General features: G+C 58.4%; 1 protein-coding gene across 3 annotated transcripts; it reads left to right on the top strand.

Moving 5' to 3' along the window:
- The first annotated feature begins 32,798 nt into the window (after positions 1–32,798).
- On the top strand, positions 32,799–130,417 carry POU2F1 (POU class 2 homeobox 1). Of its 3 annotated transcripts, none has more exons than XM_036015114.1 (16): positions 32,799–32,889; positions 90,198–90,263; positions 106,274–106,374; positions 108,818–108,871; positions 110,503–110,622; positions 112,530–112,718; positions 114,116–114,242; positions 115,117–115,211; positions 118,073–118,246; positions 121,876–122,017; positions 123,336–123,481; positions 124,282–124,461; positions 125,748–125,853; positions 127,330–127,681; positions 128,220–128,308; positions 130,090–130,417. In XM_036015114.1, the coding sequence occupies exons 1-16, from the start codon at positions 32,829–32,831 to the stop codon at positions 130,401–130,403; spliced, it is 2,316 nt and encodes a 771-aa protein (XP_035871007.1). In that variant the 5' UTR covers positions 32,799–32,828; the 3' UTR covers positions 130,404–130,417. The 3 variants fall into 3 exon arrangements, with proteins under 3 accessions (XP_035871007.1, XP_035871008.1, XP_028386485.1); XM_028530684.2 differs by lacking the exon at positions 32,799–32,889 and adding an exon at positions 86,990–87,264; XM_036015115.1 differs by lacking the exons at positions 108,818–108,871; positions 110,503–110,622.
- The last annotated feature ends 4,733 nt before the right edge of the window (positions 130,418–135,150 follow it).

Here is a 135,150-nt window from a genome sequence, read left to right as displayed (position 1 = left end):
CAGCAAGCCGTGGGGAGAGAGGCAGGAAGCCCCTACTGGGAGAGGGAGCCGCAGTTTTGGGAGACCCTGTGGCCCTCCTTGCTTGTTCCTCCAGGGGTCACTGCCGAGTGCGGAGGGCCATTCCCTCAGTTCCTCCCGGTGCTCTGGGTGGGCTGGGCTGTGAGGCCGCTACCCTGCAACCCCAAGCCTTGCCCGTCCCTCCAGAGCACGGGCTGGGTCGCTGGGGCAGGCGGGCACGAGGTGAGCATCCCAGGCCTGGGTCCTTACAGGGCTCCAAGACCTCCTGACCAATCGGAGCACTGGGCAGGGCGTGGGGGCGGGGCCAGGGCCAGCTCGCTCTCCTCTGGGGTTTGGGTCTCCTGCTGGGGACTCGCCGGGGCCACACCCGACCGACCGCACTGCAGCAGGTAGCAGAGCCTGTGGTCGGAGAGCGGAGAACAGATCTGGGGGGAGCACGGCCAGCACGAGGGGGACGCAGTAACGCGGAAGAAGGACCGGCGCCACGGAGCCGCTCCTCTGACCTCGCTCTCAGCGACGGAGAACGCGGCGCGCCCTGCACAGGGTCTGCCCACTCCCGGGAGTTAACTGACGGTTGCAGCGGGGCTTGAGCTACGAGTAGGGTCAGCGATCTTGTCTTTCAGGAAAGAAATAGGCCTCTGCCCACTCCTGAGTTATGTAAGGCGTTCCCTGGAGAAGCCCCCCTCCCCCAACGAGGGGAGAATGGTGCTCAGAAAGGGGCCCCCAAGAGCCGATGTTCTGTACAGAATTCTGGGGCGGGGTGTGTGCATGTGCGTGTGCGTGAGTGTGTGGGGGAGAGAGAGAGGACAGGAGCGAGTGAGAACCTCCTGGGGAGGCCGTGGAAGACGAGATCCTGGAGGGAAAGTCCGGATGCACCGGCTGGGAAGAATCAAGGCCATTGGAAGGATGCCGGCAGGGAACAGGGCCCACCCAAGTGAGGTAACTCCGTCCAAATGAGGGCAACCCAAAGGGGCGATTCTGTTCACAGAGGTGTGGGCAGACGCCGACCGGGCCCCAGCGAGGGCCTCCTTCCCTCCGAGGAAGAGGCCAAGGCGGGCGCTGTGCTGGGCCCTGCGGACAGGTCCAGTGTGCTTGGCCGTCCTGCAGGAACCGAGACCCCCGTCCGGGAGCCCACCCGAGGGGAGCCCACACAGGACGGGACCGGCAGACACGGTCACCCTGTGCTGGCCTCCTGTCCGACTCTCACAGGTGCACACGGTCCCCTGGGTCGGCCTCACGGGCACAGAGGAGGGCAGGGACCATGGCCGTGTCGCTCTGCCAGGGCACAGGAAAGTGACCCCACGGCCAGGGCCAAATCTCAGGCCGGCACCTAGTGAGCCACGACATGCCATCGGTGACTCGGGGTTTGGAGACCACTGGCGTTGGGAACACCACCGGGAGGGGGCGAGTGAACATCTCTGGACTCCCCAACTCACTTGTCCCCGGGCCAGCTGGGGAGAGTTACCAGCCCAGGGCCAGTAAGTAGCAAACCCAGCCGCCACCTGCCTTCACGCCTTCTCTATACATAGTCGCTTGTGTGAGAAAACTCTTCCGTACAAATTGATTCCTAAGTGTGGGACTGGCTACTCCTGGGCGTCTCCACTCAGGACTCCTGTTTCAACACACCATCAGTTTTCTGGGGCCATTTCTGGGGCCAGCCCACCCTCCGCCCTGCTGGATCCGCAGGAGCCCCGCCCCAGACCACCCCTCAGCCATGCTCCCTGCGGCCCTGCTGACCCACGCAACTCGGTCTCAAAGCCAGGGTGCCCACCCCCACGTCACAGATGGGGGGACTGAGAGTTAGATGTTGCGTCCCGAATCACAGCGGGAGCAGGTGAGCACACACCTGGACCTGGGCGTGTCTGCAGCTAGAGCTGCTTTCTGCACTGCCACCACCTTGCCTTTGAGAGCCATCTGTGCTGGGGGGGGCAGGTTGGGGGGCTGTGGGCGGGGGCGGCTGCGGGGCCATGGACGGATTGGCCATCCAGAAGATCCAGTGCCGGAATAAGGCCAGGCTCCGGCTGGCTGCCCCGCTCCCCCGAGTCAGCTGCTCACTGACAAACGGTCCAGGGCAGGAGTGAGGGAGAGAGGACAAGCCCAGGCCCCCGGGGACTGCGTGAAACCTGACCTTTACTTAAAGGACGGGATGCTTAAGGAGGGGAAGATGTCCGAACTCGCTCTTTTCCCGACTCCCGGGGGGAGCCCTTCATTCCGGGGAGTCACAGTGTCCTTGCGTCTTTGGGCGGCTTTCTCCTTTCAGCACTGCGAGGCACCTGGAGCCGTGTGGCTCTTGCTGGCTGCTGGGGAGATGGCGCAGGGCTGGAGGGCATGTGTGTGCGTGTATGCGTGTGTGTGTGTGAGAGAGAGACAGAGAGACAGAGAGAGAGAGACTGGGCAGTTCTCTCACCCTCAGTCTCTCAAGCGGAAGGGAAATTGTTCCCTGGTTGATGACCGTGCTTGCGGTCAGGATGAGTGAGGACTCCCGCCCGCACGGAGACACACCGGCCTAACACCAGCCCAGCTCTCCAGACCCGAGTCACATTCTCTTTATTTTATTTTATTTTATTTTATTTTATTTGTAAAAAGATTTTATTTATTTATTTTTAGAGGTGGGAAGGGAGGGAGAAAGAGAGAGAGAGAGAAACATCAATGTGTGGTTGCCTCTCGTGTGGCCCCCACTGGGGACCTGGCCCACAACCCAGGCATGTGCCCTGACTGGGAATCGAACCAGCGATGCCTTGGTCCGCAGCCCACGCTCAATCCACTGAGCTACGCCAGCCAGGGCTACGCTCTCTTTATAATCGAGGACGGTGGGGACCTGCCACGGATGGTCTCCCGCCTCCGCTCCGTCCACGCGTCCCTGCTTTCATTCCCCGAGCGTCTGTGGAGCCCTTCCGGGGCACGGGCCTCGCTCCGGGCGCTGCAAACGCACACAGATGAAACGCGGCGACGGCGTCTCCCTCTGAGGAGTCTGAATGCAGGCCGTGCGTCCGGGAACAAAGAACGGCACTTCAGAGCCGGGAGCGCCTTTGGCTTGAAATCCCAGCCTTGGACGCTTTCCTTTGAGTTAAGGCACCGGCCGCAGTTAAAAGGTCTGTGAACGAGAGAGGGCTCAGTGGCACGGATTAGCCGACGCCCCTTGGAAATGGGACAGGCGCCGAGAAAGTGCGTTTTGATGAGGAATATCAAAAGGTGCGGGCACCGCAACTCAAGTCAAAGGAAGAGCCATGGCAAGGTGAGGCCGTGTGCAAATCACGGGGAGGCCCCCCTCCCCCTCCTTCTTGCCTGTTATTTTAAGCCTCAAGACCTACGGCTCCGAGCGGCCGTGAATCACAACACGGAGCACAGCCCCCAGTGGACACGCCGGCCGTCCGCTGCAGAATTGTGAAAAGCCGAGGGTCAGCGGTTCGGCCAGGCTGACCAAGGCCTTTTATTCAACCGTGACGGTTACGGAGTTTTCGGTGATACGTTCACCGGACACAAAAATAGCGACTTTGCTATGATTGTACACTGAGAGATTTTTTAAAAATTGCACTTACGTCGTGAAATATTTCCCCCACCCCGTGATACTAATAATACGAGCGAGGCACGCTAAACTCTGACCTCGCCGGCTGGACTGCCAGTCGGACCTCAGCTGGAGACCGACTTCCGTCAGGTGAGAGCCGTGTCCCAGTGACAGTCGGCCACCGTGTCCCCACGGGGACCCCTCCCCCATTCTTGTCCAGATGTGGGGCAGAGCCAGCTCCGGAAGGCAGGGGAGCCGGACGATTCGGTTCCATGGAGAGCGTTCAGACGCTCCTTCCTCCTGGCCTGTGCAGGGTCATCTCACTGACTTGCCGTCTGTGGACGGTGGCGGTCACGCTGTGTTTATTTCATGACAATAAAGTCGCCCCACGAGTAAGGAAATGGCACAATCGAATGACATCAGACACTGTACTTCCATGGTTGCTGCTGTTGTTAAATAAAATGACATTTTCCCACGTCTGACGCTCTAAGTCTGTTTTCAGAAGCCCCTCCCTTGACTCCCCCCCCAACCGGAGACTCTGGGGCACCGGCTACACCCCAAGCTGTGCCTGCAGCGCCCCCTCCCCACTGCACAGTCTCCTTGGCCTCCAGAGCCCGTACTCCCCCAGCTCCGTAGGCCCCTCAGGGGCTGGAGCGGCGCCTGCAGCTTTCCTGACCCCGCAATCCCAGGGCTGGGCGGCAGCCGGAAGGGGGCCTCTCCATCGCCCCTCCTCGCACGGAGGTGACTGGCTCAGCCTCCGAGAACTAGGAAACGCAGAGCAGGAAATCCACCTTAAACTCGGACCCTCGAACCCACAGCTGCCCCACTGCGCCCTCTGACTGGTTTCAGTTCTAGATCCAAAGCCAGCTGTGCAGGCATTTCAGCTTGTTAACTGAAAACGTGACCAATAATGAGAATGTAAATGTGCCTCTTGCAACATTTTTTTTTAGGGCTATGGGTCAGCAACATGGATTTCCACATTTTTTCACTTCTCGTTTCACCTTCTAGCCATGAGCAACTTTCTAGAAAATGATCAGTTTCTTCGGGGTCAATTCTTAGAATTTCCTCGTTCAAGGAAATTCTGCTTTTCTACAAGAATACGCTTAACATGTCTAAGCGACACTCCCTTCCCCCAGCCTTTTTGGGGACGGCCATTTCTCTTTGCCATGTTTTGCGGGTGGGCTTCAGCGTGGAAGAGAGGGATGAACCGAAGGTCCCGTAAACACGAGTGTCGGCCCCATCAGATGTGACTGCTGCCCGTGGTCACCCAGGGGTCTAACCCCATGGTCACTCTAGGAACCGTTCTGGCATTTTCTCCAGGGAGGAGCTGGGTGCCTCTTCACAGCACCCCCTCGTTTGCATCTATCTGTTTCTCCAAGTCCGCTCCGCTTCCCTCTAGAGCCCTGGTCCCTGGACGTCACCGCCCCCCCTCCGCCACCCCCCATTGCTCAGGACCGTCATTGGTGGAGGGTCGCGGGCCCTGCCCCCGGGATTTGTTGTACATTCTCGCACTGCACGTCCCCCGCATCCTGCGAGGTCCGTGTTTCTGCGCCCTTCGCACAGACGAGGAGTTCAGAGAAGGGTGACCAGTCGCCCGGGGTCGTGCAGGCAGGCAGGGCAGGGGCTGCAACCCCATTTCTGCCTCCGCCTGGAGCCGGCACCGTCTCCCGCCCCCTACGTGGCCTCCCGGTTACAAGGCGCCCTGGCGGCTGTGGGCTGGGACTTTGGAAGCCCACTGACGTTCCTGATGCTCTGGGTTGATTTTATCTGCTGTTCCCAGGTCTCCAGATCAAGGACCCACGTCATCACTGAGGCCTGGGCACACGCTTTAAATCTCACGGTCTCTGACACCGACGTTAGGGCTGGGTGGCGCTCTGTCTGTTCCTTTTTCCTCTGGAAGGAGGTTTGGGAGTGCACCTGTTATTTCTGCGACGACTTTCTGGTTTGGCTCGGAGCGCGCTGTGGGCACAGGTGCGCCTCCTCAGGTTTGTAGGTGCGCGCTCCAAACGGTGATGCCAGCGGCTCGAGAATGCCTGCGTGAAGCAGCGACGGTCTTCGTTAGCAATGCCACTGTCGGCTTCCTTAGTTAGGTTGCTGGTACTCGGTGTTCTAGGTCCTTCGAAGGGGGCAGGAGAGAAACGGAGCCCCGTGAATGCAGAGGAGGCGCTGCGTCTCGGTGCCCATGGGAGAGACCCCTACCCACCCACTGGGACCGCAGGGCTGCCGCTGAGGCTGCGGGCAGGTCAGTGAGTTCTGCTGTCCTTGGGAGCAGAGAAAGAAATATTAAGAATAGGGGACCCCCCCCCCAATGCCAGAAGGGTTTCCTGTAAGTCATATGAGTTCTAGGTTGGAAAAGAAAACTAACACTCACGGACCAATCAGAGACTGGTGCGGCTCAGTGGATTGAGCACCAGACTGCAAAGCAAAGGGTTGCCGGTTCGGTGCCCAGTCAGGGCACACACCTGGGTTGTGGGCCAGGTCCCCAGGAGAGGGCATGAGAGAGGCAACTGCACACTGATGTTTCTCTCCCTCTCTTTCTCTCTCCCTTCCCCTCTCTCTAAAAATAAAGAAATAAAATCTTAAAAGAAGGAGAAGTGTGAACTTGGGCAATATAAACCGTTATATTTTTTTCAATAACCTATGTTTTTGTCAATAACCTTTTCCTCCATTACCAAAAGAGAAAAACCATAGAAAACTTCTCGAGAGCCAATTTGGAAGATATAGAAGAACACAAAAGGAAAAGAAACGCTCCCTGACGTCACACCACCTGGAGGTAACGAATCACTATTGATATTTTTCTATGCCTAAACAAACACATACTTTTGAGATCATATTATACGGACAATTTTTTAAAGATTTTATTTATTTATTTATTTTTAGGGAGGGAAGGGAGGGAGAAAGAGAGAGAGAGAGAAACATCAATGTGCGGTTGCTGGGGGCCATGGCCTGCAACCCAGGCATGTGCCCTGACTGGGAATCGAACCAGCGACACTTTGGTTCCCAGCCTGCGCTCAATCCACTGAGCTACACCAGCCAGGGCTTATATGGACAATTTTAAAACTTAGTTTTCACATAATATTTTTCCATAGAAGACAGTTCCCTGCAACGTGACTTTGTGACTGGGGGCACTGAAGCTGGGACAGTGAGACAGGGGAGGGCTCGGCACAGTGGGGGCGGCCCCAGGAGAGCCCAGGCGGGGCTGCCTGAGCTCACTGGGGGGTCGGGGAAAAGGGGGCTTGGGGACAGGTTCGGGGGGTTGGCCTGGGGCCCTGCCCCAGAGTTCAGGAGGCACCTGTCCTGGTGAGGGGGGAGAAGTGGGGGAGGAGGGAGGGAAGGGACTGGTGCCGGCAGCCGTGGCCTCTCTGCTGCACCCCTCTCCTGCAGGCGGGGTCCTGGGGGGGGGGTCTCAGGGGAGGGTCTCCGCAGAACCTGCGTCAGTCCCCTAGATGTGTCCTTTCAGGGTCACGGGCTCCCCTGACTGGTCAGCGGCAGAGCAGGGGGCTCTTAGTCATTGCAGCTGGTCCTGGCCTCGCCCTCCCGGTTCTGCTGCTTTTCTGGGCCTGGAGCTGCACCACCACTGGGGCCCAGATGTCCTCTCCGGGGGGAAACTTTTGTCAGTGGCTGTGAAAAACCACACGTACATTATTTTGATAAAACAAAAATTAAATTTTAAAAAAAGGAAATAATGGGTGTGGAAAGTATCCATAGCTCGCCCCAGTCACGTGCTAAACCGTTACCTCTTTGGTTTGCTTTTTGTGTGTTCCTGCCGAACTTGACTCTCCCCACGTTCGCTGACTGTCGGTGTTTCGTGTCTGTAGGCGGTGCCAGGTGCCGCTCCGTTGCTGTGCCCTTTTCACTGTGGGGCGCTTGTCTGTTGATGAGTCTGCACGCTTTCTTTAGGTATAACGCTCTTTGTCATATACCTGCCATGTTGTTTACTTCAGTTTATGTTCTGGTTGTTTCAGTAAGGTTGTATGCAAAAGTTCTGTGTTTTTGTGTTAGAAGCTCCAGGCTTTTTCTTTATGGCTCCTGCTTGGAAAATCCTTTCCTATTCGGTAATTCCCACGTATGTGTATTCATCCAGTCACACATACACTTACGTACACCCGTGTTCACAGTACCCCTCAGAACCCTTTTCACTTTTGCAACGTTGGTAACGATGCCCTGCTGTAATTCTCGACCTTAGTAGTTTCTGTCTTCCCTCTTTTTCCTCCTGCCCGACCAGCTTGAGATTCGTTACTCTAGTTTCTCCCCTCAGAGAACCGACTTTTATCGATTAGTGTTTTCCTATTCTACTTATTTCTGTTCCAATGTTTGTTATTTCCTTCCCTTCTTTCTATTTACTTTGTGTTTTCTTTGCCCTTTCCCCCCTGGTTTCCTGGGGCGGGCGGCGGGTGGTGGGCGTGCCGTCACGCCTCTGGGACGCAGGTGTTTCTGGTTGTGCCCCCCCCCCCCCCCCCAGCGCCGCTCCGGCCGCATCCCACCGGCGTGCGCGTGCCGTCTTCCCGTGCTCACTCGCCTCGGAGTGCTTTGTGTTTTCCTCTGGACTCCTTCTTTGACCCATAGAGCGCTTCCTTAGGAGTGTGTCGTCTGATTGCCTCCCGGGTCCACCTGTTACTGACGCCTGCCGCACCTCCACCTTGGTCAGAGAGCAGGCTTCGTAAAGGAGAGCTCTCTGAGTTTGCTGGGTCTCGTTCACGGCCCGGCTCGCACCCCACACAGGGGCGAGCTGCGGAGGAGCTCGCGGGTCCTGCCTCCGCTGGGCGTGGTGTTCCGTGCTTGGCCCTTGGGCCTGGGGAGCGTTCACTCGGCCCCGCCTCTCTGTTTCCACGGGCATCTCCCACGGGGCTTTTTCTGCAATGTTAAAAGTGGGCCTTCCGTGGGTTTGGGCTTCTCATTTTCTACATCTTTTTGAGGGCATCTCAATGGCTTCTATTTTCCTAGAAGACGGTTTGTTTAACGCAAATGTTAAAGTGTGTCGTGTGAGGCATACTCCTGTACCTTGTCTTCAGGACTTACGGCTCTCTTTCTTTCTTGTTCCCAGTGTTTTTTTTTTTTTTTTTTAATTATTTATTTATTTTTTAGAGAGGGAGAGAGAGAGAGAGAGAGAAAGAGAGAAACATCAATGTGCGGTTGCTGGGGGCCGTGGCCTGCAACCCAGGCATGTGCCCTGACTGGGAATCGAACCTGCGACACTTTGGTTCCCAGCCCGCGCTCAATCCACTGAGCTATGCCAGCCAGGGCTTGTTCCCAGTGTTTTATGTCTGTTTATTCATTTTTGTTTTAGGTTAGATAGTAGATGATCTCCTCTCTTGTACGTTGTCAAAAACAACTGCATTTTACCCTTTGTTTTCTAACAAATAAATGTCTGCCTCATCTTTATTGACCCCTCCCTCCTGCTTTCCTCGGGCTTGTCCTGTCACTCTGTGGCTAACATCTTGACAAGAAGGCCTAGTGGCCCCGGCACCTCGAGGCTTCTTCAGTGAGGCAACAGCCTGGTAAGTCGGTCCTTGGGCACATTGGCGATCCGGTCCGCACCTTCCCCTTTTAGCAGCTGCTGCATGGGCTTCGAGAAGGTAGTTGGCTTCGCACGAGAAATGATGGGGTAGGCAGGAGGGGCGTCTGAAGTGGAAGAGTGACGGGGTGGGCATGGGGTGGGGCCCGTCCTAGCACGCCCCCTGAACGTGGGTCCCCTCCTCAATTCTGACCTGCCAGATGCCCCCCGTGACGTCAGAGGCCCCGGCCAACTGCCAGGAGCAGGTGGGCACGTCACCAGCTCTCCCTGTGCTTCCACACTCGCGTGACCGCCCCGGTTGGCTAGAAAGGGCTTCCCGGGAGTCTTCCTGCAGAGAGAGACTTTGTCGGCAGGGGGGTCGGGGGCCCCAAGCCACCTGGGTGGGCATAAATCTAAAGGTGCACGAACAAGTGGGCATCTTTGTCTTCACGTCTGTGTGCCATGAGCTTCGGGCGTGCTGGCCGATGCCCGTGGGTCTGATCGCCCCGGGACCCTGGTCAGGTGCACTTCCCCGGCGTCTGTGCGCACTGGCCGGACCCGGGTCTGCCCGAGCTCGTCCGGGCGGCTGCGCACCCTTGTTTTGTGTGTGTCTATCATCTGCGAACTCCCAGTGAGGAAGACCGCACTGATGGAGCGGGGCCTGAAACAGCCGCAGAGAGAAAAGAATGTGCCCACGATATATTTTATATGCACGGCCTGAAACGAGAGCCTGCGGCTCCAGAGCCGTGTCAGCCGGGGGTCTGCCGCGGGGCTGAGGGTCTGCCGTGGGGCCGCATTAGCAGAAATGAACAGGGTTTGTTGGGATCTGGCTTCAACCTCTGCCACGGTGGGCTTCGAGTTTCTCTGGGCTTCAGCCCCTCCCCCAGTGCCCCCACAGCCCCCACAGCTATTTGGTGACATCCCCAAGGAGTGCTTGTGTGTGATGAGGTCCTCAGCCACCCCTGCCGTTGTCCTGTGTGCTTCCAGGCACTCCCGGGGCAGTGCAGACCACTCCAGGGGCCTCCTGGCACCCGGCCGGGCTTCAGCGCCGACCTGGGCTCGTCTGCACTGGAGGGCGTGTGGGGAGCGCCTCTCTCAGCTCCTCTGCGTTGCAGGGGACCCGGGACCCTGCACTGCCGACTGGTGTGCCCAACGCATTGCCGCCACAGTCCTCAGAGCCTCGAGGAAGGCTCTTCCTGGCCCAGCCAGACGAGGGCAAGCCCACGGTTAGGCAGAGCCCTGATGTTGACAAGCTCTGGGAGCCACGCAGAACCTCCCAGCCTGGAAGGACAGGGCCCTCGGCAGCAGGCAGAGGGGGCCCTGGGCCCCCCTGACCTGTCCTGACAGCCTGGAGGGAGAGAAGCGTGAGGCTTGCCATTGTCACTGGAGAGGGACCGGGTCCGAGCCACGCCTGCCTCAGCCCAGTGTGGGTTCTTGACTTTGCACAGGAAGAAGACTTCACGACACGAGTCCAGGGGACTCTGAGAGCATGTGCATCAAAGCTGCAGACGGTGAAACGAAGGAAGGGCTTAGGACAGAGGAGGCAAGACCGCAGCAGCAGGAGTGGGCTGGGGTGAATGGACTCAGAAAGGGGGGCCCTTGGAGGTGGGTCGGGGGTGAGCCCTGGACAGCCGCTGGGGCCCACTGCTCCCCCGGCGGCAGGCCTCGAGGGGACCCTGAGAGCTCAGGGGACACAGCACAAGGGCAGGCCTGAGGCCGGGAGGGCGCGAGCCGGGTCAAGGGGGAGTGTGGGGTCCTCTGTCTTGGGGGCTCTTATCTGCTTTCTGAAGGCGGGACTTTTAGGGGAGGTCTCAGAGGGGGGTCTCTACAGACTATCCAGCAGCTGTCCAGGCGTGTTCTTCAGCATGCTGGTGCATCAAATGTGCGTGTAGGGAGTCTGGGGTCGTTCTCTGGCCAGGTTCTCTGCTTGGCTTTTACCTTGGATGCGTGTGACTCTAACTGGTTTGTTTGTCTGTTTGTCTGTGTGTGTGTTATTCCCCTGACTTCCCCGTGCCGGGGTCTGGCGGGCACTCATGGCACCGACCGGGCCTCTGTCCTCTCTCCCCACCCGGGGTGGTTGACGCGCCTCGCGCTCTGGCTGGGGAGGAGAGGCACACACCGTCTGCTCCCCAGGGTCCTGGTCTGCGAAGATAAGATCGTGCGGTTTTTGAGCAGGCTGTGCCCTGGCCGCGCTGCCGTGCACGAGTCACCTTTACTGTCCTCAGAAGGAGGTGGCATTTCCAGCCGTCCCTGTTTGAGGAGAGAGCAGCTCCTCCGTTTAGTCTGGCGCTCACGGTCAAGGACACGCACTGCCGTGGAAAGTCCCCGTCTCGGGGACAGGGTCACTCCTGCCGACGAACCACATAAAGTCGCTGATGAGCAAACCTCGTTGGCTGGTGTAGAGAGGTCCCACGTCCACATGGACCCGACTAAGGTGCATCCGAGACCCCCCCCGGGGGGTGGGCCAGGTGAATGGGGCTGCGGTGGGGCTGACCCTACCCAGGCCCAGCCACTACCTCCCTCGCGTGTCCCTGTGAACGACCCGTGCACACACGTGAGCACACAGTTCGTCCAGGGCCTAGGAGATCCCCAGGGCTGCGCGCCCGCCCTGGGGCTGGTTTCCTGTTCCCCAGCCGCTCGCTGCAGGCCTCCGGGTGGGAACCTGGAGACCCGCCCTGGTGGGCGGGCTCTGGGGCTGCGGGGGCGGAGCCTCAGCGCTACCACCCGCCCCGCTTCATTGCGTGGGGGGGCCGAGTCCTCGCTCCGCAGGCCCCGCTAACCCGTGTCAGCATTCCCTTTCTGCGGCACCGTTCTCTGCTCCCACGGGTCTCCTGCCCGGTCCCCCCTTCCCTTCGGACCACGGGAGGGAGGAGCTGGCCACAGAAGGGGAGGGCGACCTCACCCTGCGATGGGTAAGGTAGGCGCAGGGACTCGCTCCCCACCCGCCCCCCACCGGGTTTTAAATCAATTCGGAGGAGAACGCAGCGTCCTTCCTGGAAGGACATCTTTACTCCCTCCGCAGAGAGTGTGCGGGGATCCGTCTATAAAAAAATCCTTTCTGGGCCTCTGCCTTGCTTTATGCTTGGGGTCGCTGGAGGGGCTGTGACGCGCTGCATGTCCTCGCTCCGTGTCTCGGCTTAATTCGCGACATCAGCTGGGTTAGCGGGAGGCGCTCTGGACTGCCCACACAGCGCACCGTCCTGCCTCAGGCCAGGCTGGTCCCGCAGAGCGCAGGGGTCACCCCTGCCCGGCTCAGGGCTCCCGAACGCGTCGCTCACATTCTGCGGCGGCACCGAACAGCGCGCGGCTTTCTGCTGGCCTGACAGAAAGTAGGTATAATGTCCAGCCATTCACGCCGGGCGGCCATGGTGGTGTGGGCTGCTGTCATTTTTTTTCATTCGACCATCTAAGGGAAAAGAGGCCAGTGTCCTGACTACACAGCCAGGTGCTGCGTGGTTTAAACGTTCTGGACGCTCGGGCTGAAAATCGCCGCTTCGCAGTTACTCTCAGCGTCTCGACGACTGGCCTGGGTCCCTTGGTGGGTAGAAAGGACAGAGGGGCTTGTTCTGTACACGCAGCACATGCAGAGACACACGGAAACACATGCAGACACCGACACGCACACACATGTAGACACACAGATGCTCACACACACGAGAAGTGAACCTTCCGGAAGGGCTCCTCCCCCTGGAACCTGCACCTCTTTCTCGGGGAGCGGGGCGTGCAGTGACGTGCGCATGCCTGTGCCCCCAGCGTGGGCCCCACACCCCTGCCCTCTGAGGGAGGCCGGGGTCGAAGGGGCGAGTGGACAGTGGGAGGAGAGGTCATAGCTGCGCTGGGATGGAGCTGCCGGGAAGAAGTCCATGGCCACCTCCTGCTGGGGGCCCCTGTGCCCCCCAACGCTCGGGCGGGACGTGGCCGTGGCCGTCCTGGGGGCCGGGTCTCTGGTGGGGGCCGCTCCCTCACCGAGACCAGCGAGCATGCCGTGGGGCGTGGACTCTCTGGGCCAGACTTAGAGTGAGCAGCAGAAAGAAATGCATTTAGCTTATTGTGGTTTACATGACGTTCTGTAACAGGGAGAATGATTTTACTTGTTTAGAGACTTGGGACTGGATTTCCCAAGTGATGTGTCACCTGAGCAGCACAGTTCTCTGGCCTTCCTCCCGCCCCACGTTGTTCTCTGAGGGTCTGTCTCCCAGCGTCTCCCCGAGACTCTTCCTGCAGGATCACAACAACCTTCCAGGGTAATCACGCTCCTCAGCTGGGGAGCACGGGTATCCACCCCAACCCTCGGGAGATGCCTCCCCTCGCCCCTGGCCCTCCTTCCACCCCAGCCCCCCCCCCCCCCCCCCCCGCTGGGAGACCCGAGTTCGCTGCAGGTCCGGAACACGTGTCCCGCACGATGCCTGGCCACCGCCGGTCCCGCTCGCACGACGGGCACAGGCCTGTTCTGTGCCAGGCGGCCGATGAGCGCAGTGTCTGGAAGACGTATCACTGGACCCTTCTCGTTTCCTGTCTCGGAGGACACTGAGGCGCCTCACGGCCCTGGCCCAGGCTGCGAAGGGGCGGGGCTAAACTGAGAGAGAGGCCCCAGATCCTGGGATCGCACGGCTGTGAACGCTGTGGAGTTTTTGTGTCGCTTTATTGAGATGTATTTCCCTTGGTGCAAACGTCACGTGTTTAAAGTGTGCGGTGGGGTGATTTTTAGTACAGTCACCAGGCTGTGCAATGATCACTATCTAATCCCAGGACGTCGGCCTCCCCCCCTCAGAGGAACCCAAACCCTTAGCAAGTATTCTCCCTCCCCGCCCCCCAGGCCCCGGCAGTCCCGGGTCTACTCTGTCCCTGTGGATCTGCATATTTTGGACATTTCAGTGTAAATGGAACCATGCAGTGCGTGGCGATTTGGGACTGGCTTCTTTCAGCATGCATTCAGGATTCACCCACAATGAGACAAAGTATCAGAATTTCATTCCTTTCCCCGGCTAGGTAACCTTCCATGGCGGCACTGCCGGGCACTTTGTTTCTCCCGGAGCCTCTGCAATTCCAGGTGCATCACTTCTGGTTCCCAAACTCCAGTCAATGTTGACCTCGCCTTATACGCTTCCTGTTGGGTCATCAGACTAAATTACATCTATTTAAAAAAAGAAAAACAACTTAGGCATCTCAGCCCAAGGAAGGGATAAGAGTTGGAGGAAAAATAGAGAAGTTTTGCATTTTTTTTTTATTCTTTGGGGGGGGGGGGCGGGACATGGGACGCTCTGTAGACCAGAGACGTTTTCCCCTCTTTCCCTGCGCTCGCACCTGTCTCTGCGCGTTCTCAGGCCCTGGAAACACAGAGCGCAGCGCGCGCCCGCTGGGTGCTGAGCCCCGAGTCCCCTGTAAGCGCTAAATAAAGGATGAATGATGAGCGAACGGAGCCACCACCTTCTCTCTCTCTCTCTCTCTCCCCCTCTCTCTCCGCCCCTCCCCGGCTCCAGCACGTTTGACCTTCCTTCGCTGGAAGCGGCCGAGCAGGCGGCGGTGGGGGAGGGGCTGCCGGAGAGGTCAGCTTTCAGCTTAATTAGAGTCAACACCCCCGCGCAGGCCGCTGCGCGCCGGGGAGCAGACGAGGTCGCGCGGGGCTCGGAAGGCAGCCCCTCCACAAACACGGGGTCGGCTTTTACTGTCGCAGCTGTTAATAAAGCGGGCGCTCTCCGAGCTATCCTCCAACCAGTGACAAGACTTGGAAAATTGCTGTCCCTTTGTCCTGGTGGCTGAAACGAAATAAAAGCCAAATGAAAGTTTAATTCCCCTCATAATTTTTTCTCCCTGGCAGCTCCGCGGGGCCAGGCCGGCGGCAGGGCCCGTTCCCTCCGGCTCCGCGCGCCCTCAGCGCGAACGCGGCCGCAGCGGAGGGAGGGCTGCGGCTCGGCTGGGAGCAGAGAACCCTGGAAGCGTCCGGGTGACACCGAGAGGACCTCCCGCCTCGGGGCCTGGGGTCTCCATGGCAACGGGGGGCAGCGGCTAGGTATCCCAGCGGCAGGACCTGGGCCTGCGTGTCTCCAGGCTCCTAAAGGGCGCAGCGCCGTAGATACCGCGAAGCCTACGACCACAACACACAGCAGTGCCCGCGTGGCGGGGTCCCACGAACAGTTCGCACGTGCATCCAGTGAGCTCTCCCGTGCGATCGGTGCGTGAGTGAGCGAGCGAGCACTTGACGTTGCTTTCCAGGTGTCTGATTCCTTTTAAATCGTTTCCCTCCCTCCCTTCCTTACTTTTTTTTTTTTTCCTATGACATACAAACAGCCGAGGACCTCCCGGGCACCCCTCCAGGGCCGGCAGATGCGCCCCCAACGTGCTGAGAGTTCGCAGCTTGCCAACCGTGTCAGCTCCGAGTTGGCTTTTGCTGTTTGAGATGCCTCGAGCGCCCTGTCCGTGCAAGCCAGGGGCCTCTTTGTCCAGCGGAAGGCTGAGGCCGGGAGGGGGCTGAGCACCAGCCCCCAGCACAGGCGTGCGGGTCCAGAAGTGCCGCAGGCAGGGTCCTGCAGGGACAGGGGGCCGGGAGAGGGAACACCCGCAGGGGCCGGAGGTCCTCCTGGGGCACTAGCCCCCTGCTCTATCGCTCAGCCAGCGAGCAGGTCTGCGGGCGCCAAGTGCGCGGGCCCCGCAGAGCTGAATGAGACCAGAGGGCCCGCAGGCCAGCAGGGGGGGCCCTGTGGTCACGAACTGTCCCCCTACAGGGCGGCAGGAGCCACCGCAGGGACGGAAAGTACGGACCGCGCAGAGGAGGTGCGCGGGCAGGTGCGGAGGGGAGCTTGGGGAGGAGCAGGAGCGAGAGGGCCGCTTCTCAGCCCCCTTCCGTCTCCGTCCGCCGCGGGCGCCCTCCAGCAGGCAGCGCCCCCTCCGGGCGTCCTGGAAGACACCCCGGGCTTCCTCTCGGAGACGGCGGTGGTCTCCGTGTGTTCGGGCGGGCGTGTTTTCTTTACCGGTGGGGAGACGGCTCCTCGCTCGTGTTTCGGGATGGGGTTAGAGAGGGCGTGGAAAACAGGCCCCGGTGGAGTGACTTTTCGCTGTGTTGTGTAAAATGCCCCGCAGGCCCTGGAACCGCTCCCCCGCCGAGCAGCGCGGACCTCCTCTGTCGCACAGGGAGCCGAGCGGGGTAGGGGCACCGGGCGGGTTCCCGAGAGTTTCCAGGCGGCTGCAGATGGACGGCACAGGTGTTTTCTGCGGCCCCTGCGGCCCCCGCCCGGGTCAGCCCTGGTCAGCCCTGGCCATGGGGGTGAGGAGCAAAAGGCTCCGGCAGAGGGGGAGGGGCGCAGGGTTTGCCCCCCGGGTGGCGCAGGGCGAGGGAAGGGCTGTCTTAGCAGCGCGCGCCGGTGCCCTGGCGGAGGCTCGGAGCGCGAGTGCCCTTCTCCCCGCCTGTCACAAAATTCGGCATTTCACGGGCGGCGTCAGGCTCCCTCCCGGGTGTGCCAGCCTGGGGTGCTGCTGCAAGGGCGGTGGAGGTCCTCTGGGAAGGAGGGGAGGACACGCAGCGAGAGGCTGGAGAAAGGAACAGGGAGGGAATGGAGGCACGGGAGAAGCAGAGAGGTAGAAAGAAGAAGGGAAAACAGCAGTCCTGATCTTCTTTCCCGGTGCGCGTGTCCGGATCGGACGCTGCCTCGCGGCCTCCGGGCCTCGGGGCCTGTGCACTGACAGGCCTGACCCGCTGGACTATCTCCGGGTCTCCAGGGGCCGCCCCACCCCCCACCCCGCCCCCAGCCAGGGGGCGTGCCGGCCCCTGGAGAGTGCACTCCCCCCCGGCGCTGAACCGGCTCAGTGCTTCTCCGCAGCCAAGACCACCGCGGGCCGCAGTCCCTGCGCACTGGTTTGCTTGTCGTGCTTCGAAGGGATGTAAGCTTCCCCAGCACAGCCGCATTTCTTCTTCTTCTTCGTTTTCCAGTTGCTATGAGTATTTATTGCAACCTCAAAAAAAAAAAAAAAAAAAAAAAAAGAGAGAGGAGGCCTAAGCATTTCCAAAATGAGCTGGTACAGAATCCGAAGCAACATTTTTAATAGGATTATTTCACTTAACTGATGTAAACATCTGGAATTCTTTGTGCAAATATTTTTGCAGTTTGTCAGAGCTGATTAACCCAGCTCTGTCTAGGGCGTTTGATAACATCTTGGAAATTATTAAAGTGCATTGCCTGCCTCTTTCTTTTCCTTCCTCCCTCCCTCCCTTCCTTCCTTCCTTCCTTCCTTCCTTCCTTCCTTCCTTCCTTCCTTCCTTCCTTCCTTCCTTCCTTCCTTCCCTCTTCCCTCCCTCCTTCCCTCCCTCCCTTCCATGGACTCTGGGTGGGTTTCCAGGGTGCAGTGCAAGGGTGGATGTGGTGCAGGTGGTGAAATGACCCCACGGGTGGTCTGGTTGTCGTCCGTCACCACGCCGACTTTCAAAAAATTACTTTTCTTGTGATGAAAACTTTCCAGACGTACTCCCGTAGCAACTGTCAAACGTGCAATACACTGTTAGTCACTCAAGTCTCCCTGCTGCCCATTACATCCCCGTCACCGACTTACTTTATAACCGGAAGTCTGTGTCCTCTGACCCCTTCCCCCATCCTGCCCACCCCTCGCCCCGCCTCTGGCAACTGCCACTCTGTCCCCAGGATCTGCGAGTTCGAGGGGGTTTTGTTGCTGTTGTTCATATTGTTTTGTTTTGTCTTGTTTTTAGATTCCACGCAGACGTGAGGTCATACAGTATTTGTCTTTCGCTGTCTGACTTATTTCACTCACCATACTGTCCTCAAGGTTCACCCATGGGGCCCATGGCAAGATTTCATACACACACACACACACACACACACAATTTCTTTCACTAAACAAAACCAAAAGTTTCGGCACTCAAGAGCCGTACAGAGGGGCAGACCGAGAACAACCCCTAAACTTCTTGCCGTCTTTTGGCCCTTGGGGACCCCGAACTCTCCCCCGTGTGTGTGGGGGGGGGTCGGTAGTTCGCCGCTGAACAGCAGCTGCCTCGTCGAGGCTACGGTGCTCGCACCTGCTAGGACGGAGCATCACCCTCCGTGACGGGCACTCGGGGTCCGGGCTGAGCACACCTGCGTGAAGCAGGCCCTTCACACGAAACCTTCAAGAAGGTCACTGTCAGGCTCTTAGCGAATTTGTATTTGTCTTTGGGTCATTATTCAAACCCCTTTTCGTGCTCCATTACTGTACTAGCTACTCTCCTGCAGGTCCAACTTTCACCCATCAGTTGCTTTTTGTTTTCCCCCGTAGGCGCTCGTGTCAGGAAGGAGCGAGGCATTTCAGGTTCGGGCCGACCCGCACAGAGCAGGGTGCCCCCCCACCCGGGGTCCACGTGGCGCGTGAACAGCTGGAGGTGCCCAGGGAGACGCCCGCCCCCCCCCCCCCCCCGCCGTGACTCATTGTTCGGGGCCTGTGTTTTTGCCTGAGAATCAGGCATCAGTGACTGTCCTTGCTCCCGGCCAACAGAGATAAAATCTAAGAAGCGGTTTTTACTTCGTTTTTAAACAAACAAAACTGTATCCAGTGATACATTTTCTCCCCAACTGAAGCTGGCTGGAGAAGGTTTTAAGCCGAAATTAAAATTCCAGGGATGTGTCTGAAGGATGAGAAACATCACTAAGCCGATAGCTCTCTCTTAGGCTCTTGATTCTGTTATCTCGGCAGGATAATCCCGGTTTCCTAGTCAGAAGGACAGTGACCAGAGGGGAGAGGGGAGGACACTGCAGGGGAAGAGGGGAAGAGTTTGCAGGAACAAGGACAAAGGACACGTGGACACTAACAAGGGCGGGGTGGAGACAGGAGGCAGGTGGGGAGGGGGGTGGGCTGGGATGGGAGTAAAAGGCAGAAAACTGTGCTTGAACAAGAATTAAATTTTTTAAAACAACTGAAAAAAAGAAGAAAAAATCAGGAGTCAAAAAGGCTATTTATTCCTCGGCTTGGAGGGCCAGGGCCTGGACCGATGCACCAGGGACTCCTATTCATCCTTCAAAGCCCAGCCGAGGCGTCACCTGTCCTGGGAAACCTCCCCCCCACTGTCCCACCTCCAGACAGAATCAGGTCTTACGCAGCCTTGTTATACGTAAATCACCAAATTGTAATTTGTCACCTACTTTGTAGGATCCCTGAGGGCAGGGATGCTGTCACCTTTGCCTCCAGATCCCCTAGATCTAACTTAGGGACCGCGTAGCATAGGATAGTCAGTAACCGGTGGGTGAATTGAACGGAATGATAAAAAGAGAATGTTTTCTTACTTGTGAATTAAATTGTGTGACGTCTTACAATGATGTAAAATGCCTTCCTATTTAGTTATATCTTAACAAATTGCCTTTATTAAAAAGATTAAAATTGCATGACATCAGAGTGTCCTGAAACGAAGTCGCACCGTACCGACATCCCGGATGTGTCTAAGTTGCCTGGAGTGAGTGCTCAGTAGCGTTTGAAAGAAATGTCAGACAGAACCACAGAGGCGGGGCTGGGGGGGCCGCGGGGGTTGGGAAGCGGGGGAGGAGGATTGTCGAAGGTAATTTCAGTTGCCAAAGGGAAGCGGTTCCCTTCCGAGTGATTTGTTTTGCCTCTGATACATTTTCCTAGCTCAGCCCCCGGTCGTATATCTTCTAGTAATTGGTTTAATCCCTTTGGGCATTGCTTGGCCTTTTTTCACACACGCCCTGAACAACTCAGTTTAAGAAAACACTTGTTATTAAGTACTTGCTAATTAAAGAGCTAGCTTCTGCTGCTGTTCAGACTAGGTTCTTGGGGACGTTAGGAGCAGCGAGAAGTCCAGGGCCTCGGCCAGTCGGACTGGGAGGGAGTTGGGGAGTGGCGGGGACTTGGTCTCCGGAGCCGGAGACTGACACCCGCAGCACGTCACGCATTCCACCCACCCGCCTGCTCCTTCCACACGCTGCCCCGGGGGCCAGCACAAACGCTGCGGCGGCTGTGTCGGTGGGGAGGACCCCCCCCAAAGTGCTTGAAAGGTGCTGCCTGCAGGCTGAAAACTTAAATGCCCCCCTGAACGAGCTGAACTGTATGTCATAACTTACTTTGGTTGTTGAGGCATACAACAAACTCTAACGGGGGTCTTAGAGGGAGGGGCCACACGAACCCTAACCCACTCCCGGCTGCATGGGATTAACCCGCCCCCTCCCATCTCAGATCCCTAACTGCAGACAAAGGGGCTCGGTATTCACAAGGCGTGTGTGTGTGTGTGTGTGTGCGTGTGTGTGTGTGTATGTGTGTGTGTTTTCAAACCTGAGTCTTTGTTTGTTTATTTGTTTGTTTGTTTTTAACGAGCTGCGCCCTTCAGTAGGTGAAAACAAGACCAGTTAGCGTGTAGAATCGGGCTCCTCCCGAGCTCCCCCCTTTGTCCTCAAGACCCTCCAAAGCCAGGCGTTGACAGTGGGGGTCTGCCGGACGCTGCAGGCTATCACGGGCGCAGCAGCATCCACTCTGCACCGCCGAGTGCGCGAGGCACTGCGGACGCCGGCACGTGTCGGCGTCGGCCTGTCTTCACTGCGTTGTAGACACACAAGGAAGAGAAAGGGTGGGATTCGTGGGCGAGAAGATAGAAGACTGGAGCGGTGTGGGAGGCTCGGTGGGACGCAGACACACAGGATGGAGACCTGGGCCCGGAGGGGAATTCCAGGAAGGGTGGGGGTGGGGAGGGCAGGCCCAGGCTCCTGCTCTCCCTGCCCAGGAGGAGGGGCCAGGGCGTCCCAGAGCGGCGGTCAGACCAGCTGGGCCGTGGTGCAAGGTGAGCCCAGCACAGTTCACCTGTGGGAGCCGGGGGCCTGACTCTGGGCAGCAGAATGTGAGTTACTCGGACTGGATACAGTCTGAACGTTAAAAAACTGGTAGCTTCATGTCAAAACCTAGACTCCTGGGAGCCTCGTAAACATCGGAAAGTCCTGCCCCGGCCGCCGTTGTGGGTTCCTCCCTGTGGGGGAGCCTAAGAGAGGTGACCAGTTGGTGCGTCTCTGCTCCATCCGTGCTCCTCTGCCCTACAGAAGCAATGAGGAACACAGCCTCAGGTGAGGATTTTTGAAAACATCAGAAAGTCTGGCAGCGATGGGCCTGCATTCCTCCTGTGCAGTCCCGGGAAGCTGAACCACTACTGCGCCCTTTGGACCAGAGTGGCGGCCGCGTGGGTGCCATCCCCAGCAAGGCGCTGCTGTCTGTCCACTTCCTCCTCTTTTGGGGGCAGCAGCAGCTGTGGAAACAAACACTCCGCCAGCCTCAGGCCTTGCGTCTCCCAGGCCTCTCTCCCTCCCACGTGGCGGGGACGCAGCGCCAGGCGCTCTAAACCCTCGGCTGGGCTGCAGCATCTCAGCCTCCCGGAGCCCCGCTGACCAGCACAAGTCACCGTGGGCAGTTCGGGAAGATACGGTTCTTCCTCCCACGGGGAGGCTCAGCGACCAACTGGGAACATCTAATGCAATTTCCAACTGCGTTTGAATGTATCTCTCTCTCCTGATGGGGAGACTCTGGGAGTGGTGGTAAGAGGGGGCAGCCGAGGGCCTTGAGTGCCGACTCCCAGGCCCCGGGAGCCACAGCAAAGTTCCGCGGGCACCGAACACACGCCCGGGGACAGCCCGACTCCAGGACACGGGGCTTGGATGTCTGCGTGCGGCCGAGCGGACAGAGGCTAATGGAGGAGGAGAAAGGGTCCCTCCTTTCGCCCCTGCCTGTGTGTACTGCAGAGGGCAGGACACTTCATCACCCTGGAAACAGCCGACAAAGGCCGTGTGCAGCTGTGAGGAGCCCCTGTCTGCCTGCGGAGCGGTGGCGGGGGCTACGTAGTGGGGTGGGTCCCCTGCCTCTGACCGCCCTGGGGCTTGGGGAGTGTGCAGGCTGGCGGGCTGGTCCAGCTGGGAAAAAAAAAAGCCGTGTGGCCTTTGATGCCCGCCGCTGACCGCGTAATCCCGGCCTCCTTGTCCTCTGTGCTCGGAGATGACAGGGCGGTCCTTGAAGAGCGTGCCCACGGCGTCAGAGCCTGCGGCCCGCCACAGGGACCGGGCCGTCTCCCTGCTGCCCAGCTCTTCTGTGCGAGCCTCCGGGCGGCTGCCCTGGCTACCCAGCCGGGGCCACTTCCCCTGCGAACGAGCCGCCACGCCCTGGAGGTTTGGCCGCTGTTCCCAGAGTCACCCGTGTGTCACGGCTCGCACACGGGTAGTCAGTGATCTCTTCTTTGCTTCCGATGCCGCGCTGAGTGACCACCTCAGCTCTGAGCCAGGTCACCCTTACAGCCGGGTCACCCTCACCGCCGTGTCCGCTGGGAAACCTGACGGGGCAGCTCGTGTCCTGCTGCCGTGACCACTGCCCTGCCAAAAGGTCCTTCACCTTCCGAGTGGGGTCTGGGGCCTCTTGGGCTTCCCAGAGGTTGTCAGGCAGACCGCACACAGCGTCTACTGTGAGAGCGGGTCACGCCACACGCCTGAGGCCAGTCCCACGCAATGAGTCCTAAGGGGGAGCGCCCTATAGGTGCATTTTGCCAGAGACGGCATCTAATTCTGCTCGAGAGTAAACATTATTGAGCTCAAAACTCTGTGATAAATTCCGGTCCTTTTGAATGTTAAACGTCAGCGTGTTTAAATGTCTCTGCATGAGTCGGGGTGTCCAGGATGGCTGTGAATGTGGCCCAACAGAAAATTGTAAATTTACTTAAAACATTATGAGATTTGTGTGTGTGTGTGTGTGATTGCGTGTTCAGTGTGTTTAATGTGTGGCCCAAGACAACACCTCTTCGCCCTGAGTGGCCCAGAGACGCCGAAAGCTCAGACGCCCCCGAAGAGAACGGGTTTCCCAGCAGCGGCAGCGGATCCAAGGGAGCCTCAGCTTCAGGTGCAGCTCAGGCACTCGCCACGGGACGGAGACACGTCTTCTTCGTTTGAACAGAGCGGACCAGGATGGGGAAGAGGCGGCAACCGGGACTGGGGTGACATCCCCCCGATCCCAGATCCTTCGCCCTGGCAGGCGTGACTGATCAATCGTAGTCGGATTCTTACCGATCCTTGAGTGACCCTCAGGTTCCTTCTCCGTACAGGAGTCCGGGCAGCGGCCACTCACCGCCGGAACCGGCGCTCGGGTCGGCATCTGTGTAGATGTTTAGCCGCAGACCCTCCGTGGTCCGTGGAGATGACACGGGAAGGTGCTTCGCAGAGTCCCCGTGTCGTACACGTGTAAGGGGTGGTTGTTGCCATCACATTCGCTGGTTCCAGAGCAGGCCAGGCCAGTGCAGGCTGTGTTCAGTGCTGAACACATGCAGGGTGAGCGGGGTGGTTTGTATCTTGTCAACACCACCTCTGTGTGTTATTTTTTTTAAGATTTTATTTATTTATTTTTAGAGAGGGAAGGGAGGGAGAAAGAGAGAGAGAGAAACATCAATGTGTGGTTTGCTGGGGGCATGGCCTGTAACCCAGGCATGTGCCCTGACTGGGAATCAAACCTGCGATGCTTTGGTTCGCAGCCCGCGCTCAAACCACTGAGCTACGCCAGCCAGGGCTCTGTGTGTTATTCTAAGAGCATGTTCTAAACGCTCCTGGCCTTTGAATAGCAAACATGTCTGGGAGAGTGGTCTCCAAATACAGGCCCAGGCCCAAACAGGCCGCCTGGGAAGCTGGTCCAGGACGGAAGTGAGGGGTGCCCTGCGGTGATGGGGTCGATGTTGGGAAGGGGAACCTGGGGATTCCTGGTGACAGTTTGTACCTGTAGGCAGTGGGGCCTTGAGACTTCTAGGCTATACAGTATCAGTGTGGTTTACACAGTTTACCTTTTAAGCAGAAGGAAGAGAATTCGGTTGTGCTCTATAACGAGACCCTTATTTATTCCGCATCATTAGGAAACTCGATAATAGCAAGTACTCCCAATTCCCAAAGGAGCGAAACAGCCCTTCTACGATTTACGACATTCGCATCTTTGCTTCGGAAAGCCTGCGGAAACACGCCGTACCCTTTGCTACTCCCTTAAACAGAGCTAACAGATGAACTTGACCCACTCCTTGGTGCCTCTGAGTCCCCAAGGGCACTGACTCGGGGCCTTCGGGTGGTGACGTCCCCGGGATCTGGTGGCGTTTGCAGGGCCCTCCTGAGATAAACTGCACCCAGGCGGCCGCGCTCCCTGAACGTTAGGGCCACGTGTGGTGGGATTTTCTCTCCCACTGTTCCCAGGCTGTCGAGAGACACTTCTTGCTTCTTGAGGGGGGGGGCCATTTCTGGGACTCCCCACCCCCCATTATGCTTTTAATTTGGTATGTAATCTGCTTTGGGTCTAGAAGTCCCATGACTCTTGTGAGAATTCTGCCTTAAAAAGGCAAAAAAAAAAAAATTAGTTTCTGACTTCTGACAGAGGGTGGCACAGTTTTGCCTAGCAGTGAAGTCTTCAAGAGAGTTATTTTATCTATTTGGAGGAATTTTAAATTAAATTTGGTCTTATGCAGAATGAGGTGGTGTCTACAATTGAATAATTCAAACAACTTGGGAAGGACATTTAAAATGTTGGGGTCTAGATGATATTCAAAGGTGAATTTTATCTTTTTATTTTTAGACAGAGGGGAAGGGAGGGAGAAAGGGAGAGAAACATCGATGTGTGGTTGCCTCGCCTATGCCCCCTACTGGGGACCTGGCCCACAACCCAGGCATGGGGCCCAACCAGGAACAAACCCGTGGCCCTTTGGTTTGCAGGCTGGCACTCAATCCACTGAGCCACCGCAGCCAGGGCTCAAAGGTGAATTTTGTATGAAGAAATAAAACAACGTAGTTTTGTTAGAGTAACTTGCCTTATTCCAAGGGAGACCATCCACAGTGTCATTTACATACTGACCCGCCCCTCACAGGCCCTGCTTCCCAGAAAACAGATGCCAGGGAGTCCGGACTTGATAAATATCGAAAGGCTGTCCCGGCCCTGCCGCTGCCCGTTTCCCTCGCGAAGACCAGGGGGCGTGGCACGAACGGATTTCCTACAACAAGCCTGTGTCCCGCCCAGAGAAGACTGGAAGCCGGGCGCGAAGCGAGCGGTGCCCCTGGATCGTGACAGGAAGCCCGCCTGCGTAATCTTTGCAGCGAATAAACTTCCTCAGCTTCTAGTATTATATCATCCAATTCCAGGAAAACATTACCATAATGTGAGATAGACGAGAAAATAAATAGCAGTCGGGACTACCCGGCAGTGAGAACTGTGAGGTTTCCCCTCTCCCGACTCGGGGCGGCCTCGCTGCGTGGGGAAAGCCGGTGGGAGGTGGTCCTGGGTTCAGATCTCAGTGCTGCGTGACTCCCCGAACCTCAGTGCTTCTTTGAGGTGCATCGTGGAAGCTATCCTTCCTCCCCAAGGGTGACCCGATGTTTAAATTCAATGATGTACATTCAGGTCCCGCCCCATATCCCTCTATTGGAAAGAGCAGGGTTGCTGGTCCTCGCCCCCTCGCTGTGTCTCACCTGTACAGGGGCCCCCAGCCTCCCACCCTGCAAGCCTTCTCCATCTCCTGCATCCTGCAGGCTCCGACACCCTCCCCGCCACCGTTCCTGTCCTGAGCCCGGAGCCAGGGGCTTCTACCTTGAGATCGCCTGCCCTACCCACACTTCCTAGACTGTGCCCAGCCGGCAGCGGTGAAGGCTCCGTAGCCTACCACTGTGTAGAGGGAGGGAATTGCAGTTTTTATCTCCTGAAACACATCTCAGGAACCGGAGCGAAAGGACGGAGGCATAGCTCCAGGAGTCCCCGCTGGCTCTCTCTCTGTCCCTGCTCAAGTCTTGGACGTCTGTGGCTCTCGTGTCCCTGGCTCTGGCCCTGCCCCTCCGTACAGGACTGGTCCCTGGTGGGAGCTTCTGGGTGTGTCCCAGAGTCCCACCACTCTGCAGAGACAGGCAGTCCTGAGAGAGCACGGGATGCCCCTTCACAGGGGAGGACCCTCGGGCACCAGGTCCCTGGCCTGACATCAGACGGTGAGTGAGGGCCGAATGGGACCCAGCTCAGGTCCAGCTGATGCCAGGAGTCACCTCACACCACACTTCGCCCCCTCCTCCATGCATTGGATCGTTACCATGGCAACCCACAGTGTATATTTAAAGGAGATGGTGCATCCCTCTCCAAACACTGCTATTGCTTTGGGTTGGTGCTGCTGGTCCCTGTCCCCAAGCACGGAGGTCCCTGATTTGCCAAGGCTGGTCCGAGTTCCCCCCCCTCCTGTGCATTAAACTGTATCACAGGAGCCTCGGTGTCCTATACCAAGTTTCCCGAGACGGTGTGGCAGACGGGGCTTGCGCTGTTCATCAGGTGTGCCCTGGTGAGGGTCGGTTGTGTGTCCTGTTCGGTCAGTGCTTGTGTTGTTCTGCGTGTTAAACATTTCAAATATCGCCCCTGCTTCCAGACCTTCCGCTCCGCAGGGATCCATCGAAGCATGTTCCAGGGCCCCGAGCCGGAAGTGTAACCTGTGTCACGGACACCAGGGTCTAGTCACAGCTGCCCGTCCCCTTCAAAAACCCAGATGGATTTGGGTGTGTGGTCAGCACCAGGATGAGTTAGGACAGTTTTCCTCCCAGGACTTCTAGACCGTCACGCAAACAGACCTCTGCTATCTGTGGCCGGACCCAGCTGCGCGTCAGTGGTGCACACGGGGGTCTCCGCCGGGGGGTCCAGCCCGCACAGCTGTAATGAGAGGGGAGGGGGCCCCGTGGCCGGTGCACATTTCTGTTCAGTCGCAACAGGGAGAAGCTCCTTTTCTATCACAACCTCCTACGTCTGCGATCTTGCCGATCTCTGTGTGGCGGGGCCAGGTTTCACTCTCCGAGTTCCGGGGTGGGCTGCCGGCGGCGTCCAGATTCGTAGCTGTTACAGCTGCTCCGTGGATTAGCCTTTTCTTATCAGGTATTGTATTGTAATAAAGTGGTATTTAATTAGACTAGGACTTCAAGATTTTTAAAAAGATTTTATTTATTTTATTTTAGATAGAGGAAGAAAAGGAGGAAGAGAAACATCAATGTGTAGTTGCCTCTTGCACGCCCCCTACTGGGGACCTGGCCTGCAACCCAGGCACGTGGCCTGATTGGGAATCGAACCAGCGACCCTTTGGGTCATGGGCTGGTGCTTAATTCATTGAGCCACAGCAGCCAGGGCTCCCTTTGTTTTTTACTCTATTACTAGGAAATGCTTGGATGTGTAAACCTACTGCGCCTGCAGAAATCCTTTTTTTAAAACCCTTATTATGGAAAATTCTTTAAAAATATTTCTTTTCCTGATCTTGAAAGTCTAGTGGACTCCAAATATTTAAGTATTTCTTGAATGATAAAACAGAGGAGAATGAATCTTCTTAACCTTAATTTAAATATAAAATATCACATTTCCTAGAATTTAAAATGCCATTGATCGTCACGATGTACCATTCTTTCACATATCATTAAAAAATGCTTCCAGGTTTGACATGACGCGTTCTCATCACATCCCTTGGAAGGTGCATCTTGATTTCAGAGACATGCGAGTGTGGGGGAAAATGTGTATCTTAGAGTTGATAAAATACGAAGTTACAGATGTAGGCTTGGAAGGCAGAGAGGTTGGGTTAAATGTGTGCCGATCCCAAGACGTTCCAAAGCCAGGAGGGAATGCTGTGCCTGGAGCGACACTGAGGTCACGGCAGGGACTCGACAACAAAAGCTCGAGAGAGAGAGTTGGCCTTGCGACCGAGGTCGGGCGGCTGCTGACGGACAGGGAGATGCGTGCGAGACAGTTGCTTTTTTACTGCTAAGCATGGCCTGTGTCCACGCCGTGTGCTGTCACACGCAGCGTAACAAGATAACCCAAAATGAGGCTGATGATCTGGCGCAGCCCTCGAACAGTTCGGTGAGAAGACAGATGGCAGTGATCGGGCTCCGACAAGGTGTAGGGGTGGGGGTGTCCTCAGAGAGGTAACCGCTGACGTTGTGGGGACAGGTGATAATAGCCGCAGGAGCAGACCCAGGCGTGCCTGCCTGTGGTGCGGGGGAGAGGGTCCGGGGAAGAAAACCATGACAACGTGGTTAGGGAAATAAGAGAAGCAAATGGGAGGGCAATTTGCCACTGAGGCCCGAGGCGGAGAGAGGGCTTTCACAAGGAAGGAGCGGTCCCCGTCGTCAGATTGCTGAGAGACGGGGTGAGCCCAGGGGTGAAGATGTTGTCAGCCGTGGCACTTAGGAGGGGACTTCCAGTGAAGTCACTTCGGGAGCAGGATTGGAGCAGATGTCAGACTGTCATGGACTGATGAGTAAATGCAGAAAGAGTTTATCACTTGAGAGAAAGGCTAGGAAGAGGCAGGAAAACACCAGGAAGGGCAGGACGGAATCACTGAGCGCAGGGTACGGGGGAGTGAAGAGGCACCCACACCCATGGAAACAAAGCAAAGGCTGGGGTCTGGGCACGAGAGGAAGGCAGGTGGGGGCAGCAGCCTGGGCGGGGAGCGCATCTGGGGGGCTAGGAGGGAAGGTGGAGAGGATACAAGTTCAGGCTCTCTGTGGCTCCAGTCCCAGCTCTGTCCCTTACTCTGTGGACTTGGACAAGTCACTTACCCTGTGCCTGTGAGATATTAAGAATGAATCCTCAGAAAGAAGACAGATACTCCGAAAACACTCCTACAGTAAGTATGAGACATTTCTCAGAGGGTTTTTTTCTTCTTCTTTTGATTTTAATGTAGGCTGATGACATCAGTCCAAAGCATAATTCTAGGAAAGAATCTTACAAGGGGACAAAATGATGTATTTCAAGTGCACGGCTCTCTGACAGTTCGGCTTTTAAGAGTATCGGAATTACAAATGGGTTGCATCCTGCGTGCCAATGCTGGGGAGACGCCAGGGACGCCAGGCCTCACCGCTCCCGCGGAGTCACGTCGGAGCGAGAAAGAGTCCAGGCGCAGCGGTAGAAAGGGCTGCGGATTCGAGAAGTTGGCCGGTGGCTTGGAAGGGATGGTGGGAAGAGTCCTCGTGAGTTTGCTGACCCTGGACCCAAGGGAAAAAAGGGCTGTGTATCCATCATAGAGTTCTCCATCAATGCTATTGAGCTTTTTGATGAGTAACGGACTTGGGAAGGTTTCACTGTGCGTTCTCGGAGAAGTACGCACAGTGTGCGCCGTGCATTAGCAGCACAGACATCATTTGCAGCGGTCGGCTACAGTCAGTAGGTGTGGCGTACGTTCACGAATGTTAGGATGTAGGACCAGGATACATCCATCCATTTAACGGGCTCCCTCTCCACCCACTCCAGGAAGAAGACCGTGGAAATACCTGAGGCAGGATTGTTCCTGGAAGAGCTTCAGGGTGTCCTGTGAGACACGGAGAAAAGGAGACAGAGATCCCAGTGCTGCATGTGTCACGGTGAAGGCTAAGGGGGCCTCTTCAGATTTTGGAGGCAACACGTTCCTCCAGCCCATTTACCAAGTGCCCCCAAAGCTGTTAGTTTTGAGTGATGCCCAGAAAAAAGAAGGCTCTGAAATACCGTATTTTGCTGTGTATGATGCTCACCCACATTTCCGTGTGCATTATACTTGGGATTATTATATCCATGGTACGTAATCATTATACTCATGGAGGACGCGCATCCTTACTTTTCCCTCAAATATTTGGACATAAAAGCGGGCATTATACATGGCAAAATATGGGTCGGTCCAGAGTGCTGTGAGAGCTGCTCCGCCCCTGGGCTGTCCAGGCCCGCAGGCTGATGGTGCGGGACGTGTCCCTGGCTGACGGGGGTGCTGCTGGGAGCCGTGGGCAGCCCCTGCAGGTGAATGGCAGCTCAGAGCCTCAGGATGTGAGAGCAAAGCCTGCATCCTCTGGGAATAACTGCTCTTCTTCTGAGAAACGGCTCTCGGCCCGCTACCGGACCTTAGCAGAGACCGGATACTCAACCACGGGCCACCACGGGCCACCATGTTGCCGTGGGACCGGGGCTTCCCCGCGTGAGCTGGGTGTCCATGGTCCCGTGAGGAGGTACACTCCACTCCATGAGAACTGCTTGAGCTTCCTAACTCCTGCAGACCGGAATGTGTGTGGGGGACAAGGGTGGCAGGGACACAACGTTGGGTCGGCTTTTGGGCTCAGCCTGGCACGCACACCCCCGTCTCTCCCGAGTACTGGGCCTTCCGACCACAGATCATGGGACTTCCTAGCCTCCATAATTGTGTGACCGCAGTCCTTATAACAAATCATATGTGTAAAATTTAAGTCACATATATCTCTGTATCTCCTCTTGTTTCTTTCCACTGGAGAATGCTAATCTGGCTAAATCATACACAATCTCTATGTGTCCATTTCCCCATCCTAGAAAATTATCATAAACAGATTTCCTACCCTCAGAGTTGTGAGGGTTAAAAAAAAGCCGATTCACATGAGTTTGTTGAGGCCAAATTAGTGTCTTACATACTTTTATATCCTTAGCACCTGAAGTGTATGGCAGAACACAGATGTTCATAAATATTGGTTAAATGACCATCAGTTTTTAAGAATAATCCTAACGTATATAAATGTATCATTCATTATTATTTAACAAATATTTATGGGTTCCTACTATGCTCAGACATTGTGCTAGGCTTCGGGCACGTATTTGGAAACATAAATATTTCCATTAAAAGGAAAATAAATCATTGATACAGACTGTTACACTATTTTTTTCTCACAGAAGTATTCTTAAACAAAAATTCAATTCCATGACAATTTCCTTTTATTGAAATGAAATAGTAAAGAATGATATTAATTTACTTTTATTTCTTTTTCTTTTTTAAGTATTTTATTTATTTTTAGAGAGAAGGGAAAGGAGGGAGAAAGAGAGGGAGAGAAACATTCATTGGTTGCCTCTTGCATGCCCCCAACTGGGGACTTGGCTTGTAACCCAGGCATGTGCCCTGACCGGGACTCAAACCGGGAACCTTTTGGTTCAAAGGCCGGTGCTCAGTCCACTGAGCCACACCAGCCAGGGCATTAATTCACTTTTCAACCAAAGTGCAAAACAAATAAATAGAAGATAGGAATTTAAGTAATAGGGTACCTGAATGCTTTTTCTTTGTGGAGATGATTTCAGATGTGTTGCCTTTACAGCAGGGGCATGAGCCTAACTTTGTTTCAAACAGGTTGACTGACCATTCTGAGGCTTCCCCTATAGTAATGCTACTCAAGGTAACTTAGGTCATATTTCCAGATTAATTGTAACATGATTAAATTTTGCACTACTTTACCTATGTGTTGGTTGGTTACCTTGAAATAATTAGATTACAGGGTGGCCCAATTATTTGCTGTAAACAGTCATGCACACACCCTAACGCTTAATTACCATGACTAAATCCATCCCACCCCGAATTCATTGGCCGTCACTCACAATAGCTTTCTTTAACTACATGCTCCCAGCGAAAGACGCATGATGGAAGCTTTAGCAGTTTAAACAACTGCTGACCATCTCTTAGAGATCAGTTTCTCTTCAGTGTAGAAGCTGCAATTCTACCCCAAGCAAGTTCTAAAAGTCACCTCTCTCTTCCAGCTGATCTTGGATGGATTTTTTAAAACTTTTCTTTGCTGACTGGAGAATACATTCTTCTTTTTGCTCTGTGATTGTCTAACTACTGTGCTGTACACCTGAAAAGAATACAAAACAATATTGAATGTAAACTGTAATTAAAAAAATAATTAAAAAACTGGGAAAAAATCTTAGGGCTTTAGTAGAGATTAATAAAATAACTACACCTGGGTCTTGTCCAGAATTTACCGAGATCTTAGAACATTATGGCTAGTTACAAAGATTTTTAAAATGCAAAGCGCCTATCATATTGACGCTGAGAAACGCGGCAGAGTCTCGAAGCTATTGATTTGGACATTATTTATTAGGTCACCAATTCCCACTTTACTGCTGTGTTTTAACAGAAGTTCCGGAGCGAAGAGAAGGGGAGGGAAGGAAGCCAGTCTGATCATGCTGTTCCGATTTGCGCGAGAGTCCCAGCACTGGCGGGAAGGAGCGCGGTGTGATGTACCGGTCGCGCGGGAGCCGCGGGTGTTACAAACAAGTGGCGCGGAAGGAGTGTTGGCTAATTCAATTAACACAGGACGTTCCTCCTGCCCCGGCCCTCCGGCCTACAGCTCCGGCAGAGCCGGAGGCGGGGACTGACCGGATTCAAATTTCGAGCGGGACGCCGCCGCGGGGCTCAGCAGGTGCCTCGGCCGGGCCCCTGCGGCGGACGTTTCCGCCCTACCTGCCCACAGGGCCGGAAGTCACCTAGCGGGCCCGCGGCCCCGCCTCGTGGCCGGTGTTTCAACCACGCGGAAAGCCCGAAAAAGTGTGCGCCCACGTGCAGCCACGCCTCTCCACGCTCCGGGCCGCGGGGGTCCCTATCCTGCCTTTAGAGAGCCCCTGGGCCCTGGGGGAGCCCGAGCAAAGCTGGGAAGGGAGCGAAGCGGTGCAGAAGAAGGGCCGTGAGAAACACGGACGCTCCACCGCCCCACTGCACAGGTTGCGCTGCGGGAGGGAGCCCTGGGGAGGTCACGCATGCGCGGACGAGGCTTCAGGCGCGTGGAGAGTCGCGCATGTGCAGAGCCAAGAAGGAAAAAAATGGAGCGCAGGGGTGACTGGCAGGCTGAGGGCGTTTTAGCGACGGAGGAGCTGCCTCGGCCGAGGGGCGCGTGCGCAGAGCGCCCAAAGGGGTGGGGCTCCTCGGCGGGGCCGGCCTCGCGCGCCCCCTGTCGCGCGCCCTGGGACAGGAAAGCGCGTGAGGGGCGGGGAGGAGGAGGCGGCGTGGAGGGCGGGCGGGGGGAGGGGAGCCGGAGCGAGGGAGGGCTTATCGACCCGGCGATTTTGGTTAAAATATTCAAAATGGCGGACGGAGGAGCAGCGAGTCAAGATGAGAGTTCAGCCGCGGCGGCAGCAGCAGCAGGTAATCATTACGGCATTTTACATATTCATATTCATACTCGAGCCCGGCTCCCGCGGCCCCCCCGCGACTTAGCATAATTTATTAGTACTCAGGATTATTATAATTAACGGCGGGGAGCTGGGGGGCCGGAGAGCGCCGAGCCCCCGCCGGGCGCCGAGCGGAGGGGGAGAGAGGCTCGGAGCGGCCGGGCGGAGGGGCACCCGGGGCACCGGGGGGCTGCGGCCCGGCCCGCCAGCTGCCCGGCCCGGCCTGCAGCGCCGCCGCCTCGCCGGCCCGAGCCCGAGCGGGTCCGCGGCGGGGCCGGGGCCGAGGAGGACAATGAAGACGTTTTACATATTCATAGCGGCGGGCGGCCCGGCCGGGCGGGCGCGGGGGGGGCGTGGAGGACGGGGCGGCGGCGGCACAATGCCGGGAGGCGGCGGGCCCGGAGCGGACCGGCGGCCGGACCTGAGCGCGCGTGCCCCCGGGAGCGGCGCGGGCGGGGCGGGGCGGCGGGGGGCGTCCGCGGGGAGCGCCCGCCGCCGCCCTGGGCCCAGGGGGTCTAGCCGGGGTCACGGTCCCGGCACCTATTGGCACCCGCTCGTCCCCCTGGGGGCGGCGGGACCCGAGATGGCCCGCGCTCGACGTACGCGGGGCGGCGGGTGGGCGCCACTTCGCACCCTCGCGGGGCGACCCTCGGAAGTCCCCCTCCGAGGGCATGTCCTCGGGCCGGCCGTCGGCAGCCCCGTGGGTCCCGGTCGGGCAGAGTCCCTGGGGAGCGGGGTGGGAGGCGCCGGCGTGGTGTGGCCCCCACAACCCTCCCTGACCGCACCGCCGAGCCGGGGTCGGGCCCCGCGTCGCTAGGTCCCCAGAGCGCGGCGGTGAGGCCGGCCGGCCCCTGGACCCCCGGCCTGACAAGTTGCTAATGTCCGGGTCTCCCTCCCGCGGGGAGTCAGGAGGCGGGGATCCCCTCCCGGGTCTGCGGCCGCGTCTTCTTGCCCGGGGGCTGGGTCCTCCCCGCTCGCCGCTGCGCCGATCCTCTCATTTGAATAATGTCTAATTCGGGGAGGTTTATATTATTGAAATGGCCGCCTGGCTTTCCCCGCCTCTCATGTTTAGTAATTCAGACCTTTAATAACAGCCACTCACAGCCCAACGCCGTGTTTATATTTTACATTCGCCCCATGTGCTTTTGTGGTTCGATATGATTCTTTTTTTTTTCCTTGGCAATCCACAGGGCTCTGAGATCAAACCCAGGCTGTGCCGGGAAGAGAAGGGGGAGCGAGGCCTGGCTCCTCCTGCAGTTGCCCAGGCCTCGTGTTCTCTGCCGCCTGATTTATTTACTAATAACCAAAAGGACTCCCCCCACCCAATCCACGTGCACCCCCTCCTCTGCGGGCCCAGGCGACCCTCCTGGGGCCTCACCAGCTTTACAACAGCCTCGAGCTGAGCATCAGCTCTGCGCTGTTCTGTTTTCTGTTTAAAAAGGCTTTCTTACAGTTTGCAGTAATATTGGGCCCGAGGGGTGGGGAGGGGAGGGAACCTGTCCTGTTCTCCGAGGCCACGCGAAGCCTATTTGGGTTTCACTTTGTTCTGCGGGTAGGTACTGCTCTCCCTGGGTCCCTGCCCCGAGTGAAAAGCTGGCACGCTCTGCGGAGGTGAGGCGGCAGGGTTTCCACATCCCATCTTTCCTCTTTCTCCAGGAGTTGTGGGGTGGACAAGTGTTTTAGAAATCCCGACTGACAGCACTTTCAGAACTTTCTCAGGGCTGCACTGCCTTTTCAGCCTCTCCACTGAGATCTAAAATGGGCCTTACACTAACTTTGTGCCCCTCACAGTGCGGACTTGCGCGGCACTCCCGAACAGCACTGGGGTCTGCCTCCCCTGCGTGTCTGTGCTGGGGGTGGGTGGGGAAAAACAGAGGCATGAACACGAACATGGTGTCCACCGTGGAGCTCACGGCCCTGTCAGCACGCCCGCCTGCCTCTCTGCGTTGTCAGCGGTGATTTGGTGTTCCCCGCAGACTTGGGGCAGTTGATCTCTGAGGGGCAGATTAACTTCGGCCACGCGGAAGAAGCAGTGGTTTTGATTTCTGGACTGTCCTTTGGTCAAGTTTTCTTTGAACCCTTTTGTTTTGTACAGCCATAGTGTGTCTTTAACACCATGGTGCTGTTGCTAGCGGAGGAAAGCATCAAGAAGTATTGTTTCACGCTGACGTGTTAAACCTCTGAAATTCTGTTAAGGCGCTTCGTGGTCACTTGCAGGCTACAGGTTTGGTGAGATGTTGGTCTTCAGTTTAATTTGTAACAAAATTCAAGGTTTGATGGGCTAGAAGCAAGCCAATTTCAAATAACCAGTTTCACCATTTTTCTTCTTTCACCTCAGTAGGCAGGCCCCACGTGTAGCAGGGGAAATAATCTGTAGCTTCCACCAGCACGTTTAGGTGAATGACTGTTTCCCAGACCTGAGGCGTGAGGTCAGGTGAACAAAGAGCAGGAATATGATTTTATGCCTGAAGTAGCATATGTTTTTACACCCGATCCCCAAGATGTGGTCAAACTGGTGATGTCATTGACAGAGGACAGCGTGCAGTTAATTTGATTTACTGTCCCGAGGTGAAGTGTAGCAATGAAACCTTCTCATAGGGAAGCCATTTATCTCGGGACAATTTCCTTTATAGCTGCAATTTAACCACCACCGAGGCCGCAGGTATTTTATCTGAGAGGAGAAAATGTACCTTGCATTTTACAAACAAAATTTCACGGTGCAATTTTTGTAATGCAGAAAATGATGAGTGTTATTAACTGGCCTTTATTCTGGTTGGCTTTCCATGCTATTGTAAAAATTCATTTCCTCAGATTCTCAAACGGATCACCCTAGAAGTGATCCATACGCGTGCCCATTTTATTAGACGGGCTCTTCGTGATCCCCAGGCTCCCGGGAGGAGCTGTGCTCCCTGACCGAACCTCTGCCGGCCCTGGCTGAGGGGGAGGCCGCGGTGCCTCGGGCCTGTTTCCACAGAGCGGCTGAAGTTGGAGGCGGTGAGGGCTCCCTGGGCTCCGGGGTTGAAATCACAGTGTTTACAACGAGGAAGGGAAGCATGTGCTTGGCAAACCGTTTTTAAAATTATAATTCAGGATTCCTTGTGGGTTTGTTTTAAATTAGTCTGGACAAGTTCGTGCATCTTACTTTGATTGATAAGTGATTTTTAAAGTCATCCCATTGTGAGGTAGGCATTCCACTTACAATTTTTGATATATGAGTAGATTTCCTATTAGGCTTTTTTAAAAATCCAACTAGTTTATTTCCACGATGTTTAGAATGCTCTGGGAGTGCGGTGTCTCCGCCGACCTGCACCCGACCCTGACTGGTGACCCACGGCGTGCTCCACGGCTGCGTGGGCCCCCGGGATGGAAGCTGCCTCCTGCCCTTGCACCTGCCCGGCGGCTGCCCGGGAGTTCCCCGAGAACCCGCGGTCGCTTCCTTCCCTCGTCCCACCCGTTAATTATGATGGTGCTTTTGAATTCAGGTCCTGAACATTCATGTCACAGCTGACCAAGCGTTTTTAGTTTTTAAAAGGACTGCTCTGTTTCTAAGCCATTCCTGTACCAGTGATTTTTAACATCTTCCCCAAACTAATTTCTAATTCCCTTCATTTTGTCACTGTCAAAAACCCCAGCAGCCGAGGGAAACACGAACCCCCGGTGCTGTTCGGGCTCCAGTGGCGTGGCGTGCTGCCGCAGCTTTAACTCGCTGCTCTCCGCGCGGATGGACGGCCTGGAGCGAGCGGCAGGAGGGTGTGCCCCGCTGCCGCGGAGGCTGGAGTCATGGTCGGTCCGTTATTCACCTGGGCAGGGTGCAGAGAGGAGGTTGGGGTCGGAGCGTTAAGTTAAATCGCTCCTGTCGAGCCACCAGAGATGTTTAACGGAGCCTTGACCGTCTTAAGCAGGTGGTTCTAAACCCACAGAACTGGACATTTAAGTGTACTCTTGGGTAGTGTTTTCCATTCGAAATGAAATATTAGAAGTTTTTGAATCTGTATCACTTGGTCCTGAATTTAGTTGTGTTTGTAAAGTGGGCCACTCGCGTTCATGACTGCGTGTGGCCTTTGCACCAGGAAGGCCGCACCGTCGTGTAGCGGCCATCGCCTTCCGGCGGCCGCTCGTTGGGGGTGGCGTGGGGCGTGGGGGACCCGCAGCCCCGTCTCCGCGCCCCAGACTTCTTTCGGTCACTGCCGAGGTTAATTTTCTTTTCAAGTTCTGTATATGGCCGTCGTTAATTTGCTTTTATATGGCAGTGTTTGTTCGGTTGCCCAGTTTTTGTAATTCATAAAGACCGTGAAGCCTAATTTTAGGCAGAAACGTGTTTTCCTAATGGAAGTGCTTGCATTTAGAACTATTAAAATAATTACCGTTTACAGAGCAGAACAAGTCACAGACAAAACATGCCCTTTTTCGGTCACCCTGTTCTTGTTGCTGTCGCCTCCTTTAGTGTTAAATGCCTGAGCAAACACGCTCACGTGTTTCTCCGGGGAAGTGTAACACTGGGCTGCCGCGTGTGGCCTGGGCCGCCCCGAGTTGCAAGTGCAGCTTAGTTTGTGCCCGAGTTTCTGGATCTCTCCTGGAGGAAGTCTTCCCTTCTCTACCTTTTCCAAGGGAGTTCCTTGGACCAGAGTTCTTCTTTATTCCTATCTTTTTGTGTTGCTTCAGTGAGCTAAATAGCTTCCGGGGCGGAGTCGGGGTGGGAGGGGTGCTGATTACGGTTCACGGGGAAGGGCCGCTCCCTTCTCCGTCTTCTTTCGCCGGGCGTCTTTGCGCCTTGTTGACGTTTTGTGAGTGAGGGTGACGGGACAGCTTGGTAGATTTGTGTTTCTTCTCAGGAACGGGTCGGTTTTACTCTGTGGCGACATCTTCCTGCCCGTGTTCGAGGCTGGCAGCGAGCCCTTGTAAACTCTCTCGGCAGTAACAGCAATGGAAGCAGAAACAAAAATAGCCCGCGCGGAGCCGCGGCCTCACTTGCTGGTCCGTTCACGGGGTGCGCAGCGTCGCACGGGAGGGCTGTCCTGAGCTCCAGGAGCTCCGGTGCAGGGAGCCCTGCCCGCGCCGCGCGTGTGGTGTGCGCCGGAGCCCCGAGTGCTTTCACTGCAGACGTTCAGGCGCTGGGCACCCGTGTCTCGGTGGTGGTCAGTGACGGGTGTGGCTGCTGTGTTTTTTCTTTTTAATTTATTCTTTCCAGTTAAACACTCAAGTTGTTAGTGTTGCTTAGATTTCGCTGACAGGACTGGTAAAGAGCAAAAGAAGGATCAGCCAGCCTCTCAATTTATCAGATTATTTTTTTGAGTACTGCCCAGGAACCTGAGTGTTCATCGAGAAAAGGATACATAATGTTATTTTTTTAAAAGACAACATGAAAAGCCCGAAACGGGGCCCAGCACGAATGCCGATGGTAGAGGCTGTACGCAGCCTGCAGTACTGCTGGCATCACTGCCAGTGCGGTCTGGCTGGTCACGTGACTTGTTTCACAATTCCCCGCGTCACTTTGTGAAAGTGTTGGAATCATAGAACGGTATGTAAGTAAAATTAGTGACATAATAGGAATTACGGTCGGTCTTGTCTTGCCGTGGGCATTCTCTCTGCAGTGGACGATGTGCATGCCGTGTTGCTGGGTTCGCGCGTGGCCACCTTGAGGAATGGAGTTCCGCCGACTGGCTTTGTAACCTGCGGAGCGAATGTGCTTTTTTAGAGATGTGACTCAACTGTTTTCTTGTTTTAGTGTGCTTATTGTAATAGTCTGCTTAATGAAAAAAAAAGCCCCCCCATTTTTGCTGATTCATACTGCAGTAAGCAAAGTATATTATAATCAGTCTCTTACAAATAGTTTTTTAAACAGTTCTTTGCTTACAAAAGTTGTCTGCAGTGCCAGAGTTGACATTCACTCGGCAGGGACGTTGGAAAGACAGCGTGTGCAGTCACATAGGAAAGTACATACCAGGCGATAGCGATCAGAGGCGAGATCCGGGCGTGTCCTCGCTCGGAGGGACCCGCGTGCCCTAGAATCGTACGGCTGGCGGGCGATTGGGTGAGCCGGTCCCAAAGCCGTGACGACACAGACGAGGGAACGTTCCTGGCGGTTCAGGGGCGTGCTCACACGCTCCGAGCTGTCGAGGGACCGCGGAGAACACAGGACTGACTTTCCAGTCCCCTCCTGGACCCCAGGCCCCCCTGCCACGTTGCTGCTGGTCAGACTTCTGGTGGAAGGTGAGACTTTGAAGCTGAGCTTAATGGGGTAAAAAGACATTCGAGGAATGGGAAGACAGGCGGTGGCCTAGGCTGTGCTGTGAAGGTCAAGTGTGGGGAGGCCGGTGGAGGTTGTTGAAGTATGGGATCGTGGTGGAAGGCGTGCGGGATGGCTTGAAACAGGAAGGGAGAGGTCGGATCCATGGAAACCGTTACACAGAAGCTGAGTTATGTTGTTCTTGACTGATCGCTTTACGTGCTATTGGAGACACGTACACGCAATAATGAGACGATGACCCGACCTCCAGAGGCTTTCGATCTGGTGTGAGGTAACGAAACAGAGTCCAGGAGGGAGACTTTGGGGCGCTGCCCATCTGCATCGCAGCACGAGGCCCCGGGGGGGGTCCGACCTGGTCTTGCAGCAGGAACTGTGCTCTTTCTGACCAGTGGTTGGCTTCCAGTTCTCTGGACACTGCACTGTCTCCTTGACTCAGTTTTCTCTCCAAATCCAGCTACAGTGTTTGGGCCAAATTGTTAACCTGCAAGATTACACAGGCCGTTGTGGTATGCGTTTTTCTTAGCTTCATTCCCAGTTCCATTTTTTCTGTATGTCTTTTATTGCTTCCCCCTTAAACGCTTGTTATTTTGTGTTTTATGTGGGTTACTTTGTATCCTTTCTGGAGCAAGGCAGGTGTAAAATAAAATAAAATAAAATAAAATTGCCATAACTGTGACATAATGATGATGTGTGTGTTTTTATAATATGTTAAAATTTATAGCAGTGCTCTCTTCTTTATTACCTCAGTTGATCCTTTCAGGCAAGAATTATTATACCCATTTTATAGGTGAGTAAAATAAAGCCCAGGTTAAGTGACTGTCCCAAGGTCATGTGCTTAATAAGCACTGAGCGCATTTGGCAGACGGCCAAACCGGCAGGCCCTCCGGCGGGGGTGTGGGGGGCTCCGACTCCGGGCTGCTGGCGCAGGAGTTGGGGTTTCAAGCGTGAGGGGTCGGCAACCACTGAGTGTTTCTGTTCGTGAGCTGTGGCCGGAGCCCTTCATGTGACGCGTTCAGCAGCTAATTAGAGTCCCAGGGGGAAAGGGTTGCGCTTAGGTGCCTGAGAGCAGCGCTGTCAACAGGAGACGTTGGGAAGCCGGACGGAGCCGCGTCTGGGGACCGGGCGGGGAGTTCAGCGTCTGATGTGTCGTTGCTAGGTTTCACACTCGCTGGGGAGGTCGGGAGCTCTGACTGAATAATGACGAGTGTGACCGAGGTAGAAGTGTGAGTGCTGAGGTTTGCGCCCCTGCCCCTTTCCCTGTGTGGCCTGAGCACGGAGCCTGAGCACCGAGGTCCAGACCTCGCCTCGCGCCTCGGTCCTGCCCGCGTGGCCCGTCCTCCAGCACCCGGCGGTGACGCCGCCCGCGTTAGAGCGACGCGCCGAGGGAGGGCGGCCCCCCTTCCAGGCTGCACACTTGTCCGGCCCGCAGGGCTCGGACCAGCCGCCTCGTGCTGTGCTGCCAGGGGACTCTGTGGGCACGGACGTCACCCTGGGACGGGGGCTGCCCCCTAACGCTCTCCCGAAGCTTCGTGCCGCCGCGGCGCTGAGTTGCGGCGAGCTAAGCGCGTCCTTGACCTCCGCCCACCCTGTCGTCTGCCCCCAGCCGCCTGGGCGTTCTTATCTCCCACCCCTTCCGCGAGGAGCGGGACTGCACAGCCCACCCAGGAAGTCCCCTGACAGGCCCACACAAACACAGTGGCGTTTTTTTCTTAATCAGGTTTTAATTTTTTAAAAAAATCCCCTAAAACCGTGTTGACCAGCTGTCTCGGGAGAGTTGCCTGGGTATGGCCCTGCTGCCTGCTTCCGGCTCCTCTCCGTTGCTGCGCGCCGTCCCGTCTGTCCCCGCGTGACACACGGGACCTGCTGGTAAACCCTCCGTGGGCGCCAGGCTGGTGTTTGGGGTGCTGCTCTGTGAGAACCTTGCCGATGAGCTCCCACGGCACCGCCCGCACCACGAGTGTCTGGGGCGGTGCGGTGGAACGAAGAGCACGCGGGAGGCTGAGGACCTGGGGGCCCCAGGCCCCGATGAGCTTGGTGACTTTGGGACAACTCGCTTCTCCGCTGATGTTTTTATTTCCTTTGCATTTGTGAGTAAGATAAGTCTCAAACTTAGTTTGTTCTAATCCTCCCCAGGACATGTTTTTATCGTTGTTTCTTTGAGAGAGAGAGAGGAAAGGGGTGGGGGAGAGAGGGACGGGAGCACTGGAGTGAGAGGGGGGTGTTGGCCGATCGCCCCCTGTGCGCGCCCGGACCAGGGATCTGACCTCGGCCTTTTGGTGCACAGGGCGGCAGCCCGGCCCGAGTGTTCCAGCCCTCAGAGCCGCCGGAATTCTCTTTAGAACGAACCTGAGGCCCTGCTGGCTGTGTGAGAGGGGGCTGAGCCGCAGCGGCGGGGGGTGGGGGTGGGCGAGGGCCGGGAGGGCCTCCTGCTCGCCCCTCGCCCTGCGGGCTCCTTCCTGGGCTCCTTAGGGCTCTGCCGCTGCCCTGGGGGCGAACTTGCCCTGTTTATCTGTCGTCGGGGGGCCTGTCGGTCCCTTGTCCCAGCTCCACAAACAGCCCCTCCCTCGAGCCTCCGCTCCTGCCCTACTTTCTCAGAATTGAGCGAATTCAGTGCTTAATTATACACAGCCTTACTTTTCCCTCTAATTTAGTTTATGTACTTCTTGACTCCCCCTAAGAGCCTTGAGAGCAGAAACACACCGCTAGGGACAGTGGACGTTTAGCAAATGATGCTTGAGTGATTAAATTGGGGGTTCCCCATCTCTGCTGGGATAAGAATCACCCATGGAACTTCGTTCATGTGCCAAGGCCAAGGCCTTCCCTCCCGGGTTTCTGCTACAGCAGAAGCCGTCCGCAGTTTAAAAAGCCCTGCAGGTCCCTCGGCAGCCTCGGATCAGCACGTGCTGCACCCCAGGGTCACTGCCGAGACTGTCTCTCGAGTGGCCCAGCACACAGAGGAGGGGCTGTGGTGGGCGGACCCGGGCCCCGGGCTCCGGGCCCCTGGCTGCTCCCTCTCCCGTCGGTCGCAGCCTCTTCTGGCGCTCGGTGAGGAACGAGTCACTTCCCTGCTCCGGCCCATGGGGTTCTCATCAATAAGTTGTGGGTTGGTTTCACCATCCCCCTCCTCCCCTTTTTTTTCTTTTTAAGCTGCGGAATTCTTCAGAAACATCTCCTGGGTGAGGACCAGTAAACAGCAGCTACTTTGAGTAGGTCGGCTTTCACCCGGTACCATTTTAACAGGCGTGTTAGCAGGATAAAGCATGACGGGCTTGGTCCGATCCTGTGTTAGTGACGGGCCTACCTCTCTGGGAAGGTGACGTTTAGATTTTAAGCCTGAAACACCTTATTAGAATGAGAGCGAACAAGGACAGCAAGCTTGTCAGGAACCGTCCTCGCTCCTGCTGTGCACGTGGACCAGATTGTAAAGGCCCACGCGGACTGGTCCTCTGCGTTCTCAAGGGCGTTGGGAAGGGCGTCCTAAGCGAGCGGCATGCCCAGAGACGTGCGGGACGCTGCAGGGCCGTCCGCTGCAGGCCGGGGCGGGGGTGGGGCCGAAGGTGCCGAGGCAGAGGCAGCGACACACACGTAATCCTTGCAACCGGTGAAAAGGCAGCATTCTCAAGGAGCCGAGGTTCGGTGTGGCTGGCCCAGGAGGAGCAGGGTCTAGCTGAGGGTGATTTTCCAGACCTTGTCCTTTTTGGTGGCCAGATATTTGGAAGAGATTCCCCGCCTGCCACCCGGTGGTTCATTTCTGGGGACCACAGCGATGAACATTTCCTGGGTACTCGCGCCAGCCCCTGTACCAAACGCATTACAGCCTTTTCGCACGACCCTTCACAGTGACCCCAGAGGTGTGTACGGTTGTCGTCCTCGCCTGTCGGGCGGGAGGAGGCCGTGTAGAGAGGCTGAGTGCCCACCCAGGCCTCTGGCCTGTTCTGGGCACGGGGGCTGCAAGCAAGAGCATCGTCCTGCTCCTGGCCATTAGCGTCCACTCCGAGTCCACGGAAGGGTCAGTATTTGGGGACAGCTGTTTCCGAGCTTGTCCTTAGCGCTCTCCGGTGGTTCCCAGGCCCAGATCGCGGTCCAGAGCCATCCGCGCACTGCCCTCCGCAGTTCGGGGGGAGCAGCCCGCGCGCGCGTGGGCCTGGCCTGACCCATCCTCCCGCCGTCCGCCGATGTGGGCGCGGACCCGAGCGGTTTGTGTGCAGATCGCTGACCCTGGTGCCCAGCGTCCTGAGCCTTTCGGACTCTCGTGAGAGTCCTGTTTTAAACTGAAGCTGTTTGCAGGTGTTAACATTCAGCCCATTTTCATCTGGGGCGTCGTATTTTTCACGACCCAGTCGGCTAGATAGGGAATTAGGTTTGCTGTGGCTGCAGATTATTTTGATTAACATGTGCTGAAAGTGTTTTAATGTTTCCCAAATGAGCTGGTACTTAAAACTGATGCACGGGCAGTGCGATGGCCTTCTTCCCCACACCCCCTCCCCCGCCAAGCTGCGGTTACACGGGGCGCGGGCTTCAGCTGCAGAGACGCGACAGCTGATCGTTGTTCCGAGGAGCGGGCAGTCATCTCGGGGCACCGGCGCCCCGCCCCTCACACCCTCTCCGCCACGCCCGAGTCGCTGCCTTGCCTGGAGTGCTTGCCGCTCTCCACGCGACCTCGCTGAGCAGCTCCCCTGCCCCCGCTCCCTCATGCAGTCAGCAGAAATGCCCCGTTGATGGGCTGTGATGTACGTCCACGCGTGTGCCAGTCACTTGGGTAGAAGGAATGGCTGAGAAGTCCGCTGCCGCGGAGGCAGGGCAACGCCGCTGTAGCCCGAGACGGCGAGTGGACCGTTCGGAGTTGTGCTGGGAGGAGCGGTGTGGTTGCGGGGCAGGGCTCCCAGAGCACGCCCCCGAGTGTGCAGACACGCACCTGTGGGCGCCAGCACTCGCGTCCCCCCCACCCCCCCGCCCCCGAGAACACGCACGTCGGTGAGGGAGGGAGTCACGGTGCACGGCCTGGGGTGTGGCGGCCCCGGCCCTGGTGTTTTTTGTGTGGCTCCTTGTTTTGAGGGATTTTCCCAGGCAAGTAATCCTTTTTATTTGCTAGGTATAATCTCTGGGTAAAAAGGCTGACTTTTTAAAGATTTCTGAAGTAATTTATTTAGTTGAATGATTTCTGCTGGCTTACATAACAACTGATAAGTTGGCTGTGGAATTATTACTCAGGGTGGCCCTGGCTGACCACTGGTGATTCCGAGGTCGGTCCGAGAGGCCCGGGGAGGTCAGCAGGGGGGCGCTCTCCGCCTTGTCCGGCCCCGGGAAGCTGGAGTAGACGGCACGTCTGCAGGCGTCACTGCTCCGGATCCGCCTCTCTCACCGACAGTCCTTCCCGCACGTCCTGCCCCGCCTCGCCTCGCCTCGCCCTCGCCTCGCCTCGCCCTCTGCAACGGCCGGCCGTGCAGTGGTTCATTGTGCTGGTGGGCCGCCCTCGGTACCTCCTCCCTTTCAACGGGTGTTCGGTTTTCTCCGTGGTTGTCAGTGTCCATTTACGTGTGAGAATCTTGTCTCCGGGCAGACTGTCCTAGAGAGGCACCGTGCATTCCATATTTTTGTCTATAAAGTAGGTTGTACCTTTGATATCTGAGAGTTTCCCCGCAGTCTCTTTTACATTTTTGCTATGGTGACAGGTGAAAAATACCTGTTTTCATTTTCATAGTTTCACTATAACTTGGGCATCTTATTAATTTTTTATTTCTTTTCCTGTACACTTTCCCAGTGTGATGTGATGTCTTCCTCTTGTTGTATTGTACTAGTCCCAGCCATTTTAGAATACCATGGTTTTCCAGAAAATTTGTAGCTTGTTAAATACAGAGTAGGGCAAGAGTAGGTTTACCGTTCATTGTTTGTGTGGAAAAGTGGTACAACAGGTAGTAAGTAAATAACACTAGTGCGAGAAGGAGCCGCGTTTCTCGGGGTCTCTCGGCTACAGCCCTGCTGTTGCCTCGCCCCCTGTCCCTCGCCGGGGGCCCCCCGCCCCGGCCCAGCCCCGCAGGCTGACCCCTGTGTCTCTCTCAGGAGGCGGTGTAGGGTGAGCATGGCGCCTGGGTCACCCCGGGGAGTTCCCGGACTCCGGGCCGATGTCTGTTCTCTGTTTCTGTAGGTCCTCTGCAGGCATGTATCTTAGCGCCCTTAATTGCTGGTTGACTTGCTTCTTTTCAGACTAGTTCAAGGTCTTTGAGGTCAGGGACTACATTGTATTCCTGGCATTTCACACAGGCGTGCCGTGCATTCGGTGCTCAACAAGCATTTGTGGAATGGTGTTTGGCCGCTCGGATTTGCCTCCGTCTGTGCCTGCCCAGGAGGAGAGTGCGCTGGTGCCCTTCAGAGAGCCTGGCCCGCCGCAGAAGGACACGGGATGGCCCATGCGATGGGAAATGACTAATTATGAATTCTGTATTCTCTTCACAGTGTATTGGTATTTATTGGTTGTGTATCTCAAATACTCAGAGTTATTCAACCTGGAGCACAGTCGACTTCCCAGGGAGACGGAGCATGATTTTCTCATGACATCGGGTCCCCACCAGAGGCCTCGGCGAGGGCACCGACCCCGAACAGACAGACCTGGGCTGCAGTCCTGGCCTCCCCGCCTCCCGGCTGTGGGCTTGTGATTTAGCTTCTTTGGAGCACTTTCCAGGCGCCCTGTCTCACTCGGTGAGCTGGCCCGCGGCAGGTACTGCCAACGCCTGCGGTTTGAGAGGCCCTGCTGCGCTGTGTCCCGAGTGCGTGGCCGGGGCAGGCACAGTGCTGGTTTCTGCGGCTGGGCCCGCACCCCAGGGTGCTCTTCCCTGGGACTGGGCACATCTGCCCTCCTCTCCCTGGGCCCCCACTTTTGTCCACTGAGAATCTTGTCTATCTGGAACCACTGGGTGTGCAGGCTCACCGCAGTTCGAAAGAGATGGTGCGTGTTTGGAAGTGTAGAAAGCGGCTGGCAAACACGTCCCCCTGTTCTGAAGGCTCTCTGGCCGACCCTGCGTGGCGGCCATCGGTGCTCCGTGCACCTCCCCCTCAGCGTCAGGGGCGGGGCTTGCAGCCGTCCCTCGGCTGCTCTTTCCAGAGCGGGCGGTCTCGGGTCCGGGTGGGCAGCCGGGCTGTGGCGCTGTGGTCCTGGAGAGTGCCCACCCCCGCACAGAACTTGCTTTCCGCAGCGGGGGGCTGGCGTGCACTCACTTTTTCACTCTGCCTGCTCTGAAGACGTTTTCATTTCTAGTCCGGTGTGGGGGGGAGGCCGGAGCGCACTCACCTCCTACAGACCTGCCGCCAGGACTCACCCAGAGTCTCCTCAGAGCTGCGCAGAGTGGGGTGGGGCCTCCCGGCAAGCTCGGGGTTCCCTGCGGCGTGGGGAACAAGACACTTAAGGAAGATGACAGTGAGGGCCAAGGTAATTTACTTTCCGGTGGGCATGGCTCGGCGGTGTGATGTGTGAGCCAGGCTTGACGTGCGGCTGGGACAGCACTGGACGTCCGTGGTGGCTAGGAAAGATGACCGTGACTTTGAGGGGCGGGAGGCTGACAAGAACGCGATCTGACTGTGCAGGTCGTGGAGCCAGCACACCCCCTGGACCCCGCCGGCCACCCGGAGAGCCGAGGGGACAGTGGACCCTGCATATAAAGCGATCTTTCTGTGTTCTCTATCAGCTGTGGCTGTTCTTTTCATCAGTGTGAGTGGAATAATACATATCTCTGAATATTGTATATAACTTAAACCATATAGTAAGTTTAAGTTTACACAAAGTCATCTTTTTGCTATCATTTGTCTAATTTCTATAAATAAAAAAAATTACTTGGGAAATTCTCTGATCTTTTCTCTTCCTCATTTCCCTTGCCCGTTTCCCCAGTTAATTAGAGTTGAGTGGTTTTATATTTTACATCCACATGTCATATACTTGAAATCCTTTCTCTCTTGACTTCTCATGTGAGTTTTTTTCTGACTCCTTAAATTTAAAAAGAACATTTTGCTTATGATTCATTAAGGCGAATGTTACTCATTTGTTTCATTTTGTCCGAAATTTAAGGTGGCCTACAGGAATTCATAAACTAGTAAGAAATGCACAATAAACACGTAAAATAAAACAAAAAGCCTAATATAGATCTCTAGTTTTTTTCAGTGGGGCACACCCGTTTGAGCTTCACAGTAGATGGTGCAGAAGAGAAGCCTAGTCAATTTATGTCATGACATTTGAAAGCAAGCAGACTTTTATGTTTAAAAAAAGCGCAGTTTCTGACTGAGATCAGAAGGAAACTTCTTCCCGGAGGGAGGCCTTATAAGCAGGGCCCCCACGGCGGCACCAGCGGCGGGCTCCCCGCAGCAGCCCTACTGTGTGTGGGCGCACCGACGCACACCGCGGCCCCCCCGGGCCAGCATGTGCCGAGCGCCTCCCGAGCGCCTTACGGGACGCTGGTGGGGAGGCGAGCACCACTCACGACGTGTGCCTCGAGGAGGGGAGACTTGGGGGGGCGTGAAGGGTGGGGGCACTGCACACCCTGAGGCAGCCGCTCATAGATGTTCCCTCAGCTTTTTACAGGTTCTGAGCCCCGTGAGGACAGGAGGTGTGTTTGTCGTGTCTCGGTAGCGCGGGGCTGCTGGCACAGTGCGGGCTGTTAGGAGGTGTTTTCAGCACGAAGGCTGCGCTGCATTGGGTTTGAGATTACATTAGCTGGTCGTTGTCATTGAAGGCAGAGAGAACAGAGGGTCTCGTGGTTCTAGGAGATCGGCCGGCCACTCAGGCGGCACCGGGCCGGCCAGCCTGGTTCTCAGAACCCCGACCTCGTTGCCGCGCCCGCTGTAACTGAGTCCAAGGGAACTGGCCCTGGCTCTGCGCGTCCGGGACGACGGGATGGAGCGGAGTGGGCGCCGCGCTGCCTCGCTGGCCTGTGCGCCTGCTACTGGGACGCTGTGTGCTGACGAAGTGGGCGGAGCTCCGGCCGCTCTGCAGTCTCTTACTTCGCTTCAGGAGGAGCCTGGCTGCACTTACAGTTATTGCTCAGGCCTCTTGCTTGGTCAAGGCCAAGGAAATCCATTCGTTATGCACCGGGCACACCTTGTCCGCCACCGGCCACATCCTGGCCGTTTTCTTCTCTGGGCTGCCCTTGTCTTGGCCCAGGCACACTGTGCTCTAAAAACACTGCTTGCCACCGAGAGGGACAGCACGAGGCTAACCAGCCTGCTGCGGAAAGGGGAGAGTTGAGGTTCAGCCCCTGGACCCCGAGACTCTCAGCCCCCACAGCCACGTCGGCCGTGCTGGGCGGCAGCACCGGCCCACAGCTAGCATGAGCACAGTGCCACCTGGTGTGCCTTCTTGACCTTGTCAGAGCCCAAGACCACCCTGGACAGTGCCGTCCCGGGCAGCAGCTCAGGGGGTGACCCTGGCGCCTACCCCAGGTGTGCGTGCACAGGGCGCGAACGGCTGGGGCGGCGCACTGGCTCTCCTTTGGCGTTGTAGTCACATTTGATACTCCCACCCCACCCTCCCTTTCATTGTCCTGCTGGCAGGTGTGGGGAGAGCTGGAGGCGGGGCACGGAGCCCCTGAACAGCAGGGTGCTTTGAGAAGCGACCGTGCGAATGCAGACGTGAACGTCTCCTGTCAGCGCTGCACGGAGCCCGGGAGCCTGGATGGCTTAAATTACGTTAGGGTAGAGGGACCGGGTCGTGTTAGGAAGGTGGCTGTTTATTTTTTTTTTAAAGTGTGTTAGGGCCATACCTCATACAATATGCAAAAATGCATTCTGAGGAGGTTAAAGATTTGCATGTTTAAAGAGATACTCAGAAAAGTACTTGGACAAAATTAGGAATAATTTTTATTTAGTTTCAGGGTGGAAAGGATTTTGACACAACACACAACTCAGATGCCATGAAAGGAGGTGGGCAGAGTTACTAACTGCCAAGTAGTTACGGTTCTGCATGCCAGAGATGCCAGGGGCACAGTTACGTGATGTGTGGGAGAGTGGTAGCATCCTATGTGAATGATGCAGTTAAATTTATCCTTAATACATGAAACACTCTTAAACACCAGCACCAAGTGACAAGCCCCCAGTGGGAGTGTGGGCAGAGCGTGAAGGGGCAGTTCACGTGGAGTGGGGATGTAAGCAGGCGGACCCTGAGAGCAGCCTCGACTGCGCAGGGAGAAGCCTCTTCATGTCAGAAGGGTTAAAAGAACAACAAGAAAACCCCACCCCGGCTGGTTGGAGTGGCTCAGAGGCTTGAGTGCCGGCCTGAGAGCCAAAGGGTCGCCAGTTCAATTCCCAGTCAGGGCACATGCCCTGTGGGGTTGTGGGCCAGGTCCCCAGGAGGGGGCATGTGAGAGGCAACCACCCATTGATGTTTCTCTCCTCCTTCTCTCTTCCCCTCTGTCTAAAAATAACTAAATAAATAAAATCTAATTTTTTTTTAATAACCTGAAAAGGATGAAGGGCCTGGGAAGTGTGTGCTTTTGGTGGGGCAGTGGGGCGGTTCACATGGTCAGGGGAGGAACAGAGTTGAAACGAGACTGGCCGTGGTTCAGAGTCAGCTTGGGAGTGTTCTTACATGCTCGGTCATTTCGTTGCTTTCCAGGAGGAAGGAACAATTAAAACCGTGGAATGGTTAAGGAGAGAGGGGATTCCTGACTGATCGTGCAGGACAGCAGACAAATGGTTGAGTCTGTGCCTCACCGAAGCCAAGTGGAGTCACCATCGATTTGTTCCAAAATTTAAGTGTCTGGTCGGTGACTGCAAGTCGGCCGTTGTAACCCACTGTGTCTTGTGCTGCGGCGCACGCACCGTGAGAGACGCCCCCGAGCCCAGTGCCGGGCCCTCCTCGCGGCGACTGGAGCCCTGCCCTGGAACTTGTCGGCAGTGACCCCGTGGGAGTATCCCCTGTGGTTCAGAGTCGACCCCGGGGTCTCCTGTGGCAGGGCGCCTCGTCTGTCTGGCAGCGAACTTGGCACAGGAGACAGCGGCCGGCCGGGCCCCCTCTCATTTGCTCCCGCCTCTGGTTGGCCAGTGCAGAGTGGCGACCTTAGGGGGTCCGTCTCTCCCGTGACGCCCACGTCTTCCTGCGCGCACGCCTCCCCGGGGTCTGCGGAGCCTCTCTCCGGTGTCCGGTGAAGTAACTAGGTGTTCGTTTGCAGAGGGGGATCAGGAGGCTCCTTGCTTTTGGCCGTGCTGGGCTGTGGACCTAGTGGTGGCAGCCAAGCATTACCGTGGGGGTGACGCGATGCTGTCACGAGAATGTGGAAGCAGGGTGTGCTGTGGATAAATAAGTGAACAGCAAGTTTTGTTGCTTGAACTGAAATGCATTAGCAGACGACCTCAGTCGGCGGTCCCACCTCATGACGGTGCCGTGCAGCGCCTTCTGGTCCTGGGCGCCGCGTAGTGACAAGCCGTGTGCCGGGCGCGGTTTAAATGTCGTGCCGGAGCCCCCTCGTGTCACCCTCACGTCACTGTGATGGGGGCATGTCACCTGTTTCGTGGATGTGGAAACTGAGGCTCAGGGGAGTGAGTTTCCCAAAGGTGACACAACTAGAAAGTGGGGTACTGAGTTTGAAATAATTTAAGGGTATTGGTCCCGGTTTTCAGCCCACTTTCGTTAACTTCCGTGTTTGATTGGTTAAGGAAGATACTCCGAAATTCTGTTATTGTCAACTGCTTTTTCCAAGGCTTTAGAAATGAAGCTGCGTGTTGGGTGGGGACTATTTTTAGAGACAGGTGTGCAGGTAAGGGCCGCTGTTCCTCTCTCCGCGCGTCCGAGATGTCCTGTGGACGCTGACGGTGGGCGAGCCGAGGGGCGTCAGCTCAGTGCTGCCGTCTGCTCTCCGAGGTGCAGCTCGGCTCTGAGTTGTGCACCCCGGTGGCACCTGCGGCTCCGAGCGCTGTGACGGGAGAGAAGCAGCGGGACCGGGGCTGGAACGCCCGCCGCTGGGCCCTGGGGCCTGGGGCGGGCGGTGCGGTGGGCTCCGTCTCCAGAGTCCTTTCGGTGGCCTGGGGAGACAAGGAACAGCCAAGCCCGTGGAAAGCAGTGACTTCAGGCAAAGTTTCAGAAGTGAATTCATGAAGTTTCTCGGTGTCCTTTCTGCCAGCCCCGCCATCTTTCCGGTGCTGCCTGTTCCCCTCCCGTGGGACCCACTGAAATAAAGGTGGCGTGCTCATTTTGCTACAGTATTTGTTTGAATGTTTTATATTATAAAATAGGATTATCAGATCTTGATTATAGGTTCTTGTGTCCAAATCTTCTTTAGCTTTGATGCCTGTAGTTGAGAGTGGCCTGGGAGAGAAGAGGAGGAATATTCTCCTGCAAAGCCAAAAACAAAACAAAACAAAGCAAAACACTCAAACTTTTTTGGGAGGCTCTTTATATGTGTGTTACTCTCTAGGAGACTCTGAAACTCCACTCTGAAAGCAAAGGGTTTTGGGGTAATGGTTGTCAGAATGTTTCAGATATGTTCCAGTAGTACTAAAACATCCCCCTTTACAGGGGAGGGGCGGAGGCTCGGGAAGGTGGACCGACTAGTCCGGGAGATACCACCTCGAGGCACGGGAAGAGGCAGGGTTCAGACCCCGCTGTCTGATGTTGGGACTCGGGCTGGGCGAGAAGTTGAGCTCTGGGTTGCATTGGAGATAAGCCCTTGTCAGTTAACGTGTGTTGCTGGAGCAAATACATTATTTTCAGAAGTTGTGGCACATGTCTCTCTGCCCGTGTCTCCAAGTGTCCCCTACTTAGTTCCCTACTTACCAGCGCCTTCAACCAGCGTGCCGCGCCTTCGTCTCGGTCGGCTCGCTCGGCTCCGAGTACCAGCCTTCTCCTTCCTCTTATCTCGGGCTTCTCGGGACTTCACGTAAGCTCCCGAGGTCCTTCCTCCGCCGCACGCCTGCGGTTCCCTCCTCAGCCCACTCCACTCTGGGTTCGGAAGAGGTTTCTGAAGCCGCTTGCCAGGCCCTGGAGGACCGGCCCGCAGGCCGTGCCTTCCGGCGTCTCCCAGCCGTGGGGCCGGCGTTGGCTGGGGGCTGGGGTCCTCCAGGGCCGGGGCTCGGCGGGGCTGTGCAGCCAAGGGCCAGGGAGGCCGGGGCCGGGGAGTGCTGACGGGAGTCACGAGTGGGCCTGCGGCCCCAGTGGGGCTGAGAAGGAAGGGAAGGCAGGAGTGCAGGGGTGGTGGGGGAAGGCGGGGGGCAGGAAGTGGAGTAAAGGAAGAGACCCAGGAGGGACAGAGGTCCCCTCGCTGTAGGAGGTTCGGGTGTTGGAGGAGGCCCAGTTCTGGACGAGGACGGCGTTCAGGAGGTGGCCCGGCGCAGAGACCGCGGAGACAGCCTCGGGCCGCGGATGCCGACGCCCCTGGGTGAGGACGGGCTGTGAAGGGGCGACGCCGTAATTTGCAGGGCGCTCTTCCTCACCATCTTTGCCCCTCGCTTGCTGCCAGGTGGTAGACACTCACTTTAGCGGGTTATACTGACCCTTGTGATGGACATTTTATCTGGTTCTCGTGGAACAGTGCACAGGCTTCCGAGAAAAGGAGTGCTATGTGTACGGCTCCATTCTTGTGTGCGTCACCTTTTTTGGTATGTTTCTTAGTGTAACTACTTACGTTAGCAGGACTCTGACCTTATCAGTCATTCTGGGCAATCTGTTCTGGCATCTTCCTTCCAGAAAACAAAAGGATCCGGGGTGAAGAACAAGCGGACGGACACGCGTCTCTAGTTCAGGTGTGGGCCTCGGCCTGATAGTGTGGGGAGGGCGTGTCCGCCCTGGGTCCAGGGGAAGGAAGCGGGAGTCATGGCTCGGGACACTGTTTTTGTTGGTGTTTGTTTTAATTAGGTGTAGTTACAGTGTTGCAGGTGCTTCTCAGAATTTCAAGTATGGTGTTTAACTTTTAGGTAAGAATGGAAAATGATGCTTACTGGCATTTTTATTCTTAAGAATGTTGCCACAAGACCATCAGGGAAACAGTGTGAATTTATGTTTGATGGGATTCGTGTATTGTTCGTGCCCCTGCCCGCCCCTGCCCGGTGGAAGGCCTGCCTGGGGCTGAAATGCCACGTGGACAAGTAACACAGGCTGAGGAGTGCGGTCCGGTCGGGTCCCACGGGCCCGGCGCAGGGCCCGTCGGTGCACCCGGGCCTCGCTTTTAATCGTGGAGTGGATCAGACGGTCTCTGAAAACAGTTCCTGGCAATCTCACCAGCAGAAGAAACCCGAGGGCCCACAATGCATGACATTCTTCAAGCTTCTGGCGTATTGGGGCATTATACTACATAAAAATATAGTCTGATAACACCCTGCTTTCTTTATTGTGAATTATTTTACTTCTTCCAATTTTGTTACCTTTCCTAATAGGTTCATTTTAGGCTAGATTAAATATGCATACACAGACTTCAGTTTATCTTGCTAGGGTTCTAAAAGCACGTTCATCTGTTACGTTAGTGATTTCAGAGTGTGTTCCTCAAGAAATCAGTAAAGACTCAGCTGACAGCAGTTTCAGGCAATAGTAGTGAGATTTTTGTGCGCGCCTGCACGTGTGTGCACACGAAAGGGGCTACGAGAAGACCTCTGACTGGACACAGAGGTTTCCGGCTCGAGACGGGTCTGGCGTGCGTCCGGCTGCAGGAGGCCGGCCCGGAGCCCGTCAGCGCTCTGCTGGGTGGGGACAGAGACGGAGTTTAGGGGGTAGTTTCAGTGCATCGGTGGGAAATTATCGGTTTGATTTTCTTTCATGGATCTTTGAGTTGGGCACTAGGAAAATACGTTTTTCATTAACAGGTCCTACTTCTTGGAAATTCTCCGGGTTGACAGCCCGCTGCTTGTTGGCCTGAGGGCGTGCGTCTTGCGTGACAGAGTGGGGTGCGCGGCGTGGGTGGAGACACCGTGTTGTTTTGTCATCACCGAGTGCATGGCGCCGCAGACCTCCCGGTGCCTGATGGGAGACACTGACCTGTGTGCTGGTACTGAGGATGTAGAGGCAGGAGATGTGGTAGAAGATAATAATATTTTTCTGGTTTCTTCTTTCTATATTGTTTAAGGTAAATGTACCTTTTCTATAAGGGTTGGCGATTTTCCCCATGTTTTCAAGTGTTTTTTCACCTTTTAATTTGTCCAGGGTCCCTTTGGAAGCTTCTTACAGACGAAGGCCGTCCTGTTTGCCATGCGGGGTGTGGCCAGCCTTCTGTGGAGAGTGTATTTAGGGCCAGCAGTGGGGGCTCGTGCGTCGTGCCTCTGCAAGTGGGGAGAAGCACAGAGGCGTTTCCCTCTAGAGCATGCCTGCCACGCTGCGGCCCCGCGGCCCCTCCCTGGCCGCCACCAGAGGGTTTGGAGTGGGCTTTGCCGATGTGCCGTCTGAACAGACTCCCGCACTGTTCCACGCAGGAGACGCCCCGGCAGGAGTCGCTGATAGGGGCTTTTGGGGGGTCTAAGACCCTCAGATCTGTTGTCAGTGTTCTCTGCTGTGAAGAGGAGTCAGCATCATTATAAACTCCATTGTTGATCATTCAAGAGCACACACCAGATTGTTATCCATGTTCTGTATACTTGTGTTAGGTCACAGCTTTTACTAGACCTGGTTTTTACTTGTTTGCAAACTTTAAATCAAAGAACGTTCATAACTGAACGTTCAAAACCCTATATTTTTATAGGGTTTTTTTTTTTGGTAAAACTTGGAACTCTATTTAGTTAAGGATTTTTTAATTTAAAGAAATAAAGACTCTGAGATCATTTTTCTTTTTGACTTGATGCTTGGTCCGCCTGTCTCTATGAGGAAAAGAAGAGAAAAGTTGGCTGATGTCTTTGCTATACTATTGCATTTTTTTCTTTGCTCCTTGCTTTTATGATGCAGCTGGGGGAAAAGGCAACTCAGTAACACTCGGGCTCGCCCGCAAGTTCTGTCCGTTTGCTCTTTGACTGGAATGCAGGCTGGAATCTCTTCTGCCTGGGTTATGCCCTTGGGCAAAATATTTCAGGTGCCTGTGTAATAACAGGTGAGCGATACTGTTTCAGTGGCACTGGGGTTTTTTAAAGCCTGTTCACACATGAGTTTTTGAAGAAGAAGACTTCTGATAATGCTGCTTCAAACCAGGAAATGCCTTACTGTCCTTGAAGCATTTTTAGTGAGAGTGTCAGCCTGAGGCTGAGGTGTGGCGGGCCACACAGGAAGCCATCGGCAGTGGCAGGTCTGCCGAGTACCGGTCCGGCAGCGCTGCGAACGGGCTTCGCTGCGGCGTGTTTCTCAGCGACCCGCGGGCAGCCACTGTGCCTGCCGTGCACCTCGCCGGCGCACCTGAACGGCCCCGGAGGTCGGCAGGAAACACGTGTTTGGTTAGCTCTGCTCCAGCAGTAATGCCGTCTCTTCGTGTGTTGCCGACGTTCGCGCCACCCCAGAGCTGTGCCCCATGTCTGTCTCGGTTCTGCCTGCACAGGAAGCGTATGCAGAAGGCGATGTTAATTTTTTTCCTTGTTAAAATGCAGCTAGTCCTATTTAGAGTCTGATTCATAACCATAGAGAACTCTGAAACTAAAATGAGGAGCATTTATTCTTAGCGTCAGTGATTGACAGTGTAGGACAGTATTTTATTCTCAATTATCAGAGAAAATGGTGGTTTAGGTCTTTTCTTTGTCCCTTTTCCCATCCCCCACCAAAAAGATAGGAATTTTAAGTTGGAATGCCCAGAAGTGGTATGCTGTGGTTCATTGTCTTCCTTTGGGTGATTTTTAGTGAGTGCAGCTCACACCCCACAGCACCCAAGGCTTCCCCGCGGCCAGCAGCGGTCTGGGGAGCTGGGTGTATGCAGTAGGGACTGCTTTTCGTAAGCAGACCGATCGGTGGCTCTCCTCAGCTTTGGGGCAGGTGATGCGAATCACCCTGAAGTGTTTCCACGGTATTTCTGCCTGGGCCCTGATTCTGGTCTGGTGTGGTTAGTGGGGTGTCGGTTCAGGCCTCTGCAGCTTCACACAGCTCTTTAGTGGTCCCACTGCTTGTTTGCTCTTGGGCCCGAAGACGGGGGCAGGTCTGTAAAGTGGGGAGCGCGGCGGTGGTGCAGGGCCGTGAGGGAGAGCGGACTGGGGCCGGCGAGGGCACGGAGAAGGACGTCCTGGTGGGCGCTCGGCACAGGTCTCCAAGAAGTGGGGACACCTTTGCCGAATCTCGTTCCCCCACGGGTGCAGAGTGGGGGACTGCCCCTTGAGCCCCCAGAGCGGCACAGGTGAACTCCCGGCCGGGGAGCAGTGTGAACAAAAGGACCGGGAAAAATCAGCTTACTCAGTTTTGGGAATCGCCTGTGTTGGCATGATTAAACTAGAAGGTAGTTTTTATGCTGCAGGAAAGGAGACACCGAGAAGCATCAGGAAGGGAGGAGAAGGTTAGACTTGAACTTCAGGTCACAGGTGTCACGGGGCACAGACTGAGTGCTCCGAGACTGCAGCAGGGCCATCAGCCGTGGGCACGATGACCAGGCACGAGTCCCGCGGACACTGGACACCGGAGCCAAGACTCGGTGGCTGGTTGGATGGAGGAGCTGAGGCGGAGCCGGCGATTTCTCGGTTGCCCAGAGTGTGGATAAGGCGCCAGACAACAAGGCGAAGGTTGAAGGGGAGGATTCAGCTTTGGAAGTAGGGGATCGAGCTGATGAGGGAGGGGAAGGGCTGGGAATGGGGGCCTCAGCGTGGGGCTTGGCCTTGGATGAGGGCAGGTGTGAAGGACATCTGTGGTTTTGCTTGGGGGAGGTGCTCCCCCCACTGTCAGGCCACCCACGCCTTTGGGATCGTGTCCCCAGGCAGTGCTGGGCAGCTCCTCTGGTAAAGCCGCTCACGGCTTGGCTTTTGCTGGAGCTGCGGCGGGTGGGGTGGGGAGGCATCCTTGCAGGACTTCAACCTGCAAGGCTGCTGGGAGGGAAGAGCAGCCTCGGTTATCTGCCCCCACGTGGAGGCCGAGAATCCAGTCAAACAGGAGAGGGGGGCGGGGCGGGGGGCGGGGCAAACCCCAGGCCCTGAGGGTACTGCTGGGTGCCTGCCGGGAGCTCGGCTCCACCTCCGGCCGCTCCGGTTCCTGGAGCCAGTCAATACCCCTCCCCCCTCACTTACCTCAGTTTGTGTTACGGTTTCTTCTTCCTGGAAGTTGGTAGGGTCGTAACTGGTAGAGAACCACCATGGCTTTTGTCACTGTAGAGGTGGGGGAACGTGGTGGAGACGACGCGGACTTTTAGGTGGAGAACTGATGGGGTACCCGCGGGGCACAGCCCCGCGTCCCGGAGCGAAGCGGGGTCCCGGAGCGAAGCGGGGCGCGGCAGAGGCCGAGAGGCCTGCCTGGAGCGTCTGAAGACTCCCAGCCCAGCGATGTTTATCCCGGTCGTCTCACTCGTGCTGCCGGAACGGTGCAGGAATGACGGCCTCGGGACGCGCTGCCTGTGGGTGGCAAGAGATAGGGCTCGGTTGTCGCTGTTGTGTTGGCAAAGCTCCTCGGGACCCGGCAGCACGGGGCTTGGCTGCTCAGAAGGGCTCGGTGAGCGTGTGCCGGTGCCTGGGGCAGCCGGGCTTCGCCGGAGGCCGCCGTCCCCGCGCGTCGCTGCTGCGGGAGAGCCGCCTGCACAGCGGCGAAACCCCGTGTGCGCTGGAGGCCCTTCGCGCGGTCTGCTGCGCCTGTCTGCGCAGGCGTCTCCCGGGACCTTTACTTTGTCCCCAGATTGGTGACAGAGCTGCTTCTCGGCGCCTCTGCCGCCCAGGACACGCCCAGCGGGAAGACGGTCGGTCGTACGTACGTCGGGAAGGTGGGCTGCGGCCGGCCGGCCCTGCGGGGACCGTCCGCCGTCCTGGGCGGGAGCAGGGAGAGCTGAGGAGTCAGCTGGCGCCTGGAGCCTGGCGCAGAAGCGCCCGCGCCCGTTCAGACCTGACACCGGCACCGCCGCCTCCTGGGTTACACAGGAAAGCCGGCACATGCGCGCATGGGCGAGAGAGAGACAGTTGCCAGAAACAACTCCGAGGCCTTGGCTCCATTCCGTTTGCGCGGCGGAGACGGAGCCGCGGAAGAGCCCCGCGGCCGCGCGGGGTGTGCTGCGTGCGTCCAAGGCTGGAAGCGGATGGCGTTCCAGCCCGCGGTCCGTCCCTGCGGCTGTTTCCCGTGGAGAAACGCCTCTCTCTGAGCGCGCCCCTGCTTTCCGTGGGAAATGTCAGCAGCGTGAAGGGCCAGGAGTATGCAGTAGCTGCACCTCCAGGGAATTTGCTGAGGAGCGAAATAAGAGCTTCATTAAACCCGGTTTGAGGCAGAGAGTGTTAGAGACCGTGGAAGACACAGACCACACATGACTGGCTTTGAAGGAGACGTTAAGGGACCCGTTTAGACAGGGCTTCGGCAGGCGGCGGTGATGAGCGTCGGCCCGCTCAGCCGCGTGCGCCGTGAGCGGGGGTCGGGGGTCTCGGGGGCCGCCAGCGTCTTAGCTCCCGTCCTGCAGAAGGGGAGCTTGAGGCTCTCGGTAAACACCTGGCCCGAGGTGTCCAGGCCGAGCCAGGAGGGCCAGCCGAGGCGCTCCCCGCAGCGGGGCGCCTCTTCCCCTTCCCCTTCCTTGTGAGATGAGGGGGGCATGAGGTCGGCAGCCCCCCCCCCCCCAGCCGTGTCCCTCCGGCGTCTCCTCTTTCCAGGTGCGCCCCAGCGTGTGTGACCCGTGGGCGGGTTTTGACATCCTGATTATTATCCTTCTCAGTCCTGTCTTCTTCTCTTAAAGGTTTTATTTCTGTATCTTCAGAGAAAGGGGAGGGGGAAAGAGAGGGAGAGAAACATCCGCGTGAGAGAGGCACATGGATCGGTTGCCCCTCGCACGCCCCCAACTGGGGGCCTGGCTCACAGGCGGCCCTCAGTCCATTGAGCCCCGCGGGCCAGGGCTCAGTCCTTTTTTCCTCATAGCCCTTAGGAGAAACTGCAAAGATTGTAGATTGTGTTATTTTTGTTTGTGCTTGTGTGTTCCCTTCCACTGGTAATAATGCTCAGTGTTTGTGGGGCTCTTCCTAATGGTTAGGTGTGCGCTCTCTGTATGACTTCTGTGTCTGTCTTACTATGTTTTATTGATTATGCTATTACAGTTGTCCTGACTTTTCCCCTCGTGCCCCCCTCCACCCAGCACCCCCCACTCCCTCAGGCAGTCCCCCCACTGTTGGTCACGTCCACGGGTCATGCTCCCCAGTTCTTTGGCTGCTCCGTTTCCTGTGCTGTACTGTGCATCCCTGTGGCTGTTCTGTACCCACCTCTTTGTAGGTGCAGAATTCCCTCACCTCCTCACCCGCTTCCCGTCTGGCAGCCATCAGAATGCTCTCCATATCCATTAGTCTGTCCCTGTTCTTGTTTGCTTAGTTTGTTTTTTAGATTCAGTTGTTGATAGATATGTATTTTTGCCATTTTATTCATAGTTTTGATCTTTTTCTTACAAATAAGTCCCATTAACATTTCATATGATAATTGTTTGGTGATGATGAACTCTTTTAGTTTTTTCTTGTCTGGGAAGCTCTTTATCTGCCCTTCGATTCTAAATGATAGCTTTGCCGGGAAGAGCAGTCTTGGCTGTAGGTCCCCACTTTACATGACTTTGAATATTTCTTTTGAATCCCTTCTAGCCTGCAAAATTTCTTTTTCAAGAAAATAGCTGACAGTCTAATGGGAACTCCCCTGTAGGTAACGAACTGCTTTTCTCTTGCTGCTTTTAAGAGTCTCTCTTTACCTCTAACCCCTGGCATGTTCATTACGGTGTGTCTCGGGGTGGGTCTGTCTGCATCCATCTTGTCTGGGGCTCTCTGTGCTTCCTGGGCTTGCGCGTCTGTTTCCTTCACCAAATTAGGGAAGTTTTCTTCCAGTCTTTTTTCAAATAGATTTCTAATTTTTTGCTCTTTTCCTTCTGGCACCCCTATGATGCAAATGTTGGACCTCCTGAAGTTGTCCCAGAGGCTGCTTATACTATCTTCATTTTTTTTGGATTCTCTTTTTTTCTTGTTGTTCTGATTGGTTGTTTTTCTTTTTATGTTCCAAATTGCTGATTTGATTCTTTGCTTCATCCACTCTGCTGTTGTTTCACTGTAGATTTTTCTTTTTTTCAATCAGTGTATGCTTTATTTCTGACTGGGTCTTTTGTATGCTGCTGAGGTCCTTGAGCATCCTTATGACCAGTGTTTTGAACTCTGCACCTGACAGATTGCTTATCTCCATTTTGTTTTTTTTCTGGGGTTTTGATCTGTTCTTTCATTTGGGGCATGTTTCTTTGTCTCCTTGTTTTGGCAGCCTCCCTGTGTTTTTCTGTGTATCGGGTAGAGCTACTTTGACTCCATGTCTTGGTAGAGTGGCCTAATGTAGTGGATGTCCTGTAGGGCCCAGTGGCACAGCCTCCCCTATCATCCAAGCTGGGTACTTGAGTTGTACCGTTTGTGTGGGCTGAGTGCACCCTCCTCTTGTAGTCGAGCCTTGGTGGCTGTTTTCAGATCAGTGGGAAGGATCTACCCGGGCCAGTCAGCTGCAGGGACCAGGTGTGACCACTGACCACCAGCCTCCGCCCTCCCTGGAGGATGCTGTGCGGGGGCAGGTGGTGGTGCTCCAGCGTGGTCCGTAGCTGTCTCCTGGGTGCACTGGCCCTGGGGTTTCTCAGGTGGTGCAGGCCGAGGTCAGCCCCCACCTGTGTCTTGCCCGGGGTCTTCCTGCCTGAGCTATGAAGCACTCGGAGATGGCTGCTCCTTGTGCTGGGCTTGGAGGTTCCCAGAAAAGCCAAGCTGTGAATCCAGGCTGCTGGTGCTGGGCCTGGGCTCACTGAGGCCGGCTGCTGCTTGTTTGAGAGGGTGTAGGAAGCTGTGAAGCAGGAGCCAAGAGCAGCCATTCATGTGGAGAAGCGGCTCGGGTGGGCTGGTTTTGGGTGGTGTGGAGTTCAGGGGATCCCCAAAGCGGTCAAACAATGTTAGCCAGGTTGATGGAGTCTCAGATATGATCCCAGCTTTCTGGCTCTGTGGTCTGTGGAGGGAGGGTCTAGATAAGGGACAGTGGCCTCTGCTCACCTTGATGCCAGGCCCTTCAGGTCCTCCCCGTGCACCACTGGTGCCTTTCCAGGTGCTGCCAGAGCGCAGAGGGAGTGCATCTGAGCAGGTGAGTCCGTGTGTGGGCTCTTGAAGAGGAGCTGCTTGGGGCTCCAGCAGTTTCTTCCACCGACTCAATCCCCGCCGGTTTTTGTAGCAAGAAGTTGTGGGGACTTCTCTTCCTGGCACTGGGACCCTGTGCTGGGGGGCCTGGTGGGGGCTGGGACTCCTCGCTCCCGAGATACCCCTCCCGAATTTTTATCACCACTCGTGGCCGTGGGAGCAGCCCGGTCTGCACCTGCGCGCCTCCTACCTGTCTGGATGGATGCGGTTTCTTTAATCCCGTAGCTGTCAGACTTCCATTCAACTCCATTTCTGACGGTTCTGAGTGATGCCTGTTCTGTGTGTTAGTTGTGATTTTGACGTGGTCGTGTGAAGAGCGAGACGTGTCTGCCCACGTGGCTGCCTCGGCCGGAAGTTACTGCGTGTGTCTGTAACCACAGCACTCCCGGCAGGCGCCGATGAGGAGACTGAGGCGCAGCGAGTTCCGCGGCTCACACCTGGACCTCCCAGGACTTAACGTCTAGAGCTGCTGTTCTTACTGAGAGGCTGGCAGAGCGTTTCTGTGAAGGCCCAGAGAGTCAATATTTTAGACTTTGTAGACGAGGCAAAATCAAAGATAATGGTGTAGAAAATAAAGTTCCATATTTTTTAATGGATGAAATTCAAACTATAATGATAATTGAGTGGCCCTGGCCAGGTAGCTTGCTTAGGACGCCGTCCAACATACCAAGGTTGTGGGTTCAGTCCCCAGTCAGGGCACACACAGCAGCCAGCCAGTCAATATATGTGAATGAGTAGAACAACGAATGGATGTTTTGCCCTCTTTCTACCTTCCTGTCTCTCTCTCTCTCTCTCAAATCAATAAATAAAAATTTAAAAAATGATCATTGAGTAAATGTTTTTGTAATACCAGTCCACTGATGAGAAGAATGGAAGTTTCCGGAGGGGCAGCATTCCGTGTCCCGTACCGTCCAGTTGGTCGTGTCTGTGTGCAGGGATGCTTCCTGGCGTGCGGGCCACACGGAGGCGGGCAGCAGGCTGCTCTGGCCTGTGCTCTGCGGCGTGCCTGCCGCTGCCTGCACTGCCGCCGTCCCCCCGACGCCCACCAGGCAGGGCCTCTGTTCTGGCGTTGGTCATCCGGCCAGCTTTCGGTGAGGGTTTCTGCCAGCTGGGGTCGAAGGACAGACAGCGCGCAAATCCTGCTTTTGTGGAATTGGCAGAGGGGAGCATCGGCTGGGTGCCTCCTGCACGCCCCCAACCGGGCGCCTGGTTCGTTGACCCAGGCACATGTCCTGACCCAGAATTAAACTAGTGACCTTCGGGTTTGCCGTTCAGTCCACGGAGCCACGGCAGCCGGGGCTATTTTCTTTATTAGCAGTGAGACTCTTGGTTATGTGTTCTGATATAATTTCCTAGCCTGTGATTTGTTGCTGCATTTTTTTTGGAAGATTTTGTTTATTTCTAGAGAGAGGGGAAGGGAGGGAGAAATACAGGGAGAGAAATATCAATGTGTGGTTGCCTTTCCCACACCTCCTATTGGGGACCTGGCCCACAGCCCAGGCGTGTGCCCTGACTGGGAATCGAACTGTCAACCTTTTGGTTCACAGGCTGGTGCTCGATCCACTGAACCAAGCCAGCCAGGGCTATTGTTACATTTTTTAACTATATTTTAGTGACTGTGCTATTACAGTTTTCCCAATTTCCCCCTCATTTATCCCCCTGTACCCTGCACCCCGAAACCCTCCAGACTTCCTCCCCCCTGAGTTCATGGCCATGGGTTGTACATGTAAGTGTTGTTTCTTTAGCTCCTTGGTTGTCGGAGTTCCATGCAGGTTGGTTTTCTGGCACTTCTGGTGGTTTATTGCTTTTAGATGGGTTGTTACCCTCTTTCTGGTCGTGCGAGGAAGCGAGGGGTTTCTGCCTACGCCGCCATCTTGGCCCGAACTCCTGTTGTTGCATTTCTTTAAAGTGGCCTTTTGATGCACAAAAGTTTTTAATTTTAATACTGTTAGATTTATCAGCGTTTAAAAAATGGTTTGTACTTATTAAAGAAATCTTTCTGTTCTCTGTGTTCAGATTCTCTTCCGTGTTCTCACAGTTTTGAAGTTTGTCCACCACATTCCGGTCGCCAGTCTTCCTGGAACCGACCCAGTGCGTGGCGTGAGCTCGGGGCGTCGCGCGTGTGCAGGGCCCCGTCCGCAGTTGTTGCACTTCCTTCTCGTCTCTGCGTGCAGGCCTCGCCAGCTCGGCCACGCGTGGAGTTTCCGTGTGTACCGGGCTCCGAATTTCCTTAAACGCTTGTTTCACACACAGAGATGGTGTCCAGTTTCCACTGGGACGCTTCTTGTTTGCCGTTGTATTGCTGCTGAATTAGTGCCCTTGGTTTCTTTGGCCAGTGGTAACAGGAAGCAGGTGTCTGGGTGCTCACTGTGTGTGCCAGCTCAGTGTCCTCAGCGCTTGGACGCGTGAGTTCAGTCGGACCCCGTGACTGCGTACGAGCCATCTTCGTTCTCGTTTCGGAGGGGAGTACCCTGGGGCACGGAGCCTGCTGAGAGCTGGGCGTGCGGACCCGGGCCGGGTGGCTTCAGGGTCTCGGCCTAAAACCACTCCGCTCTCCTTTGCAAGGGTTTGTGACTTCTCTGACTTGGAATGCTTGAGTCAACGAAGTGAGGGCAGCTCCCAGTCCGGTACGACCTGCTGCTCACGCTCAAGGACGGAGTTGTTAGTTGGAATGAGTCATGCAGGGCTGTGCAGATTTACACAGTTTGTTCTTAGAATTTAATTTGGCTTCCTGGAACGGTCGAGTTGGAGCCCCCTCCCCCATCGCATTGCATGTGAGGAAATACTGGAAGGGACCATTTGGGGTTTCTGGATCTTTCCTTCCGGCACTGGTAGAGGACCTCAGTGCGGGAAACGGGGCCAGTGAGCACAGACGTTTATGGGTCAGACATAGGTGTGCGCTGCAGGGGTTATTTTTCTTTTTTAAGCCAAGATGTATATGTTTTTTTAAACGATTTGATTTTTAGAGGGGACGGAGGGAGGAAGATAGAGGAGGAGGGGGAGAGTAACACTGATGGGGGAGACAGACAGGGTCGAGCGCCTCTCCACGCGCCCCTGCCGGAGACCCGGCCCGCCCCTGGGCCTGCACCCTGGCTGGGGACGGAGCCGGCGGCCTTCTGCTTCGTGGGACAACCCCCAGCCACCTGGGCTGCGGCGGTCAGGGCAAAGACCGAGACGTACGTGGTCGTGAAAAGGGGTGGGCGTGGCTGCTGGAGCCTCACCCCTTCTTGCCGTCAGGCCCGGCCTCCCAGAGGCACTCCTCACCCGGCCGGCCGGCTGTGCCCTCCCTCCGCTCTGGACGTCCCGCAGCACCTGTCGGCAGTGCCGGGTCTCGTGCCGTTCGTGTTCCGAATCTGGTTCTTTGTGCTTGGACTGTTCTCTGCTTGCTTCCGAGATGTGTCTTATGTCCTAACCGTGTAGGAAGCTTCTTAGTGCAGGGTGGTACTTCACACCCACTTTAACCCTCGCCCCCGCCCCCCACCATGGCCTCTCAGATGGTGGCTCAGTGCAGTGCGGGGGCTTGAGGGCTCCTTCCACTGTGGCTCAATGACTAAGGCCTGAGGAAGGGCACATTTTAGAGATTATTTATTTATTTTTAGAGAGAGGGGAAGAGAAGGAGAAGAGAGGGAGGGAAACATCAGTGTGTGGTTGCCGTTCGTGCACCCCCTGCTGGGGACCTGGCCCGCTACCCAGGCCTGTGCCCTGACTGGGGATCGAACCTGTGACCCTTTGGTTCGCAGGCTGGCATTCAATCCACTGAGCCACACCAGCAGAGCCTCTGAGCCACAGCAGCCAGGGCCAAGGGCAAATGCAACGTAAGTGTTGACTGCTTTATTCAACAGAGTTGTTTAAGTACGGACTTCATGCAGAGATTCGCAGGAAGCAAAAGGCGAATCAGAAACAGCCCCGCCCTCAAACACAAGAGGCTCTTGGCCGGTTTACAGATTACAATACAGTTGTTTTCGTGTGCATGTGTGCCTGTCCGGTTTCACAGAACGGGCTGGAGCTTGTTTATACTTGGTTTTAATTGGGGGGGCTCAATTATGTTGTTATAGCCGTGTGACTAGGAAGAAGCCGTTCATGGTGGACCGCAGGAAGGTGCAGCCGTCGGAGAGGGTGGCGGCGCCACTGCGTGCACGTGGGGGGCTGGGCAGACGAGGGACGAGGGCGGCAGGAGCGAGGGGCTGGACGTGCCTGAGGAAGGCGGGGTTTGACGGGTGGGTTGGGAGTGGAGGGCGGCGCCGCACCTCAGAGAGACGGAGCGGCTTGACTTGGCGGGGACACAGGGGAGGGACAGTAGGTAAGTCAGGGCCGGTCTGCGCAGGGTCTTAGCTGTCAGGCTGGGTGTTGGACTCGGTTCGGGAGACGGTAGGGAGCCACTCGGGTGCTTTGAGTCATGTGATCCGAGCCTCACTCTTGGAAGATGAGTCTGGTTGAATTGCGAGTAACGAATGAATGGGAAAATGTATTTTCCATTGTTGGGTCATGTTTCTGTTTTCTGTGTAAATATGACAAGAATAAATGAAGGCTTAATTAGTTATTAAACAATAGTGGTAAGAATATTCCTTGACTGGTGTGTAATAAAAATTGTGTGTCTATGTGTATGTTCTCAGGTCCACCCACCCTTTAAAACTAGTCACAGCCCTGTTCACCTGTGGGCCCTGATGACATTTTCGCGTTTGCAGTCTTCCTCAGTCAGCCGTGCATCGCGGGCCCTTCCGAGGGCCCTCCCGAGGGCACGGGTCCGATTGCGCGCCCTGCCGCTCAGAAAGCCTTCCCCGTGCCTCCGTGCGGAGCGGGGCCGGACTTCATAGCAGGACAGCCCGGGCCTCCTCCCGTCTCTGTCTCCCGCCGCGCCCTGCCTGCCTCGGAGAAACTGTCCCGGGGACCCGCGGCGGGGTCCCCGATCCCTGCCTCGTTTCCTCCCGTTTCTGGGGCCTTTCTCAGCGTCGGGAGGCGAGGAGTAGGGCGAGGGCCCTGGGACGCCAGCGCCGCACGGGTGTCTGGCAGGGCCGGGACGAAGTGCCGTCGTTTCCCTGGGAAGCGTGTCCCTCACCACACCAGCCCCGGGTGGTGCCGCACCCGGGACCTGGCGGGGAGTGCGGCAGAAGCGCGCCCTTCTCTTGTGGCCGGGCCTGCCGTCTGCAGGGACGGACTTGGGCACCCGGCAGAGCGAAGTTGCCGTCGCTGCGTGGGGCGGGTCCTGTCCAGGAAAGGCGCTCCGGGGGACTCGGGAGAACGAACGGGGACGGGGACGCGAGCGAGGGCAGTTGGAGGGGTGCGGCGGGGAGGGCCCTTTGAGGAAGTGGGTTCCAAGCGGGGTGCGACTGCAGGGTGGAAGCTGGCCCTTCCGGACGGAGAGCAGCGTGCGCCGGCCGGGCGCGGGTCGGGGGAGGCCGGCGGCAGGGGACCTGAAGGGTCCGCGTGGGCGGGCGCGCTCTGATTCCTGCAGAGTCAGACGAGGCGGGACGGTTGGGCGGGTCATCCGGAGCCAGAGCTGTGCGGGCGTCTCAGGGACTTCCTGTGCCATGCAAGGTGCAACGGGAAGGAGGTGTCAGCTGAGGGGCTTTTGAGTCAGGGAATGACACAACCCAATTCGTATTTGGAAATAGCACTGCAATTAATAATACTCCCCAGATCCAAGCACTGTTACCTCACTGCCCACGCTGGGCTAATCCCCTGTTCCTGGCGTGGGGCCTCGGCGGCCAGGGGTCCTCGTGGCTCACTTCCCACCTCTCTGGGTCTCCGGAGCACTGGGGAGCCCGTCCCAGGCCACTGCCACTGCGGGTGACACCAGGCCCGACCCCACCCATTCTCCCCTTTCTTTTTCTCCAGGGCACTCACCGCCCACCTGACGCTTTGTCCGATGTCAGTGTCCCCAGCAGGAGGGTTTTTATGGGAGTTCCGTGCACTGACGTGTGCTCGGCGTGGAGTGTCCAACGCAGAGCAGATGCTCAGCGACCCCTAGTTGGTGGGTGGACGGACGGACGGATGGACGGTTGGTGGCGGTGGCCCAGAGTCTCGAGTGGGAGCCTACGGAGCAGTTCAGGCCTCTGGGGTGAGAAGCGTTGTTGGCTGGCGTGAGAGTTGTGGGAGGTGCAGGAAGGGACGGGTTGGGACACACTGTGGACACAGACCGGCGGGAGACTTCGCGGTGGTCAGAAACGCCAAGCTGCTGCCTCCCCGAGTCGGGGGCCGTCTTGAGATAGCGTTCCTTGAGACACGTCAGTGACTAGATGAGCCAGTGTTTGCGTTTCCAGCCGTGTCTTCGGGGCTGCGTGTTCACTGACCGTGCAGAGTGTGGCGAAGGTTTTGAGTATTTAAAATATTTGTAAACTTTTGGAACCGAACTCACGAGTTGGTGCACAGCGCGGTGAGCTGTGTGCGGGAGTTCCGTTAGTGAGCCTGGGGTGGTGCTTCCCGGCTGGGTGGTTGTGCCCGCAGGGCAGGCTTGGCAGTGTCCGGGGACATTCTTAGTCGTCACAACTTGTAGGTGGCGCTGATGGCACTCGTCACCGGAGGCTGGGAATGCCGCCGAGCACGGCAGCGCGCAGGCCAGCCCTCCTCCCCCACAGAGTCGCCGGGCGTCGGTCGAGGAGGCCGGGGAAGCCTGCCGGGGCCGGGGGCTGACACTCAGACCCGGCTCCGCTGTGGGCGTCCACGGACCCTCGCACCTTCGTGTCCGCGCAAGGCGTGACTAGAACGGTCGCACTGACCAGCGCACACACACACGCTCGCATATGTGAATCTGACTGAATGTTCCGTCTTCAGCATAGCTCCCTTGCAAAGGTTACTCATTGCTTATGTGACCCTGCCTTTTTTACAGTTGCCTTTGAGACCTGCAGCAAATTCTTTAAATCTCCTATTGCCGTGCATTTTATTCTAAGGGTAGCTTGGAGATGTCTGGTGCTTTCTGAATACACTGTGGTGAGTAAGAAGGCTGGGTAGTAATTGTGTTGTAAGATGAAATTAAATGTGACTATAATGTAACAACTGGCTTTGAAGGTAGTTTAAAAGTAATGCTACTTCTGTAAACTATTTTCATCAGTAAATATTGGGAATAAATGTATTCTGTGCTCAATTGGAAGGAGAGTATTTACGCGTGAAAGTTGTAAAATGATGTAAAACGAGAGCAGCTTGTCAGAGTCGCACATTGAAAGGCCCTGGACATCCAGGGCCTGGAAACAGGCGCCCTCGTGGAGTGTTAGGAGGTGGTATGTTACGGCACACGTCTGGAGAGCAGCTGGATAATATTTAAATTTTAAAATGTACCTTTTCATTTAGGAGTTCTGCCTGTAGCCATTGATTTTCAGAATCGTGTCCACCAGAGAGGCACAGTGCTGTTTCCTGCTGCTCTGTGCACGGGGAGAGGTCCGGGCGCCTGTCGGCAGCAGCTGGTCACCAGCCGTCAGTACATCCCTAGGGCGGAGCACTGCCCACCGCCGGCGTGTGTGTGGGTTGACATGAGAGGAGGAAGGAGACATATTAAATGGGGGGCGGTGACAACCCCCCAGAACTAGTATGTCGGCATCCAGTGCAAAGCTGTGCACGTCGGACGGGCGCGGGAGAAAGGCCTGGGGGGAACGCTAGTCCAGCCGTGGGAGCGGGCGCCGCTCCTGCGCTCCAGCGTGCTTGGGTGCTTTAAATGCACGTACGGCCTGTGACCAGGAGCGGAGGACGAGTTGCTTCGAAGCCGTGGGGCAGCCCCCTGCTCTGCGGCCAGCTCGTCCACTGTCGAGGGGGGCCTGCGGCAGCGGGGCGCGGCGTGTCCGAGGCTCTCCCGGCGGCCCTGCGTTTGCAGCCAGGGCGCCTCGCGCCGTGCCGGGGGCCGACGGCTGCGCCCTGCCTGCGAAGTTACCCACTGCCGTGAAAATGCTGTCGTGCCCGCCGGGGTTAGTCGAGGTAGTTTCTTTTCACGGGTCTCGGGCCTGAAGTGTGCCGTGGGAGGCTCAGCTGCGCCGGTCCTGCAGGTGGCGGTGGTGAGTCGGCCGTGCCCTTGGTGCGTCCGGCCCTCCCGCTGCGTTCCCGGGCCGGGAAATCACACTGTGGCCCGTCCTGCCCGGTAGGGTGCCGCTGTCCGTGTCATCGTGGAGAATCAGATGTTTTCTTGCCATCGTTTCAAGACACACAGTGTAGCAGAAAAACATGTAGGAAGCTCTTGCAACACTTGGTTCCCTGTTTGTCTGTTTTGGTGCTTGTTGCAGCCTCTGGGAAAATCGAATTTCTGTCAACACAGGAAAGATGCTCTCAAACTCCTTTAAAGTTTCAAAACTTCATCAAAACTGGCAGTAGAACTAATTTTTTGAAATGAATTCTCTTTGGAATCCTCCCTTTCCCCTTCTCTTTGTGTGTCCGACTCCCCCCTCTGCTCTCTGTCTTTCTCCCGGTCTGTCAAGTTCAAGAGCAGCTCACATGCCCTGAATTAGTGAAGCACAAAGGGGGAAGGAGACCCTGTCAGAGCACAAAGCCCTCCCGGTAGGCTCCCTGCTCTTTTCCGAGCAAGCGCGAGCCGGGCCCAGCTCCTCTTGTCCACACGCCCTGCACAGAAGGTAAACACGCAGCGCTCATTACCTCCCATTCCCTCCACCTCCTCCCAGGCCACCCACGGCCAGGGGGCCGCGGGGCTTTGATGTCTGTGGGCCTCCTCACAGAGCGGCTTTAGCCCCTTGGAAAACCGCCGGGGAGAGGGAGGGGGGCGGGAGCGGTGCTCTCCAAGTGAAGCCCCCCGCCAGGAGACAAAATTAGCCCAGGAAGCCCGGGCAGGTGCAGGGAAGCAGACCTTACCGCCGTTCTCCTGCTGCTCCGTGCCGTTTAGTGCCCTGTGTTTTAAAAATAGCCACTCCGATTTACGTTCCCTGCAGACGGGGGGTGGGCCGGTTTCCCCTCTCGGCAACGAAACACACGTGGGGGTAGGCCGACCGGCCGGCCAGCGGGCACAGTCCCTGCAGCAGTGGGAAGGAAACGTGCTCGTCGGTCCTGCGTCCCCTGGGCGTCGGCCCTCTGCTGTCACGTGGGTGGCTTAGCTACAGGAGTGTTGTCGCACGTTACTTTTCATTGGATGGGACTGAGAAATGACAGGAAAAAAGATTTAAATGGCAAATAAGAAAGGATGAACTATGTGGAACCAAACTTGAAATTGGGAGAAAAACTGCTGAAGTTTCGTGGTGCCCACCCTGAGACGAGCCTGCTCGTGGTGGAGCGTGCCGCTGCGCCCACGGCAGCGGCTGCTCGCAGAGCGGCGGTGGATGCCAGCCCTCGGCCTGTGGCGGCGGCCGACCGCTCAGCACTGGCAGGGGCAGGGCTGCTGCAGCAGCTGGAGCAGCTGGAGACCTGCACTGCGAAGCCGAAACACCTGATCTTTGGGGATTTGTTTGTTGTTTTTTAAGATTTCATTTATTTACTTATAGAGAGGGAAGTGAGGGAGATAGAGAAGGAGAGAAACATTAGTATGTGGTTGCCTCTCACGCACCCTGCACTGGGGACCTGGCCCGAAACCCAGGCGTGTGCCCTGACTGGGAATCCACCTGGTGGCCCTTTGGTTTGCAGGCCGGCGTGCAGTCCACTCAGCCATGCTAGCCAGGGCTGATCATTGGAGGTTTTGGACTAGAGTTTTATTTATTTTTATTCTTCCAGAGAACTTGGATAACAAGTGGTTCGTGGGCAGGGTTTGGGGGTGACAAATGAGATAGAAGAGGGGGAGTGACAAGGAGGGGAGAAGGAATATTATTTTCTCTTTTAGTTTTATTTTTTAATCAAAACTTTTCATGTAGTGAAGAGCAATACTCGAGCTTCTGACAGTGTGTTTTCTGTTTGTCTGCCGCTGAGCCAGTGGGGGCTGGGGACTTGCGCGGGCAGTTAGCGGGCCGGCCCTGTCAGGTTGCAGAAGCGGTTCATTGGGTTTTGAGAGAACAGTAGGAGGAGTGAAGGATAATTCCTTTGTAAGAGCAGTAATAGCACTGTAGTTTGAAAGTTCCATGAGGAGATTTTTAGTTTTTTATTTCTTTTTATTAAAATTTTTTCCCCACATGGCGTTCAAATACAAATAACTCAGTACCCATATATTCAACCCCTGTCTTTTGGCCTCATGGGTTTTCTTAGACTGTTGAAACCCGGCTAATGCACTTGAAATAGTTTAAACAGTTAATATGTTGACTGCTCGAGGAACTGTTGTGACCTTTACTGGGTCCTCGGTGTTGCTTTTCAGGAACCATGTCCCTAGGTTTCTGGTTTTCTGGGGTGTAGTTGTTTTCAGGAAGTCCTTTGGTTTACATACTTGGCAGCAAAAACAAACAAACAACAAAACAGGCCAAGAGCTTCTTGCTCCGTGCCAGGCACGAAGGGCAGGGCGCCCCGAGGACGCAGTGCCGCCGGGAGTCTCTGCAGGAGGTGCCCCGGCTCCCGCCCCGGCCGGCGTGCGCCCCCGGCCGGCCCTTGGCGTGTTCGTCTGCACTCGTTCCTGGGGGAGGCGCCCGTCTTCAGGAGAAGTCGCTTCCCAGCCAGACAGACTGCTGGGCTGCGGCGTCCTTGCCGTTACAGTCGTGCTGAGTCCGGTGGGCACCGGTCCGGCGCAGTGCATGCACCCTCAGTAGTTATGGGGGGGCAGGGGAGTGAAGCCCGTTCTGACTGAGCACCCATCTCCTGCCGCCGCCGCTGGCTGACCACAGCTCCCCGCCCCACCCCCGTCACCCCCTCCTCGTGGCCTCGCACCCACCTCCGCGCCCCTCTGCTGCCGCTCCGAGGGCCCTGGCCCCCGCGTGGGCTCGCCTGGGGGGAGGAGCGCCTCCTGGACTCCGTCCAGGTCTCTGACGGCACCTCCGAGTGAGTGCTGATCTGCCCGTATTCCAAGGTGACAGACAGACTTGGTGCGCTGTGGCCAAAAGACTGGTTCTTGATTTTAAATGAAAGTTTATTGGAAGCATCCAGAAAACGTGCCTCCTCTTGTACAAAATGATTCCTCTATGTCGTGGTTAGTGCGTGTGTACTGAAACGACGGATGACTGAGGATCAGAAAAACAAGGTGATGGAAGCACTTCGACCTGGATTATTATAGAAGTTTAGGGTGTTGGAGGCCTGCATTTAACTAGCAGCGTGTCATTGGTCTGCGTTTCTGGTGCTCGTCTGGGGACACTGAGGACAGGCGCGGCCTGCAGAGGGGACAGGAGCCCGGGGCGTGCAGCCCGGACGGGCGGGGTGGGTGCAGTTAAATGCCCGCACGGGGAGGCGGGGCGGCCCCGGGTGGGGAGCGGGCTCTAGAGCCAGACTGCCTGCCCCCGAGTCCTGGCCCCCGGCTTCTCTGTGCCTCGGCGGCCCGTCTGCAAACTGCGCTGTTCTGAGGGTAGTGTGCGCCCCGTGCTAAGGAGAGTGGTTGAGCCACAGCAAGGAGGGCTCACTGAACGGCAGCTGCTAAAGTGGGCAACCCCGGGCCTTCGGGAGGACTCAGAGAACTGGGTGGGTAGTGGGCGGGCAAAGACCCCAGAGCGCTGCCCTGGGATCCAGTGGAGCGCGCCTCCTGGGGGCGCGCACGGATCCTGCGCTGAGAGTCCGGGGACACACTCGAGGCGCTGAGGTCTGTGGGGTGCGGCGGGGGGCAGGGGCAGGAGTTGCTTGAACACCAGAAGACCGGTCCACCCAGGGAGGAAGAGCACTCTGGGCATCAGGACTAGTTGAAGAGGAGAGTTCAAAGCTGGAAGGGGAAGCTCAGAAGAGAGGGTGCTGAGCACACTCGTGTGGGTCTGGAGCACGGTTCTCAGATGACACAGTCCGCCCTCCTCAGGGGGTGTTTGGTGACCGGAGACGTTTTGATCGCCACCGTCGAGGGGCGACGGTGCTGCCGCACGTCCGGCAGCGCCCAGGACGGCCCCCGCCACAAGGGTCGCCGGGCCCCGGACACCAGCGGGGCAGCGGCTCAGAAGAGGTGGGCGGTACGAGGTGCGGTAAAGGCCCCTGGGTCACAGGAGCCTGCGTCTGTCATGCCCTCCCCAGCCCACCACCCCGTACGCACGCGTGTGCAGACCTGGCCCAGGCCCGACCTGGCCCTTCACGGTGTGGTCGGAGCTTCAGCGGCGCCGGCCGCTCCGCGCTGTGTGTCTTCCCTCTCAGCCTGGAGGGAAGGCGAGGGTGCTGAACGTGGCCGTGGGTTAGAGGTCGCCCTGAAACGGTCAGCAGGGGTCGTCTTTGCTGGGTGGGCCGCGTCCTCCTTCACGGTGCTGCTCTCGCGCGCGAGCACTCGCGCCTACCAGGCTAGGTGGCCGATCGATAAAACCGGGAACAGGGAAGATTCAGGTCATCACTGGGATAAAGAAAAGTCCGAGCTTGGAGACACAGAGATCCTTGGCGCTCACCTGCAGGACAGTTCTGAGTCACCGTGGAGGTTCAAGAGAATTGTCGTACGGTTAGGACGAGAGGGCGAGGTGCCAGCTGGCGAGGGAGGTGGAGGGTGGCCCGGGGCGGAGGCAGGGACCCTCCCCCGTCTGCCACCCCAGACTGCGAGTCCGCCGTCTGCAGAACCTCTTCCCCAGGCACGCTGTCAGACATATCCCGACTCCCCCTCCCCCCCTCCGTCGCCCCCCTCTTTCCCTTCTTGTCCTCCCCTCCGTGGCGCCTCACCTCACTCATTGGCTGAAGCCCGAGGCTGGCAGTCAGTCTGGTCATCTACTTCATCTCGTGATGAATCAGGGGAAGGATCCTGGGCCAGAGCACTGGGGTGGGGCAGAGGCAAGCATGCGGCCTTTCTGAAGGAAGGTACCGGCACCCCAGCTTCTCAGACGCCTCTAGGTTAGTTTTCCAGATGTGAGCCTGGGGCCCTGATTGCAGAGCCTGGGAAGGAACCGGCAGCACTAGACTTGCAGCAAAGCAGCCTTCTGCTGCTGAGCAGAAGTAGACCCCTCCCCCACAGAGGACTTCCGATGACGGGGCTTACTCAGAGTTAGTCTTAAAGTTGGAAGTATTTCAATAATAAAAGAGGAGGTTGAAAACATGGGCAAAAAACAAAGCATAAAAATGACCAGGCAGATTTGGCAACAAATAATCTGTAGAAAGGAAGGAAATATTCACCGAAATACAGGAACTCACTGAACAAGCTAAGTGGGAGGTTGGACACTTTTTGGAGTGTGAATTGGTGCTAGACCTCGGGGAGTGGGACGGATGCGGCAGCAGCGGCTCTAGACGAAAGGCCGACGGGAAAGGGAGCGCAGAGGTGCCAGAGATGGAACGGGAAGGCTCGACATGGGTCTGATCGGAGCTCCAGAGAATGGAGGCAGTTCTCAGCTGTTGTCAGTTCAAATGTACACTGGCCGAGAATTTTCTAGAAGTAATGAAAAGCTTGAATTTTCAGCTTCAGGAAATACAGTGAAAGCCCAAGCTGGATAGATAAAAACTCTGTCTCTAGATATATTATATGAAACTTTAGAAAGTAAAATATAAAAATGCCTTACTAGGGGGCAGGAGAAACAGATACTTGCCCGTGACGGAGCGGTGCCCCCCCCACCCGTGCCCGTGGCAGTGGAAGCCCGCGGGCGGGGGCGTAGGGATGCTGAGAGATAGTAACTGCCAACCTTGACCCTTTCCCCCGCTGCACTTCCATTCAAGAGTAAAGATGAAATGACACCTTCTCACAATGAACACTGTCGCCTCCCATCACACCTGTGCTTAAGGACGTTTCAGAGGATGTGCTTGACGAAAGGAGGAACTTCAGCTCTGGAGGAAAGGCTGGCACGCAAGAGCGAAAGGTGAGCCAAGGAACTGGTAACGTGAGTAAATCGCAGGAAACTCCACACACCTGTTTTAAGACCTTGGCACGCAGTAAGCACTTGACTGACAAATAAATGACTCGTCCGTTTCCTGAAACAGCGTGCTTTCCTGTCCACCCAAGGCAGACGCAGGGGTGATTCTGATTCCGCGTTTTCCAGAGGAGCTGCCGCCTCGGTGGGACTCCCCGCAGGAGTCGCCCTGCTTCGCGGGGTTCAGAGGCACAGCTGCGCTCCGGGACGCGGTTGGGGCGGCTGAGTGTCTTAGACGCGCTGTGTTTGTTTGTAAGCTGCTGAGCGCATTTTGGTGTGGGTGTTAACCGAGCTTCCCCGGTTCCCGAGAACCTGAGCGTCAGTCCGGATTTACAGCTGGACTCTGGTTTGTCTGCTCGTCGTGTTCTCAGGCTCCACATTGGTGAACTAGAGCGCAGCCCCACATGCGCCGCTGCTGGGGACCCAGGCTAACCTGGGGGGAACCCAGCAGAAGGAGCGAGACGGAGCTCGGCACCCGGTGAGGGGCCGGGAGCGGCACAGAGCAGAGGCGACTCCTCCTCCCCTGTGGCCCTGACTTTACAAAAGAAGCATTTGCTAGCTAAAAGTATTTTTAACTGTTGACACTCAGATATGCTGTCAGGAGTATAGCAGCATTTTGTTAAAGGGGCTGCCTGTCTTCCAAGCCAGCAGCCGGCTCTCTCAGCGAGCACTCCTGTCGCTTCTGGAAGCGCCTCCTTTCAGGGGCTCTGCCGCAGGCCGAGGCCGGCCTCCCTGACCTCGCTGATGGCTCTCTGGGCTCCCTTCGTCCACTTGGCACCCAGCCGGACACCTGCCGGGCCCCCCTGTGCGCTGAGGTGGCGGTGGGCGGGACTGCGGAGGCGCCTGTGCCCAGGGAGCTTGGCGTCCTACAGGGAGGGGGAGGAGGGCGGGAGCGATTGCAGCAGGGCGACCTGGCAGCGACTTGGGAAGGGGCATGCTCTTTAGCCTGACTGGTCGGGGAAGGTCTTGCCGAGGGGATGACGTTCAGACAGACCGGAGTGGCCAGGAGAAGCCACCTGGGCCGGAGCGCCTGGGGCCAAGGGAGCAGCACCTGCGAGGGCCGGGAGGCCCGGCGGAGCGGGGCGCGTGTGCCTGTGGGGCCGTCCACGCCGACGGCGTGTTCACACGGCGGCCTTGCTGGCCTGACCTCGCACGGAGTAACTGAGGTTTTCCGGCGGCGCAGAAGCCTTGGAAAACCGTCAGCTGGCCATGTGGGTGCGTGGGTGCACGCGTGCCCGTGGGGAGCGAGGCTGGTGTGCAGGGAAGAGCAGAGTGGGGACCGAAAGCCGTAGCCTAATGCCACCGTGTGCGAGTCGTGAGACCAGACTGTGGAAATTACAGCTTGTCCAGGGTGTGCATGTACAGTGGGAGTTTTGCAAAGTTGCCAAACACTATGTGGCAGCCACATGTTTTAGCAGAAAACAAATCCTTATATAGTCTGAAAATTCTAATTTTAATTTACGAGTACCAGATTAGTCTCGATAATTTACATACTTGTCACTGGTGGGTCCCTTTTAGCTTCAGGTAGTGGAGACGGAAACCTGCTGCAAGGCGAGGGACTGCACGCGGGGAGGCCAGACGCTGCAGGGGCGGTCGGCCTGGCCCGGCGCCACCGCGCCCTCGGGCCCCTGTCCTGGGGCCGCAGAGCAGCTGCCATGGCCAGGGCGGCCAGGGTGGCTGGGGCGGCCAGGGTGGCCGGGGCGGCCAGGGTGGCCGGGGCGGCGCGCTGCCTGCTCCCGTGCAGTGGGGGGAGGGGAGCCGCTCGTTCTCTGCGCAGAGTGAGGGGCTGCCCGGGAAGGCCCAGGAGCTCGTTCCTTGATCTCAGCGGCCAGAGTGGGGCGAAATGATAACCGCCGTTCCGTTCCAGAACATTCCATTCCAGAACTAGTCCATTCCAGAATACTCGATAGCTGTGGGGCTGCAGTTAATGTCCTTTCCTTGAGCTGAGGCCACTGGCTGAATGTCGCTGCCCTTCTCCAAGGGGGGAGCGGGAGCGGCGACCAGCATGCCCTGCGCCTGTGCAGCCCGCACTCGGACTGGACCCGCGTTCCTGCATCAGCTCTGGCCCACTGGTGGCCGAAGACAGGGCTTCAAGGCCACGGTTACTGTGAGAAGGGCACCGAGGGTGTCCCGAGGGGGCCTGTCAGTCAGAGTCTCCCCCTCGAGTTCACTCTGTCGCCACGTCGGTGCGGGGGGGGGGATGTAGTCGTAACCACGCACTTCCTCCCCCGTGCGCTTCTCTCTCCCCGAAGAATAATCACGGGAAACACATCAAGCTTAGAAATTGAGATTTGAATCTTCTCCTTCAGCAAAAACATTCCCTGCACATTAAATTAAAACCATCCCTAGAAATTGCGCATTTTCTAATTTAAGGAAAGGAAACGACAACCAGCAGTGGAGTCCAGTACGGGGTCCGGCACAAACAGCTCCCCTTTTTAATTGCAAAGTCTTTTATTACAGAATCGTGAGCATGTCATTCGGTGACATAGCTGTCACACTCAAGCACACCAGATGACATTGTAGGTGAAATGTTCAAATGAAACCATAACTCGTCACACCCACGTCACCACCCTCCCAGCCAGTCGCGCGGGCCTTACCTCTGCGGACTGGCGTCTCCTCCTCCTGCCTCCTGCCAGCGTGCACCTGCCTGAGTCTGACCTCAGGGGAAGCCTCGCCGTGTGTCCTGTCATCAGACCGACTATGTCACGGTCCTGGGAGGAAGTGCACAAACACTTCCTTTGAACTCTGTGGGTTTTAGAATTGTGACTGGTCTTTGAGTAACTTAAAAATAGAGTTTTAAAAGTGCATTTTGCAGGTATAATTCTGAGGGTACTTAGCAGCTTATTTTTAAGTTTGAGCCGCAGAAAACTCTTCAGTGGCTTGAACTCGTCAATACTGAGAGCATCGGCCGTGTTTGGCCTGCCGGAGCTGCTTCCCCATTAGATCCCTGCTCGTCCCTGGTCACTTCCATGTCACCGGCTCGGCTGTGTCTTCCAAGCGCCACCCCTGCCTTCCAGGAGGCGGGGAGACGTGTGGGTGGGCCGCCAAAGGCCTGGGGGCGAGAGGTGTGTCGGCTCCGACGGAGGCAGCCTCCGGGGGCTGGATGCTAAGGAAGAACTGTCGTCCTCGTGTGGTTTGGTTGTTTACGTTCTTGTTAGTAGCAGCGAGGGACGTTAGGGTTCGTGACTTAAACTTCAGAGTCATCCCCACGTGCACATAGAACATCCTAGAAAAGCTCCTTTCGCATCACAGGGAGTAAACGGCCAGGCCGCCGCCCCGAGTCGGCGGGCCTCAGTGGTTGGCGGCGAGTTGGGGACAGTCGTGGCTGTCCCGCGCGTCGTGGCGAAGGCACACAGTTCTCTCTGTGCCTGTCGTGCGTGGGAGGGGCACGGCGAGCCGCCCTGCTCTGCGTGTCTCTCAGGCCAGGAGGCGCGAGCCGGCAGGCTCCGTCCGGAGGCCAGCGCGTCCCCTTTGCGCCGCGCCCTCTGCCGCCGCCGCGCCCCCAGTGCCGCAGACACAGAACTCGTGCGTGCGGGGTCCGTGGAGCCCGGGACTGCAGGGTGTCTGCAGGGCGCCTGGCCCGGCACCGCCCTCTGAGAGCCCCTGCTGCGGAAATGCGAACTTTAAGTGAAACCGGCAAACGGTCCTCTTCCGTTTATTTAGGGAAACGGTGCACAGTATTTACTGCTGCTCAGCTTGGGCTTTGCATTGTTTCTCTCTCTCTCTCCCCGTGGGTGTTGGTCATAACACTAAGTGGTGACCCACAGGGAGTCCTATCCCAAAATACTGTGTTTCTTTAGTAAAAGAATCACCGCCGTTTGGTAATCGGCTTCCTGTGACTCCTCAACACACCCGTGTCACTGCCGCGGACAGAAAGCCGCTTCCGGATGAGAAGAAGACTGGGTGTTATTTTGCCTGATGTTTCAAGCAAAGATGGGCGTGTTTGTTTTTGTATCTGTTTTTATTTTTTTAAAGATTTTATTTTTAGAGAGAGAGGAAGGGAGGGAGAAAGAGAGGGAAAGAAACATCCATGTGTGGCTGTCTTTCAACTGGGGACCTGGCCCACAACCCAGGCATGTGCCCATGTGCGCTGGGAATCGAACCAGCGACCCTTTGGTTTGCAGGGCCAGCGCTCAACCCACTGACCTATGCCAGCCAGGGCTGTATTTGTTCTTTACAAGAAATAATTGTTATTTCGCTCACTGAGCATTGGAACCTGCTCAGCCAGTCCCAGGCTGCGCAGCTGCATTGCCCTGGCCAGCTGTGCGTGCTTCTGCAGGGACTGACTTGGGTAGGGTCTGGCGGCGCCGCCGCTGCAAGGGCCACACCTGGCTCATTTGCATCCGGCGTCAGTCGGGGGGTTTCAGGAGAGCCAGAGGGCTCCAGGTGAGCCCGTGGGCAGCTGCCGGGAGGGCTTGTGAGTCGTCGCCCTCGCACTGGCCGAAAGGGGAGGGGCGGCGGGTTTTCCTCATTCGTTACGGTTTCTGCTCCAGAGGGTTCGGGGGAGAGCGCTGAGGCTTGGGCTGCTTCTGCGTGCGTGTGTCTCCAGGTGTTGTTTGTTTTGTTTTATGCAAATCCTCTTACAATTTGACGGCTTTTAAAAAAACTTTCTTAAAGAACTTAAGATGCATACGGATTGGACTTTTTCCCCCAAGAGAGGAAGAATTCAGTTTCTTGCTTTTCAGTTGTAGGATGTCATAACAGGTCTTAGTAAACTTTTGCCCACTCTTGGAGAATTGTGGCAGAATTCCATGTTGATCTTTACTTTTATGTGTTATAAGGTCGTATGATTCCCTTCTGTTACAAAAATAACTTGGTTTTAGAGGACAGTTTGAACTGTTTGCATATTTGATTTTTGTTTGCATTGTTCAACTTCACGTGATTCGTTTTCGTGAGATAATCAAAAACATTGCAAATGCATAGGGAACTTTATATGGGCCAGTTATTGTACATGAGCACTGAGTACAGTAATATAAAACAAAAAGGTGGTTTTTATTAATTAGTCTTGGTCTGTTTACTAATTCATACTAATTAGTTACAGCACTTCAAACATGGCAGCTAAGAGTCAGCGCATGCGCCAACCCCTTGCTTGCTTACGGCTGCCGGACTCACCGCCGGTCCGTATCCAGGGCCTTGGAGCGGAGTGTGGTGGTCAGCCAACGATGACGGACGGATTTCCACATCTGTGTGCCAAGCAGTGACCTTCCTCATCCCCTACAGACAGAACGTGACCTTGTACCTTTTCTTAGAGCACTTTACAGTGACAGCAGCTTACATCAATCCACCTGTGCCTGTTATGTGGGTATAGAAGCTCTGTCCAGAAAGTATCCAGCCAGGTAATATGAAAAATAGAGACGTTTATTGAAAAAGATCCCAGATACAAGAAACACTGTACACAGGACAATGATGCCTCAACTCCCTTCAAAGTAGGCACCTTGGGACCTCACACAGTTCCCTCAATAGCCATCGGCTGTCCTGTCGTATTTTCTTGAATCTCACCCACCGACTATTTGAAATCTCTCCCCTTTCAAAGGGGGTTTTAGTTTTGGGAAAACCAGAAGTCACAGGGCACCAGATCTGGGCTGTGGGAGGACTTGCGTGATTTGATGTTTTGCCAAAACACTCTGCACGAGATGTGATGCATGAGCAGGCATGTTGTCGTGAGGAAGCTGCCACTCACCAGTTGCCCATAGATGCGGCCTTCTGGATCATTCCAGTACCTTCTGCAGAGGAATGTTCAAGCTTAACTCAAAGTTTGACGCACATTTGTTGTCTGCTCTGTCACTCATTTTGAACTCAACGGCCACACAGTACACGTGCTCACTCAGCCGTGTCTACTGCCCCTACTGACTAGTACAGTGGAGTCATCACTGTGCACGCATGTGCATTCTGGTCCACTGTCCTTGGTTGCCAGGCTACCTTGATGTCACACGACCTGTTCTCATTGTATTAACAATAGCTGGACCTTTTCCACACAGACGTGCATATCCAAAGCTAACTGAAGTAGATGCTTGTAAATCGGAGGGAGGCTCATGTTGAAGTTGGGGCTGTGTGTGTGTGTGTGTGTGTGTGTTAGTAAACTGGACTCTTCTGGCCCTGGCTGGGGTGGCTCAGTGGATTGAGCGCCATCCTGCGAACCAAAGGGTCACCGGTTTGATTCCCAGTCAGGGAACATGCCTGGGTTGTGGGCCAGGTCCCCAGTAGGGGGTGTGCAAGAGGCAACCACACATGGATGTCTCTCTCTCTCTCCCTTTCTCCGTCTTTTCCCTAAAAATAAATAAATAAAATCTTTAAAAACAGAAAGAAATGGACCCTTTAAAGAAAACAGTAAGTGGGCCAGTTGCCCAGCTTTGGGAAAGAATACCCAAGGACACACGCTCCAGGGGCTAGTCCAGTTGGCCTTGGTGTTCCTGAGAAGGGCAGCTGCCAGTCCCTGTGTCCTGGGAGACCCCCCCCCCCCGGCAGCTAGCACCCCTCATGGGCAGCCAGGCCCTGTCCCGGCGTGTGGTGCTCCCCTTACGGTAATTTAGTAGCATCTGATGAACCCAGGTGTCGCGATGACTGCCTGTAACTTTGTGGAGTGGCCGTGGAAGTGACCCACTGCACACACACGTGTGTGTCCCACGTCTGACTCTGAGCGTGTGTGACCCGTGCGGGCCGCTGGGACACAGAGCTGCCGGGAGTGCCTGAGCCCGGTCTGCGACGGGGGTGGCTGGGGGTGGCCTTGTACTTCGGACCGTAGTTCCACAGCGTGTCACCCGTGGGGGGAGCCGGGTGAAGGGCGCGTGGGACCTGTCTTTACCACTTCCTGCACATCGCTAACTGTTTCAGAATAGAAGGTCACGCACGAGAGAGGGGTGTTGCAGTTGCTGCGGGGCCCAGAGGACCGCGTGGTTACTGTACAGCGGGGGGAGCAGAGATCCACGGCCAGGACGGGGACCTGCCCTTGTGGGGCAGGCGGGCTCTCGCCGGTGCGCAGAGAGGAGGGCGCTTCGGGCAGACCGCGCGGGAGCGCCGAGCAGCGGCGGCCGCTGTGCTGTTTTGCGTTAAGACTCGGGAAGAGCATCGGTTAGTTTAGGCGGCGTTGTTCGTCGACGGGACGGTGCGTTTTAAGTCTCACACAGGACTGTGGGACGCGCGTCACTCTCGTGCTGCCACACACACGTCCGGAGACCGAGAGGGAGAGAGAAGTCCCCGGTCACCCGTGTGGGAAGCGAGACCGAGCGGTCCGGGAGTGCGTGGGAGTGGTCGAAGCGGCGTGCGGCTTAAAGAAAGCAAAGCCTGTTTTCCACGGGCTTGAGCAACGGACGTCGTGGGAGGACTCCGGTGGGGGCCACGGCGTCTGCCAGCACGTGCTCCCCCGCTCCGCGGGGGTTCCCACTCTCAGGTGCACGCTCGGTGACCGCCTCCGGTTCTCTCTCCTGCTCCACCGTAAGTGTCTGTGGTCAGTGGCGTGCCCCCACGTCCACGCCGGCGTCGGGCAGCGCTGAGGAAGCACGTGCCGCGTGCGTCAGGGCCCGGTTCAGTGAGGAGGCGACCCTGGAGTGCAGGCGGACAGTCGCGGACGTGCAGACTCGAGGGCCAGAGAGGCGAGCCTGGCGGGGGTGGCGAGGCGTGGGGCTCCAGCAGAGCCCCCCAGCGTGGGCACTTGCACAACCGGGCTTTGGGGTCGGACTCCGTAGTGACGTGCTCGCGGTTGCCGGGGTGCGGGACGGAGGGGAAGCAGGGGCTGCGCCATCTCACCCTCGCTGCCTCTGGCGGGGTGCTTCCTGCACAGGCCCCCGCTTCGCGGCAGACTGGACGGACAGACTGGGTGCCCTCCCCACCCCTCGGCCTCCTGGGGGCTCGCCCAGAGCTGAGCGGTCTGTGCAGACACGCTCCTACAGGGGGCGCTGTGGCGGCCAAGAATCGTGGGCGGGGTTGTGCCCCACGTCCATTGTGCTGCTTGTTTTAATTATACAACTTAAATTATTATATGAACCAAGGAAAGAAAGACGATGTTTCTGGGAAAACTTAACTTCAATGCTTTGAAAAGATTTGATAAAAGGGTAATTACTAAAAATGCTGTTGAATTGGACTTGAATAGAAAAGCTGTAAAATTTTAGGGACCAATTATTCTAAAAGAAAAAAGAATGAGAAAGATTCTCGATCAGATGGCTTTATGTGTCTTTTAAGTTCTTGCCTTATTTTTAAAGCAGTTTTCCACCTGTGGGTCGTGAGGTCAACTTAGCAGGTTGAGAAAAGCACTTTGAAACCGTGTTGGAACGTAGCGGAGTCACTGCGCTGGGGAAGGGGCGCTGCTCCCCAAGACCTCCCCGGGTTTGTTTGCGTTTGCTCTGTGCACGGCACACCCTGAGACCTGCGAAGGCGTGGAAGGCTCGAAGGACTGGCTGGAGACATTGAAGCCGGGAATATCAGAGTGTGTGTTAGGGTGTGATTTCTATCCAAGGAAGAAGAGGAGACGCGATTCGTGGGCCCAGCCGGAAAGCGGAGGTCGTGTCCGACATCAGAAGATGGGGAGTGAGAGTGTATCCCTGAGCTCCGCATTCAGAGGAAGCGTTAGGTCGGCCCTTGGGACCGGCGACCCGACCTCAGGTGCGCCTCACGGGCAGGAGTCGTGGCGTGTCGCATTTCATTCCCCCCCCCCCCCCCCCCCCCCCCCCCCCCGCCTCCTTGCTTTGTCCCAGTCCCCTGTCCCTGCCCCTCCTCTCTCTGCCACTCGATAACAAGCGTCCTGAAGGCCTGGTCGGGGCCTCAGGCCACTTTCTGTGGGATAAGATCATGAGAGCGTGCACTGCTCTCTTTCCCGGTGGAAACAGCCGTCAGCTCACACACCAGCTCCTGAGCTCGATGTCGGATGGAAGCGGCTGATGTGGATTAATTCCCACTGAACCGTAAATGACTGACAGTCCCACAAACCTCCAGATTTCTTTGTAAGGGTAACCTTTCAGGTCCTGTTTTATTCTGGTATTCCAAACAGAGACCTCACGTGGTGGACATCTGAGACTGTGAGCAGGGCCGTCTGTCTGTCAGCTCCCTTCCTCCGGGCCTCGCTGCACGGGGCCAGGGGCTGGGGCCCGGGGCCGGGGCCCGGGCAGGCTGCTGGGGCTTAAAGCCACCCTCTGGAATGCGCAGCGTGCCTCGGCGAAGGGCGCCGGGAAGGGCGTGTTCTTGGCCTTCGCATCATACCGGAGCGAGGCCTCCCGTCCCCCTGGCTCGCTGCCCGTCAGGGCTGCTCCCTCCTCCTGCCCGCGCCCTGCTCCTGGAGTGCAGAGGGCGAGTTCTGCAGTGGCGCGCAGGGGTCCTTCTCGGGACGCTGGCCCCCAGAGAGCGGCAGGCCCGCTGCCGCCGGGCAGAGCGCCCCTCCCCGCACAGGACCCTGGGCCCAGCAGGGGTCCTCGCACCGCTCAGGCCTGGCCCTGCGCGGCGCCGGTCAGCAGACCTGCGCTGGCGCTTCGGCACTGATGGCGTCCAGAGTGTCCCTACGGACGGCACGGAGAGGTGGCCGGGCGGGGGCAGAGGTGCTCTGCACGCGCAGGCAGTGCGTGTGAGACGCCGTGAGGCCGACGGGGAGGGGGGGCAACACGGATCGACGTCTCCTGTGTCCCGGCCACTCGTCATCGCGCCCGTCTTTCCCCGTCACGGCCGAGCTTGTGTCGCCCGTGGGCTCCGCCGTCAGCCTCCCTGGAGACATGTCTCCTGCTCCACACCCGAGCCTTGCCTGCTCTAACGCAGAGCGTTAGGAACTGTGACTGAGCGCAGCTGCTGCTCCTGGAGGCTCTCCCGAGTCTGTCTCATGCCCGAGGTCTCCCCGGCACAGCCCCCCGGGAGGCCGGAGCGCACTCGTCCTGATGCCCGCCACCTCGTGAGAGAGGCGCCTCGTGGCCAGATGAGGAGGCCAGGGGTGAGAGGGCAGGAGCTGCGGCCTCTCCCCTCGCCCTGTCCCCCGGTCCCCGGAGGCTCTTCGGACTCTGCACCGAGGAGCGGGCAGCGTGGGCGGAGTGCCGGTCTGGAAGTTGAGGCGCGAGTCTTCCGCGCTGTTTTTGACTCGCAGGGAAATCTTTTAAAAATCCTGCATGAAAGTCTCGTCTTTCGTTTTCTCACATGCATGTCAAGTTCAGTTTCAACCTTAGTGTTGGCAAAAGTGACACATTTTTAGAAAGCAGACACGTGGCGTGCTCAAAGGCTGGTTCAGAATCAAAGCAGTCATTAATGGGATAATGCCCCTGGGAATGCGCCTCCGTCTGCCGCGAGCGTCTGCGGGTCGCGCACACTTTTAAACACAGGTCCTCGTCGCCGGTCGCCGGTCTCCTCGCCACACGCCGCGCTGGACGCGGGCTGTGTGGGTCCCGCCTCATCCGAGGCCCCGTCCCCGCGCCCGCCGAGCCCCTCCGCAGACAGCGCACAAGTCAGGTGCGGGGCCCCGGGCCAGGCCCTCGTGTCGGCCAGGTCCGCTCTCCGGTCCGCTCTCTGGTCCGGCGCGTGTCACTTGTGTGACACAGGCTCGGGGGCCCCAGCTCTCTGCGGTTCGGTGTCCTCGTTTTCTTGTTTCCTATCCTCGCCCGAGGACACTTTCACAGAAGGATGCTTCCATTGATCTTAGGGAGGGAGGACGCGGGGTGTGGGGAGAGACAGACAGACCTCAGTGTGAGAGAGAAACGGGGATCGTTTCCTTCTGTGCTCGCCCCAGCCGGGGGTCGAACCCACAAGCCAGGCGTGTGCCTGGACCGAGGATCGAACCCACAACCTTTGGTGCTTAGGGTGGTGCTCCAGTCAGCCGAGCCACGCCGGCCAGGGCACCGTGTCCTTATTCTCACAAGCGGTAACAACGTGTACTGCGTGTGGTTCTGTGCACCCTCTGAGCCACCCATAATGATTCACGTGGACCGTTGTCGGGTTGGGGTCGATGTTTTACCTTGTAAATTCAGTCAACGTTGAATAGATGTGTTGTTCAGTAGGGTTTTACACATACACTCACGTACTCGTGTATGTTCACATCTGTTACGTCGAGTTCACTTGAAACACCGAGCAGTCCCGCAGTTCGCACGGCCCGCGTTCTGAGGACTTGGGGAGGGACCGGCCGCCGTGCACCTCAGGCTGAGGGATGGGGAGGCCCCCGCACGCCCCGCGTGGCCGCTCAGCCAGCCTCGTCCGTCCTCGCCTGTGGGGGGGAAAGAGGGGCGCCCGGGACTGCCCTCTCCCGAGGCAGTTCTGTGGGTCCCGCCCTGCCCCTGGACCCGTGCCGTGGCCTTGTGGTGGGGGCGCCTTCCCCTGCGTCCCCGTCAGATTTGGAAGCGTCCCCGTCGGCGGGCCAGCGCCGGCTGCGCCCTGCGCCCCGCTTCCACCTTGCTCGTTGCTTCCCGGGACTGTGTGGGTTGTGCGGAAAGGTCCTCGCAGACCCCTTGTTACCGAAGTCATTGTCGCCAGCAGGGATGAGATGAAAGGTGCTTAAGTCTGTAGAGTTGTCCCTAATTTGTACGTGTCATTTCAGCGGCATTTTAACAGACCTCCGTCTCCTGTCCCCCCTCCCTCTGCCACGCTATCACAAGTTAGGGCCGAGAAGCCAGGCCATTGGCAGAAATCTCATTTTATCCTCCTAATTATTATGCTGGCACTCAGGAGATAATTTCTCTCTCCATGCACTGCCAATTAATATGCAAATGGACTGATAAATATTTATGCAATGATTTGAATTATGCAGGGAGTGCTTTCAGTGTATTCTGTAAATGAATTGTTCGTGGACTTCAAAGTGCTGGCTGCTGTGCTAACGAGGAGAGATTTGCATAGGGCCCTAATCACGCGCATACTGATTAAGCTTCATTATGGAAACTGCCAGCTGCAATCTTTGTTTCTATTTTATTACAAAAAGGGGAACTTTTCATGCTTCAGTTGCCTTGACAATGTCAGTCCTCGCTGGTAGGAGAGACTAAAACTCCTCTGAGCAACCGAAGTTCCCGTATTCAGTTGAAGATGGCTGTGGTGTGACCGGAGTAGTTGCTTCTCCCCCATCCACCTCCCACCTCCCACCTCCCACCCTCATGCTCTCAGATTTGTTAGAAACAGTGGCACCTTCCGACCCCACCCAAACCGCCACCTGTTCCTTCCCGCCCTGGACTGTGTGAACCTAGAAGACTCCCGGCAATGCTGGACTGCGGTGCCTTTGCTCTAGGTGGGTAGGTGGGTGCCGCATGGCTCTCCCCGGCGGGCCGTGGGGTGGAACCCGCGGCCCTGCGGTTGGCTGTGCGGAAACACCCACCGGCACAGGCCACTGCGGGGGAGGGGGGTGGATGGGGCGGGGTGGGGGGGCGCATTTGCAAAGCGCCGGTCCCTCCCTGCCACCGGCTCTTCTGGTTCAGAGGATGTTAGCAGTAAATAGTGTGGATTTAGAATTCAACTTGAATGGAGACTTTTGCTTTTTCTTTTTTCTTGGAAATTTCTTTTGAGAGCATTTCATATAGTTCTGAAAACTCTAGCTCCGAAACAAGGTCTAAAGCGTATCTAAATAATATGTATATTAATGAAATGTTTTGCATACTTGGCTCGAATGTCATACAAAAACCGAGGGCCCGGTGGGAGTGAGGCGCCCGGTGCAGGATGGTCCCATCCTGGCGGTGCCGCCCCGGGCGGCCGCCCCGGCAACGCCACCAGGCGGAGGGTCGAGCTCCAGACCCTGGAGGCAGGACTTTCTGAATTTGACTGATATTGGCCTTTTGCTTTTTCAAAAATTAACTTCTCTTCTTTGGGAAAACCATTCTAAGTCCTGGAAAGACTGTCTTTAGGGTTTTCCTACTGAACAACAGGCCTGTGGGGGTGAGGACCGTCTGGCTGGGCTGTGTGAGCTGCCTTTGCTAACTCAGCTTTAAGCTGCACGGAGCCACGTTGGTTTTAGACAGAGGGTGGCTCGCGGCGGCTGTCGGTTGTGTCAAGGTCCGTCTGTCACGAGCAGAGCGGCGGCCCCTTCGGCCGGTGTGGCCGCCGGGAGAGGCAGCTCGGTGGCGGGAGCGCCAGCACTGCTGTCTTTCGGACCTTCGCAGGCGACTTCCTCCTGCACGCCGTCTTCCCCGTCACCTGTGCAGCGGCCGAGGCGAGACCCAAACGATGACCCCGATTCCGACAGCGTCTGCAGTCGTAGGGGGGAGGCGTGGCCTGCACCCAGGGCGGCGGGAGGTCTGCAGCGCGTGAAGGCGAGTGAGCGGACCAGCACGCCGGCGGCAGGCCCCGGCCCGGGGGCAGCGGGTGCTGCGGGTGCGTCTCAGGCGCGTCTGTCTCCCTGCCGGTCCGGAGCGCCCGGAGCACGTCACAGCAGAGACCGTCGTGTCTGTACTCGCACATTTACTGCGTTGGGAACTCGAGGAAGGAAAGGAAAATACCATTTTGAAACACTTTTAGTATTATGTTTTATAATTAGAAATTACATCTATTTTTTTAGGTAACAATGAGTGTTTAAACAGCCTTCCCATAGTGCTAGAAAGTCCTTAGAAGATTCGTACGGGATACCTGTGACACAACCTTGAACGCATGGGTGTGAACATTAGGGTGTGAATTGTACACGGCTAGGTTCACGCTCAGTAGGAGTTATGCCTGCTTCATTTCATACGTGCAGAAAACGGCCGTCTTCCTCAGCGGGCGTCGGCCGGCCCGCCCTTCGCCCGCCGTGCTGGGGCCCGTGGGAAGGAGGCGCCTTCCGCCGCGCCTGCCGCGGTCTCCGCCGACTTCCGCGAGGCCCGGCTGCGTCACTCAGAGAGCTGATTCTCTCTAAGCCGCGCACCTGCTTCTTTCCAACCTCGGTTGCTCTCCGAGGAGATTTGCATTTTTCTGGACAGTGCGGGGAAGGCAGTTGCAGAGCGGCCCTCAGTCGTGACCGAAGCCGGGACAGGCCGAGCCCTGTGGGCCCCGAAGAGCAGACCCGACTGTGGCGGGGCCGCGTGAGCCCCCCGGACTGGCCTCCGTCTGACAGGCCGTGTCGGTGGCGGGCCCACGGCCTCCGGGCGGGCGCGCGGTTCACGGAGGGGGCTGCCTCCCGCAGCACTCTCGTCCCTCGTGCGCGGGATGATGCCGTGGCGACGGCGTGGGCGGGACTCGGGACCGTTTTGATTCCCCGTTTAGACATTGATCAGATGACAGAACGTGTTCTTCGGTCAGAAGATCAACTACAACCCAGTTAAAGTGTTCGTTCTCTACCGCCCAGTGGTCCAGTGGCTCCTCGCCTGGTGGGAAGGGGCGGGCGGGCCGGAGAGCGGACCGGGTCGCCTCACGGGCGAGCGTGCTGAGCCGGGCCTGCGGGGGCTGGAAGGAGGTGTGCGTGTGACGTGCGCACCCCCGGGGGGGGCGGAGGAAGGGCAGGCCCGCGCTCGTCTGTGGCCTGCCTCCTGGGGTACCTGCCACCGCCCGGTAAACACTTCTGACTTCGGACGTCTGCGGGAGACAGACACGCTGAACGGCAGGAGCCCGCCAGCGGGTTCCTCCGGGACAGGAGGGCAGCACCGTTCGTGAGCGGGGCGGCCGCGAGCGGCCGCCTCTCGGTCCTGGCAGCACTAGCTGTGTCCGCCACGCCCTGTGCCGCAGCGCGCGCCGCTCCGTGACGGGCCGAGAGCCTGGCGCGCCGCTCGGACGCGCGCGAGTTGGTTGGGGGCCGGAGTCGGCTGCAGACTCGTCCCGCGGCTGTGCCGTGCGGCCCCCGCCGAGCGTGCCGTCCGTCTGCTGCCGGGGCTGCCGGGGGCTGTTCCGGCGTGGGCACAAACTCTCTGCTCGTGGGAGGAGAAGCTCCATTTGGCAGTGGCGTGCTTTCCTTGTGAGGGGTTCTGTTCCTTTAGCGTATTCTGTGTGTGTGTGTTGTGAAGCACCCGCTCCCCGTGCATCGGGCACCGTTACAGACTCTTCAGGGTAGACTCCTGCCGTCTTCCTCGGAGAGCCTTGGCGTGACTTAGACTGCGTGCGCGTGGGTCCCTGCAGGGTCGGGGACGCGCGACCCTCCGGCGTTTTCGCGCTGACTCCGCCCCCTCACTCAGCCCGGGGGGCTGTGACATCCGTCGGTTTTCTCAGACCTTTCCTCGGCCACATCCTCAATTTTTTAAAACTCTATTCTTCTCTGGTTTATCGCAGACTCGAGAATGAACAATCCGTCAGAAAACGGTAAAGCGCCTCTGGAGAGCGGGGACAGCAGCACAGGTAAGACGCCCCCCGGGCACACCCTTCCCTGGAGGCGGCGCGGGGTGGGAGGGGGGTGCTTCCCGCCCGGCCGGGCTCGGCGGCGCGTGTGCACAGGCCCGGGTGAGCGCCGGGCGGAGGAACGGGCGTCCCGTGCTGCGGGGCCCGGGCTGTCTCTGCCGCCCGCCCTCCCTGCAGACGCTCGTCTTCCGGCCGCCGCTGGTCAGCGAAGCGTGGAGCACTCAGGGCCTTGTCCTGGGGGGTGGGGGGCCAGGTCTGGGGAGAACGATGGCGGCGCTGCTCACGAGCCGTGTGGTGTCGGCAGCTCCGGTCTTTCCGAGGCTCGTTCACGCGGCCGCGCGGCGGGGCGGCGTGTTCCTGAGGTCGCCGCGAGCACCGAGGAGGAAGCGTGAGGCACGTGTGCGCCGCACGCTGACCGTCTAGCGGAAAGTTGCCCTTGCCACCGTGTGGCCGGAACAGTGACCCTTACCCCCCACGCTCCGAGGGAGTCACGCTGACGCCGCCGTGGTGTCTGCACCTGGTTAGAGCCCTGTCTCTCGCACGCCCGACGGCGGGGCCATTTTCTGTACAGTGACACTTGGTTTGACCCTCTCCCGGGCGGGAGCTAACAAGTAAACGGGAAAACCGGCTTCCCAGGAGAGGAGGGCTCAGTCCCCGGGGGCAGGGCGAGCCCAAGGCCCACGTTCATCGCTGCGCGAGGGGCTCAGAGGCCACGGGACCCGGTGTCATCGCTGCTCGCGGGGACCCGGTGTCGGCCGGCGGGAGCAGCTCCGGGTGCGGCGGAAGCCAGAGTGCTCAGCCGCGGGGGCAGGGCAGGGAGACACAGGGACGGGCAGTTTCTGAAGTCGGCCAGGCTGCCCAGGTGCAGGGGCTGGGGCCTCGGTGCCTGTCGTTCCAGCAGGCCCGACTCCAGGGGCGGGAGGGGAGAGCCACTCGGAAGCTGGTCTCCGCACCGCTGGCCACGCAGCCCCCTAGTTGGGAGCAGACCGGTCGAGCCGGGCCAGCGGCTTCTGGCCTGCACGGCTTTCGTCCCAGACGGCCCCGTGCCGGGGCGCTCGCTAGTCCCTCCGTCTCCGGAGGGTGCCTGTCCCTCTCGGTGACACTCCTGTGCCCCTCCTGAGTGGGGAAGGGCCACGTGCTGTCATCTGAACTGTTGGCAGCCGCCTCCTTTCTGTCGTTTCTCGGTCCTGCTTGGGCGCCGTCTTTCGTGGTTGTGTGGCTCAGGGTCTGGCCACCCAGCCTCGGTGTGGGCCTTGTTCGCAGGCAGAGGCTGGCCAGTGGGTCCCAGTAGGATGCCCAGGGGGAGGGCAGCGCCCCGGGCCTAAAAGGCACCTGCAAAGAGGAGATACGTGTACCTAAGGGACAAGGAATGCTCTCAGAGGGACAGGGGGACGCCAGGAACGCGCACTGCCTCGGGCCCAGGGCTCCGCCCACTTCCTGGGCCCCTCCCACACCGAGGGGCCCTCCCGGCGTGCACTCGTCCGTGCTCCCTGTGCTCCCGGGTCGCAGGGCAGCTCTGTGCCTGCCCTGCCAGTGAGGCGTCAGGATTCCAGGAACTGGGACGTTGGGGCCCCCTGCCCGGGCTTTCTCCTTGAACTGCGATGAGACGAGACCGCGCATTCTGGCCGGAGCCCCTGCTGACGCCGTCTCATGAGTTCCTTGCCCTGTTTCCACGTGAAACACGTGGCGGAGCCACTCCCACCACGGAGCTGGGGTGTCCCTTCAGGAGCCTCCCTGTGGCTGTCTCTGGAGCCCCGTCTCCGGCTGGGGACGGCGTGCTCTCCAACGGCGCTCCCCGACCCCAGCACCGGCGGGGCGGGGCGTCCGTGGTCCCCTGCCGGCCGGCGTGGAAGCATGCGCTGCTTCTCTGCCAGCTGCCGCCAGTGCGACGGCCTGGCGAGGTGCCACACGCCGTCTGCCCACCAAGGCTCGAGCGACCTCCGTAAATTCTAGATGCTTCCCTGCTGGGGGCCTCTGCGTTCCACGGAGAGCAGCTGGCACCTCCATGTCCGTTTCTCGGCTGTCCTTAGCGTCTCCCGCTGACGCCACTTTAGTAGCTCAGGACATCAGAATCCGTCTGGGTTCCAGTTTCTGCGTTAAATTACCGTTTGGTGTATCAGGTGTGAAATTACTCAGATATTACAAATTGGCTTATTTAAAACTATAACAAGCAGGCGTGCAGATTGTTTTACTGTCAAGAATATGTTAATACTTTTGTATAGACTACTACAATTCTAAACATTTCTGGAGAAATAATTTTGATTTTTGGTATTTTAAGGAGAACCATATTGTGAATCAGTGAAAACTGTGTTGTTACTTTGTCGTCTGCCGCGTGGGGTTGTTGGTGCACGTGTTCAGTGGGTGCTTGTCCCGTGTGCCACGTGGTGGACTTGTGTCATCAGAGACGCCGTCAGTCTCTGGAGAGCCAGCGGCCACAGGGGCCCGGACGGACCCCAGGTGGTGGGGTCAGGGCGGCCAGGGCAGTGTGGGAGCAGCGGAGGGAAGCTCGGGGCGGTGCGTCTCTGAGGCGGGGCGCGTTTGTGGGCCGGGAGGAAGGAGGCCTGGGAGGTGGAGACTGAGGAAGGAGAGACAGCGGGTGGAACCAGCGTGGGCCGAGGGGCTGGGGTCAGAGGCACGGGGTGGGGGGTGGGGGCTGGCTCTGACGTGGACGGAGATGGCCTGCTCTATCAAACTGGGGAGCGGACGGTGAGATGAGCCGAGGAGAGGACGCCGAGGAGGGAGGGGGGGAGCAGGAGGGTGGGGCCTGGCTCACACGTTAGATCTCCTCCTCCTTCCCACGGCCCCTCGGCCGCTGGGGGCCGTCTGCAGGGAAGGCAGGCGTGCCAGTCCTGAGGAGGGCGGCCCTTCCCGCTCGCGGGAGTCTGCGGCCGTGCGTGGCCGCCGCTTCGTGACGCGCGCCGCGGCTGTTCAAGCTCCCACGAGGGAAGCACCGTTGCGCGTCTCACCGACAAGGGGCGTGGACCAGACGTGTTCGTGCTGCACACTGCCTGGGGCCTCGGGGGGGGGGGGGGGCGTGGGGGGGGGGTGCGTTTGGACGCTGCTACCTTTCAGGGCCGGACTGAAGTGGACACCCAGAAGGGCAGAGACGCGAGCTGAGGGCCGGGCGTGGGCGGAAGGAGGGAGGTGCCGCCCGCCTCGCCCGTCGGGTTAGACGGCCCCCGGGGCAGCTCAGGCGGCCCAAGGTCTGGAGGGAGCGCAGCGGGCGACCGGAGCGTTTGCCGGATCGGTGTCCTCTCAACAGGTGTCCCGTCCGGGAAGGGGAGTGGCCGTGACGTCGCTCATAACGCCGTAGTCCTTCGGACGGGGCCTCGGCCCCCGGGGGAGCAGCGACACCCTCCCTCCCTTCCCCCCACGTGTGGCGGCGCCCCGTGCACTGGCTGTCTCTGCGTTTGCCTGTTCTGGGTGTTTATGTGAGTGGGCCGTGCGGACTTGTCTCTCTGTGGCTGACTCGCTTCACTCAGCATGACGGGGTCAAGGTCATCCGTGTTGTGGCACGTGTGGCCGAATAGCGTTCCGCGGTGTGCCGAGACCGCGTTTCGTTTGTCCGCTCGTCTGCGGGTGGGGACGCTGGCTTCCGCCGCCCACCCTCGGAGAGCGGCGCTGCGGCCGGCGCCGCCGCCCAGGCGCCCCAGTCCCTCGCCTCGCCTGCGGGCTGCAGGGCCGCCAGGGAGGTTCCTGGGTAGACAGCGCAGCTGCGTCACCATGCAGCCCTGGAGGTCGGAATCCCGACGCTGAGGCTTTGGAAGCGCTGTGTTCCCTCTGGAGGCTCTTTGGAGAGGCTGTCTCCTTCCCTTTTCTGGTTTCTGCCTGCCTGGGTGTGCGGCCTCTTTCTTCGTCTTCCAAGACGGAAGTGCGGCCTCTTCAAGGCTCCCTCTCTCTGGCCCCGCGTCCATGACCTCGAGTTCTCTGCCCCTCCGCCCCTTCCCCTCACAAGGACCGCCGTGATTACCTGGGACCCCCCAGACATCTCCCGCCTCCCCCGCCCCCTCACAAGCACCCCCCAGCCTCTGGAGAAGGGGCTCCCGCCTGCAGACCTTAGCGCAGCCGGAGTCGCGGCGCCCTTTACGTCGCCCTGCGGGGGCTGCTCCACGGCGTCCGGGGAGTGGGTCCGGCACCCTCACTCAGCCTCAGAGTGCGGCTCCCCGGTGCCTGCTTCGGGCTCAGGGTGGCCCTTGCCACTGCCGTCGCCTGTTAGTGTTCGTTATTTTATAATTGATGAAGGAGAAAGTGATATTAAGTTTAAAATTTCAAATATGAAATATTTTTTCTGATAATTGTTTAGAAATGTTAAAACTTAAAGTAACTGACTCACCTGTTGATTCACTGAGTTTGTACTGAATGGAATGTAAGTCTTTTTTCACCTGAATTATGACCGTGTAAGGCTCTGCTGTGCACTTGATTTTTCATTCAGGCTAGCTGTGTCCCCAGGGTAACATGAAGGTCTTTTGGGCAACTGAAAAGACCAGAGACATTTAGGAGCACAACGTAATATGTGTGTTCATGAGACACATTCAGAAGTCATCATCATCGGAAAGTCCTGGCAGCCGGTGACGAGTGGCTCCGTGGGGTTTATCCGTGCCACGGTCGGCGTCCTTGTCTCCAGGCGAGAGGGGGCCCGGAAAGACCGGCCACGGCGCGTGTTGCCGTGCGCCCTCCGAGGTCCCGTCCCAGCGTCCCCGCCAGCACCGGGTCTGGTGGCCGTTTCCGGTAAAGTGCCGGTGTTTGCGGGAGAGGCGCCGAAACGCGCTGGGGAGTAGACCCCACACCACGTTCTCACCGAAACGGGAGCGACCCAGGTTTCAGACTCAGAAGGGCCGCTTCCCCTTGAACTTGTGTTTATCTAAGCACCATTTCTAATGCTCCGTTGCTTGTGCCGTGGTTACCGTTTCAGTTGTTTCGCAGCTGACTGTGCGGGCTGCGTTCTGCGCTGGCCAGAGTGCTCACGAGCCGGCGGGAGGGAGCCGGCGGGAGGGGTGCCGTGCCCAGTGTCCCTGGGCCCCGTGCAGTGAGGCTGAACGGCGGTGGCTGCGGGGTCGGGGATACCAGCTGGACCCCGGGAGTCTCGGGGACGGCGCGCACTCTGTCCCTGCTGGTCTGGGAGTGTCGGCCACAGGGTGTGGCCTCTGGGAGATTCTGAGAGGGACTTGCGTGGCCCTGCCCGGGGTGCCCGCGGGGTGTGCTAGGTGTTTGGGGTGGGGGCTGTAATTGCTAAATCTATGAGAACACTCAATGGCATTCACACCAAGATTATACTTTTGTCGAATGAGTGACTGAGCAAATGACACTGTCACGAGAGGTGAGCTGACCACAGACTCAGACTTGGTAAGGCGGGGTGCACTCACTTTCACTGGCGCCCGGGGGGGGGCTGCGGGGCACCGCCAGAGGGGTGCTCTGGAAGGCAGCTCGTGCACAGAGCGTGGGGCTCTCGTCTCCCCCCTGGAGGGGAGTCGGGCTCAGGGTCCGGCCCTGTCACTCTTGGCGTGCCGTGTCTCTAACAGGCACGAGGGAGTTTTCCCGCCATGTGGAACGTGACGTCGCCGACCGCCCGGGCTCCGGCAGTGGCAGCGGAGGCTGGGGGCGGGCTTTGGGGGGCGTAAAAAAAGGAGGAGGAAAGGGAATGATGTCGAGTGAGTACCTGTGCTTCTCTCGGGGCCAGGCTGGATGGGGTGGCCACTGCCCCCTGCGCAGGGACTGCCTGATGGGGGAGGAGACTCCCCAAGGAGGTGACACGTTGGGTTCTGAAAGCACTGCATTGGGGGTGCCCCGGGGGGGGGGCTTGCCGGTAAAGGAGCAGTCTAGTGAAGGTAGCCGTCTGTTCCTGAGGAAGGAATCGGGCTCCTTCGGTAGCTGTGGACGCGTTCACGTTCACGTTCACGTTCACGGAGACGGCCTGCTGGGAAGAGCGGAGTAAGGACCAAGGACAGAGCTCTGCTGTAACCTCGTGTTTGGGGGGGGGGGGGTGCCTGCAGTAGTTCCCACACTGCCCTGTAGGGGGCCTCGGATCGCAGTCGCTCTGGCCACGCCACCGTGCCCAGGAGCTGCTGGCAGTGGGTTCAGGGCCTTAAGCATCAGGGGAGGCGGGTCCTGCAGGGAGGTCGGGACACAGGAAGCTTCACACGCGGCCTGTGGATTGGACAGTTAGTAGTGAGTGGGGACCTTTTAAAAGGCGTTAGGCGAGTGGTGGGGGAAGAAGCTGCTGCGGACAGAGGAGCGAGTGATGGCGGAAGGGGGACGATAACCCAGGGGACTCTGTAAGGGGAGCTGTGCAGCCGGTGGCTCAGAGCTCGGGCCCGGGGGCCACAGCGCCTGGGTTCAGACCCTGCTTCTCTTGGTTGTCAGGGGTATTGCCCCGGGCAGACCCTCTCCTTCTGTGCCTCCATTTGCACGGTGGTTGTGAGAGGGGGGTACATAGTAACGATGCACGGTGGTTGTGAGAGGGGGTACATAGTAACGATGCACGGTGGTTGTGAGGGGGGGTACATAGTAACGATGCACGGTGGTTGTGAGGGGGGGTACATAGTAACGATGCACTGCGGGTGTGAGAGGGGGTACATAGTAACGATGCACGGTGGTTGTGAGGGGGGGTACATAGTAACGATGCACTGCGGGTGTGAGAGGGGGTACATAGTAACGATGCACGGTGGTTGTGAGAGGGGGTACATAGTAACGATGCACGGTGGTTGTGAGAGAGGGGTACATAGTAACGATGCACGGTGGTTGTGAGAGGGGGTACATAGTAACGATGCACGGTGGTTGTGAGAGGGGGTACATAGTAACGATGCACTGCGGGTGTGAGAGGGGGTACATAGTAACGATGCACGGTGGTTGTGAGAGAGGGGTACATAGTAACGATGCACGGTGGTTGTGAGAGGGGGTACATAGTAACGATGCACGGTGGTTGTGAGGGGGGGTACATAGTAACGATGCACGGTGGTTGTGAGAGAGGGGTACATAGTAACGATGCACGGCGGTTGTGAGAGGGGGTACATAGTAACGATGCACGGTGGTTGTGAGGGGGGGTACATAGTAACGATGCACGGTGGTTGTGAGGGGGGGTACATAGTAACGATGCACGGTGGTTGTGAGAGAGGGGTACATAGTAACGATGCACGGTGGTTGTGAGAGGGGGTACATAGTAACGATGCACGGTGGTTGTGAGGGGGGGTACATAGTAACGATGCACGGTGGTTGTGAGAGAGGGGTACATAGTAACGATGCACGGTGGTTGTGAGAGGGGGTACATAGTAACGATGCACGGTGGTTGTGAGGGGGGGTACATAGTAACGATGCACGGTGGTTGTGAGAGGGGGTACATAGTAACGATGCACGGTGGTTGTGAGGGGGGGTACATAGTAACGATGCACGGTGGTTGTGAGGGGGGGTACATAGTAACGATGCACTGCGGGTGTGAGAGGGGGTACATAGTAACGATGCACTGCGGGTGTGAGAGGGGGTACATAGTAACGATGCACGGTGGTTGTGAGAGAGGGGTACATAGTAACGATGCACGGTGGTTGTGAGAGAGGGGTACATAGTAACGATGCACGGTGGTTGTGAGAGGGGGTACATAGTAACGATGCACGGTGGTTGTGAGAGGGGGTACATAGTAACGATGCACGGTGGTTGTGAGAGAGGGGTACATAGTAACGATGCACGGTGGTTGTGAGAGGGGGTACATAGTAACGATGCACGGTGGTTGTGAGAGGGGGTACATAGTAACGATGCACGGTGGTTGTGAGAGAGGGGTACATAGTAACGATGCACGGTGGTTGTGAGGGGGGGTACATAGTAACGATGCACTGCGGGTGTGAGAGGGGGGTACATAGTAACGATGCACGGTGGTTATGAGAGGGGGTACATAGTAACGATGCACGGTGGTTGTGAGAGGGGGTACATAGTAACGATGCACGGTGGTTGTGAGAGGGGTACATAGTAACGATGCACTGCGGGTGTGAGAGGGGGTACATAGTAACGATGCACGGTGGTTGTGAGAGAGGGGTACATAGTAACGATGCACGGTGGTTGTGAGAGGGGGTACATAGTAACGATGCACGGTGGTTGTGAGGGGGGGTACATAGTAACGATGCACGGTGGTTGTGAGGGGGGGTACATAGTAACGATGCACGGTGGTTGTGAGAGGGGGTACATAGTAACGATGCACGGTGGTTGTGAGAGGGGGTACATAGTAACGATGCACTGCGGGTGTGAGAGAGGGGTACATAGTAACGATGCACTGCGGGTGTGAGAGAGGGGTACATAGTAACGATGCACTGCGGGTGTGAGAGGGGGTACATAGTAACGATGCACTGCGGGTGTGAGAGGGGGTACATAGTAACGATGCACGGTGGTTGTGAGAGGGGGTACATAGTAACGATGCACGGTGGTTGTGAGAGAGGGGTACATAGTAACGATGCACTGCGGGTGTGAGAGGGGGTACATAGTAACGATGCACGGTGGTTGTGAGGGGGGGTACATAGTAACGATGCACGGTGGTTGTGAGGGGGGGTACATAGTAACGATGCACGGTGGTTGTGAGAGGGGGTACATAGTAACGATGCACGGTGGTTGTGAGAGGGGGTACATAGTAACGATGCACGGTGGTTGTGAGAGGGGGTACATAGTAACGATGCACTGCGGGTGTGAGAGGGGGTACATAGTAACGATGCACGGTGGTTGTGAGAGAGGGGTACATAGTAACGATGCACGGTGGTTGTGAGGGGGGGGTACATAGTAACGATGCACGGTGGTTGTGAGGGGGGGGTACATAGTAACGATGCACGGTGGTTGTGAGGGGGGGTACATAGTAACGATGCACGGTGGTTGTGAGGGGGGGTACATAGTAACGATGCACGGTGGTTGTGAGAGAGGGGTACATAGTAACGATGCACGGTGGTTGTGAGAGGGGGTACATAGTAACGATGCACGGTGGTTGTGAGAGAGGGGTACATAGTAACGATGCACGGTGGTTGTGAGAGGGGTGTACATAGTAACGATGCACGGTGGTTGTGAGGGGGGGTACATAGTAACGATGCACGGTGGTTGTGAGAGGGGGTACATAGTAACGATGCACGGTGGTTGTGAGGGGGGGTACATAGTAACGATGCACGGTGGTTGTGAGGGGGGGTACATAGTAACGATGCACGGTGGTTGTGAGAGGGGGTACATAGTAACGATGCACGGTGGTTGTGAGAGGGGGTACATAGTAACGATGCACGGTGGTTGTGAGGGGGGGTACATAGTAACGATGCACGGTGGTTGTGAGGGGGGGTACATAGTAACGATGCACGGTGGTTGTGAGGGGGGGTACATAGTAACGATGCACGGTGGTTGTGAGAGGGGGTACATAGTAACGATGCACTGCGGGTGTGAGAGGGGGTACATAGTAACGATGCACTGCGGGTGTGAGAGGGGGTACATAGTAACGATGCACTGCGGGTGTGAGAGGGGGTACATAGTAACGATGCACGGTGGTTGTGAGAGAGGGGTACATAGTAACGATGCACGGTGGTTGTGAGAGGGGGTACATAGTAACGATGCACGGTGGTTGTGAGAGGGGGTACATAGTAACGATGCACGGCGGTTGTGAGAGGGGGGTACATAGTAACGATGCACGGTGGTTGTGAGGGGGGGTACATAGTAACGATGCACGGTGGTTGTGAGAGGGGGTACATAGTAACGATGCACGGTGGTTGTGAGAGGGGGTACATAGTAACGATGCACGGCGGTTGTGAGAGGGGGTACATAGTAACGATGCACGGTGGTTGTGAGAGGGGGTACATAGTAACGATGCACTGCGGGTGTGAGAGGGGGTACATAGTAACGATGCACGGTGGTTGTGAGGGGGGGATACATAGTAACGATGCACGGTGGTGGTGAGAGGGGGTACATAGTAACGATGCACGGTGGTTGTGAGAGGGGGGTACATAGTAACGATACATAGTAACGATGCACGGCGGTTGTGAGGGGGGGTACATAGTAACGATGCACGGTGGTTGTGAGAGGGGGTACATAGTAACGATGCACGGTGGTTGTGAGGGGGGGTACATAGTAACGATGCACGGTGGTTGTGAGAGGGGGTACATAGTAACGATGCACGGTGGTTGTGAGGGGGGGTACATAGTAACGATGCACGGTGGTTGTGAGGGGGGGTACATAGTAACGATGCACGGTGGTTGTGAGAGGGGGTACATAGTAACGATGCACGGTGGTTGTGAGAGGGGGTACATAGTAACGATGCACGGTGGTTGTGAGGGGGGGGTACATAGTAACGATGCACGGTGGTTGTGAGGGGGGGTACATAGTAACGATGCACGGTGGTTGTGAGGGGGGGTACATAGTAACGATGCACTGCGGGTGTGAGAGAGGGGTACATAGTAACGATGCACTGCGGGTGTGAGAGGGGGTACATAGTAACGATGCACTGCGGGTGTGAGAGGGGGTACATAGTAACGATGCACTGCGGGTGTGAGAGGGGGTACATAGTAACGATGCACGGTGGTTGTGAGAGGGGGTACATAGTAACGATGCACGGTGGTTGTGAGAGGGGGTACATAGTAACGATGCACTGCGGGTGTGAGAGGGGGTACATAGTAACGATGCACTGCGGGTGTGAGAGAGGGGTACATAGTAACGATGCACGGTGGTTGTGAGAGAGGGGTACATAGTAACGATGCACGGTGGTTGTGAGAGGGGGTACATAGTAACGATGCACGGTGGTTGTGAGAGGGGGTACATAGTAACGATGCACTGCGGGTGTGAGAGGGGGTACATAGTAACGATGCACGGTGGTTGTGAGAGAGGGGTACATAGTAACGATGCACGGTGGTTGTGAGAGGGGGTACATAGTAACGATGCACGGTGGTTGTGAGGGGGGGTACATAGTAACGATGCACTGCGGGTGTGAGAGGGGGTACATAGTAACGATGCACGGTGGTTGTGAGAGGGGGTACATAGTAACGATGCACGGTGGTTGTGAGGGGGGGTACATAGTAACGATGCACGGTGGTTGTGAGGGGGGGTACATAGTAACGATGCACTGCGGGTGTGAGAGGGGGTACATAGTAACGATGCACGGTGGTTGTGAGAGAGGGGGTACATAGTAACGATGCACTGCGGGTGTGAGAGAGGGGTACATAGTAACGATGCACGGTGGTTGTGAGAGAGGGGTACATAGTAACGATGCACGGTGGTTGTGAGAGGGGGTACATAGTAACGATGCACGGTGGTTGTGAGAGGGGGTACATAGTAACGATGCACGGCGGTTGTGAGAGGGGGGTACATAGTAACGATGCACGGTGGTTGTGAGGGGGGGTACATAGTAACGATGCACGGTGGTTGTGAGAGGGGGTACATAGTAACGATGCACGGTGGTTGTGAGAGGGGGTACATAGTAACGATGCACGGCGGTTGTGAGAGGGGGTACATAGTAACGATGCACGGTGGTTGTGAGAGGGGGTACATAGTAACGATGCACTGCGGGTGTGAGAGGGGGTACATAGTAACGATGCACTGCGGGTGTGAGAGGAGGGTACATAGTAACGATGCACGGCGGTTGTGAGGGGGGGATACATAGTAACGATGCACGGTGGTGGTGAGAGGGGGTACATAGTAACGATGCACGGTGGTTGTGAGAGGGGGTACATAGTAACGATGCACTGCGGGTGTGAGAGGGGGTACATAGTAACGATGCACGGTGGTTGTGAGAGAGGGGTACATAGTAACGATGCACGGTGGGTGTGAGAGGGGGTACATAGTAACGATGCACGGTGGTTGTGAGGGGGGATACATAGTAACGATGCACGGTGGTGGTGAGAGGGGGTACATAGTAACGATGCACGGTGGTTGTGAGAGGGGGGTACATAGTAACGATACATAGTAACGATGCACGGCGGTTGTGAGGGGGGGTACATAGTAACGATACATAGTAACGATGCACTGCCCAGATTTGGAGTATCCGTGAAAGTGACCCAACGCTGAAAAGGCTTGGTACTGGCAATACTGTGAACTAAGGGGAAGGTACGAGGGGGAAGGGAGCAGCAAAGAGGGGGAGTGAAAGCCCCCAGGGAGGAACAGCTGCGCACTCCGGGCACTGGGGGGGGGGGGGGGAGATGAGGCAATGTGGAGCAGAAGGGGCCCTCGCCCTTCAAGGGGGGGGTGAGGGGAGGAGTGAAGATAGGTGCAGATAACACGTGCCGATGAGCACATCTCCAGGCAGGAGGACGCACTCCAGACAGGGTTAGGGACAGAGAGCGTCGGGGTGTCCTTGTGGGGTTGGGGAAGGGCGCGGAGGGGCCGGGTGCCACAAGGAGGGCCGCTCGGGCACGTGAGCAGTGCGGGCGGGGTTGTGGCAGAGGGTCCTGATCTAAGCCAGGGGCCCTGGCACCGGGCAACACCAGAGGGTTAGGGGTTTCACTGCAGCTTCCAGGGGCTTCCTCGTGTTTCTGAAGCAGGTGGGAAGCTGCCGCCACCTGGCCGGCTTGCGCCTTCAAGGGGAAGCCGGGGAGGCAGTGTTTGCCTGGGCGAGGGGCAGCGGGACTGTTTGCTGGGAGTTCTTCTTGCCGACAGAGTTGTTCATGTGACGTTCAAGTTTTAGAATAAGGACTTTCTTTCTGCTTTCCTTGGTCCTGAAAGTATTTCCTTCATGTGACATGTGTAAGTTTTATACTTGCCTTTGTCAGGTTTTAGTGTCAAGGTTTTGCTGGCCTCATAAAATGAATTGGGAAGTATTTCCCTCTCCTCCAACTCTGGAAAGGCTGTGTAAGATTGGATGTGTTTTTCCTTAGATTTTTGGAAGCAAACAGGAAAATTGTCTAGGCTTTCATTTGGCAGGTGGGTATTTTTATTTGCTAATTTAATGCCTTCAAATGCTATGAGCCTCTTGGGATTATCTGTTTCTTCTTGGGTCGGTCTCGATGCATCTCTTTTCTGGAGCCGTCCGCACCCACTTCCTGTGTGACCGGCGTGAAGGCGTCGGTCTGCAGCCGTCCCCCCCAGCGCCGGCGGCGTCTGCCCGTGCCGCCGTCCCGTCAGCCTCAGCGGCGCCCTGGCTCCCCTCCCCCTCCCCCTTCTCGTCTCCTCTCGGCAGAGCTCTGTATGGTGCTGCAGAAAGAACCCAGCTGGTGTTTCTGTCGCGGTTACGGCTGCGATACAAATAAATGCAATAGTTAATAAGTAATAATACGAGTGTAAACTCTGTTCCGCGTACTCACATCTGGAACCCTCCGTTTGCCCACCCCAGCGTGGGTTTTGTTGTCTTCCCTGTTTCCGGCCCTTTCCTCTGGTCTGTCTGGGTGAGCCTCCCCCTCCGCTCCCCCTCTCTGCACGCAGACGGTGCCAGGCTGCCCTCCCACGGCCCCACGGCCGGCTTCGGGGCGCCCCCCCCCACCCCCGCCCCGGTGCCGGCAGGTGCCCCTGGCCTCTTCCACCCCCTTCTCTGTGTCTGGTCTCACTCCATAGCCACTCCTGCTCTCCCGACTCGGACCGTCGCCTCTCGGGAGTGACTAGCCAGGGCCAGGGAACCCACTCCATGCCTTGGCCCTCCACCACCCAGCTGTGACATCCCGAGCAGCACACTTAGGGTCCCCGAGTCCGCTTCCTCACTGGCGAGGTCCGGAGCCGGGTGCGAGATCTCCGAGGTTCCCCGAGCGACGCCGTCCTAGCAACGCGTTCGAGGCGGCTGTAGCTCTGGCCCCGCCCTTGGTGAACGCCTCGGGGCCACTTCCTGCGTGTGTGTCTGAACTCTCTGTGCCGCTCGACCCCCCCCTCGTCCCCCTCACCCTCCCCCCACCCTGTGGGTCGCCCCGCGGCTTCAGGTGGGTGGGCCCTTGTTCCCCGGGCACACGTCTGGCCCTGGCTGCCGACACCCCCGTCCCCCCCCGCCCCCCGTGGTCCTCACGCTCAGGCGTGCGTGCGTGTCCCTGCTCCCTGCTCCTCTGCCCCCCTGCCCCCAGCCGGTCCAGGTCTGTTCTGTAAGACCGACTTCTGTGTTGCATCTGCCTCCTTCTGCCCCTCACCCCTGACGGAGCCTCGTCGCTTTCTTAGAAGAAGACCTGCCTTTGCATCTCACGCCCCTTCCCCTCCGCGGCCGTCGGGGGCGTTCTCCTGGCCCCGCGGGCTCGGGCAGCCTCTGTCGGTCTCGCGTTATTGGGTGCTTTGTGGTCTGTAGGTAGGGGCTCGTTGCCCTTTCCGTGGGAACGTGCAGGTGGAACCGGCGTGCGCACTCGCCCTAGGCTCCTGGTCGTGCAGCGCGCGGTCCTGGAGGACGCCGCAGCCGGCAGCGTGCCCGCCCCCAGGGCCGGTCTCGCCTTCCCAGGCCGCGTCTGCCTCGGCCTCCTTGCCCCGCTGTCAGGCCTGGGGCGTGCCTCTCTGACGCGGCCAGTCTTGTTCGTTGTTTTGTTTTCCAGTGGCTTTACCTTCTATTTTTTAACTAACTTCCTTTTATTATGTTTTTTTGTTACCATTCAGTCCCCTCACACCTCCTGCCCCCGGCAGTCACCGCCCGGGTGCGTCCCTGAGCCCTTTCTCCTTTTCGCTCCGGCCCCCCCCCCCCCCCGGCCCCTCCCCACGCTGCCCGCCTGCTCCCCGTCTCCGAGTCTGTCTCCAGTCCTCCCGTTCGTTCCGCTTGCTCAGTCGGTGCCACGTGTGACTGAGGTCACGTGGCGTGTGTCTTTCTCTGGCTGGCTTGTTTCACTCGGCATGATGCTCTCCAGGTCCGTCCGTGCTGTCGCAGAGGGTGAGGCTCCCTTTTTGTGGCGGAGCAGTGCTCCACTGTGTGCAAGTCCCACAGTCGTTCTGTCCGCTCGTCTAGTGGTGGGCACTCGGGCGCTTCCATGGCTCAGCAGCTGCGGGTAGTGCTGCGACCGAACCTGAGTCGTGATTCCTGCACGGGGGCGGGGGCAGAGGCCGGAGCGGGTGACAAAGTGCGCGGCCTGAAGAGGGTGGCACTTCCCTAGTGTGTGCCTTCTGCGCGTGACCCTGGACGCTCCAGATGTAGGCCCAGCCCGTACTCGCCGTCACTGCCCGACACAGCGGGCAGCGTCTCAGCTGCACGCGTCTGGGCAGCTCTGCGGCCTCCTGCTCACGGAACCTTTAGGGGGGCACCCTGAAAGAACAATCACTCAGAGGTTTTAAGGAGGCGAAACACACACACACACACCCCTCTTACAGTTATCTCAAGGAACAGGGAGACATTTGCTGGAAATTAGGATGTACAGTGGACAGGTTCCACCGTTCGGAAATACCCCCGAGGCCCTAGCCGGTGCCCCTCGCTGCTGTGCGTGTGCGCGTGCACGTGGGGCGGCGAGGACGAGCAGACGGCGTGTCCCGGCGGCGGGCGATGCAAGGGCAGTGCCCGAGCGTGTGTCTTGATGATTCTTGCCGGTTGCTGTGGCCTGTCACATCTTGCTCAGTAGAGAGCATTCTGGTCATTTCTAGTTAGTGGCTGGATGTGGCCATTTGAAAACAACGTGCTACATGCCTTGGGAAATATTTGGGGCGGCGTGTCTCCCCATAAGCTGGTCCTGGTCTCACAGCACTCGTAAGACCGGGAGCACCGCGCAGCCCCTGCTGGCTGTTACGGGCATCGCCCCGTGCTCGGGGGCCGAAGGGACCGGTGCCACCCCGGCGGCTGTCGGGTAAGCGGCTGCCTCTGCCTCGGCTTGTCCCTGACCAGTGCAGGGAGGAGCCCGTCTCGTCTCGTCAGAGCCACCCCCGGGTGCCTTCTGCCCACACACCGCGAGGGTGACGCCCGCTGGGAGCCCGTCTCTACCGTTCCCTTCAGCACGGGCGACGGGCCTTGCACGTCCGACCCCTTGCCCATGCACCGCGTCCACGCCTGAGCTCTCGGCGCCGCCTAGGTCGTGACCCGTCACTCACATGTCTGCCCCTTCCCCGGGCTCTCCCCGCGCCCCTCTTCCTCGGGGTGCCGGAGAACGGCTTGTGCGGAGTGCACGCCCGAGCCCTGTCGGTACGCTCCTCTGCTTGTGTCCTAGGCACACAGACGAACGGCCTGGACTTCCAGAAGCAGCCGGTGCCCGTCGGAGGCGCGATCTCCACAGCCCAGGCCCAGGCTTTCTTCGGACACCTCCACCAGGTAGGGGGCTGTTCTGCTGCGGGGGGGGGGGGGGGGGGCGAGGGGCGGGGACGCTGGGCCTCCCTCCCCGGGGGAGGGGGGTGATCGCACCTGGCGCTCCTCTCTTCTCGCCGTGCTTTTCTGAACGGCGCGTCCACAGTCCTGCAGCTCTGGTGGCTGTGCAGCGACCGCCCCCGCCGCTGCGTGGGGACACGGCTCCTTGCTGTGAGTGGCGCGTGTCACCAGCAGGGCTGCGGTCTCCGCGTGCCTGTGTCTGAGGCTCCACCCCCACCCGCTGTGGCCTCCAGCACCTGCGACCTCGGGGCGCGGCCCCTCCCCCGAGACGCTGGCAGCGTGTGGCCCAGGGTTCCAGGGTCAGAGGCGTAGCTTGGGTGTCGCTAGGGAATCTCAGTCGCATCGCCTCTGGGTGGAAGCCTGGGGGGGCGGAGGGCAGGATGCTCAGAAGCCTCAGGCCTCTCCTCGCAGACCCTCCCCATCACATGGACCACGCCAGCTGCCCTTGTGGTGCCCGGGCCTGAGCCCCCGGCCAGATGGCCGAGTCGGCTGCACAGTGCCCTGGCGGGCTGGTGTCACTCGGCCTCTGTGTCATCCTGACGGGGACGCAGGGCTGGATACGGTCACGAGGACCGACTCCGACAAGCTCAGGTCGGGGCCCTCCGTGAATCAGCCGCCTGCGCCCTGCACAGCTTGCCCCCCCGCGCCGTGACAGACTGGGCAGGCTGGGGGGTCGGTCTGACTGCGGGGCAGACGCGACAGCCGGTGCCCGGCGTGGCCTGTGTCGCGGGTCAGGGCCAGAGGCTGCACCTCCTCTGCGTGTCTGTGCCTGGGCCCTCCCCTCGGCCCGGGGCTGCTCCTGAGCTAACGGTCTTGAGCTTACCGCCCTCCTGGCCGCCCTCCCGGTCGCCCTGTGTCTGAAATGTGTTCTTTACAAACCTTTGGATTTTTTGTTTGGGGTTTTGTGTTTTGGATTCGTATCTACTAATAGGACTGCAGGGTATTTTTTAAATTGAGGCGAAACTGGTACAACGTTGTACTTCCATGTCCGCAGGACTGGTGGTCACCACCACTGACCCCCAGCCCATGCTCCTGTCTTTGAGTTTGTTTGGGGACAACCGGCTTTAAATAAAGGACATAGCACCTTGTTACCGTTCGGCTCTGCGCCCTGCACTGAGCCCCACGCCCGCCCAGAGTGGGGCGCCCGCCCAGAGTGGAGCGCCAGGAGATGCTGATGCTCTGTGCCGGGCCCGAAGGGAGCGCGTGTCCCCCTGCCAGCGACGCTGCGGTGCCCAGTCGGCCAGGGTTGGCCTCGGGGTAGCTCGTGGCTCCTCCCCTCCACCCGTGTCCTGGCCGTTCCAGGACACGCCGTGGACGGTGTGCCGCTCCCACTGCTGCCGCCGCCCTGGCTCAAGCCGCCGTTACACCGCCCCGGCCGAGTCATCGCCGGCCTGCCCCGGGCTGTCTGGGCCTGCAGGGCATCGGCGTGTTTGGGGGTGCAGACCGGTTATCCCATGAGGTGTCTCTCAGCCCGGGTTTGTCTGGTGCTTCATCGCGACGAGACTCGGCCGGGACGACCACAGAGGTGATGCCACTCTCTTCCTAGTGCACCCACCAGAGGTGCGTGCGGCGTCGCTGGTAGCTTCATGGCCACTCGTCTCCCGGGAGCCTCCGAATACAGTCACCGCTGCCCCGCTCATGGGGAGTGCCTCTGGGGAGGTCGCTGCGGTCGCGGGAGTGTCACGTCACTCCCCGTGTGGCGCCGTCAGTGACAGGGTGTCCGTTGGTGACGTTCGCCAGAATTGGTTCTCACTGTCATGGTGTCAGGTGGTGTCCCTATTCGATGTGACCGTCCGTGGCGGGACTCCCCGAGCGATGAGGTGCCTGCTCTGAATACGACAGACCCCCCCCGTGTGGTGTGTGGGACGGAGCCTTCGCTGCAGCCAGCAGCGTTGCGTTTCCTGACTGTGAGTGCCTGCAGGCCTTGGCTATGGAGGTGTGTGTGCGCCTGTGAGAGTGCTACCCGGGCATCGCGTGTGGGGATCTGAGGTTAGAACGAGCAGGTCACCGTGATGGTTCGTAATGAGAGACACGGTGTCCCTGAGTAGCTTGTTCTTCTGTGTGTCTGCACACAGCGCGGGGGGTGAGTTGAGCCTTCAGTGTCCCCGTGTCCCCAGACGAGCGGAGTGGAGACGCAAGGCACGCCTGACGCGAGCGTGGTGCCCGGCACGGCCGGCCCAGCTGGGCGGGACGCCCCTCCAGACGCGGTGGGAGCAGCGCCTTCCGCGCCCGTCCGCACAGTTCCAGCCCCAGGGGAGAGACCCAGAGGCTCAGCGACACCCCACTAAGGCTCAGCGACACCCCACTAAGGCTCCTGAGGTCCTTGCTGACGACAGTCTGGGGGCGATGTTGACATGTCGGCCCTAACTCCCCCGGTGCTTCCTTGCAGGTGCAGCTCGCCGGCACGGGTCTGCAGGCTGCTGCCCAGTCCTTAAATGTGCAGGTGAGCGGGGCAGGCGGGGTGGGAAGTCTTCTGTCCTCCCCGCGTTCTCCCAGTTTTATGTAATGAGTATGCAGTAGCTTTATAACAGGAAGCACTTACAAGCGTTACCTTTTTTTATCACTGATTCTCATGAAGATCCAAATAATGATAATCTCTGCCATTGATGAAGATGAATTGTACATCGTGCCACTGTGCATGGTCGAAGGTGACCGAGAAAAGTCTGCTTTCAGGGTTCCATGCACAAGTCCGGGGCCGAGGGTGTCGTCAGTGCCCCCGTTTCCGGGTCTCTTCGTCACCGTCCCCGTGTGTCGGGGAGCCCCGCGGGGCGGGGCCGAGGGGCGGGGTCCTGCTCGGCGCCGGCTGCCAGCTGCGCGGCCTTGGCGGGCCACGTCGCCGCCCAGAGCCCGCGTGTTCTTCCTGCACTTCAGCGGGAGAGTTCGGGGCTCCCGAGGGCGGCTCTCTGCCCTGAACTGTCCCGGCTCTCGGGCTCACCGTGAGCCCGGTGTGCGGGCCCGTGGGTGGAGAGGGCGGCGTCGGACGGGCACGGGGTCCGGCAGCGCCAGTCCGGCTCCGCTGCCGCCGTGCGCCGTGTGGCAGAGCGGGCCCCGCCCAGGCGTAGGCCTGGCTCCTCAGTGTTTCCTCGGACCTGCCGCGTCCTGTCAGTGACGGGTGTGGGTCACCGGAGGTCGAGAGGGAAACAGCATTCTGGGAGACTGACTTCAGGGTTGCCAGCGACGGAAGGCCTTGGGCTGAGCGTCCCGTGAGGCCCGGTGGCACACGGACCCAGTAACAACACATGGGAGCGAGGAGGGGAAAGGAAAGGGGATGATGTGACCTTCCTTTCTGAGGGGGAGGAGGCGGGAAGTTGTCTCGGTTGCCATGGTGAACTCTCGTCCCATAGAGGGATGTTGGCAAACAGGCCGTGTCTCCAGTGCCGAGTGTTTACGGTCCTGCTCTGTAATTATCTCTCACTGACGGGCAGGATTAATCAGAGCCCCGTGTTAATTAGCTGTGCTGCAGCCCCAAACAGGTGGTGGGAAACATGCGGGTCTGCGCAGAATCTCGGTGCTCCGCACCACCGGCGCCGATTACCAGGGGACTTTCTCCGGGCGGCCTTCCAGGAGCGAGTCCCCCCACCCCGCCCGCAGCGGTCGCACGGCCCCCCTTGCCTGTGCGCTACCTGGCCGCCACGCCAGAGTCGCGCCTGTTTAAATGGTGGCGGAGGAGCTTCTTGGGCCGTGGTCCCTCGGGGAGGCGGTGGCGGCGAGTCTCAGGCCCCCCGCCCAACGCAGGCCGGGGCCGGGCCGCGGGGGCCCGGACTCGGAGGGTCAGAGACGAGCTCTCGCCGCCCTGTTCCAGAGGGGAGGCTGTGGGCGAGTTCCGTGCTTTGTGGAGGACAAGTTATTTTCTGTTGTTAAAAATTATAATTGCAGTTTTGCTGGCAGTGGAACAAAAAAAAATCTAAAAACTTAGTGTGTAAAATTAGGAAAGTATGAGGATTTATAAGAAAGGAAAAGAGCAAAGCCGGAAACTCAGGACTGAGGTCATGGACTAAGCAGTTCTTGCACGATGGGGTACTGCTGATCACGCTGCTTGTGATGCCCGACCTGGAATCTCTTTGCTCCCTTCAGTCTAAATCCAGCGAGGAGACGGGGGACGCCCAGCAGCCCAGCCAGCCCTCCCCGCAGCCGTCGGTGCCGGCAGCCCTCCCGCAGACCCAGCTCATGCTGGCCGGAGGGCAGATCACCGGGGTGAGTGTCCCTGAGAGCGCCGCGCTGCCGCCGTCCCCCTTTCCCTCGGGACCGGCCGGGTCCGGCAGGTAGGCGGTCACGGCTGCGCCTGGCATGCGCACAGCGTCCGGGAACTTCCTGTACTGGAGGCGGCTCTGAGAAGGGGATTTTCTTTAGTTTTCAGGGTGTCTTTCCTTCCAAGTGCAGATGCTTTGGGGAAACAAAGGGCTTTTTTTAAGCCGTGTTTCAACTGTGGTTTTGTCATGCAGGGAAGTCGCTATCCTGTGGTTGAGACTCCTGCATGGATGGGATTGTAGCGGTCAGTTTGGGTTACGACATCACTGTGGAGCCGAGGTTCAAGACCAGATTAGAGCCTGCAAAAGGACAATGTGTTCAGTTGCTGTGCGGTGCTCTAAAATGAAACCTCTCCTCTCAGATTTGGGCTCCGCACTTCGCCGTCTGGGCCGACTAGTGTCCCCCTGGCCTGGAACTCCGCACAGTGGAGGCGCCCGGGCCGCAGCGTTGGCGCGGAGAGTGAGGGCGGGGGCGCGCCAGCCCCCGGGCGGCCCTGGCGCTGGCCCTTGGTGGGGGCCGTGTCCTTGGACCGGCCCCGAGTCGGCTTGTGCCGGCATCTCCAGCTTTGAACTTCTCAACCGTCTTTACTCTAAGGCACCATTTAAAGTATTTCCCAGGGCTGAAAGTTCCTCTGTTGAGTTATCGTTTGGGGAGGGGGTCTGGGGAGTGGCAAGGGAGACTTACGTACTACTCAGTTTCACATCGACCCACAAGTTTGTTGTATAGCCTCACTTTCACTTGGCGGTGGGAGGCTCTTTTAAGTATTATTCCAAAATTGTTCACAGACTCCCATTAGCGGAGACTAATACATGTTTGTATACTGTGTGAAGTCTCTGTAAACATATCTCGAAGGGTGCTGAGTTTTGAACAGCTTGATTCTGATTCTGTCTCGAAGGCACAGGCTGCGCAGGACCGGAGGGGGGGGGAGCCGCTGACCGCGGGACTCGCTCCTCAGATGGGGCGCCCCCCACCCCGCTGGGGCAGAGCGCACCCCCCAGAGGGAGGGAGAGGGAGGGGGAACACGCCGGTCACTTGACGTGTGCTTGAAGTGACCTGAAGTGGGGGACATTAGGAGAGCCGGTTTAAATCTGCTCTGAATGCATCTCCCGTGTCACTGCCGGCCGGAGTCTGGCTGTGTCTGGGTGACGCGTGTCTGGAGTAGCGTGAGACACGCTTGGGAGTCCAGGCTTATGTGCCGGAACCTCTGTTAAACCTGGGCGTTAGGGGGGCCCATTTGCATATGGAGAGAGCGGCTGTCACCGCCTGTTTCTCAGAGATAATGCGTCGGAAAGGGGAGGTGAAGTCGCCGAGACCCACTGCTTTCAGCCGCAGAAAGACCGTTGGGGAGGGAGCTCGGGGACGTGGGAAGGAAACAAGCGGAGGGCGTGTCCTTCACTCGCTTCTCCCGACCTAATGGGCATGTGGGGACGTGGCGTGACTCCTGCGATGGGGACCAGCTGGGCCTTGTCAGCCCTTCCCGCGGGCAGATCCCGCACCCTCGGTCCTCATCCGTCCGGCTGGTCACCTGCTCTTCTGTTGGGTGTCGGTTTCTTTTCATATCCTGTCCGCAGTGATTCTTTTTTTCCTTCTTGCCTACCAGTTAATTGCTTTTTTGCCTGAACCTTGGGCTCTGGACAAGCTAGAGTGTTACGTCCAGAGTGGGTCACCCTTTTCCCCTAAGTGCCCCGTAGTAACGGTGGCTCGATCTCTGCTGACCGCTGCAGCCTCGGGCACGTCCCGGGAGGTCGGGGGCTGAGGCCTCAGGCTCTTGGGTTTCCCAGTTTGGAGCCATGGGCTTGCTCCGGGGGCCCCTCTCCGCAGCCCCTCCAACCGTCTGTCCTGGTTTCGTCCAGCTCGCTCTGACGCCGGCCCAGCAACAGCTGCTGCTGCAGCAGGCCCAGGCCCAGGCCCAGCTGCTGGCCGCCGCCGTGCAGCAGCACTCCGCCAGCCAGCAGCACGGCGCCGCGGGGGCCAGCATCTCCGCCTCCGCCGCCACGCCCATGACGCAGATCCCCCTGTCGCAGCCCATTCAGATCGCACAGGTGAGTGGGGCCCCCCGGCCGGGCGGCCGGCCTCGGGGCGCCGGAGGGCAGCCCCGCCTCCGTAGCACAGCAGACCCCCTCTCCGAACACTGCGTGGGCCCTTGTGGGCCTGCGGGGCTCCCGACCGCTGAGGGGAGTGGTGGCCTTCCCTCCTGCCACTGGGCCAGAGATGATACATTTGTCTGCTTATTTGAGTTGTGGCATTACAAACACATAAGTGATTATTTGAGCAGCTGTTCATATTAAGTGACGATTCTTGAATAATTAGCTGGTGTATTTCTGAAGCGGGGCATCGCCGTAGCGGTTTTAATTAGCTCGTTACGGCAACCTTGGGTGCTCTCGCGTGCCCGCGGGGCAGGCGGCCGCCACGTGAGCCCCAGCGGGCCGTCCCTGTGGCTGAGCGGCGAGCTGGGTGCAGAACTGCGTGAGGGTGTCGTTTGCTTTCGTTTTTCACATTTTAGGGCGAAGTAGCGAGAAATAATAAAAGTTGATGTAAGAGACACGGGCAGTACAAGCAGGGAGGAAGGTGAGCGCGACCTTCGCTTCAAGGACGGAGGAGAGCGTGGGCAGTCACGTCAGTAAGCCCGGGGGCGCTGTTACGAGCCTCGGGCCGGACCGTGGCGCTCGCCCCCCGGGCGGCCTCGGACGGGGGCCCCAGTGTGACGCCAGGAGGAAGCCACCGACCAGGGGAATGAGGAGTGGATGTCGGAGCAGTCGCCATGACTGCCCCAGACGGGCTTTATCCAGGCGGCGTCTTCACGCGGCCACCGCGCTCGTCCCCGAGGGAGCGCGGGCAGCCCTGCGCCGGCACCGCTTCAGCGAGACAAGCGGACGCTCACCGACAGCTTTAAGTCTAGGCGGGTGTAAGGGAGTGCTGGCAGGCTCTGGGTCAGATTTCATGTGGATAGCTGAAATTTTTACACCGGTTTCTCAGTTCAGTTCAGTAGGCTGGTACCAAAGTTCATTAATCGTTATGGATTTTTAAATTTATGCAAATTCAGAGAGCACTCTCAATTTTTACTTCAGAGGAAAATCGGTCAATGATTTAAAAACTCAACATTCTTTTCTCACTTGATTGTTAAAACCCATATTGGTCTCTACGCATTAAAACGCACAGTTCGAGCCATTTACTCTGTGGGAACTTTAAGTAACTTGGAAATCAGGTTCAGCGTAAGTCACGACACACCACACGCCAACAAAAACAGCCCTCGTGGGCCCCGGGGTGTGGCCGCTCTGTGGGCCGCACCGGGGTGGCCCCGGGTTGCACGAGCAGGGCTCCGCCCTGTCGGGATAGGACAGCGAGCCTCTGGCCAGGAGCCCTCGGCCCGGGGAGCCCTCTGCCCAGGCGAGCGCGCCTCTCTGCGTCTCCAACCCCCGCCGTGACTCTCGTGTTGCAGGACCTGCAGCAGCTCCAGCAGCTCCAGCAGCAGAACCTCAACCTGCAGCAGTTCGTGCTGGTGCACCCGACCACCAACCTGCAGCCCGCACAGTTCATCATCTCCCAGACGCCCCAGGGCCAGCAAGGTGAGCCCGTGCCGGCCCGCGCCGGCCGTGGGGGCAGTGTTTCTGCCGCACCTGGCCGGCCGCCACACTCGGTGTCCGTGTTAAAAGCGAGTATTCAGCCCTGCACGCCGCGGCAGGAAGGCGGTCCCTCGCAGCCACTCGTCTCTTCAATCACCGAGGAGGGACCGGGGTCGGGCCGCACGTCCGAGTGAGCTTGCTCAGCCCGAGCGGAGCAACCGCCCAGCTCCCCACGGCGTGTGTCCGAGGGTGTGGGCCGAGCGCTGAGCGGGACGGTTCCAACGGCCGTTTGCTTTGAGAAGGAGAGGGCCGCGCGTTAGAAGTTGTGTGCATTTTGCGAACTGTAAAAGCCGTCTTCGCGGCCTTTTAGCAGTGTCAGCAATGAGGTTCGCTCGTGCCTGTGAAGCTAGGTAATGGAGTGGGTGGAGAGCGTGGCAGGGTGGCAAGGCTTCCACCCAAGGGACACGAGTGCTTCTCTCCGACCCTTGTCGTCTGTCCTGTAGCCTTCTTTCTCGAGGGTCCGCTCCAGGGTCTCTGCTGTAGGAGCGCCTGCCTGCTCCACCTACGGGGAGCCCTCGGGCACGTCCAGGGGCCCCTTCACTGCCCTGCGCTCCTCCCCGAAGCAAAGAGGCGGCCAGGCAGGGGTCATTCAGGTCACACCAGGGGCCTGGCAGTCTCAGTCCAGCGCGTCTGTCTGGCTGCCTAGGTCATGTTAACGGGGTGGACTTTGGGCAAGCAAGACATCGAGAGTTTTAAGGCCAGTAAGACTACCAGGGGGTCTGCTGGAAATTTCCATTTCACTATCTTAATTTTTTTTTAAACCATATGTTCAAAGTAGTCCTTGATGTTTGTAGCGTAACGTGTTGTGTTTTAACAGGTCTCCTGCAAGCGCAAAACCTTTTAACGCAACTACCTCAGCAAAGCCAAGCCAACCTCCTGCAGTCGCAGCCCGGCCTCGCGCTCACCTCCCAGGTCAGCTGCTCCCGGCGCCACGTCCCCACGGGCCGTGGTCCTCGGGGGCTTTTGGGCTTTGTTCAGTTAAACACACATTGACGAACCCCACAGCATCCTAATTAAAATAACCCTGGTAAAGAAGGTGCATGAATGCCCATTTGAAAGGGCGCCCAGTCATCAGTCGCCAGGGGAGTGCGGACGACACCACACGCCTGTCAGAACGGGCGGAGCGGGGAAGACTGCGACGGCAGCGAGGTCGGCAGGGAGCTAAAGCAGCTAAAGCTCTCATGCTGCCGGTGGGGAGGGCTGCAGAATGTCACGGATGCTGTGGAAAGCAGGGTTGGTTGGTTGGTTTCTTTTCTTTTTTTTTAATTTATTTATCGTTAGAGAGAAGGAAAAGGAGGGAGAAAGAGGGAAAGAAAGGTGTGGTTGCATCTCACGCGCCCCCTACTGGGGACCTGGCCCACAACCCAGGCGTGTGCCCTGACTGGGAATTGAGCCAGCGACCCTCTGGTTTGCAGCCTGGCACTCAATCCGCTGAGCCACACCAGCCAGGGCAGCTTGGCGGTTTCTTATCAAGTTCAGTATCCATGTACCTTCTGACCCAGCAGTTCTGCTCCTGGGAATGAAATCACCTGTGTCCATCAAACCTTGTATATGAATGTTTGTGGCAGTTTTATTCATGGTCACTCCACACTGGCAATGCCCGTCCGCGGGTGAGTAGAGAACAGAGCGCTTGGCACAGCCGCGTGACGCGCAGCAGCAGCAAGAGGCGCGCCTGGTTGCAGCCAGCACCGCGGGTGGGTTTCAGAAGCATCGTGCGGGAGCCCGAAGCCGAACACACAAGACTGCCCGCTGCAGGATGGTGTGTGTGGGCCAGGGCCTGTCAGGGCCGCCGGGGCTGGGGCTCAGGTCGGGCGGACGGGCGCTGGGCGCCCTGGGGGATGGGAGCCTCCTGGATTCCGGCTGTGACAGTAGTTACGCAGTCGTCAAAACACTTCAGGCTGCACGCTTTTAAACGGCGTGTGTCACCGTGGGTGTCCTGAGTGGGAAAGGGCTGGAGTTCTGAGAAGAGCCCACACGAGCGGCTCCCTCCTGGCGCGTGTGCTCTGCCCGCGGTGGCAGTTGGGTACATCGTGCCCACCCATAAGCTCCACTCTGGCGTCTGCTGGTCTGGGCCCGCCTGGCCTTGGGCTTCTGCAGCCGGGGAGCCATCTGTAACCACCCCGCCTAAACGGACCCAAGCGGTTTTCAGCCCTTTTTTGTCCCAGTCCGCAAGCCTGGAACTGGGGGAACAGTCTGACCGCTGAGACCGGGAGACGCACAGCTGCAGGGGTGTCTGATGCGGTGCTTGCGTGCTGCTTGGGGCCCACGCGGGACGGCCAGGTTGAAGTCACTGGCGTTGGGTGCCGACGCAGGGGGATGGGGCCAACCCCTGCAGGCCTGCGGGACCCTGCCGCGTGGTTTTCCGGGCCGGCTGGCTGCGCTGGGGAGAGCGTGTGACTCATGAGGCGAGGGCTGAGCAAGGGCGTGTGACTCGTCCGGCCTGCGGGAGCACGTGGCCCCGGACTTGGTGTGTGCCCCGGGGCCTGTGGCCGCCCACCCGGCGACTGTGCCTGGAAAGGGCAGCAGAGCCATCGAGATGCCGACGCTAGTGACACGAGTGACACTCAGTAGGGCGTCTGCTCAGGGACTGTGTTTGCTCAGTAAGGACATCTCATGTCTCCAAATAAGCTTTAGGTGGGTTCCAACAGTTAAACATTTAGAAGAAATTTTATCCCAGTTAGAAATAAGTGAAAGTTTTTCCAGATTTGAATCATGGTATTAGAAAGGAAAAAAGTTTACCTTTTTTGTTTTGATAACTTAACACGTTGAAAAGTAAAAGGGGAAAGCAGATTGGAGAAATTTGCATTGATACAACACAGAATTAACATTTGATGAGCTCTTGAAGGATAAAAATGAGAATGTCATGAGTATATAAATGGGTTCAGATGTGAAACTAACTCCCCCCAAAGGAGATGCCGGTGAAAATCCACACTTGGGGAAGCTGCGACTCGGGGTCAGAGGAGAGCTGGGAGCAAGGGGGATGGTGAAGACCGTCGCCTCCCAGAGCGGCGGCTGTTCGGGAAGCTGTGGCGGTGCGCGCCGTGGGTCAGAGGGCGCCAGCCTGCCTCCGCTCTGCCCTCGCCCGCTGCGGGGGTGCGGCGCGGCCGCGTCTCGAAGAACCAAGCCCAGGGTGCAGAGGGGCCGCACACACAGCCTTGCCCCTTGCGGTGTGCCTGTGTCCGCGAAGACAGACAGTGGGGGGCAGTGAAGGAATTGTCCAGTAAATTATGATAGCACTTCCCCGTCAGCCTTCGAAAATATCACCAAGACTGAGCCCTGGCTGGTGTGGCTCAGTGGACTCGGCCTGCGAACCAAAGGGTTGCTGGTTCGATTCCCACTCAGGGCACGTGCCTGGGCTGTGGGCCAGGTTCCCAGCAGGGGACGCACGAGAGGCAACCACACATGGATGGTTCTCTCTCTCTCTTTCTTCGTCCTGTCTCTAAAAATGAATTAAATCTTTAAAAAACATGACAGCAAGTCTATTAAAAGGCATAAAGTACGTGTATTTAGACCATTTGAAAACCTGAATATGCTGGTTTCATTCTGGGTAGTCGAGTTCCTCATGCATGCTGGCACTCGAGCCTTACCTGTGACTGTAGCGGACGCAATTGTACCGTCTGCCTTCCTCGACGAGTGTGACTCTGGGCGTCCCTGTGGTCCGGGGTCCTCAGGGGCCTCCCCTGCTGCAGCTGGTGCCCTCGGCTGGCACCTGTGCACGTTCCAGCCGCAACCGAAACCCCTTTCTTTGTGTCTGTTCTGACCCCCCCCAACAGCCAGCAACCCCGACACGCACAATAGCCGCAACCCCGATTCAGACACTTCCACAGAGCCAGGCGACACCAAAGCGCATCGACACTCCCAGCTTGGAGGAGCCCAGTGACCTTGAGGAGCTCGAGCAGTTTGCCAAGACCTTCAAGCAAAGACGGATCAAACTGGGATTCACTCAGGTAGGACGAGCCCACCTCACCTCGGGTTTCCCTCCTCGGCCCCGCGTGTCTGGCGGGCTGCGATTTCCTCCTGCACGCGTGCGAACGGGGCAGCGGGTCCGCTCGGCTGCAGGTCTGCGGCTCAAGTCAGGGGAAAGCCGTTCCGCCCTCTCCCGGAACACGGGCCTCTGAGGTCGCCCCGTACCAGCAAGTCGGTGCGGGTCGGAGAGGCTGCGTCAGGGGTCGATGGGACCCTGCCCAGGGCTCCGTCCCTGGGAGGACGTCCGGGTCTGACCTCACTGCGTGCGGGTGAGGCCGAGAGGCACCCCAGGGGGCAGGGTCTCGCGTGGGAGCGGAGGGTGGGCGGAGACGCACACGCACACAGGCAGACACGTGCACACAGTAAGCCCAAACGGAAACTAATTAATGGCATGACAATCTGGAGATGAAAAACCCAAATTAACGTTGTTAGTGTCATTTAACAGAGGGTTTTCAAAGTGATTCAAACAGGAGTCTCCGTGTGCAGCCCCGCCACTGACCCAGTCGCTCGTTGGTTAACCTGTCACAAATAACACTTCTGAGGCGGGAGCAGGAGACTGAGTGTTTACATGAGATGATAGAAGACCAGCAGGCGAAAAAGCGACCGAAGTGTGACTCGGGCCGGGTGTTGCTGTGGGATCAGGAGAAGCCAGAGGGCGCAGTCGCTGCCGGAAACTTAGCCGTCCCCGAGCACCGCCCACCTGCTCCGTGCTGCGGGGTGGGGGGGCGCCCGCCTGGGGCGTCGGGAACCGGGGCTGCCCCCCCGGACGTGCGCTGGGTGTTGCTGGGAACGGACTGCTTACTCCTTCTGTTTCTTAGGTAGTTCATTTTTGCTCAGAGAAACGAATTACATACTAGGAACATGAAACGATTTCTTAGATAGATACAACTGTAGGTAGAGTGCAGTTACATATTTGTGAGGCATTTTAGCTATGAAGAAACAAATTACAGTTGAGGAAGATGGAAACATCTAACAAGCTGGCTCACTCTCAAAACGAAAGCGAAGACACAGCGAGACGGGTCGGCTCTCGTGAATGAGCTTAAGTTAAGTGGCGGGTCGGCGAGGTTCTCTGTGCGTGGGTGAAGCTGTTAGCACGGCATGCCCGCGCGTTCCCTAGGAGACTGTTGCCGAGCGATGTGCCCAGGGAGTTAAGGCTTTTAAAACTCCTGCTCGTTTCCCCGGTAGTGGTCTGCCTTCCTGCGGTGCCTGACCCAGCGCATGGCCGGTGTTGTGTCCGTCCGCCCGTCTCTCGTGAGAGCGCTTCCCTGTGGGCTGCTGTTCTGCTCCCTGGTTTTGTCCTGTGGCTCGGCAGGACCGTCCGCCCGTCTGAGAGGGCTTCGCCACAGCAGCAGCTGTTTCCCGGGCTCTGCGCGTGTGGGCTGGGCACACGCAGCGTGCACGCTACTAGGGGAAACAGGAAGTCCCTATTCCCCGAGTAAACGCCCAGGTTGCTGGGTGTTTTCTGGCTGCCCCGCTGGCCACAGAAGGGCCGCTGTGGGCGCCATCACCTGCTCCGGAGGCCCCTGGCGACGCCGTGGCCCATGGGACCCCTCCTCGTTGGCCAGCCCTGGTCTTCTGTCCCTTTTCCTTTTGCTGCTTAAAGCGCACCAGCACATACGACGTAGTTCCGAGGAGGTGTGGGCCGGCCACTCACACGCTGCTGCTGCTGCTGCTGCTGCGGACGGGGGCGGGGGGCTCCGGAGCTCGGGCGACCCCGCGCCCCTCCCCGCTCCCTGCTTGTTCAGCTGGGTGATCTGAACGTGCAGTGAGACGGGGCTGCAGACCTTGTGCAGGTGGAGTGGTCATTCGTCACCACGGTTTTACTTAGTTGATGGCGTGGCCACCAGCTTAAGGCTTGTCTGTTGTCACTACGATGGGGTTTTTGAACAGGCCTTTTAGCCCTCGTTTGCTCGTCAGTCCCGCTGCTGTTCGTGGAAAGACGTTGTGGGCGTTCGTGGGGGTTCCCGGTGAGCTGGGAAGGTGAGCTGCGGCGTGGGAGACGCCCCTGGCCGTCCCGGGCGCTGGAGCGGGCCCCGCGCTGGAGAACTGCGGGGTCGGGCTGACCCCGCGTTCCAGAGGCCCCGTGGCAACAGCGGGACGGGACACGGCTGTCTGTGAGGCACGCGCGTGGTCTGGAGCCGGGCGCAGGGCGGGCACCGGCGCGCACTCGCCCGAGTCCGCGCCCAGACACTCGGTGCCGGAGGGAGGAGGTGCGCTCATGCCCCGCCCACTCTCCTGGGCCTGCGGCTTCTCTGTAACCGGACGGAAACCCCCAGCGTCCGCCTCTGCCCAGAGACCGTGTGCTGGCAGCCGCCAGGGAGCCGCGCGTGCCGGTGGGAGCGGGAGCGGCCCGCCCCACGGGTGTGTCGTCCGCAGGACAGCCGCTGTCCACGAGGCACTTCCTGTGCTTGATCTGAGTCCGGGGCCCTGCAAACCCACCTGTGGCCGGCGGCCGTCCTGCGGGAAGGCCCGGGCCGCAGATCGGGGAGGGTCTGGTGTGCTCCGTTCCACCGGTTCTCCTCTGGGAAACTCTGTCAGAAGTTGCTTCCCAGTAAGGAAATGGAGTTAAAATGTCCTTCCTTTCCCTGACTACCACAGCACAGGTGCTAATACGCAGTGTAGTGTCCAAAAGACGGCTTTCGGGGAACCAGGGGCCGGGGACAGCCCCGTCACAGTGAGAGCTGGCAGCACCTCCGGGTGGGCCGTCCCGCGGCGGAGTCAGCACCACGGCACTCTGGACCGGAGACGCCGCCTCCCGACCTGTCACGCACCTGGTGGGAGCCAGAGGGTGGCTCATTTAAACTCCGGGAGCTTCTGTTACCTGTGCAAAAAATAACCGTGAAGGTGTGGCTTTTCCCAGCTTTAACGAGAGATTCGGCTGGAAGCAAAGCACTGTGTACATTCAAAGGTTATAGCTTATGGGGAAAGGCGTCTTTGTAATATATTCAGGGTACCATTGTTCCGGCGCTGTGAGGTGGCTGAGTTTCCGTGCTCGTGAGGGTCTGACTAAATGGGTCAAACTTCTCTACTGTGAATTTCTATCTCCATAACAGTTATAAAAGTAGTCTTTAGAATACCTGTTTTTTGTAACCAACTTTGAAATCCAAACTAAGGGTGGAAAATAGATTTTTTCAATGCTCCCAGAAATACTTTACAGGGGAAAAAAGAACTAGGCGTCATTTCTAGGTTTTAAAGTGATTTATGGGAAGTCTGGCCAGTGCAGGAACATCTGAAGTTAGGTAGGCAGTTTCGTCTGTTAACCCTGCAGGTGAGACAGGTAAACTGAGTCTACAGATTACCAAGTCACGGTGGTTACATCAGTTAGGGAGCTTGTTAGAACATCAGCGCCGCCTTTGGAGACTTAGCACAAGTATTTGATCGTCTTGGCCGTCGCACGAGGCGGCGAGAAGAGGTTCAACCCGGAGAGAGTCCGGGGCGGTTTGGATTGTCGCTAGGATCGGGGCTGACGTCCTCCCTGGCTGCGGTGAGCCACTCGGGCGGGTGTCACTGTGGGAGCCTGCAGGGGGGTCAGCGGGGGTCCCCATCCGGAGGCGTCAGTGAGCTGACCCCTCCTCCCGTGTCCCCCCCCCCGCTCTGTGTCCCGGTGCAGGGCGACGTTGGGCTCGCGATGGGCAAACTGTACGGGAACGACTTCAGCCAGACCACCATCTCTCGCTTCGAAGCCTTGAACCTCAGCTTTAAGAACATGTGCAAGTTGAAGCCCCTGCTGGAGAAGTGGCTCAATGACGCAGGTGAGGCGCGGCCCGCGGTCTGGGGCGTCTCTGTCTCGGGGAGAGCCGTGCCGACGATGCTCCATACATCGGAGCGCTGGTTCGTTTGTGCGGCGGTTGCAGTGCCCGCGGTCACCAACAGCTGCCAGCCTCGGAGCAGTTCTCGCGTGTGAGCCAGGGCTGTGGATGGCGGGATGAGGAGGAGAGGAGGCCTGTGCATTTAGATAAACTTGAAAAACAAGTTTATTGATTTTTCCTCAATGAATTACAATAAATGTGTTCTTGAGAATATTTCTGCTTGTTTCTAAAAATGACCACATATTTCATGCACATGAAGTTGAGTAGCTAGTTTTTTTGTTTCTTTTTTAAAGATTTTATTTATTCATTCTTAGAGCGGAAAGAGAGGGAGACATCAATGTGCGGTTGCCTGTTGTGCGCCCCACCTGGGGACCTGGCCTGCAACCCAGGCCTGTGGCCTGACTGGGGATCGAACCAGGAACCCTTTGGTTCTCAAGCTGGCACTCAAACCACCGAGCCACATTTGCCAGGGCTGGTTTTAACTTGCGTGTTTTGTGCTGAGGTTTCTCTTTGGAAAATCTGGAGTTTGAGGCACAGAGCCACAGGCTGTGAGCACTGTAAGGAAGCATGGAAACCCCAGACGCCGACTCTCATGTAGCTCTGGACACACTAGGTGTTTGGAAAAGACCTCCGTGTAGCCCCCACGCAGGGACAGTCTGGGTCCGTGGCTCTGAGACCTCACTGAGCTCCCTGGTGAGAGTGCTGCTCTGCCCCCCTCCCACTCCCACGGAGCGGAAGGCCGCCCGGAGCTGGCCCCGAGAGGCCCAGAGCCGCTCTACTACTGCGCGACCGAGCCTGGCTCCAGCTCCCAGGGGCTCAGGAGTGTTTCACTGGCTGGTGTATAGAGAGGCGATGCCCTAGATTTGACTAATAAAATGAGAGGTCGTTGGCAAGATAAATAGTAAATGTTCAGTAATTTCCAACAAGCTTTCTTTGATCTCTAGATCTAATAAGTAAGTAAGTAAATAAATGAGCACGCAGAACTGAAACAGGAGAGCAGAACTCAGCAGAGGTCGAGCCGAGCCGCAGAGCAGAGAGGGTCCGTCCTGCCTTCGGGGGGGGGGGCGGGGCAGGTGCCCGCCAGAGCAGCAGAGGGGCCTGGGCACAGCTGTGTCTTCTCGCAGGCCGTGAGCGCCTTTGCCCGCCGGCCTGCAGCTGGACACGGCTGGCTCAGCTCCATTGTCGTTGGGTTGGCGTGTGCGTGACACGCGTGAGGCGTGCGCTCAGCCCCCCGACTGCCCTTTTCTCTGCTTTCTCCCAGAGAACCTCTCGTCCGATTCCGCCCTCTCCAGCCCCAGCGCCCTGAATTCTCCGGGGCAGGGCATCGAGGGCTTGAACCGCCGGAGGAAGAAACGCACCAGCATAGAGACCAACATCCGTGTGGCCTTAGAGAAGAGTTTCCTGGAGGTCAGCGGGGGTTCCCCTTCTCGTGGGCGTGGGACTCTCAGTGTGGTGTCAGCGCTAGCGCCGCCCGCCCCAGCCCTGGCGCGCGTGGGCTGCTGGGGGAGAGGAGACACGCCGATAGGACGAGGGTGCCCCGGGCTCAGGAGAGAGCAGGCTCGCGTCCCTGGGGCCCTCCGCGTGACAGGCGGCTGCTGCCGGGCTCGCAGGCGCTCCCAGGACAGGCGGCGAGAGCGCAGAGGTTCCCAGGGCGAACGCGGTGGCTCCGTCTGACCACGTTCCGGCGCCTGTGCTCACCACGGCACTTTGGGGCCAGGGCCCCGAGGGCTTTGGACGTCAGGCTGTCGCTCAAGCCAATTCTGCAGACATTGGCTTTTTTCGTACCAGGGAGTGCAGCCAAAGTTTCCAGCACGGTTTTGACTCTGGTCCTGGGAGGCTTGAGCGCAGGGGAGGAGCGCTGAGTCAGGAGCCTGTGGTGTGTGCCACTGGCCAGCCCCTGAGTCCTCAGTCTGCGGCCCCTCTCCCTGGGAGACACCGCCGGTCACACCCCAGGCTGCCCGCCTGCCCACCGTGGCCCAGCCGAGGTCGCGGCACTAGGCCCCAGAAAGCCCTGAGCCTCCTGCCGACACAGCAGGCTGCAGGGGCCCTTCACTGTAGTCGAGAGTAATCGCCCTTAAAAGGTTCAGGAACAGCTTACTCTGAGTTACCGGGAGTGACCGCAGTGAACACGTGTTTGTTCGCTGGCGGTCTGGTGGCGGGGCCCGACCGGGGCTCCCAGGGGGGTCCAAAGGAGCCTTCCTTTGCAGAATCAGAAGCCTACCTCGGAGGAGATCACCATGATCGCTGAGCAGCTCAACATGGAGAAGGAGGTGATCCGCGTGTGGTTCTGCAACCGCCGCCAGAAGGAGAAGCGGATCAACCCGCCCAGCAGCGGCGGGACCAGCAGCTCGCCCATCAAGGCGGTTTTCCCCAGCCCGACCTCACTGGTGAGCCGGGCGCGGGGCGCACTCCCGGTTTCACGGGCGGCCTGCCCGCTCCGTGGCGTCCGTCACAGAGCATGTGGTGCCTCTCTCCACGCCGCGGGGGCATGTGAGTGCTGGTGTTTTAGGTGTTAGCCCAGCAGCGGAGCCTCACGCTGTTCGGCCAAGCACTCAGCGACCTGGGCTTTCTAGAGGGGGCGGTCCCCGGCCGCCGCATCCCGCGGGTGCTCCGCTGCTGCCTTCTCCGGTGCAGCTCGTCAGCCGCCCCCCCGTGGGCGTGTACCGCTGCTGGGCGCTGTGCGAGGGACCGCTCGCTGCTCTGGGCTCGGGCTGCGTTCTGATGCCAGTGCAGTGACTCACACTCGCCCGACGGAGGGACGGCCAGGGCCCGGGGCCTCCGTCCAGGGGGAGCTCTGCCCTGGGGTTGGAAGGGTCCCCTCGGTCTTCTCTCTCGGACCCCTGGCCGTGCACTCAGGGCCTCACTGTTCAGAATCTCAGGGCCGTCTTCCTGGACCGAAGGGACACGGGGTGCCCGTGTGACGCCCTTGACCTTTAGGGTGACATAAAGGTGACTCCACACTTCGGACCAAGTCCCCAGCAGTGGGGGCTCCCTCCGAGGGCACGCCCCTGACCCCTCCTTGTGCTCTAGCTTTTTCTCGTTTGCGTGTCACTCTGCAGTGGGAGGCTTTTCAGACTCGGGTCCCAGCGCGAGCGCACGGGGGCCGGAGGGCAGGCTGCGGCCGCCGGGCAGCTGAGGTGGCGGTGAGGGGCCGGGGTTGCAGGCGCTGCCTCGCTCTGCGCAGTGTGTCTGGGGCCCGTCTGTGCTAGAGCGAGGACGGCGTCTCTCGCAACCCTGTAGACACACTTCATGTGACTTCAGAGAGAGACGGTCGGTTTTTAACAAGTTGTTTCACGTTCGCTCCATAACCATCGTTTCATCAAGACCAAAAAAAAGGACGGTCTTGCCCCCATCCCCGAGTCCAGAATGAAACAAAACAAGGAGCTGAGATTCGCCGGTCTGCAGACTACTTCCCTTGTTTAGGTTAAGGTGACAATTAGCGTAACATTTCTTACTGGCTTAGGTTACACTGGCGTCAGCAGTATTAAAATTGAGAGATTTTTAAATCGTTTCCTCCTAAAACCTGGCAAAGCCGTGTGCCATCAGGGAAGCGACCTCTCAACATATTGCCAGTTTTTAAAAGTGTTTATAGGCAAAGGAAGTCTACAATGTGGACATAAAAAATGGTTTTAATTTTTAAATGCTTTTGCGTATTACCATCTCTCACCTCTAGGTGGCGACCACGCCAAGCCTTGTGACCAGCAGCGCGGCCACCACCCTCGCCGTGAACCCCGTGCTCCCTCTGACCAGCGCCGCGGTGACCAGCCTCTCAGGCCCAGGTAAGGGCCTCTCCGGCCCAGGGGCGCGGTGGCCGGGCGGCGGCCGTGAGAGGTGCCCGAGAGACTGCCGCGGCGGCGCCGTGACACGCCTCTGAAGGGCTGCTTTTTTTCAAGTTACACGTGAAACCCTGAACTCTAGAAAAACCGGGTGCAGTTAATTTTGTCAGAAATAGTAGTTTCACATAAAAACATCACCTTTTTTGTTCTCTCTCACTTTATTTTGTCTTCTGCATCACTCCCGCAGTTACCTTTCAGCACCCCCTTCTTTTCAAGTAGCTCCTCTTAGAAACCTGGACTCACTGCAGCTTTTTGCACCCAGGACAACGCCCACTCCCCCTCCGCCTCCCGGGGGGTTCCCTGGGGGGGCCCTGGCTTCCACCAGCCTCCCCTCGCGCCCCGCCGGTGTCACGAGTGGTTATGGTTTCACAACTTATTCTGTCTTCGCCAGTAGTAGACTTTGCACTTTGCAGAAGGTCTGGGTTTTTTAAAGATCTCTGTTTCTTGCTTAGTGCGTGACACACTCACTATAAAACAGACAAATAATTTTTCCCCCGTGGCCTCCTTGTAAATAGCAGATTTCCCAAATACATGTAAAACTAACAGCGCCGTCCCGAGGAACAGCTTTCTCAGGGTGCGCCATGCAAGGGTGTTCTGCAGGCACCGTGTGCCCCCGCACCGCGCGGGGTTTGAGTCTGCACCACGCTTCGCTTCATCACGCCCCTTGGGCCCCGTGACCCAACCACGACCTGCAAAGGGAACAAGTGTTTGTATTCCACCATTACATTTGAAGACGGACCCCCATTTCTCTCTGTCGGGACAGACCCGGACACCCTTGTACACCCCGCAGGTTGGAGTGGTGCCCCCTTTGTTTCGGTGTGGGAACTGTCCCAGCCTCGTCTGGTGGGGGTCCCTTTCGCGGGCTCCTGTGCCCTGTAGCACGCCCCTGTCCCTCTCGGAGTGGTTCCTCTCTGGCGCAAGACGTTCAGGCTCACCTTCACATCTGTCCGAGAGCTCCGAGTTCTTGGTGAGCAGGGGCGCTTCGAGGCCAAGCTGTGGGCGTCGGACACACGCGCCGATGCGCGGTGTTGCTCCTCGGGCTGCGGTCCCCACCCTTGTTGGCACCAGGGACCGGCTCTGTGGAAGACACTTGTCCATGGACCTGCGGGCAGGGGGTGGTTTCCGAATGATTCCCACACATTCCACTCAAGTTCACCTCCTGCTGCGTGGCCGGGTTCCGGACGGGCCCCGAGGCGGGGGACCCGTCGTAGGGCCTCTCAGCAGCACGGAGTGTGCATGCCCACACGCGGGCGTGTTCATGATCGCCCACACGCACCGTGTCGGTTTTCCTCGTCCGGCTGCCCAGCACTCTGTCTGGGCTTGTCCTTTCCCGAGCTGTGGTCCTGGAGCGCTTTCCCGGGCCGCTGCCGTGGCAGCGCTGACCGGGGCTGCGCGGTGCTGACCTGGCCGTCTCTGCAGGCACCGCCGACGCCTCCTCCAACAGCACAGCGACTGCGACCGTGATTTCCGCCGCCCCCGCGGCCGCCCCCGCCGTCTCGCCCCCCTGCCTGAGCCCCTCCCCGTCCGCCTCGGCCTCGGCCTCTGAGGCCTCCAGCGCCGGTGAGACCAGCACGACACAGACCGCCTCCACCCCTCTGCCCTCTGCACTCGGGACGGGCCAGGTGACCGTGACGGCGGCGGGGCTCCAGACAGCCACGGCCACCGCCCTGCCCGGAGCCACGCAGCTGCCGGCCAACGCCAGCCTCGCCGCCATGGCCGCCGCCGCGGGGCTGAGCCCGGGCCTCATGGCCCCGTCGCAGTTCGCAGCTGGGTAAGGGCCTCGCCCCTGCTGCTGCGCCTGAGAGGCCCCTGGGAGGGCGGGGGGCTACCAGCGGGTCCTCGGCTTCCCGCCTTGAGCGCTCTGCAGCGGCTCCTTGCTCCGTGGCGGCCCAGGGGTGCTGATCGCTGTGGACGCGGGTCTGAAGGGGCAGCGGGCACTGGCCTGCCCGGGGGCGAGGCCAGGGGCGGAGCCCGAGCTCCCCGCTTGTTCCTGGGAGCTGCCTGCTCAGCTGGCGGCTCCCCGATTCTCCAGCAGACGGGGGGCTGATGCAGTAGGTTCCCACGTTCAGTGTCAGACGTCAGGAACTGCTCTGCAAACACGTTCTCTTCTTCGGCGTTTTCTGTTGCTCAGAGGAAGAGAATGAGATGCTGCAGAGGAGGGTCAGAGGGGCTGGGAGGTGACCCTGGGCCTTGGGTTGTTCGCTTTGGGTGCCCCGAGTCGTGGGGGCGGCAGATGAGCCCCGCCCCGCTGGGCCCCCAGCCCTCCAGCCGCCCCCGCGCTGACAGCCCTCTGCCCCTTCCGCCCGCAGAGGTGCCTTACTCAGCCTCAACCCAGGGACCCTGGGCGGCGCGCTCAGCCCGGCTCTGATGAGCAACAGCACACTGGCGACTATTCAAGGTCAGTACGGCTCTTCTGCGGGGGTCCCCGTGGGGGCGGGGGCGGCAGTGGACCGGCGGACTGACGCGAGGCCCGAGAAAGCGCCCCTGTGAACCGGCGGGAGAACGGGGGTGCCAGTGTGGGAGCCCAGACGGAGACGCCTGTTCGGCATGCTGTGAGCAGCAAGGGCCTCCGTGCTGGCCCTCGTTGTCTCGGGGGCGTAGACCGGGGGCAGCCCTTCCCCCAGAGGTTTACCCAGGCCCACCCCCGGGCAGACTGGACGGGTGGAGCTCCCGTCCTCACCCCCTCCCCAGGAGAGCGCACCCCAGGAGGTGACCTCCTGTGAGCCCCGGCGTTTGGGAGCACCTGCGCCCTCAGGCTGTAATGTGTTCCCATGCCCACGGGCCCTAGTGTGCGGCCCCGCCTCCAGCGTGTCCGAACCCCTGGCCCGGCCCACAGGGCTTGTGCCTGAGCATGCGAGCCGTGACGCGGTCCCGGGAAGCTCTGTGAGAGACTTCCTGGTGCTAATCAGAGGGTGTTTTTTTCTTGAAGTTAAGATGGTCTATGCTTGAGTGAGAGCTCTCGGGACGAAAGGTGGGCTGTCAGCTGAGGTCAGGGAAGGCGGTGCGGCAGGGGCCCTGGTCTGCAGCAAGTGCACTGCAGACAGCGTCAGCCACCGGCGAGCCGGACGCGGGCCGGACGGCGCAGGGTGGGGGTGAGGCCCGCACGCTTCTGAGAGTCAGGGGCTCTCGTTGACTCAGGTCCGTGAGAGACCCCTGTTCTCGCGCAGCAGGGCGCCTCCAGGTCTCGGTGGTGCGCCAGCGGCGGGGGGCTCCCTGCCACCGCCGGGCGGGGAGCAGGACCCACAGGCAGACTGCGGACCGGTCTGTGACCCTCAGCATGGGGTCTCGGACAACATCCAGACGCACCAGCCTTGTCATTGTGGACGCTGCACACGATGGGGGCCGAGTCAGGGACCCCCCAGTCTCTCTGGCCTTCTTTATGCGTTACATACGTAGCAAACCGAATTTTTAAAGCCGGGAGAAGCCTTCAGATCTCCACGGTTTTATGGGTCCGGGAGGTTTTCGGGGGTTGTCACGTAACAAGAAAACCTAAGGAATGAGAGCACCCTGTCATTCTGAAGAGCCTCGCTGACGCCGTCGTCCCAGACGGTCCTCAGTCCCAGAGCAAGTCCTCCCTGCGGCCCGCGAGCCGGGCTCCGTGCAGGCGTGCAGGCGGGGCGGCCGGCGGGGTGCCTCCGGAGGGGGGAGCTCGGTCACACGGTGCACTTGACCGGTAACACGTAACCCATTTCAAAACCAAAGCCTGTTGAAAGATGGTTTTTGACTTTGTGTGTAGAACCAGGAAGTGCGCACGCCCCTCACGGTGCCAGGGGGCCGGGAAGGCTGCCCGGCGAGTGTCCGTGCTCCCCTCCCCGGGGCCGGTTGGCGGGGGGGGTCGGGGTCGGCCACCTGCGCTGCAGAAGGGACTGACTCACCAGGTGCTTCTGGGCGGGCGACATCAGGTGGCGCCCTCTGACACACACGTGACCCTGACGGATTCGACAGTCCCTGCCCCGTCCACGTCCAGCTCGTGGTCACCGGACCGGTCAGTCCTCGGGCTCTCGAAGCTCAGACAGGACTTCAGTCGGTGACACGACAGCACTCTGGTTCGGGCCAGCGGTCAGCGGGGGTGCCCTTGTCCGGCCGGGCCGTGCGTGGGGGGGGTTCGGCCGCTGGGGGCGTCCTCGGCCCCTCGGGGCGGTACTGACGGCCGCTCCCGCCCGCGGGGTCTGTCTGCAGCTCTGGCGTCGGGCGGCTCCCTCCCGATCACATCGCTGGACGCGACCGGGAACCTGGTCTTCGCCAACGCGGGAGGAGCCCCCAACATCGTGACCGCCCCTCTGTTCCTGAACCCCCAGAACCTCTCTCTGCTCACCAGCAACCCGGTCAGCCTGGTCTCCGCCGCTGCCGCCTCCGCGGGGGGCTCGGGGCCCGTCGCCAGCCTCCACGCCGCCTCCACCTCCTCCGAGCCCGGCCCGAACTCGCTCTTCCCGGCGGCCTCCGCCGGTGGGGCCGCCGCCTCCACCACCACCGCCGCCTCCAAGGCGCAGTGAGCGCCGCCTCCTCCCCCTCCGCGTGGTGCCGTGCGGCCCCGGGCCGGGCCTCGGGGCGGCGGCTCCCTCCCGCCCCGGGGGGAGGCGAGGAGAGCAGAGACACGTGCCGGAGCGGAGGGACGGAGACCGGACAGCATTTGCCTAATTTTGTAATAAAACACTGTCTTTTCAGGATTGCTTCATGGATTGGAAAACTTTCTAACAAAAACTTAAAAAAAAAGCAGAAACAAAAAAATCAAAAACAAACAAAAGCGAGTGAAAGGACCACTCACTACTACTTACCGTTTCCAGCAGTCGGCACGGCAGTGAGGTGGGTTGCCGTTCCAGTGTAGGAGGGGCTCTTGTTTGTCTAAGTTCCTTTTTTTTCTTAAAAAAATCATTTTTATGGGTCTGTTGTATAGGCCGTTAAGTCCTAACAAGGTGTTTATAATAGTAACGACTGTGTTGGGGGTTCCTTTCTTAACTGGTACAACTTAGGCAGGCCTGTGTTACTGTATCTCTGTTATCACTGTTGTGGTTTTTATATATATATAGTTCGGACGTGTTCGTCTCTCGCTCCTGGATCCTGTGTCAGCGAGCCCCCACGCTGTCTGTGGGGGGCTCTGGGGCCGGGGGGACTTGCGTTCTCAGCTGCGGAGTGTTCTTGCTGGTCCCCTCCCCCGACGACTCTCACAGAGGCCCTGGGAAGTTATTTTCTTTTGCCACTTATGCAAGAGGCTCGCGCGGAGGCCGAGGGCGCCGTGTGCGGGCGCCCACTCCCCTCGCGCCCGTCAGGCGGTGCCTTCGGAGCACTGTGTGTGGGAGGGCGCCCGCCGGACTGTGGCTCTCACTCGGGTCTTGAAGGACCCCAGGCCGGGGCCCCGGGCGCAAAGACTACTGCAGACACCTGACCGGTGGCTCCCCCGACTCCCCGACTCCCCGACTCCCCGACTCCCCGTCTCCTGAGAAGTGCTCCTGCTGTTGCTGTGTGTGTGTCTGTGCCGCTGGGGGTGGGGGGGCCTCCGGAGCGCGCTCCCTCCTCCTCCGTTTTCTGAAGGAGCCCCGCTGGGCTGTCCTCCCCCGCTGGGCTGTCCTCCCCCGCTGGACTGTTCTCCCCCGGTGGCCGGCCTCCAGAGGGGCCGGCGAGCAGGGTCCCAGGTCGCTGCCACCTCCTCCTCTGGCCACCGACTTCCTTTTCCCCGGGGGCTTGTAGGTCTGTCCCCGAGACCGTCCTTGTCCTCCGATGGACCGGGCACGTGCTGCCCGCCATGGGTCCCAGAGCCTCTGCCGGACTCTGAGCGGGAACCCCACGCCCCCTGTGGGGGTCGCCGCGGCCGGTCAGCGACGACGCCCCGTGAGGCGGGTGTAACACCAGTAACATCTCGGGGCGGGCGGGGCGGCGAGCTCTGGGCACCGTTTGCGGGCGTTTCTGGACGAGCAACTGAGCCGAGCAAAGGGGGAGTTCGCGCGGCAGGTGAATCGGGCCCCTTCCCTCCCTGCCCTGTCCCAGCTGCGGCGTCAGGGCCCCGTGGCGGCCCTGCGCTCCCGCGCCCGTCCCGCTCTGCGCGCTCGGGCCTCCGCGGCGAGCGTGCCTGTGTGTGCTGGCTGTCGGGGGTGGCCGAAGCTCCGGGGCCGACACACTCGCGTCCGTCCCGCCCCGGCTCTCGGTTCTCGTCGTCGTTGCTCCGTCTTCCCGTCGTCGTGCTTCTCGAAGTATTGACCTCCCGCCCCGGCGCCTTCCTCCCCTGCCCCCGCCCTCGGGCCCCGAGTCCGCGGCCCCGACCCGCAAGCGGGGGACCAGCAGACGTCCATCCGCCTTCTCGATGTGTGGTGTGTCTTTACGTTGTGTTTTTAAACTAAGCTTGAACCAAAGTCGATTTCTAGCAAGCTGCTGTACTGATGGACGAGTTCGTGTCGTGCGGTTCAGACCCCTGGAGGAGTTAGATGCTACTGACAATTTCTTTTTCATTGTCTTTATTAATTTTATGTAAGAGTTGCTGCTTCTTTTAATCTTCTACGTTGGTGAATCGTCCCATCCTCTGGGCAGGCGTGAACCTGCGTTCTCGCCGGCTCCGTCCGTGCGGTGTGTGAGCAGAGCGGCAGGCGGTGCCAGTGACACCCCCCCCCCCACGCCCCGCCCTCCGACGCGGCCCCTCTCCTGGCCCCGCGCCTCTCGCTCGGTCTGTGCGCGCGGTCGTCGGGCTGTCGGTCCTCCTGCGGCCGCCTGGGGGGGAGGGGGGCTCCCTGGAGGGGGCAGGCTCGGAGGCAGCGTTCAGGGAGGGGTGCGGGTGCCCCCACACTGGGTTAGAGGCGATAGCATTAATTTCCCGAAGTGGCTACCAAAGGAAGCATGGAGTCCCGAGGGGCTCGGGCCCAAAGGCTGAGGGGGGACGAGGACAGGCTGCGTTCGACTGGTTCCCTGCGGGGCCCGGAGGGCGCCCCAGCTGTGACTCCCGTGCCGCTGGAGCGTTCCCGCGGACGCCCGGCTCCCCGGCCCTGCCCGCCCCTCCAGTAGGTGGGGGAGGAGGGGTTCTGCCAGGGACCCCCGTGAGGATCCACAGGCCTGAAACCAGCTTGGCAACCTGCGTTTAAAAGAAGTAAATCCTTAGACTGAGTTTTTCCTGTTATTTAAAAACAAGCTGCGAGATGAAAGATCCACTTACACCCGTCCGTCCGTCCGTCCGTCCGTGTGGAACACTGACACAGCTTGTTGCTGGCCGCTAGCCTAAAGCGGACTCCCGCCTGCCCGCCCGCCCGCGGGCGCCCGCGGCCCTGCTGCTCCCGGCTCCGCCCGCGTCCTTCCGCCCTGCCCCGCCCTGCCGTCGTCTCTGGGAGCGTTCCGCCTGGAGCGACCTCCGGAGCCAGCTGCTCCGACGCTGCTGTCAGACACCTGGTGGGGGCGTCTGGAAAGTACGGGGGCATCTGACCAAAAAGAGGTGTGGCTCCGAGCCCTTGTGCTTCTGGGAGGGAGGGCAGGTGGGCCATCGCGGTCCAGCACGTCCGTCTCCCGGTCCCCCGTGTCTGTGCCGGCTCCGCCTCACCCCTGGGTTCGCTTAGTGTGTCAGACCAAAGACAAAACCCGGTGCGCACGTCACGGCCCTGCTCTGACCCTTGGGGTCGGGCCCTCCCTGGGGCGTGGTGAGCGGACTGTCCACTCCGGCTGCTCCCGGCGGTGCGTTTGGTCGCGAGCTGCGGCTGGCCCCGCGCAGCTCTGAGCGGAACGGCCAGGCCCAGGGACCCCGGCCGGGCTCCTGGCCTCGGAAGCGAGCCGAGTGCCTGTGTGTGTCAGCGTGGCCCCGCGGAAGGGGCCCCAGAGGCTGTGCACGCCCGTCTGTGTCTCGCACGCACTCCCCACACTCCCTGCGTGAGGAAGCTCGGTCCCAGCGCCCCAGGGCCCGCTGCCCTCCGTGCGGGCCGCCCCGAGCGCGCTCCGTGGCGGCGCTGCGAGAGATCACAAGTCTTTCTTTAAAGGGAAAAGGAGGTTAATTTAAAACTCTCCGTGAGATTGTCTTGCCAGTCGGTTCTACATAATTCATTGTTGGGGGGAAGAAGCACAATTATACCTCTTTTTAAAAAATATTATTTTGCCCTATTTTCCGCCCTTCATTTGTGAAGGCAGAGAGAACCTTGTCTAGACCACCCAGAAGCACAGATGTTTGCCTGACACAATATTTAAATTCAACCCTGTCTTTAACATTAAGTTTTCTATTTAAGTTGCTGGGAACGCTGGCTACATTTGCAGGCGTGGGACGTCAGTGCGGACTTCCTTCCGGAGCCGTGCACGCCGACAGCAGGCACGGCCACTGGCGAGTGACGGCCTCGGGCTCTCGAGGAAACACGTCGCACGCAGCCTGAGTGTGGCATTGTCCCCGGGCCACAGCTCCCTCGCAGAGCCTTCCTCGCCAGGGGGGCCGGGGGGGGGGGGGGGAGGGGAAGGGCGGGCTGCGGACGGGCCTGGCGGGCACGCTCCGTTCGGTCAGCTCGAGGACGGGCGCCTCGGGCACCGCGCCTCCCGGCCACGGGCAGTGGAGCCGGGGGGGGCGGGGGGAGGGTGGGCTGAGCTGACCAAAGACCGGGGCTCTGGAGTCACTGCGGCCAGGGAGGACGGTCAGCCTGGCCGTGACCGTCGTGCGTTCACGTGTGTGTGTGTGTGTGTGTGTGTGTGTGACGTGGCTGATGGCCCTGGCCGTGTTGGAGTCATTTTCAGCCTTAGGACCCTTGAGGACAACACTCTGTGGAATGGCCCACCTTCCCTCGTGCTCACCTGCCTTCCGAGAAGGAACACAGGCCTTCAAGGCCGTCCGGGGGGCGGTGCGCACCAGGCTCCCGGCCCCCCTCACCCTTCTCTCCACCCAGAGACACTGCGGGGGGCGCCCCAGGCTTCCCCCGTTTGACACGGTTCCGTGCGCGGGCAGGGCTGTCTCTCCGAGCCGTCTGTCCACTTCGCACCGACTCCCACTCGGCTTGTGAGCAGCCACAGCTCACCGCCCGGCCTCCTCGTCCCCTTCCCCCTTCTCTCTCGGAGTGGCGGCGCCCCGGTCCGTGAGGGTGGCGCTGGGGGGGGCAGTGAGCTCCGGCGTCTCCATGAAATACCTCAGCGTAGGTCAGCATCGTTGCAGAACGGGTTTTAAACTCAAAACCAAGTAGATAAGAAGAAGAAACTTTATAAGTAGTGGAAGTAACGCTAGCTGTAGCACTTAGGGGACCAGTGTGTGTTACGACTGATGCTCTGTGTGTGTTGGGGTCCCGTCTGCAGGCGACAGCACAC

Source organism: Phyllostomus discolor, chromosome 14 (genome assembly GCF_004126475.2).
Source record: "Phyllostomus discolor isolate MPI-MPIP mPhyDis1 chromosome 14, mPhyDis1.pri.v3, whole genome shotgun sequence".
Taxonomy (NCBI): Eukaryota; Metazoa; Chordata; class Mammalia; order Chiroptera; family Phyllostomidae; genus Phyllostomus; species Phyllostomus discolor.
The sequence above is the reverse complement of the archived record's forward strand: the minus strand, read 5'-3'. Positions and strand labels throughout refer to the sequence as shown.

What these genes read in the sequence shown, in the direction of transcription:
- POU2F1 (XM_036015114.1), top strand. Translation starts at nt 32,829, where the DNA reads ATGGCGGACGGAGGAGCAGCGAGTCAAGATGAGAGTTCAGCCGCGGCG. An exon ending in CCCAGTCCTTAAATGTGCAG is followed by an intron (nt 108,872 to 110,502) that starts GTGAGCGGGGCA and finishes TGCTCCCTTCAG; the next exon opens with TCTAAATCCAGCGAGGAGAC. An exon ending in TCAAACTGGGATTCACTCAG is followed by an intron (nt 118,247 to 121,875) that starts GTAGGACGAGCC and finishes GTCCCGGTGCAG; the next exon opens with GGCGACGTTGGGCTCGCGAT.